At 38.3% G+C, this 139456-nt stretch overlaps 9 protein-coding genes and 1 pseudogene across 9 annotated transcripts in view; 3 read left to right on the top strand and 7 right to left on the bottom strand.

Annotated features, from left to right (window-relative positions):
- LOC103508430 (regulator of G-protein signaling loco-like) overlaps positions 1-9939 on the top strand; it is a 27860-nt gene extending 17921 nt beyond the window's left edge. Inside the window, exons 7-16 of the mRNA XM_008472973.1 lie at positions 2308-2487; positions 2600-2824; positions 3722-3835; positions 5642-5710; positions 7031-7105; positions 7809-8006; positions 8423-8506; positions 9009-9126; positions 9412-9485; positions 9925-9939. Of these exons, the coding sequence (XP_008471195.1) occupies positions 2308-2487; positions 2600-2824; positions 3722-3835; positions 5642-5710; positions 7031-7105; positions 7809-8006; positions 8423-8506; positions 9009-9126; positions 9412-9485; positions 9925-9939 (1152 nt within the window). The remainder of the gene's footprint in view (positions 1-2307; positions 2488-2599; positions 2825-3721; positions 3836-5641; positions 5711-7030; positions 7106-7808; positions 8007-8422; positions 8507-9008; positions 9127-9411; positions 9486-9924) is intronic.
- Positions 9940-11022: 1083 nt separating this feature from the next.
- Positions 11023-12024, bottom strand: LOC103508431 (annexin B9-like). Its single transcript, XM_017443758.2, has 2 exons — positions 11752-12024; positions 11023-11255 (listed from the first exon to the last, which is right to left on the bottom strand). The coding sequence occupies exons 1-2, from the start codon at positions 11995-11997 to the stop codon at positions 11043-11045; spliced, it is 459 nt and encodes a 152-aa protein (XP_017299247.1). The 5' UTR covers positions 11998-12024; the 3' UTR covers positions 11023-11042.
- A 239-nt stretch (positions 12025-12263) lies between these two features.
- LOC103508432 (annexin B9) lies at positions 12264-13081 on the bottom strand (the record flags this gene model as incomplete). The annotated part of the gene is made up of 2 exons (XM_008472975.3): positions 12264-12502; positions 12991-13081. Coding segments are annotated over 2 exons (330 nt in total), but the record flags the coding sequence as incomplete, so codon positions are not given.
- An 11-nt stretch (positions 13082-13092) lies between these two features.
- On the bottom strand, positions 13093-16330 carry LOC103508418 (annexin-B12-like). The gene is made up of 2 exons (XM_008472962.3): positions 16133-16330; positions 13093-13183 (listed from the first exon to the last, which is right to left on the bottom strand). Exons 1-2 carry the CDS (start codon positions 16259-16261, stop codon positions 13133-13135), a joined length of 180 nt encoding a protein of 59 aa, XP_008471184.1. The 5' UTR covers positions 16262-16330; the 3' UTR covers positions 13093-13132.
- Positions 16331-23547: 7217 nt separating this feature from the next.
- Positions 23548-41034, bottom strand: LOC103508419 (annotated as a pseudogene).
- A 2285-nt stretch (positions 41035-43319) lies between these two features.
- Positions 43320-58846, bottom strand: LOC103508421 (sodium/potassium-transporting ATPase subunit alpha). Its single transcript, XM_008472964.3, has 2 exons — positions 58531-58846; positions 43320-49432 (listed from the first exon to the last, which is right to left on the bottom strand). The coding sequence occupies exon 2, from the start codon at positions 48924-48926 to the stop codon at positions 45894-45896; it is 3033 nt and encodes a 1010-aa protein (XP_008471186.1). The 5' UTR covers positions 48927-49432; positions 58531-58846; the 3' UTR covers positions 43320-45893.
- A 2789-nt stretch (positions 58847-61635) lies between these two features.
- Positions 61636-62757, top strand: LOC103508433 (hormone receptor 4-like). The gene is made up of 2 exons (XM_026823031.1): positions 61636-61763; positions 62051-62757. The coding sequence occupies exons 1-2, from the start codon at positions 61680-61682 to the stop codon at positions 62129-62131; spliced, it is 165 nt and encodes a 54-aa protein (XP_026678832.1). The 5' UTR covers positions 61636-61679; the 3' UTR covers positions 62132-62757.
- A 4465-nt stretch (positions 62758-67222) lies between these two features.
- On the bottom strand, positions 67223-82831 carry LOC103508434 (hormone receptor 4). Its single transcript, XM_026823033.1, has 12 exons — positions 82726-82831; positions 78101-78205; positions 77557-77674; positions 76243-77307; positions 71023-71171; positions 70656-70717; positions 70205-70372; positions 69507-69641; positions 68851-68979; positions 68381-68515; positions 67642-67834; positions 67223-67278 (listed from the first exon to the last, which is right to left on the bottom strand). The coding sequence occupies exons 1-12, from the start codon at positions 82742-82744 to the stop codon at positions 67223-67225; spliced, it is 2334 nt and encodes a 777-aa protein (XP_026678834.1). The 5' UTR covers positions 82745-82831.
- A 7236-nt stretch (positions 82832-90067) lies between these two features.
- LOC103508435 lies at positions 90068-93686 on the top strand. Its single transcript, XM_008472979.1, has 5 exons — positions 90068-90087; positions 90676-90743; positions 91139-91337; positions 91883-92082; positions 93562-93686. The coding sequence occupies exons 1-5, from the start codon at positions 90068-90070 to the stop codon at positions 93684-93686; spliced, it is 612 nt and encodes a 203-aa protein (XP_008471201.1).
- A 5079-nt stretch (positions 93687-98765) lies between these two features.
- On the bottom strand, positions 98766-139329 carry LOC103508436 (the record flags this gene model as incomplete). The annotated part of the gene is made up of 48 exons (XM_026823034.1): positions 98766-99751; positions 100067-100180; positions 100529-100639; positions 100883-100978; positions 101479-101652; positions 102059-102249; positions 103497-103617; positions 104543-104698; positions 105071-105283; positions 105971-106208; positions 107548-107718; positions 107962-108094; positions 108495-108737; positions 108843-109008; positions 109603-109707; positions 109772-109927; positions 111527-111716; positions 112185-112333; positions 112796-112969; positions 113856-114055; positions 114735-114933; positions 115332-115482; positions 115863-115987; positions 116778-116967; positions 117434-117582; positions 118011-118223; positions 123971-124076; positions 124320-124468; positions 124706-124794; positions 125230-125472; positions 125582-125747; positions 126147-126254; positions 126378-126521; positions 126781-126996; positions 127300-127669; positions 127970-128169; positions 131938-132171; positions 132598-132820; positions 133644-133690; positions 134060-134297; positions 134510-134516; positions 134784-134902; positions 135330-135641; positions 136000-136230; positions 136648-136796; positions 137259-137432; positions 137779-137969; positions 139209-139329. Coding segments are annotated over 48 exons (7997 nt in total), but the record flags the coding sequence as incomplete, so codon positions are not given.
- Between the last annotated feature and the right edge of the window lie 127 nt (positions 139330-139456).

Raw genomic sequence — 139456 nt, forward strand, 5'->3', positions numbered from 1 at the left:
GGGTCGCGCTTCGCGCTCCCTTGTTTACGGTCGCGCTGCGCGCTCCCGGGGCTTCGCGGGAACGGTTTGGAATTTCGGGGGTTTTCGATTTTTCCCAGTCATCATCATCATGTAGCGTCATCGTGGTCGATGGTTGCTAGACGTCTTGTAACTGTTGTTCTAAAAAGTTCTCGGTTCATTGCCAGCTCCTTGCACTCTTCATAGCTTCTCACTCCTAACCATTCTTTGTTAAACGCAGGAAAAGTTTTTGGTGAAAACCGCATCTTCCTAGCTCATCTAGAAGTGGGTTAGAATTAGTATGAGTGAGTGAGTGAGTCAGTCAGTTACACAAGGGGCTGTATATATTTAGGATAAGTACTTAGTCTACTTTGAAAAAGTAGCTTCTAGCTACCATAACATTGGTGGTATTACAAGTGTAAAAAGATTTGTTTGGAAAAGAGTCGTATACATATATTTAGGATAAGTAAGTAGTCTACTTTGAAAAAGTAGCTTCTAGCTACCATAACATTGGTGGTATTACAAGTGTAAAAAGATTTGTTTGGAAAAGAGTCGTATAAAGTAGTCTACTTTGAAAAAGTAGCTTCTAGCTACCATAACATTGGTGGTATTATAAGTGTAAAAAGCTTTGGTTGGAAAAGAGTCGTATATTTTTGTAAACGTCCGAACCATCTGAACATTGTGATGAACTAATTTGGACAGCGAAGTTGAAGCCTACGCCATTCTCTTCTACCCAACTTTGGACTGCGGAGTGACAATGTAATCAATGATGCACAACAAGAGAAGCTGGTCCTTTTCGTCCCTGGTCCACTTCAAAGTAAGTTTTTCTAAGAGTTTTAATAGAGTAAACCAACTGCAAAGGTCTTATCGTCCCGAAAGCGAAGAGAGAAGGAAGATAGGATAGGAGAAAGTCTGTACAAATTACTTGATACTTATGGACAGTGTTGAACAAAATACTTGCTATGAAACTCAATGAGAACTTAATACCTACTTACTTACATCATTGTACTTAAGTAGGTACATAAATAATCTTGTGAAAATGTACCTACTTAAATCTCGGAACTGAACCTAATATGAGGACTAAGTAAAAATCCTTAGATCAGTCCCTGGTCCACTTCAAAGTAAGTTTTTCTAAGAGTTTTAATAGAGTAAACCAACTGCAAAGGTCTTATCGTCCCGAAAGCGAAGAGAGAAGGAAGATAGGATAGGAGAAAGTCAGCCGTTCCGAGAACGAAACTTATCTGTTTAGGATAAATTCCGCTCCGGGCGGTAATCAGGCTACCCTCTAAGGCTAAGGTAACTAGACTGAGTCAAAGTAAGCCTTTTATATCTCAGGGCCTCAGGGGGTCATTTCAGCAAGCTACATTAACTGTCTGTTACCAGAGCTACCCAGTAACTTGCAAAAAAAAAAAAACAAAAGCCTACGCCATTCTCTTCTACCCAACTTTGGACTGCGGAGTGACAATGTAATCAATGATGCACAACAAGAGAAGCTGGTCCTTTTCATCTCTGGTCCACTTCAAAGTAAGTTTTTTTAAGAGTTTTAATAGAGTAAACTAACTGCAAAGGTCTTATCGTCCCGAAAGCGAAGAGAGAAGGAAGATGGGATAGGAGAAAATCAAAGATTGTTTCTCTCTTGTTAATCGAATCATAAGACATATTTCATATTATGTAGATTGTAGATTGTTATCCGTTGTAACAAAGACGTGTGGACTCACAACGAACGATTCAATAATAATAGACTCTTGAGTGGAAGGTAACCACTAGGTGAGGTTAATGCCGGAGGCGTTCTCTACCACCTAACCCTTAAGGTGGCGTTCCGATCCTAGCTGCCGGGCAGCGCGACCCGGCAGCGCTGCCGAGCTGCCTGGTCGCGCCATAAAGGTGACGTTCCGATCCTAGCTGCCGGGTCACGCGACTTCCATTACAAACTTCCAGTCGAACAAATTATTTCAAAAATAGTATTTTAAATCACATGAAAAACTCACGGGCAGCGCGACCACACTGCTCTCAGAGCGACTGGGCAGCGCTACCCGGCAGCAAAATGTGTATCATGCAAATGATTGATTCCGTAACTGGCTGTTGCGGGGCCCACTCAGCCTCGTGAGGAAAATGAGTAGCTATGAGTATGTATATGTATAATATAAATGCGCATAGCGACCGGTGCCAGCTTGTAGGTAAAACATTGGGTCTTGGGATTATCGAGATATTTGGAAAATCCTACAATGAGCACCAAAAAGGTGATATAATAACACGAAGAAACGGCATTTTATTTATTTTTTTATAAACAGTATATTCTTCTTATTTCAGGAATTCTTGAAGAAAGAGTTCAGTCACGAGAACATTTACTTCTGGGTGGCATGCGAGCAATACCAGGCGACGTCGCTACCTGATGAGCGACTTCGCCTAGCGCGCGACATATTCGACAAACATTTGGCCGCAGGTGCGTCCGAACCGGTCAAAAATGCGCATAGCGACCGGTGCCAGCTTGTAGGTAAAACATTGGGTCTTGGGATTATCGAGATATTGGAAAATATAATAACACAAAGAAACGGCATTTTTTATTTATTTATTTATAAAGAGTATATTCTTCTTATTTTAGGAATTCTTGAAGAAAGAGTTCAGTCACGAGAACATTTACTTCTGGGTGGCATGCGAGCAATATCAGGCGACGTCGCTACCTGATGAGCGACTTCGCCTAGCGCGCGACATATTCGACAAACATTTGGCCGCAGGTGCGTCCGAACCGGTCAATGTAGACTCTCAGGCGCGGCAAAAGACGCAGGATCAGCTGGAACTAGGAGCGGAGCCAGGCCTGTTCCAAGATGTAAGTTGAAAAATTGTTTCACCGCTCAGAGACTCGTGTGGTCTGTGTTGTAGAATGACCATCCCATAGTATAGCGGTATTTTTTTATCAACATAATTCAACCAAGGAGATTCCTCTTTAGACGTACACTTTTGCTGCTACAGCCCACTTATAAAATTTTGCTATCTCCTTGCTTGAATCTAAATAAAGTCACATAATAAAAGCCTCTCACTCATCAGTGCCTTAAATCACCAAAGTATGGAAAAGTATCTTACAAGTGTAATAGCCAATGGAAAAGCAGAATTTTGAATTTGGACGAATCATCTATCTCCTTGCTTGAATCTAAATAAAGTCACACAATAAAAGCCTCTCACTCATCAGTGCCTTAAATGCTTAAATCCCCAAAGTATTTAAAAGTATCTTACAAGTGTAATAGCCAATGGAAAAGCAGAATTTTGAATTTGGACGAATCATATCGAAATATGGAATTGTAAATACTTTTCCATACTTTGGTGATTTAGGGCACAGATGGGCAAGAAGAGACACAATACTTCCCATTTAGGTGCTGGATCAACACGAGAACACTAGAAAGAAACCCGTTGAAATATTTACAATCGAAATACGAGTGCATATTTTTCGTCACCTTTGGGATTCGAACCCGGAAGCTTCTATATGGCAAGCAAGCACTTTACTACTGGGCTAACCGCGCTTCTTTCAAGCTTCACTTACCAATAAATTATTCTCCTCTGACGAATGAGTGAACTTTCACTAACCTTCTGTTTAGACTGGGGGAGTAAAGGAGCTTTTCAGTCCTATGCTGGCTGTATAAACAAGCGATAGATTATCATTTCAACCTACCTAGTGTATAAACAAGGTATATTCTATTCTAACCAATGAATTATGTCTGTTCTCCTTTAGACGCAGAAACAAATCTTCAATCTGATGAAGTTCGATAGTTACCCCCGGTTCCTCAAATCAGACCTATACAAGGAATGCTTACTCATGTCAAATCGTTCTTGGAATTGGCCTCAGGCAAGGTATTAAAGACTAAAAGATGTGAAAACTGACGTCTTACCTTGACAAAAGTGCCGGGAACAGGTAGAGCCACTTATCAAAAAATGGTATTTTTTCGTCTTGTTGCACTGGGGCGACATTAAACTGAACATTTTCCAGCTTATCAAACTGCAAACATTAACGTAAAGCATAGGCGATGACCATACATTTTCCCTGTACGAGTATGTACAAGATCTTACATCCTGAAAGCGTAAATTCCGTCTTCTTTAAATTTGATTTGAAAATTGGGTGGGAATGCTCAGCTTTGTGAGAATCTTATCAATAAGTAAGTAATTAAGTAATAGCCTTTATTTGTGAAAGCGTAAATTCCGTCTTCGATTTTAAATTTGATTTGAAAATTGGGTGGGAATGCTCAGCTTTGTGAGAATCTTATCAATAAGTAAGTAATTAAGTAATAGCCTTTATTTGTACAGTAAAATATTGACACATATCTTAAAATAATAACTAAATATAAAAGTACAAGGTAAACCCCCGTATGGTGCTGGGGATGTGCCTGCCTGTCGAATCTATTTGGATCAGCCCAGCTCTAGTTTTGTGTAGTGGGATTTGGTTGCACCCTGTTGTTGTCCAGTTTGTTGCAATGTGAGTCCGTTCCCATTTGTCGTCCGGAAAAGAATCGTGTCGTGTGTAGTGGGAACACTCATTTAATGAGCTCACAGTGGGATTGAGGAACACCATCATTCCCACTACACGCGACATTGCATACAGGACATTCGGAAAAAAAATCGGGTGGTTGAAACTCAGGACAAGTGGGGGCGGGCTCTAAAGTATGCTGTTCTTTATTGTTTCATGGAATGTTCTATTAGAGAGGAAAATAGTGCTATTTCTCCCCCATAAATTGTGATACTAATCATAAAAGCCTAATTAAGAGTTTGTAAATAGTCGTAAATAAATTCGTTATTGTAGGTATCTACATTTTTCCCCGTTGCGCTGAAGAAAGTTTGTAATCTGTGTTTTACATTGTATTTGTTTTGTACATCTGTGTTATTAACAAACAATGTTTTTTTTTTTTTTTTTTTTTTTTTTTTTTTTTTTAAAAGCTAGTTAGGTTGAAAGCATAGTGGTTAATACTTTCTCCTGTGCCCTAAATCACCAAAGTATGGAAAAGTATTTACAATTCCATATTTTGATATGATTTGTCCAAATTCAAAATTCTGCTTTTCCATTGACTATTACTTACACTTGTAAGATACTTTTCCATACTTTGGTGATTTAGGGCACTGGTAATCAAAACGAATCATAAATTATTTGTGGTAAAGCAGAGAGATTTTTCGCAACTTCAGTATTTTATCACAGCATTACTAAGAGCTGTCTTTGCAGGTCAATTTCCTATTTTGAAAATCTTCTTACACTGGTAATGCTACCACTGGTCGCTTCTCGAATAAAGTAAGTACATAGCTATTTAGTAATACTTTGATATACTCAGTTGTCCTCAAGAGGCTGAGTTTACCCCGAAATTCAAACACAAAGCCAAAAAAACGTTGGAAATCGAACCCGTAATATCCAAAGTATTAGGTCAACAACAGGTGCTGCACCCTAAGAAACGCTAGACCAAAAATCTAGCAATAAAGGGCAAAATCCATTTTGCTGCTGCTTCTGCACACACCTAGACCATAAAAGGAATAATCCTACCAAATTTCAGCTTTCTAGGTGTTGTGGTTCAGGAGCGATCAGTGTGTGAAATATGAAATGTGAACTGTGAAATGTGAATGAGTGAATGGATCTTGATTTTATAATATAAGATTTTCTCCTCTCTCGTTTCAGCTCAAGAAAAGTCGCTCCGACGTCGACGAGCGACGTCGCAAGTCGCTACTTCCCTGGACCCGACGCAAGGCTTCTAACTAACTATGTTCTATGCACATCTTTCGGACAGTACTTACATCTTCTTTACTATACGCATTACGCATAGGTACTACATACCTACTTTTTTTTATATTTTTATTTATTGTTATTTTAGAAAAGTGAATACGGTTCAGAGGTTCACAAGGCATTGTGTAATTCTGTCTTCGAGGAATCATCATCTGTATTAGTCATATACCTACGTGGTATATGAATATATCATATTGGTGGAGTGCTGCTTCCTTTTCAATGAAGTCCATTATGAAATCTACTTGTTATCAGTTTGTCAATAAACTTGTGTTGATGGATATTGGGTATTTTTAGGTTCAGACGGAAGAAGCCTTTGAATTATCAATTTTCAGTTTATCAATTGATTTTTTTTTTTTTCAGTTGTTGACATGGGTTTGTGAAGAAGTCGTTTTTATGTATGTTCCTTTTCGTAAGGGATTTTTTTTTACTTTCAATTACTATAAATTTTTACTAGTAGTTACTTACCTACCTATGTGTATTACGAGTTTTTAATGTCAGTCATCAGACCGTTTTTAAATTTTAAAATAATTCGTGTCTAAGTAATAGTTAATGTGTTGAAGTTTTTACCCATTTTGGGTGGTGCATTGAATGATTGCGTATTGGAATCTTTGTACTTTTGTGCTCTGGTACATGGGTACGCGAGCTGTTGGTTGTGAAAAATGACGATATTTTACATTGTAAGCAAATGTACACTGTTTTATACACAATTTTTCTTTCCTTATTTACTTACAGTCTATACTACATATTATTTTTAATGCGTTTTAACATTACGGACAGAAGGTCTTTTGCGCCGTTAAATACCGAGCTATTGGTTGTGAAAAATGACGATATTTTACATTGTAAGCAAATGTACACTGTTTTATACACATTTTTACTTTCCTTATTTACTTACAGTCTATACTACATATTATTTTTAATGCGTTTCAACATTACGGACAGAAGGTCTTTTGCGCCGTTAAATATTTTTCCTTCCATTCTAAGGTTGATATTTTCATTCCCCAAATTAATTTAAACCATTCTGTTCCAATTCATCCCGGTCTCAGGCATGCTGGAATTTCTGGAGAACCTCACTCTTGGTCAAATTGGCTTTATTTTTTTACTTTTTTTATATACATAACTAGTGCTGTTTCACGTGCTACTGGCTTTTCAGGGTCTTCAAGGTTTGTGAGGTCAGTGTTAGCTTGTCGCCGATTTGAGGGTACCTAATACCCGTGTCACTGAAAACCTCAACAGTTTGGCGTAAATTCCTAACCCCTTTCTCATTCACAATACGTATATCCCAAGGTATTTTATGATTACTTACGATTACGGGCACTGGCCTACAACTCCTTCCAGGTGTTCCTTGGCAATAATAGCAAGGTAAAGCAATTTTTAGAAGCTGAGAAATGTGGAATTTAGTGGTGAGCTTTTCATTTGAGAGACTTTTTTGATGTAAAAGTTCAAAAAAGAATAGGTGTGATATAGGAGCTATGGACCAGCAACCAAATGAGCTAAATCAGTGTTTCCCAACCTGGGCGATATCGCCCCCTTGGGGGCGATGGAGATTTTCATGGGGGCGATGAAGCCTTAGGGGGCGATATGGGGGGCGATCAATAAAAGGAGCGATAAAGGGGGCGATGGCTATCTAGGGGCAAAAATGTAAGTACCTACTTAGTTATTTTAGTCTTAAAAAATAAATCCGAAGAGGAGAGAGAGAAAAATATTGCACGTGCGTCCAAACACTGAGCTAAATAAAAGACCGATTGCTATTCGGGTACTTTGTCATTACATTGTATAGTTTTCCAGAAGTATACACTTACATACTATGATAGAAAGTAAAACAGTTCTGAGTTTTTCAAATAGACGGTTGAATATGCTATTTTACATACGGGGTTTTTTTTTTTTCTCTCATTACATTAATTTTTCCCTCCTAATTTTTCATTCATTTTTTCGCTCAGCCTATTTAGGATTAGCAGCATTTATTAATATACTAAACTGGCGTGCTGAGGCCAGAACTTGGCCTGGCGCACTGCCGTGCGCCTAGATACATAGTAACAATCCCCGCTCGTTGTTTACATTCCAGGCACTAACACTAGACGAGGATGCGTCCATACTGCGAGGTCAAGAGCTTCACATAGAACCCCGTATTGTATTCCGTCTGGACTTGCCCAATAGGAAAACCATAGTCATCAAATCTAAAGAAGGAAAAGATTTGGACCAAGTGCTTCGACCTATTCTGCCCAAGCATGGATATCGGCTGGACATGGTTACTCTGTGTTTGGTACGTAGCTCTTGCTTTGTTCTGTATTTTATGTATATCCTTTGAAAAAATAGAACCTCCATACGATGAATATACGTTTCGTTTTCGTATCCTTCGGTCTTCGCGTGTTCTTCCGTCTTTTTTCTGTGTACTATTACTGTCTACCGCGGCTGTTCTACTACGATTTTAAATTTGATTTGAAAATTGGGTGGGAATGCCCAGCTTTGTGAGAATCTTATCAATAAGTAAGTAATTATGTAATTAAGTAATAGCCTTTATTTGTACAGTAAAATATTGACACATATCTTAAAATAATAACTAAATATTAAAGTACAAAATCAGATAAGTATCTGAGGCCTCAATCTTATCAATAACATTGGGAAAATTCCCTATGTACTTAATTCTATAGTAACGCGGTTGTTCTGCTTGATTTCCAGTCTGATGATTGGGGTTCGGAACATTCGTCCGGCATACTGGGCAGATTTCTCAGGCGAGATTCGGTCATGGTGGAAAAACAAAGAGTGAGTAGAATTATTTACCTAAAAAGTTAAATCTAAATCATGATATGTACATTTATGGTGAAACTGAGTGTCTCTTCAATACACCACCTGCCTTGGTGGTGTAGTGGTCAAGACGGTAAACAGGAGGGCGTGATTTATGGTGAAACTGAGTGTCTCTTCAATACACCACCTGCCTTGGTGGTGTAGTGGTCAAGACGGTAAACAGGAGGGCGTGAGTTCAATCACAGCCAAGGTATGGAATTTTATCCTCAATATAGTTTGAGAATTTGACCACAATAATAATATATTAGTAGCTTACTGCTGGAGTAAAGGGACTTTTCAGTCCCATGCGAACAGTAAATAAGCGCTATTATTCTTTCTATAATATTTTCTAATTGTTCATTTCTTTGGTCATTTTTCCGTGGCAAACCACGAGAAAACTAGTTTTTTTTTGTTTTTTGTTTACATATAATATTTTGTAATATCCGTGTGCTCACGAGTCAATGTGTTTTTAATTTCCCAGGACCGGCAGAAGAAGAAGGCCAGTGGGGCAGATAGGAAGCCGAGTATCAGCAAGTTACCGCCCCTGATTGCCAAACTCAAGCCTGGAGTTAAACTAGAAGGTCGCTCAGAGAGTGAGGGTAAGAATAGAGAACTGTCATATTAGACTCGTGTGATCTGCATCGGAGCACGCCCATCCCGCAGTTACAGACTCCTGTGGTCTGTGTCGTAGCATGTCCATCCTGTAGTATGCCTCTCATCACATGGACGAAAAGATTTTATTTCGAAGCTAACCATGCTCTCCCGTTTTTAAAATCGGGACTTCTTTTTACATTACTTGATACTTACTGTTAGGATGAGGAAAGTTTGTTTTTATCTCCAAATTTTCATTTTAAAAACATATCTCCCTTTTGTATGATTTTCAGTGATCTACGAAGGACTGAAGAGGGCGTGTGATCTGCATCGTAGCACGCCCATCCCACAGTTACAGACTCCTGTGGTCTGTGTCGTAGCATGTCCATCCTGTAGTATGCCTCTCATCACATGGACGAAAAGATTTTATTTCGAAGCAATGAAATAACTGCTACAGACTCCTGTGGTCTGTGTCGTAGCATGTCCATCCTGTAGTATGCCTCTCATCAAATGGACGAGAAGAGACACAATACTTCCCATTTAGGTGCTGGGTCAACCAGAAAATAACTCTTTGAAATATTTGCAATCGAAATAGGTACGAAGGCAAATTTTTTCGTTGATGCTGGGCATCGAACGCGGGACTTTCTGCATGGCAAGCAAGGGCGTTAACCATGCTGTAGCAGTTATTTCATTGCTTCGAAATAAAATCTTTTCGTCCATGTGATGAGGGACATACTGCGGGATGGACATGCTACGACACAGACCACAGGAGTCTGTAACTGCGGGATGGGCGTGCTACGATGCAGATCACAGAAGTCTAATATGACAGTTCTCTATTCTTACCCTCACTCTCTGAGCGACCTTCTAGTTTGACTCCAGGCTTGAGTTTGGCAATCAGGGGCGGTAACTTGCTGATACTCGGCTTCCTATCTGCCCCACTGGCCTTCTTCTTCTGCCGGTCCTGGGAAATTAAAAACATATTGACTCGTGAGCACATGGATATTACAAAATATTATTATATGTTTAAAAAAAAATAGGTTTCTCATGGTTTGCCACGGAAAAATGACCAAAGAAATGAACAATTAGAAAATATTATAGAAAGAATAATAGCGCTTATTTACTGTTCGCATGCTTTACTCCAGCAGTAAGCTACTAATATTATTGTGGTCAAATTCTCAAACTATATTGAGGATAAAATTCCATACCTTGGCTGTGATTGCAGTTGATATTGTGTTTACTAAATTATGTACTTGTTTAGTGTAAAATTTAGATCTATATATTATAGTATAGGTTATGTTATGTATTGTAGAGAGTGTATGTAGAGCTGTTGTAAATAATAATTATATACGAAAATATAACTAATATCTGTATTATTTTATGACGCATTTATTATATTATTTTGTTTTCATGACTAAGTTGAGCACATTTTTCACCAACCTCAGTGATTTAGTGGGTAGCTCGGTGGACTTCAGATCTGGAGTTTGGTGGTTCGAATCCAGGTCAAAGCACGAAAAGAAAAAATATTCTTTTTACTTTTGTATGTGAATCTAAGTTAAAAAGGACAAAACGATTAATTTTACTGTTTTTAACTTTTTGTCGCCATTTTATTGCTAAAATATAACTGAGTATTTGCAAATAAATAATTTATATGTTATACTGTATTAAGTCAGGATCAATCATATTTTCTCTTCTTCATCAAGTGGTATTACGAGAACTGCATTGGTATTTGATTCAACTCCATTGTAAACTCACCACTTGAGTCTCCGACGTAAAGTTTCTTACTCTTACTAAATAGAATAAACATGCAGTGTACCTAGGTAAGTGTTTCACTTCCAATCATCATGAGACACCACTACAGAACACTGATGAGAGCTTCATCTTGACTTTTTACACGCCCGCGCCTGTAGCTAGGTCCGTTTCTAGTTCACTTACTGTTCTCGTACACTTCGGCAATGGTCCGAATCCCGTAGTTGCTGAGAGTGCTGAGGATTTCTACTATGGCCTCCTCATCCGTACCAACCCCACTCATGGCATCATGTAACTCCTTGGCATACAGTTCTGGTAGGGGGGTCATCAGAGCAACAATGGCGTCCTCGAAATTTCCGCCCAGCTCGCTTTTCAAATCATCGATCAAGTCCTGGTGGGGCAGACAATGGATAGAACATTGGAACAGATGCCTAATTACGTTATGGTACAGCAACTTTGTGGTTACGGCAGGATCGAAAGATTCTTCCTGAACAAAGAAGAATTTTCTAGAAAGTCTAGAATAATGTCGTGAACATTTCATGTCATTCAGAAGGCAAGAAACCTCTTGATATATCTATCCGACAACCATTTTTTCTGCCAATTTATTAGATTAGAAAGAAACAAAGCTCAAAACTAGACTAGGATTTACATGGCTTTAAAAGAACAAGGTCAAGTCCGCACGATGTTATAGTTGATCATCCATGTATGTATGTGGTCCAGAACAAGCCAGGTAAACCCTCTCAATATCATCACACCCCCAGCTTAAGGTAAGGTGTTAAAATAACAGCAACAAAAAAACACGTCCTTTCCAAAGAGCGATCGGCTTGAAAGCGTACCATCACAACCCCGGCTTAAGTAAGCTGTTAAAACAGTAACATCATACATACCTTTCCAAAGAGCGTCTTGAAAGCGTCGGCGATCTCCTGTCGCTGCTGGTTCGACCGTTTAGCCAGGACGTCAATAATAGACTGCTCATCCGTTCCAAACCCTTTCATGGCGGCCCTCAGGACTTCAGCGTCCCCATTGGGGTCGAAGGGATCGGCGGGGACCACGGTTGGGAGACACTGCTGAAACAAACATCGATACGTTGAGCCTAAGCTAGAGTCAAATCTACAGTACTGCTGCTCGCCCATAGCGCTAGCGTTGGCTCACAAGCTACTAGTTGGCTGCTAGTGATGGCTTAGTGTTGCTCCCTAGTGGCAAGTGTTGGCTAGGTGGCTCACAACCCACTAGTGCTAGTCCACTTGCCAAGAACATCTCAGAATGGCCTATCTCAGCCCTGTTCATAACCACGGCCTAAATATACCCAAGGGTACTTTTTTTGCATGTGGAGACAGCCCTTTAACTTCTACAAATCTGTCACTACCCATGAGGAAACAAGCAAACTGCTTAAATCAGGCTATTGCTCGCGTTGAATACTCCAAACCCATCGCCTTCGCTCCTCCTCATTTCTTACCTTAATTCTCTCCTCCAAGGTAGTCTCATACATCTTCAGATAATCTTGCTTGATGTCTCCCAGATCGATCTCGGATCGTGTCACGATAATTCGGATCAGGGTTCTATCGTTAGTGCCCATACCAGCCATGGCGTTCTCCAATCGCTGAGCCAGATAGGCACTCTTGTCCCGAACACAACGGACTGTGGAAGAGAGACACACGTCAAGTTTATTTTGTGCTTAATTAGATGAGTTTTCTTCGGCGCGAGAGTGCGAAGGGCATCCACTCGTAAAAATTTTGTAGCCAAAATCAAATGTCAGCCCAAAGCAATCATCCTAGCTAGGACTGATTAAGAGGCTGACGAATACCGCCGACCCCGTCTGAACACGGGAAAAGGCAAAGAAGAAGAAGAAGATGAGTTTTTCTCATTAAAGGGCTTAAAAAATTGAGATTTACGGAATTCTTCTCTTTCTTCTACGACTTCTAGAACCTTTCCAAAGGCACCTTTTCCCAATTTGGACCTTAGAATGTATTCTCTCAATTTTTAATTGAATTTTCTCGATATTTTACGAAAGATTCGTCAAAAAATTTACCCAGATGCATACGAGTAACTTCCATTGAACGAAGTGATTCGCTGAGATCTTTACCTAATACTTCTCAGAACTAATGCCATTTTGCCACATCTCTTACCTATCGACAGATATCCGTCTTCCAAACTGCCCGAAGTTTCGCTCTTGATGGCTACAGTTACGTTGCAAGTTTTGCTTGTAACTTCTAGTTTTGAGATAATTAGGTGTATGTGCAATATCAAACTTGGAACGTGTGAGAGTTATTATGAGACCAAAGCCACTAAGAGTCGTTTGTAGTCCCCAGAGGTGTCGTCCTGTCGAAAGAAAAAGAACGAAAAAAGCGAAATAAATAAAAAGGGAGTGAAAGTGAAGGATAAAACAAAATCTATTGCTCTACTACACACTTAATTGCCTTTGTAGGTAACTTTTTCAAAAGAAATTTGTGTTACTTGAACTTTATTGCATTTCGAATTGCATTCCTCTAGTTCCTATTTTTACTTTTTCTCCAAAAATTGTTTGGTCAGTTTTTTTTTTTTTTTTTTTAAAAAATCCTGGATTCGGCCCTGCCCCTATCCAATGTAATTTAAACAGCTCTAACTTATAATTGGACTTACATATATCGAATTCGGTTGTTTAAATATTAAAAGCCAAGCAAGAATGAAGGAAAAAATATCAAAAGCTCTGCATGCCACATAGGTAACATGGCATTTGTGCTACAGTTAAACGTGGATACAAAGGGAAACAATATGAGGAAAATCGAGATTGGGAAAAAGTGCCCCACTGCCAGTGTATTTGGCACTTTAGGTAGAACGCATGTCAAGTTTTGCTCTTAACACAACAATGTACATATTTGGCACTTTAGGTTGGTTTGGTTTTGCTTGTTACACAAGACAACAGTTACGTACAATGTTTGATAGGGATTTAATGTCATTGTATAACTAAGGTTTTTACTTTTTAGTGAAGCGGTTTTACCCTCCATTCGATGACAAGGTACCCGCCTCCTTACATTAACCTCACCCAGCCTGAGTGAGGCCGGGAAAACCAGCACGCGAATACTTGGGTGGTCACCCATCTGGATACCAACCACGCGAAACGTTGCTTAACTTCAGTGATCCATCGTGAACTGTGCATTCCACGTGCTTTCGCTGCAGCTTTTTATGTTGATTTGGGAGGTCGCCAGTTCGTTCCCGCTGACCTTTTTTTGCGCCAGTTCGTTCCCAAATCTGTAAGGGTTCAATACTGAGTTCGTTCCCACCTACCTGAAGTACTAAAAGAAGAATAAAGAAGAATTATTTTCCACATAATAATATATTATTAAATTTTTATTACAATTTCAGGAACGAATTCAGTATCGCTTACCTGAGAAAAAAAAGTTTTGGGAACGAACTGGCGTACGTCCGTTGATTTAATGTATAAAGTAGTGCAATTATTACATGAGATTTTTATTATTATTAAATGTAAATTTATAGTTGATATTGTGTTTACTAAATTATGTACTTGTTTAGTGTAAAATGTAGATCTATATATTATAGTATAGAGTATAGATTATGTTATGTATTGTAGAGAGTGTATGTAGAGCTGTTGTAAATAATAATTATATACGAAAATATAACTAATATCTGTATTATTTTATGACATTTATTATATTATTTTGTTTTCATGACTAAGTTGAGCACATTTTTCACCAACCTCAGTGATTTAGTGGGTAGGTCGGTGGACTTCAGATCTGGAGTTTGGTGGTTCGAATCCAGGTCAAATCTTTTTTATGTGAATCCAAGTTAAAAAGGACAAAACGATGAATTTTACTGTTTTTAACTTTTTGTCGCCATTTTATTGCTAAAATATAACTGAGTATTTGCAAATAAATAATTTATATGTTATACTGTTAGTGAAAGTGAAGGATAAAACAAAATCTATTGCTCTACTACACACTAGTTGCCTTTGTAGGTAACTTTTTCAAAAGAAATTTGTGTTACCTAAACTTTATTGCATTTCGAATTGCATTCCTCTAAGTTCCTATTTTTACTTTTTCTCCAAAATTTGTTTGGTCAGTTTTTTTTTTTTTTTTTTTTTTTTTTTTTTTTTTTTTTTTTTTTTACCGTAGTGCCCCCTGCCCCCTTTTCAGTTCTGCCGGGCACCAAACCCGGAACCCTCGGCACTGAGAACTATGTATAAACTCTCTTCAACCTTAGAGAGCCCCCTCTGTTCTTGTTTAGATCATTGAATCACGTCACCAGTCTTGAAGAATGTCATAGAAACCCATTCAATAGGAATGTAGAGCGATTATAATAGAATAAGTGGATACTAATAGATTGAATGAGAATAGAGGTGAGAAGGTATGTGAAGAAGTGCTAAGCATAGAGCCCAATATAATACAAGGCATTGTGAAGAGTGCATAGGTATGGCTTAAAAGTGACCTAATAGGACATAGTGCGTTAGGGTTAGGAGGTTTCATGCAGTAAAGCAAGACGTAGACTACTTGTGCAATACGTGGGTTGTGGGTTCGAGTATTCAACAAGTCCTCAAGGCTGTGTTAGGTTTCATGCAGTAAAGCAACACGTAGACTACTTGTGCAATACGTGGGTTGTGGGTTCGAGTATTCAACAAGTCCTCAAATATACCCAAGGGTACTTTTCTGAGATGAGATAGCTGAAAACCGTTATGTCGCTATAGCTGAAAACCACCAAAAAACGGTCGAAATCTGTCCAAAAGCGGTCAAAATACCGCCAAGTGCAGCAACCATCTCAAACAAACGTTTTGAGTTGCATCCTTGCCACATTTGTGAACTACATACCAAATTTCAAGTCTCTGGCTTATACCGTTTCCGAGATATTGTTAAATTACACCAAAAAGCGGTAAAATGGGTTTCATGCAGTAAAGCAAGACGTAGACTACTTGTGCAATACGTGGGTTGTGGGTTCGAGTATTCAACAAGTCCTTAAGGCTGTGTTTATGAACAGGGCTGAGATGAGCTCGGACGAGGTGAGATAGGATATTGTTTCTACAGTTTTGCATTGGAGTGGTAAATTTTTTCCAGTCAATGTGATTTCTCAATATTTAGCCTGAAGATACCATGTTTTACTTACAGTATATTACACGATGCGCATTTCGATCATTGGATCATCATCAGGTGGGTATGTCAAGAGACAGCCCTTTAACTGCTACAAATCTGTCACTGCCTATCAGCAAAGTGTTAAACTGAGGCTTTTGTTCGCGTTGAATACTTCAAACCCATCTACCTCTCGCACCTCTTCGTTTCTTACCTTAATTCTCTCCTCCAAGGTAGTCTCATACATTTTCAGATAATCTTGCTTGATGTCTCCCAGATCGATCTCGGATCGTGTCACGATAATTCGGATCAGGGTTCTATCATTAGTGCCCATACCAGCCATGGCGTTCTCCAATCTCTGAGCCAGATAGGCACTCTTGTCCCGAACACAACGGACTGTGGAAGAGAGACACACGTCAAGTTTATTTTGTGCTTAATTAGATGAGGCAACTATGTCAAAAGACCAGGCTAGAAGATCAAGCTTGGAGGTGGGATACATACCGCCCGTGATTTCCAAGCTTTTTGGGTTTTAGAGGCTCCTCTATGAATACTCCTATGGATTTTTTTTCCCTTCTGAATATTTTTATTGTGAACATTGAATCAATGCGGAAGCCAATCAGAACCTACGCACCTAGTTATTTTTAGATTTAAGCAATCCCGGGGAAATCCGGAGTGCAGGCTAATTGGAAACACAGGAAGCATGACGGTGACTAACAACTGACTGACTTACTAGTTCCAGAATCTGCTTTGATCAGTGACGATGATGGATTGATAATAAAATTAAATGTACCTAAAGCCCCGAATACATGCTACTGCAATGTCTTCCTACTTGGTCTTTCAACAGATCGTCAAGTGTGTACACGATGTTTGCGCATTTTTTACTTTGTTTTGATCTGATGTTTGCGCAAATTTCACTTGTAGACCTGGAATTTTGCGTAAATATCTCGTTCCCACACAACTACATATGCATGTCAAAAGACCAGGCTAGAAGATCAAGCTTGGAGGTGGGATACATACCGCCCGTGATTTCCAAGCTTTTTGGGTTTTAGAGGCTCATCTCTCTGAGATAGTGATTTTTTTCCACTTCAACCAGTACCTACCTATATGTCCTACACTGAGTGAAAAATGTACCTACTCAACCTAACTGTGACGAACGTTTTTCCTGTGCACTTTCTATGTGCAATTGTGCATACAACGAAACCTAATACATTGGATGCTCCAGGTAGGTAGGTTGTAGGTACTCCTGGAGTGGTAATTTGATTCGTCTTACATAGCGCACTGTTGGTTGTTGGTTCTAAAGAGCGCTAACTCGAAATGACGATGCGTTTTTTGTGACTCTTGTAGCTATGGTCGATCGAATCGATGGTCGATCGACGAGGTGAATCTATGTTGTCGAGGCAGCGTACGGTTTCAGTCGAGGTCAACTATGATGTGTGGACACAGCTTAGTGTTTCTTTAGTTGAACCTAAAGAAAAACGCATAATACAATTTTTGATCTCCTAAAAATAGCCAAATTTTGAGTTAGCGCTCTTTAGAACTAGTTGTACGAAGGTATAATACCGTAAACTCAGGTGACTTTGGAAACTTTGATGACATCGAACAAAAAGGGGATTTTTTTTTTTTTTTTAATCCAAGTTAAAAAGCTGGTAATTTGAACCATTGTCAAAGATGATGATCCAATGATCGAAATGCGCATCGTGTAATATACTGTAAGTAAAACATGGTATCTTAAGGCTAAATATTGAGAAATCACATTGACTGATCTCAGGTACCATAAGCTTTGTACAAAACAATACAATTTTTTCCACTTCAACCAGTACCTACCTATATGTCCTACATTGAGTGAATGAGTGAAAAATGTACCTATTCAACCTAACTGTGACGAACGTTTTTCCTGTGCACTTTCTATGTGCATACAACGAAACCTAATACATTGGATGCTCCAGGTAGGTAGGTATACGAGTAGGTAGGTTGTAGGTACTCCTGGAGTGGTAATTTGATTCGTCTTACAATGCAAACTAGGTACAATGCAAATTGCATAATATGTACCTCATGAAAACTACAATCCGTGAAAGCTCTATTGTGTGTGTCTTCATGTTTTTTTTTTGTAGGTGTTCCTATATGCCACGCGCCAGCCTAGTTTTTGCTTGGAGGGTACCGTGCCTTGTAAGCGCTAGATCGCGGGTTGGAGATCACCCGGGGCGAACTTTACCCTAAACAGATAAGGTTCTTTCTCGGAACGGCTAGCTTTCTTCTATACTATCCTCTGTTTCTTTCTTTGCTTTCAGGACGATAAGATCTCGGTATAGTTATAGTTCCCTCTGCCAAATATCTCTTTTTCTCTCCTTTTAGGCTGTTTAACACTACGGCACGGCGGACAGTGGAGCGTTCGCGCCGATCCTTTTTAGTTCCTGTACACTGTCTTCTTTAGAATCTTTTCTCCCGTGTACATATGTTTGAATACCGTACATTGTATAGGTACTACTAAATTGTAGGGGAAGGGTGGGCAAAACGGCCAGTGCGGGCAAAATGGACTTTGCTGATATCTCCACTGTCTTGTGCTTCACTCTCACGGGACAGAGCACCAAAGTTGTGACATAATAACACAAAGAAACTGCATTTACATTACATACGTTCTTTCTCCGTCACCTTACGTCTAGCTTGTTCCATATTTCCACATACCTAACTTTGCTTCCAGCTCGGAACGGAGAAGGATTGTATATCCGTGCTGGATAAGTGTGCGGTTGTACATTTTATCCAATGTCATGTAAAACTATGTGCACACAAAGTCGACGGCCGTCTATCTACATCGGACGATCGACCTGGGTCTATCAAATGGGGCCCAATGACCCTCCCTATGAACCACCCTGTAGTTACGAGAAGATATCATGGATATTTCTGCGTTCCCACTTGAGTATTTGAAAAGAGACGAGAAATCTGAATTCATTCGACCATGAAAAATGTTTCCAATGTTCAATAGACAGGGAGAATTATCAGGGTTGAGGTAGGTCGTAAACTCGTAGATAGTTGAGATGAAGATTCTACGTTTTAAGAGGTACGAAATTAAATAGTGCACTGTGAAAGTAAAAATAGGTCACTGTGGTAAATAAAACATGAGATGCCAGTATAGTTAGCGCTAGGGTTCGATTCCTGCCCGGGGCGAAGTGGCGAGGTCGTGGGTTCGATCCCGGCCCGGGGCGGATTTTACGAACCTTATCCGTTCAGGATTCTCGGAATGGCTGGCTTTCTCCTATCCTGTTTTCCTTCTTTCTTCGATTTCGGAACGATAAGACGAGTTCGTTACCTACCTGACGTTGGACAGTCCCACTTGGGCTATACCTACTCGTATGTGTATACCTGCAGTGTACCTTCTCTATCGCCCTATTTCACACACGCAGAGTGCAGTTCTGATAATGATATTAGCAAAAAGTATACCATAGCATACTCATACAGAGCAAAAAGTACCGACCCATAAGAAAAAGTAACTATTTATAACGTATCTATAAAGCAGAAAGTATGTACCTATGACGTACCCATAACAATGGACGTTAGGACCGCCTTTCCTTATCAAGGCCATTTTCATTTCAGCTCTGCTGTTTTATTAGGTGATGTGCACTGTTGGTTCTAAAGAGCGCTAACTCGAAATAATGCGTTTTTTGTGACTCTTGTAGCTTTGGTGCTATGGTCGATCGACGAGGTGAATCTATGTTGTCGAGGCAGCGTACGGTTTCAGTCGAGGTCAACTATGATGTATTGTGTGGACACAGCTTAGTGTTTCTTTAGTTGAACCTAAAGAAAAACGCATAACACATTTTTTGATCTCCTAAAAATAGCCAAATTTTGAGTTAGCGCTCTTTAGAACTAGTTGTGCGAAGGTATACCGTAAACTCAGGTGACTTTGGAAACTTTGATGACTTCGAACAAAAATCTGGTGTGAACATCACACGACTTTCCTTATCCTATTGAATGATGCTTATTTGAGTGTTCTTTTACCCTAACTTTTACATGGTGTTCACACTTCACAATAATAAAAAAAATCTGGTGTGAACATCACACGACTTTCCTTATCCTATTGAATGATGCTTATTTGAGTGTTCTTTTACCCTAACTTAGTAATGATAATAACAGCACAAATTTAATGTTAAATTTAAAGCTTTTACCACTTTTTCAATACCTATAATATTGTGTTTAAGAGACCTACTTTTGTGTGGTGACCTACTTTAGCATCCCTTTTCCTCCACATTAATGATTTTATCAGGGTAGGTACCGAGTACCTAGTTTTCCTCTTTGGGAAGCTGCGATGCTGCGAATCACTTATTATTAGAAGAGACATTAAATGATTAAAATGCACAAAAACAAAACTTCGTAGCAAAATTAATTTAGGTACTAGGTAGGCACAACTAGAACTAAGTACAGTGGTCTGTTCCTGAAATCAACATCACACATCACACTTTGAACTTCTAATTTTGAAAAATAAATAGATAATTTTTGTTTTATTAAAATAATAAATAAATAAAATAAAAGACTTCAAAATGATGTCAACGCAACTATTGGGTATAATAGTCATGCAAGTTTTTTTTTTCTTCAAATAAATTGGGGGATTGTTTTTCAGCCATAGTTATTAACATTTGGACACAACTCATTTAATTGTTTCTTTGAAATAACATTTTGTAAGTCAAACCTCCAGTACCCATGGAACAGCTGATCAAAGTCATTTAATTGTTTCTTTGAAATAACATTTTGTAAGTCAAACCTCCAGTACCCATGGAACAGCTGATCAAAGTTTTCTTTTGCTCTGATTCTTAAGGATAAGAAACAATCGAAATTTAATAAGAAAGTAAAATAAATATTCACATACTGCCATCCCATTGATGGCTGCCAATAAGCACAGTAATGTGAGATTTTTCTTTTAAATTTTCTTCATTGTTTAGGTATAAATTTAGTCGTACATGGTTAGAAATTGCTCTGACATAAGTTGCCATAGAAAATTGTAATAATAGTTTTAATAAATTTCAATTTTATTAGTACATATAAAATTTATTTTTTTTTTTTTGCACTATTGAGAAATATGTAAATCTTACCTATGCAGGATAACACTAAGGAGAGCAATACCACCGAACACAACTGGTAGGCCATGATTGATGATCAGGTAACTGAGTGCTAACTGACGGTCTTACTTCTTAGGATCCCTAGTCTGGTTCATTTTTACACTTTTACTTTCTTTCGCCTCCCACTCTCCAAGTTGTCAGATTTCCTGTTTCAAACCAATAAGACGTACTTGGTTATTGGTTTGGTGTGCGTTCAGCTAAAGTTCGGAAGTTCGTTCGATGAAACGTAAATTGAATGGGCATTGTCTCCGTGTCCAAATAAATAATAGTGTGCGAAAGGTAACAACTGCTTGTAACCTGATATAATAGACTCTGTTATGATGGTTTTATGTATTGTTAAGAAATTAGGGACTATTGTAACAAGCTGGGCCCGTCCCTCCGGGAATTTTTTAGCCCGTAGTTTATTCGATCGTGATTAGAGAAAATCAGTACCTATGTACCTACCTAACTTGTTTAATATTCAGTTTATTATTATTCTTGATTTGATTTTACTTTCATGTAGTGATTTTAAATCAAGACTAGAGCCCGTTCTCCCTTTATTCCCAATATAATGTTTAGATCACCCACCCATTTATTGGCCTTTTTTTGGCGTAGCTTAACACAGGTGACGCTAAAACCGGTCTTAAATTATCGACTGAAGTGTTATCTAAAACTTTCTCACATAAGTTGTCGCGACAAATTTCAAGATCAGAGCTCATTTGTGTGAGAAAATGTGAAAAAAATTACTATCGTAATAATAAAGGAAGGACGGGCTAAAAATGGGTAGCCCCCGTTGAAATATAAATAAATCAATATCGAGCAGATTGGCCTGAGACCTGTCAGGCATCGATTTCCTATCAATCTACCTTGAACGCACCCTTATGGTGTAATAATTACATGTCTTATGTCCTGGTAGAAATGTGGTTGGAGGTTAAGCCCTCATTGCATTAAATCCATCTGTCCACAATGATTTCATCACATCGGTTCTAGGAAATGAGTCAAAGAAATTGTTTTCTTCAAGTCAAATCACTCCTGTGTAGCTTCATCTCATCAAGACACAAGGCTAGGTGCATCATGTTTGGTATCGAGGCTTGGTGCAATCATAAGGCTAAGCCACTACCAGGTTGACCTGACAGGTACACCTGATCAGGTCTACCTAATAGTGAGTGGCTGGCCTCAGGCCCTAAAAACACTAAAAAAGTATAGGAAAGATCCAAAAAGTATAACTTTATTGAAAAAAAGAGAGACTAAGGTCTGTCACACAATGGAAGACTAAGGTCTGTCACACAATGGAAGGCGTTAGTTGGGTGACTTTTAGTATCGCGGAGTCGCGCGATGCCTCCTGGAAATCCACACCTATGGAAATGACAGTGTGAGAGGTTTCTATCCACTGAGGCCTGGCACTGTTTTCGCTAATGGCACATTATTTTAGGCCATTCATTAGCTACTCATTTTCCTCACGAGGCTGGGTTGGCCCCGCACACCCAGTCACTAAAATCGACAATAAAATTTGTTTTTGAATTAAAATTTAACAAATAAGATTTTTGTCCCCGCCCGGGAATCGAACCCGAGACTCCCGCGTGCAAGGCGAGTGCTATGACCACTGAGCCATGGGAGCTGATGACTACCTATACCTAATATCTATGTAGGGGGACTATATGTTCCATTCATTTGAAAAATAATGTCACATGAACAATAAATATATCTATCTATCTACTTAGCTGGTGGTAGAGCTCCAGTAGGTAAGTTTTTTTTGAAGCCCAAATTATTTTATGACGAAATTGGGTAAGTGTACCATTTATTCGCCCACCTAAGGGTTTTTCCAGACAAAAACACTTATATCTCCGGTCCTAATTATTTTGGAATAGTGATCTTAGGTTCATTTGAAGCGGAATTTAGTCCTTAATAGAATGTATTTATAGCGAAATAATAATCCAAACTGGGATGGTCCTGTATTGTTTTTTCACCAGTAATATAAATCAAGAATTATTTTCATGTGGTGAAGCTGAAGTGAGAAGGGAGAGAAAGAGAATGAAAACAAGTTTTATTTATTATTTTTTAAAACAAACGACTTTATTTTGTTCCTGTCTATCTTTTTCGTGTACATTATTATAATATTATAATTATTGTCGTTTGTATAGTCATAGATATAGGTAACTCTTTCGAGTCATTTATTTTTTCTGGAAGGCTTCCACAAACTTCAATTTGTGTCTCATACGGTCGTGTAAATTCTCACTAACTTCAGTGGTTAGCTCGTTGGAATTTGGAGGTTGGTGATTCGAATCCAAGTCAAGTCATAAAATTTGGCGAAAGACATTTGTGACTATCATTTAACACACAATTTTTCCTTCGAGTCATTTGAGAAATAACCACAAATTTCACAAAGGGCATTTTGTATTTTTAAGATAGCACAACACAGATTTTACTATTAGAAAACGAGTTTTATGTACGGATCGGGCAATATCGTAATTTTCGAAGGAGAGGGACGAATCCAGTAATGGAGGGAAAAATACAAGAGATCAAACTGACTTTGAAAGATTCGTTTTAATTATTTGACCACCGGGTTTACGAGTTTGTACATTTAAAAGGAACATAGGTAGGTATATGTACTTCTATTTTTCACATACTTTTTGGGAATGTAGGTAGAATGCTGGCATACATCGATACAGAGGATTTTACATTTGGAAACATACATAGGTACCTAATTACGAGTACAATACTTCATTTTGGTTCCAAAAACACTGCAGTTCTCAACAAATGTTTTCAAACACGATCTCTATTATATCACATTGAATTTATTTCTCTATTCCTCTTCTTCTTCAGCGACTGGTTGTTGCTGTCTCTGAGGTTTGCCTCTGGAGGGTCCCTTGTTGGCAGGTCTGGCCTTTGGTTTGGGGAATTCCAAGTTGTGCAACTCCTCATCAGTGAGAATGCCTTTGTACCAATCAGCACTGAAAGCACAGACAAAATCATTTCGTAAGAAGGGGAAATGATACAATAAGAGAGTTAAAATTATACAAATACGTCACAAAAGTTTAAAATAAAATTATTAAAGATTTAGAAAAAATTAAAATAACAACGGACCAATGCAAAGTATGTACATCAAATAATAGACGTACGAGTAACTTCCCAAACTTGGAGTAAACTTCCCAAGTTGCAAGGAATATCCTTGAAGTAAAGGTCAATAAATCAAGTTGTTAGGTACCTATCTTCAATTCTTCATCCGTTGAATTCGAATGAAATGTGCGAAAAACGCGAATGTTCGGAATAACCTCAAAAAGTACGAGAGTTCAAATGGTCATGGCAATAGTGGAAGGGGGAGAGGAGAAGGAGGAGGAGGAGGAGGAGGAGGAGGAGGAGATAAATAACAATAGTCTAGGATTTCTACACAAGTATATAAAAACAACGATAGTTTCGTTATAGAAACACACGAGCCAGATGTGCGTGTTCTCTGTCCATAATGAACAAATTTTTTGATAGGATGTTTTTCCTTCAGTAATTCAGATTTAGCCTTCGAGGCTTTCCCATTCTCAAAATCAATGCTGGAAATGTACACGGTGAAATACGAGCAGTTTTTGTTTGGGTGTGATTAGTTGAAATCCCAACTTCTATTTTTTTTCCAGCTTTCATGTCAAGGTAATATCCCAATGTCCCCATGTTAAAAGGAATGGTCGTTCCACTCTTGACAGCAAAATAGTGTCGAAAATTAAAGGTTTATTTTTTAGATCCTTTCAGAAATGAACTTTTCTGAATCCTGTCTCCGTCCTTCAATGAAGAGGAGAATTTCAGTCAAAATGTAGAGTTTTGCCTTGAAACCTAAATTATTTGTTTTCTGGGTTTTGTCCTAAGGTTCTTATTTGCCCTTGAGGGGAGTCCCTGAGGACTGTTCAGTCTTATTCGAGGAATAAAAATACACATTAATTCGCGAACGACCTACTGTATACAGTGGTAAAGCGCCTTTTCAAATGAAATTTGACAGAGGGAACTATAACTACTAAGGTCTTATCGTCCCGAAATTGAAGAAAGAAGGAAGACAGGATAGGAGAAAACCAGCCGTTTCGAGAACGAACATGATCCGATCAGGATAAAATCCGCTCCGGGTGGGAATCGAACCCTAGTGCTTACAAGGCAGACGCGCTACTAACCAACCTAACTAGGCTGGTTGGTAAAGCGCCTTAAAAGGGGGAAAGAAGTTGGTATCTTGAATTACCATTCAGCCAGAGATCAGGTTACAATGCCTGAGATTTTTTAGAAAATGCCTGAGAAAGACTGAAAATGCCTGTCCGCCTGTGCAATGCCTTTGAATTGGTCAAAATGCCTGTGAACACAGGCAAATGCCTGAGGGTTGGCAGCACTGAACTAGTGTCCTACCTTATTTATGAGAGAATGGAGAAAGGAGGGGGACTTTTCAGCTATTACCGTTATGATAATAACCCAGTCCCGACAGAGTCTGATGAAGAAAAGGCAAAATATATTGTGGACAGTGGCGTAGCGTCCATGTAGGGCGTGTATGGCGGCCATACCCTCAAAATTTACTCAAATACCCTTAAATATTGACTTTAAATATTTATGAAGAAGCATGTGCATGACTTATGCAGTAATGTGCATGGTGATGGAAATTAGTGCCCTACACTTGACTTTAGATAACACTCCCCGTACCAGTTGTCTAAGACAACTGGTACGGGGATGAAGTTTTTGAAATGCTGACCAAAATCAACAAGTTTGAAGATCTATTCAAGATACATGAGGATAGCGGTTGTAATGCTGGCATGATGAAACTTGTGGGAAACACCGAATAGGGTAAGTGTACCATTTATTCGCCCACCTAAAAAACGTACCATTTATTGGCCCACCTGCCCACATATATTTTTCTAATTTTTGTTTACCTAACATTTACCTTGCGAGGAGCATCCGCTTTTCTTAGCTTCATCAGGCCACGTACATATACCAGTCCTCTCGTTGTACACCAAACCAGATGGACATGTGATCATATTGTACTTGCCATCCACACAGAAATAGAACTGACCACACACTGTTGAGTCCTCGTGAGCAAAGTAACCGTTCTGTCTTGGGCAATGGAGAGATGGTTTGGCTGGTTCTGGAAAAATCAAAGGAAAAGGGTATTTTAACGAATTTAGATACATTTCTCCTAACTGTGTACATTTAATAAAAATAATATTGAAAAAAAATAACAAATAAATAATTTTTGAAACTAAAAAAAATACTAGTATGACTTGCAGGTAACTTGGAATGATTGGAATGTTTTTAAATGAGGTTGGCCAGAGATATAAAATCGAGAAAAACAGAAGTTTTATGGAAGGGTTTTTGTTTAGTGGAGATGCCAAATGCTCTGAGGTAAAGATGTCCTTCCTCAGTTTACTACTGAGAGTTGAGAGTAGTAAACTTTTCTCACAAAATTGTGCAATTTCACGTTTACGAGAAGCAACCGAAAAAATAAAATTATTTTTCAAGAAGCTTAAAAATTCAGACAGTTTTGGCTAAGATATGTGATGAAAAAAATCACAAAAATTCAAATTTAAATAGCCACAAAGAATAGCATGACTGAAAATTTTCGCCGTATGTGTGAGAATCAGATCAGAAAATGTGCAAACTCATGAGCGGTACCTACGTATTCTATAAGATTTAGACCGTGGTAATGAATGGAACAAAGAAGAAGAAATATTATTTATAAATTCTGTGTCTATGAACAACGTTTGAGAATATTACCATGCTGCCAATTTTCCATTGGTTGCCCGGAAACAGAGCATGCTGCCCATTAATCTAATAAGAATCTTAGCAGCATCAGCATTTTGATTTCTTTTTATTTTATGTATTTTTTTAATAGCTTTTATTCAGAAAGAATAATGAAATATTGGTCCTTTTATGGACCTTAAAAACAGATAATCCGATCAAAATATGTCGCTCTTTTTTTTCCTAATACTTTTGAAATGAAGGAACATTTATACAATTCACCAGAGTTTGTTGTTTAAATGGAAATTCACTAAGTTACGGTGCGGTGTCTACCATCATATATTATGTTCTAATTCTTTGTTTGCTTTGTCTAATTCTCTAGCAGACGGCTAATAAAAACTTATACAATTTTAAATTTAGCAACCGTCCCAAGAAGGAAGAAGAAGAAAGAAGAAAATCAATGACCAGCATGTTATTTTTCTTGCAGCGAACTACAGGTCACATAATAACTCTGGTCATTATCGCAATACAAGATCTCCATTCGATCAAGATCAGGCTAACTAGTTTGGTTTGCGGCACCTATGTCTTGCCTGTGCATGGGTTTGCCATTTCCGTGCTAGTCGATAAAATTTGCCGCTGGTAAATTATTTCAGGGTCACTAGGAAATCAATCAACGACAAATATGCCTTTGGGGTATGAAAGGAAACATGTTGAGACAGAGCACATTTCTCTGGGGACAATAATTATGTAGAATGTCGATCACTTTAGACAATTCAATGAATAGGGAAATACCCAAATTTGTAAAACAACATCAAATAACTATAGCACATGAGTATGATAAATAATTACTTCTCAAAGAAATCACTACAGGTATGTAGATTGGTATATTTTCCTGACAGGTAGGATGCAAATCCAAGACAAATTTCTTAAAAAAAAAACATCGATTTAACTTTTTTGTCTATAAACAACAGCTCTGCCCTAGATTTTTTTCTTTCAACTGTCTGAAATTTTCAACACCAGACGGGCGTCTGTCTATCTGACCCTGATATTTTTTATACCAGAACTGTTCATCATAGGACCCAAAATTTAGCTTTTCACGACCGCGAATTCCGAGGGGCTTTCCTTAAAACCTCAGACTTTGACGTAAATGAAATTGATTGTCAGATTCTTATTGGACAAAAATACAACATAGATTATTAATTATGCTTAAAATGTAATTAAAACAAGATAAAATTTGAGGGGAAAAGTCTCAGTAAACCCACCCTGGGCTTTCATTTGACAATTTTAAGATGAGAAAAACTATGTAAAGAAACTGTTACAACAACTTTACTAAAGCTTTATTTCTACATTTTCTACAAATTTTTCGGAGTATTTCTACATTAACCCTGAATTTCAATTTTTCACTGGATTTGAAATTTACATTTGGCCCGTGCTGCTTTGGACAGTTCTGGGTTATGTACCCTAAGAGATAGCAACATAGTATGAAATTCGATAAAAATTAATATCTACGTATACGATTACATACAATGATAGCACTATGGACCATGATCCTAAGAGATAGCAACATAGTATGAAATTCGATAAAAATTAATATCTACGTATACGATTACATACAATGATAGCACTATGGACCATGAAAATATTGATCGTTTGGAAATAAAAGGAAAATATTGATTCCCCTGTAGGTGTGGTCCCTCACAGTCTGTTGAAACATTCTTTCCCTTTTCTTTTTCAAACAAATGTTTGAAACTGACTACAATACTATTACTTTAGTAAATTAATACCTATGTACCTACCTACATACTTTGGTTTTGATGGTTATAAGTTAATTCACGAGGATTTTTACTTCTTTTTTTGCATTCCATTTCATTGCTATTTTGGGTGCAGTAAAAATGTTCACCCAAGTTAAAGGTAAATGTCTAATACACGGACGTTTTTTTTTTTTTTTTTTTTTTGGGGGTGGCTATTTTTTTTCCAGCTTTCATGTCAAGGTAATATCCCAATGTCCCCATGTTAAAAGGAATGGTCGTTCCACTCTTGACAGCAAAATAGTGTCGAAAATTAAAGGTTTATTTTTTAGATCCTTTCAGAAATGAACTTTTCTGAATCCTGTCTCCGTCCTTCAATGAAGAGGAGAATTTCAGTCAAAATGTAGAGTTTTGCCTTGAAACCTAAATTATTTGTTTTCTGGGTTTTGTCCTAAGGTTCTTATTTGCCCTTGAGGGGAGTCCCTGAGGACTGTTCAGTCTTATTCGAGGAATAAAAATACACATTAATTCGCGAACGACCTACTGTATACAGTGGTAAAGCGCCTTTTCAAATGAAATTTGACAGAGGGAACTATAACTACTAAGGTCTTATCGTCCCGAAATTGAAGAAAGAAGGAAGACAGGATAGGAGAAAACCAGCCGTTTCGAGAACGAACATGATCCGATCAGGATAAAATCCGCTCCGGGTGGGAATCGAACCCTAGTGCTTACAAGGCAGACGCGCTACTAACCAACCTAACTAGGCTGGTTGGTAAAGCGCCTTAAAAGGGGGAAAGAAGTTGGTATCTTGAATTACCATTCAGGAACATTTCTCGGCCAATCACAGCTCTTGGTGGCATCATTGAAAACTTGGCCCATTTTACACCCGTTCCTCCTAGGTGTCTCTCCATTGATACACACATAGAAGAATTGGCACTCCTCAGGATCAGCATATCTGGGATGGGTCTGACCCACTTCAGATGGAACTTTGGGACACGAGAACTTGAACACCTCTGAAAGTTGAAGAAGAAAAAGGTCACAATAGGTGAACAATCAAACGAAAATAAAGTACTTACTTAAAACAGTTACTTATAACTAGTCAAGTGAAGACTTAGTGCTTCTTTATTCTCCATCTTTATAATCTTATTTGACAAAGTATCCCGCCTGCAAAAACTAGTTATAGCTGGTTTCACACCAGACTCAATTGGAGATTTCACTAATGGGAGATTTTGTAATGACCAAAAAGGATTAAATAGATGAATAATTATTCTAGATTGAAATAAGTAAGTCAAAGGTGTATGCAAATGTCTCAATTTGCAAACACTTTTTGGAAACTTGCTACCAAAAGTGTATCAGCATATCTCCGGAATGGTTATTCTGTTTTTGATGGAACCAAAAGCATAAAGTGGGTTTTGGGCTGCGGGCCCTTCCACAAATCAGATCGATCTGAGTTTGACGTTTTCCGATTTTTAGTTGCATGAATCTGTTTTTCTTGAATATCAGGAAAACCGATCAATCGATTTTCATGAAAATTCGCATGAAGGTATAGAATATTGTTTTACATTTTCATATATTGAATTTTATAAACACTGGCTTTCTTTACTAACTGAATTTACCTTTACCTGAATGTACCTAACATTTACCTTGCGAGGAGCATCCGCTTTTCTTAGCTTCATCAGGCCACGTACATATACCAGTCCTCTCATTGTACACCAAACCAGATGGACATGTGATCATATTGTACTTGCCATCCACACAGAAATAGAACTGACCACACACTGTTGAGTCCTCGTATCTGGACACAACTTCTCCGTGATCTTGCCATCTTTACACTCGTAGTACTTATCACACTGGTAGGCGTCGGCAAAGTATCCGTTTGGTTCTGGACATTGGTCTGTGGAGCCTGGGGCAGCCTCGGCCTCTTCTTCGACAGCGGGGGCGCGGGTGGCTGGCGGCTGTCGAGCGCTGAACGCCCCTGGCCTCTGCTGCTGTTTACGCTGTCCGTTGACTGGGGGAAGAAATAGAGAAGTTATTAACTACCTAATTGGATAAATACTAGTCTCGTGGTGGTTTCACCAATGACTTTTAATGAGAGATAAAATTGGGAGAATTCTTAATGATTCAAAAAGGAGTTTTTAACTATTCAAAAAGAAGTTTTTAGTGATCCAAAAAGGAGGAATTAAAGTAATAAAAAATTCTCCCATTAGTGAAATCTCTCATTAAGTCATTGGTGAAACCCACCATCTGTATTCTCAGTAACGAGTCAGCGATATGGAAATTTAGTATAGTGTGAACATTTGTAGAAGACTAAACCAATTAAGTAGGCGGTACTTGGATAAATCTGTTGGATTTACGCTTGATTTTAGTCTCATTTTGAATTTATAATAAAAATGAACTATTAGTTCATTTTTTCCAAACTAATAGTAATCCCTCCAAAATAATAGTTCATTTTTTAACGTTTTTCTTAGCTCCGTTTCTTAGTCTGTAAATGGGTGAAAAGTTCCCATTTTGGCTCACCATGAGGTCTCCAGTCGCACCCTGTTTACGATATGGAAATGAGATTTTATATCTTCCTAGTGACCTAGAAAGCGAGGAAGAAAAACACACCCTCAATCCAAGGTCGTAAATTTTTCCCCAAGACTAGGCACTCTTGGCAGTCGTATAACTGGAAAAGTTATTCCATGCCTATAACGACTATGCCTTATCTCCATCTCCAGTCTTATCGGTGGAAAATTCAGTAAAAAGTCGATTATTAGCTCGCCTCGTGAAAAGTGAAATTCAGCTAGAAATGTTCGAGATAACGAAAGTAGTGATGTTTTTATTCATGTATTTTTTTATTTTATAAAATCAATGTTGCCAGGCCACACGAGTAAGTTACGTTGCTCTGATGTCATAATATAAATAATATCATACGTTCATTTTTTTTTTTCAAGTGAGATCGTTGTTCAAACGTCAAGAGAGAAATACCGACGAGTTAAACTAAGCATCAGAGGTTCAGAGTTCACGTACCTAATTTTGGGTCATTTTAATTTACATAGAATACGTTTTTTGGGGATGGGGAGCTCTAAAGTTCGACAGCGGATTAAGAAGCCCCAAAAAGAGAATCTGAGGAAAATGTTTGACATAGTGCATTGTTTGTTTTCACACACCTATATTTGGGAGACTTAAAAGACTAAAAAAAAAGAAAATAATGAAAAATTAGGCGCATTCCAGATGGCAATACTTGGAAGGATTTTTGTAGTTGCTTGAGGTGGCAGGGTTCTCTTGAAGCCTTCAGGAGGAGCTCTTCCATCCAACTACTGGTCTTTCACTGTGAGCTTTTCAAATGGTTCACCAGAAATTACCTCATAATTCTGTTAAGTATATAATAAAATTATGTACTGAAAATGTTTGTCAGAAACGTCGTTCCCCACACCTCGATAAATTTTATGACTGGACTAGGCCTCGAACCACCAACCACCAGATCCAAAGTTCACCCTGCTAACCCTTAAACTACAGAGGTTGTCTATAGTAATATTAGCAGTAAGTAATAATAGAGTGATTAGTAACATTAGCCTACGTAATTAATACACTATTCTGCGGATAAATCAGCGGTTACTTTCGATATATTTATATTAAAACTTGAAAACGGCCAAGGGTTAAAAATCGTTATGAATGCCCTATGATGCCCCATCGCTTAGGAGATAGAAAAATTTGGAAACATTCCCGAATTTCAATGAACTCTTCAGTCCCCTCATAATCTCAAGTGTCTTCCTTCATTCCCGACAGAAGGGTGAGTAACGTCTCGTTATGGATTTAGGAATATGCGGAATGAAAATACTATTATATCTTTATATCGGAAAATAAACGAACGAACTTCTAAACTGGAAGATTTTGCATTTACTTTGTTTCACCATCCCCGATTTTTTGGAGACCATGGTTTATCTCACAGTGAGCTTTTCAAATGGTTCACCAGAAATTAGCTCATTCAATAATTTGTTTACATATCTACACACAATATTGTACCTATTCTGTCTGCTATAACTGACTAGCCCTACTAGGTATGTATAACTCCAAGTAGCTTTTTAAAAATGTTGTCTAGGGAATCGAACCAAGTACCTTTCGCATGGCAAGCGATTACCTCATTCAATAATTTGTTTACATATCTACACACCATATTGTATCTATTCTGTCTGCTATAACTGGCTAGCCCTACTAGGTATGTATAACTCCAAGTAGCTTTTTAAAAATGTTGTCTAGGGAATCGAACCAAGTACCTTTCGCATGGCAAGCGATTATATTTCACATGAGCTTGATGTTTACTGTCCGTGTTCATACTCGTCAAGGTTTTTAACATCGTGTTGTTCAAACACACCATACGTCAGACGTGTCAAACTTGTGACCCGCCAGACCCCATCATGTGGCCCGCGGCAAATCACGATTTTGTAAATCGAATGACAAGATATTTGCTGGCTAGGGGAAAAAAGAGTGATAGAGTGCCACAAGTTTATGAAACTTAGGGTAGAAGAACTCTATCATTGAGTTACTGCCCAATATTTAGGTTGTTGGAATTCAATAGTAAAGTTTCCAGCTTCCTGATACAGAGTTCAAAATTAGAGTGCCGGCACCCTAGTTTTTCTCTCCGTGTAGGAACATTTAAATATTTTCCTGTTTTACTGGACCTTGAGGAATGAGGAATTTTATTTTGATGCAATCATCTTTGTAGGTACCTAAATGGAGTTTTATCGATTATTATTAATACTGTATCTCATTTTATAATATCGCCTGTGGCGCGGCGTTGAGACATTAGTTTTTCGCAAACTACCTAGAGCGAAGGGACAATAATCTGCGGCCCGCCATGGGTCAGCCCTTAGCCAAGGTGACCCGCTGACTTGAAACAGTTGGCCCGCAATGGATCAGTGTTGAGCCAAGGTGGCCCGCTGATTTAAAATAGGTGGCCCGCTGTGGGTCTGTATTTGACACCCCTGCCATACACCATACTTCACCGTAGGGCATGCAGGTTTCTGTTGAGTAATGAACACATATTCCTACGAGTATTTATATCAAGGCCTTAGAGTGCTTTTAGCACCGACGTCCTTTCTAGCCAACCTGAACTCCGACATCTTGCTCAGGCAAAGAAAGTTGGCTCATTGTGTTTGTTTGTTCCTTGTACAGGGTGTTTCAAAATCTGAGAAACAAGGCGATTTTATTACTTATTTAAGATCTTTAAGTTCTAGCCCATTGCATGGTCATTCACCCTGATATGTGATATGGCAACTTTAAATATTTAAAATCCATAGGGATTGACTTCTAGTTACGGGATCAACATGAAACTTGTACCAAAGTACTGTAATTTGAAGGTCTTCCATGTGATGTTTTGAAAGTTAAAGGTGCCCGGTTTGTAAAATTGACACCCCCTGGGGCCACCCCTGATGTTAAAAAATGAATCCCAGTGGAAAATCTTCCCCCTGATTATAATGAGACACGTGTTTCAGCGTTTTTCAAAATTCAAATCCATTCTTGAGATATTTAGAGTGGCTCGTTTTTTAAACACTCTGTATAACTCGTATTGAATAAAATTGTCAGTCTCCTATCTATGTAGATAAGTTGATTGATTTTCAGAGTTGTTCATAGGAAAGTATCTGAGTCACCTAGTGATGGAATCAAGATCAAAAGATGGATTAATGTATGGGCGTATACCTAGAATAATGAACGCAATAAATACTGGCTCTCAAGCTGCATAAAAGCATCATTTCAAAACATCTGATTGGCCAAAATTTGTTTAAGTTTGACTTGAGAGCGAGAATTTTTGTGCATAAAATGGGGTGTTAGGGTAAGGTACCTATACATGTAAAGGTAGAGAGCAGTATGGTTGTATACCTAGAATAATGAACAAAATAAATACTGGCTCTCAAGCTGCATAAAAGCATCATTTCAAAACATCTGATTGGCCAAAATTTGTTTCAGTTTGACTTGAGAGCGAGAATTTTTGTGCATAAAATGGGGTGTTAGGGTAAGGTACCTATACATGTAAAGGTAGAGAGCATGATAGTACATTAACTTTTTTCACACAAAGCTGAAACCTCCTCGTCCAAAATTTTAGGGAAATAGGAAGCTAAAATTTTATTCTGATGGCATTTTCTTCTCATCCAACGTCAAATCTGTTCAAAATTCAGGACATTGAACATTTTAGTTTCCACTAATAAATTCAGAAGAGACGGTGATGCCTAAAGTTTCAACCCTTACAGTTCGATGATTCTGTTCTCAAAGCCTCAAACTACTGAGTGCTCAACCAGACATTGAAATTCTCCTTTGATCCGATTCGAACCCACACTCACACGATTACGAAGCAACCAATAAGTGACTGGGACAAAGATATGCGCATGAATCTTGTGAATTACTACTCGTATAATAACTAAATGGATAGTTCAATCTACTGTATATTATTCATCCTGAAAGGTCAAAATAATGACATAACGTCTTCCAGGAGTAATAGTGTTATGAAAGGCATATAAATGCGCATATAAATTTTATATCAGGATTCATGAGAGACTACGGGTCTAGAATTTTATCTTGATTTTATGCTGCTGCAAAAAGTTGCACTGTATAGCGCGTGTTGAGCCAAAAAGGAATTTTTGATCACTCAGCAACCAACAATCAGTTAAATGAATTGATTGAAACCCAGAAAATTTTCAAAGTTGGACGAACACATACATTTTGAATCTGCAGGGGCACAAATTATAACAAATAAATTAAATTACAAATTTTGTACAAAGTCAAAATGAGACTCTAAAGTTGGGCGTGAAAGTAAGTCTGGGACTCTGGGACGCCTTAGGGTTAACTCAGCTGACACTTGACCTTTTAGTGACATTTAATGCTCCCCTCCCTCTCTCCCTCCCCTCCCTCTCTCCCTTCATTCTTTTTTTTTCAGTCTTCCTCGTGTGAGAGGAGGGAGTGGGGGAGAAAAGGGAGTGGAAAGAAAAGTGATGAGAGAGAAAAAAAGAGAAAAAAACCAAGAAAGGAGAAATTAAAAGGTTACCAGCATAGTGACAATCATACATAACTTTATTAAAAAGTGGAAAGTTGAAAGGTTTTCAACTTTATTACATTTTATGGTTAGGTCACAATGTCTTGTGATTTCGGAAAAGTATGAATTATGAATTTCAAGATGGAGAGTGAAGAACCTGACAAATTACATCTCTGTGCCCAATTCCACTCGACGATTTTTACATCATTTTATCTGTATGTTTGTTAGTTTCACCATTAACTCTCGAATGTTTTGTCCGATTTTGATGAAATTCGACAAAAAATGTTCAAAACCTAAAGTTATTTTTTCTCATTTTGGGATCGATCAGCGCTGCTTTGCTGAAAGCAAATTTGCACTTCATATTGTACATAGTTTTGACGTCATTGCAACTTTTATAGTTATGAATATTTTTGAAGTTTTTTTTTCTGAAAATATTACGTCATAACTTTTGGGAACTGGAAAATGGAAAGTGCAAAGGTTTTTTGTGGAACGTGGGTCTGGTGATTTTGTCATCTCCACTAATCTGGTGATTTGTTCATCTCCACCAAAGTTTTATAACGCTGTGGCTATACCTATCAAAACATTTCTGTCCAACTGTAAATGAAAATGTCGATTCAGTTGTACATCTTCTTCTCATTATACCGTTCATAATAAAATTAGAAAACAATAATCCAAAATGTAAAAAAAAAAAAAAAAATGTTATGGTTCATTTACTCTTTTATATCTCGAGAGATAAATTATTGCCAAAAGATATTTGTAGACGAAACAGCAAATTCGTTTTTTCATAAAAAAAATCGCAAAAGAAGAAGAAGAAGAAGAAGAAAAAAAAAAAAAAAAAAAAAACCAGGAAGGAGGAAAATGGAAAGTGCAAAGGTTTTTTGTGGAACGTGGGTCTGGTGATTTTGTCATCTCCACTAATCTGGTGATTTGTTCATCTCCACCAAAGTTTTATAACGCTGTGGCTATACCTATCAAAACATTTCTGTCCAACTGTAAATGAAAATGTCGATTCAGTTGTACATCTTCTTCTCATTATACCGTTCATAATAAAATTAGAAAACAATAATCCAAAATGTAAAAAAAAAAAAAAAAATGTTATGGTTCATTTACTCTTTTATATCTCGAGAGATAAATTATTGCCAAAAGATATTTGTAGACGAAACAGCAAATTCGTTTTTTCATAAAAAAAATCGCAAAAGAAGAAGAAGAAGAAGAAGAAGAAGAAGAAGAAAAAAAAAAAAAAAAAAACACCGAGGTAGGTATCTACCTATCTAATCTCTTTGTGACGTGACACTTTACAAAAATTTCAAGTGTTGTGCAATGTTATTTTTGTTCATTTCTCACGTTGAATAATTTCAAGTCCTGAAACATTTACGTAAAGGAAGCATTTTGACTCTTTAAAAGTTAGCCAAATGAACCGTGGGAAGACCTGTGTCTGGGAAGTATTACAGAAGCAGTTGTATTTTTGTTAGAGGTATTATAAAATAAGGTAGAAAAGCAAATAAATGCGACAAAAATTATGTACCTTGTAAGAATTGGACATGGACAAGAGTATTTATAAGAAAAATCTTCCTGATGATATTCTGATGAATGGTAGAGAATTCTTGGCTAAAGAGGTTGGGGAGTATTCAAGAATTTTCCCATTCTACAAAGGTTAATTAGTAATAAGAGCAATTTTAATTCTGTTAAGTATATAATAAAATTCTGTTAAGTATATAATAAAATTATGTACTGAAAATGTTTGTCAGAAACGTCGTTCCCCACACCTCGATAAATTTTATGACTGGACTAGGCCTCGAACCACCAACCACCAGATCCAAAGTTCACCCTGCTAACCCTTAAACTACAGAGGTTGTCTATAGTAATATTAGCAGTAAGTAATAATAGAGTGATTAGTAACATTAGCCTACGTAATTAATACACTATTCTGCGGATAAATCAGCGGTTACTTTCGATATATTTATATTAAAACTTGAAAACGGCCAAGGGTTAAAAATCGTTATGAATGCCCTATGATGCCCCATCGCTTAGGAGATAGAAAAATTTGGAAACATTCCCGAATTTCAATGAACTCTTCAGTCCCCTCATAATCTCAAGTGTCTTCCTTCATTCCCGACAGAAGGGTGAGTAACGTCTCGTTATGGATTTAGGAATATGCGGAATGAAAATACTATTATATCTTTATATCGGAAAATAAACGAACGAACTTCTAAACTGGAAGATTTTGCATTTACTTTGTTTCACCATCCCCGATTTTTTGGAGACCAAAACTGAGGTGGAGATATACGAGTGAGGTGGAGATATACGAGTGAGGTGGAGATATACTGAGGTGGAGATATACGAGTGAGGTGGAGATATACTGAGGTGGAGATATACGAGTGAGGTGGAGATATACTGAGGTGGAGATATACGAGTGAGGTGGAGATATACGAGTGAGGTTGAGGAAGACTTGAGAGAGAAGGGATGGAGACGATGGATAGGAGCATATCGAAGGGTAGGATAAAGGAGGGTAACGCCGCGCCGACCACAGATAAGATAGGAAAAAGATGTAGTGAAAGAAGAAAAAGACTTGTCCACGAGTACCTTATGCAAATATTGGCCAGGGTGTTATAGGAAATACCTTTGGTATTGACCTCGCTTCCAATGAGAGTCAGCTATGGTTATTACGAGTGGTTCAGTGAACTGTAGAACTCAGAGAAAGGGGCCGTGCGGGGCCCCCGAAAGTGCGATGGGTCCTATAACTGAATGAGAAGAGTTTCCTTTATGTGTGAAATCGAACAAACCGTTCAAGAGATATGGAGAAACAAAAACTGACAAACCAAAGGAAAAATCTTCATTCGTTCAATCATGAAATTACTACGCCCTGGCCGGGTGGGTATCACACTAAATTTAATTTGATTTGATACTATGGTACTCCAGTAATTTGGTTATATTGTCATCTCCCCTAATATGATGATCCTTTACCTCCAGTAGGTAAGGGTGCCAAGTTTGTTTTGATCAATGACCCTGATGGCCCTCATTGTGAACTTTAACTGATTACTTAGATCTTCCATCCCGTAAGAGTTTATCCGCTATACTGTTAGTTTAGTATTAGCAGGATTCTTGAAGACCTCTGATAAAATAAATATGAACAAGAAGTTATGAAAATACATAAATCATGCAAACAATTTATTAGATGCAGCGATTTATTCAATCCTAGGTAGGTAAGATATTAGTTTATTAAAATCACGTACACCTACGTTATCGCATCACGTCCGAGGGTACCGGTTCAATTCCCGGTTCAGGTCAAAGAATTCGTCATGTGATCTTAACCGAACATATATATGAACAAGAAGTTATGAAAATACATAAATCATGCAAACAATTTATTAGCTGCAACGATTTATTCAATCCTAGGTAAGATATTAGTTTATTAAAATCACGTACTCCTACGTTATCGCATCACGTCCGAGGGTACCGGTTCAATTCCCGGTTCAGGTCAAAGAATTCGTCATGTGATCTTAACCGAACATATAACGTATTCCGGGTCAATTCGTTATAATACTGAATAGAATACTCACGATTCAAGCAAAAGAATGTATTGTGTGTCTAGGATTGATTCTTTTATTGTGATCTGAATGTGGGTTACTTCAAATCAGTCACTGTCTAATGAGATTTTATAATGAACGCTTGAAAAAGAATCATCAAGAAAATCGGTCAATTTGTATAATCGGTTATATGACAGTCTAATTATTGTAAATCACACTGATATAAACGGGGTGTAATTGAATGATCAAATAAGTTTGGTGATTTTTCTGGTCGCTATTCGATTAAAGTAGCCACTCAATTGTCGTCACGAGGCTGTGTGCCCCCCGAACTCCAAGCACAGAGCCTAAAAAAAACTTCGACCCCGCCGGTAATCGAACCAGGAACCTCCGGCGTAGTGTGATACCCACTCGGCCATGGAGGTTGCCTATGATTCCAGATCGTAAATCAGTTTGCCCGAGAATCAACGCGATTCCAAGCGGTCACCCGTGCAAGACTCAACCACGCTCGACATCGCTTATCTTCAGTGAACTGACGAGTCTTCAACGTGACCGAGAGAAATATTGGCAGAAGTGCTGGTTTCATGAACGCCATCAGTGTAGAATGACAGGGGGATATACGTCACAAGAAGAGGGTATATTATACCCACGTCACTGTGGTAACACGTAATGCTTCGGACCCGGGGGTCAAACCTTGCGATTTTCCTACAGACAATGAGGAAAGAATGGAATGGGAAGCCCAATCGAGTGGCTGGGTTCCGGAACTCCAATAGGTATATCATGAAGCTGGACACTTTAATATAGCATTCCAACACCCTAAAGCCTAAATCACGGGAAATAAGAAATGAGCCAATAATAGAGTTCTTCCACCCTAAAATCATATATGAAAGATTATTTTCCTACTTGAATTGAATAAAGAAAAACCGTTTAAAAGAGAATAATATTGTGAAAAGCAGTTTTGCATGAACACGTTATGAAGTGGAAGGATTACCGAGTTAACTCTCACTAGCCGATGAGGGAAAGACATTAAGACACAGTCCACTCCGTCTAAATTTAGACCAATGTACATACTCACTAAAAATTTCACAAACTCTCTTATTGGAGATTTGCCATCGAATATTAAGAAAAATTGTTTTTTTAACGGAAAAAACATTGTACGTAGCTATACGCAATTTTGTAGATTTTTTTTTTCTTTCTAATTCAAGCTTCGATCAGACTAAACGGTCGTTTTACAACGCCAATGTTTGGATTATAAGTTTTTAGAACACTGATAGAATGATTGAATTCAACATTTATTTTGGCGTTTACCTTCTACCACACGGAGAGTTTATGTGGGAAGCGCGTTCGTTATCCTACTTTTATTAAGTCAAAGAATAATTTTATTCCAGATCATCTGCTCATCAGTGAAAGGTAAAGATTTGTCCAAATCGAACTAAGTTCGATCTCTGACCTTATAATCAAAATATCATGCTTATATCGATTTCAAACGCTAATATTAGAGTAAAATTCCAGAAGTGATCAGCTTTTTAATAGACCTCCCACACAGCAATTACAACAAGGAAGAAAAATCGCATTGAACTTAGAAGAATGATGGTGGGTTTTACCAATGACTTTATGGGAGATTTCACTCGTGGGAGATTTCTTAATGCGCTCCAAATAGGAGTCATTAAATTGATAATTCTGGGCTTAAAGATATTTTTGAGTCACTTTCAAATATCTTTAATTCCTTTAATTTAAATTAAGTCTTTAGAAGCAGAAATATCTATCGAATTCCTCCTTTTTAGACGGTTAAATCTCCCATTATGTCATTGATGAAACCATCATTCTCAATCGGTTCAGCCAATTGACAGAAATATCTCAAACCATTATAAAAATTAAATAAAAACTTACCTAAACAACATGTGGACGCAAGCACGAAACTTAAAAGTACAGCAGACCTCATGGTGGAAGAGTAGAACCAAACTGATAGTAGATTGCTACACCATTCACCTATCAGAGACGTTCATCTGGGAGAGAGGTAGTGGTAAGGAACCAGACTAAGTTCGATCTAAGAGGGGGGATCATGGGCAAATAGTCCCCCCACCCTGGAACCATCCCGCGAAGATCTGAAAATTTAGAATAGCATAGGTAGTTGAAAAATTTCGTAGTTTCAGCATTGAAATTTTGGATTTCCTCCTGTTAATAATTTCATTTTCTCGTGTTACTTTCTTTTTCATCCACGGTCTAGTATGCAAGAGGCAATAGATTTGTAATTTAAGACTTGACAAGTTGACAAATTTTCGAAATTCGTCAAATATTTCTCAAGACTGAAGAAATAATGTTTTTCGTTGCTTTTTTTGAAGCAGAAAACAAAGCAGAAAAAGAAGGTGAAGTAGAGTAAAATGATGAATAAGAGGAGGAAGAAGAAAAAACAGGACTAGGATGGAGAGGAAAATGAAAAAGTAGAAAAAATAAAAGAATAAGAAAGCACTTACCATATTGAAACGTTCCATTTTCTTGACTTCTCTGGGATCATTTTTCCTTTGCTACGAACACACTATAAAAGCATCCGCTTTTGATTTCAAAAGCATTCAAAAATAACAATGCTAACCTAACCTAATTTTAACCTAACCCAACTTAACCAATATCTACTCGTACTAACCTAGGATACCTACTTAATAACCTAATGAAACTTTTCTTTCTTTGTCTTCGATTAAATTCAATTGGAAGTCCCTTCAAACTTATTTTCTAAACGTGTTACTCATAATGCGTGATAAAGGCATCTCCACTAATATTTCGTAATCCTTAAAAAATTTACGGTCCTCATTTTTACCTATTTTTTCCAGTTTTTAACATGAAGAAAAATAAAGATTAGTGTCTCACAGTCATTTTTATTTCGTAGCACTGAAACAGCTGTTACATTAGACTCATGTGGTCTGTGTCGTAGCATGCCGATCCCATAGATAAATGAATACCCTCTTGTTCTACAATATACTCCAGTCCAGAAACTATCAAGAACTCTCGAAAGAAGCAATTTCTTTCGAGAAAAACCTCTATAATTATATGGTTGAAATGTTCTGGAATTATTAAACTTTTCTCCGTAAAAACTAATGACATCGTTACACGACCCAAACATTCTGCAAAAGATAAGTAGCTTTCAGGTTTCAACAAATGGCCAGCACGTGATTTCATCTGGAATGCAATTTTGTACTGACGTTGTACAACACGTAGCAGATTACTACGTAATAAGAAACTCTGCTTCCATAAAGGACACCATGTGGTTGGTACATTTAACTTAAATATTTGTTTTATTATGGTAAAGAGATAAACTGAATTTTCTAGGCAATGTGCAGTATTCAATTAGTGAATTGTAACATCGTATAACAATGGTAAAAGTATTCAAAAAAGAGCATTGCAATAGGAAAACACGTTGAGTGAGTTTTTATTCCATGAAGAATACTTTACCTCTGACTTTAATATCCAGTTTCGTGAGTTTTTCAATAGGGGAAGCTATAACCCCATGTACAGTATTCCGATTTTCTGGTAGTTTTAGAATCTACCGAGGTTAAATAATCACTTCCTACTTTCGGTATAAGTGGCAAAAAGGAGGTGCGGTGATTCCCCAGAAAGAGAGAAATGGAAGCGGTAATTACCTAGCTTTGATGGACGATACGCCTTTGTTACTATAAGAGTACCTAGCTTTTGCTAAACTCACCTTTTGTCCACGGTGAAAGAACATGTTTCAAGGAAAATTTAATGGAAGAAAGCTTTCTTCATGGAAAATGATTTCCTGATTGTTTGATAGGAATCTATTACAATGCCATTTTTTAAGAAGACGGTCCTTAGACTGATTGGTTATAACTTTGTACGAAAATAATTATTCTTTCTCTAATAAATAATTATTATGATTCATTCTCTAAAACAGGGGCGTAGCGATAATTTATCTAAACTTTCAATATAATTTCTCAATGAAAGGTAAAGGTACTTTTCAGTCCTCTTAGACCAGAATAAACAAAGTATAATTTCCATTCCGAATTTCCGACATACCCTGTAATAGTGGCAATTAGAAACAAGCCATCTACATTTTTATCAAAGTTGAATGTTCGCTACGTCCATGATTTCATGAAATATAACATCCTCTAGCAAAATTTAATAATATGAAATTTGTAACCGATAAAATTAGATATAGGTAAACACGTAAAAATCTAATTAACGTTATTATTTTTATAAAAATAGATCTTTCTCCATGATGAACTTGTTTAACAAATAAAAAAACTTAAAACTTGCCCGGAAAATCCCGAATTCGAACTCATGAGACTTACTCATTCCTCATCAAACCTTGTCAAAGAAATCAAAACAAAATGAATTCGGTTATCAACGCTTCTTTGTAAGAAGTTTCAATTTTCATAGTGCAATTTATTTTCTTAACAAATAATAAACTCTTTATTGAAATTTTAAGACACAATCAAAAATAACAGCTGGGCGGGATTACAGCCCGAAGGAGTTAGTACTGCTTTGTCCATTTTATAAATGACGAGTTACTAACCGAATTTTGTACAATACAATACTTGGGCCCGATTTCCCAGTCACTTTTGGCTAATTGAAATCAAAATGATGAAAACAGAGAAATCTCATATCTACTGATTGTTGTCGGGTCTAGACCATCAGATAGATGATAGAAGATCTCCTATTGAAATTCTCATTTAAACTTATCTCAAAATGACTGTAAAGTCGGGCCTATAATAATTTACTTAGAACAAATAAACCATTCAGGCCCAAGCTGTTAGACAGCGGCCCACTTGAGGCTTGTAACCTGATTAAAATAGTTTGTCAGTGAATAGTTCAAGTGCTGGCGGGAAAAATACCCATCTCTTTAGAGATGATATTCTTTTCAAAATTGAAATTCTCCCGCTAAAAATTTCAATTCTATGTAATTTTGCTATCGTGATAAAGATAAAAGTACCTAATATTAGATACTTTCAGCACCTCCTACTAAGATCCCACACTAGAATACCAGTAAGCGTTTCGGTTTGTGAGAAATGCACCTGAAAATAGGTATGCGAACAAGCAGAAACGAAAACGCATACAATTCTTTTATCGGAGCTTAGTGGAAAGTGTTCCAAATCTCTATTTGCTAAAGCCCTCTAATAGAAAACGACGACAGAATTCTGTGGATAATATGTGTAATATAAATATACTTAACTAAATACAGAGGGTCCCAAAGAAGATTTAGATATGACCTGTAGGATTATTTGTAGGTTTTCGTCCTTCCAAAAAACAAATATTACTCCATTAATACGTTCTATATTTTCTGCTAAAGGAATTGATACAATGGTGATAGAAGACAGACTGCGAAAACATCAAACGGCGAAGCGCTGTGTAAACGCCACTTTTCTGACTAGGATGGGATGGAGTTGACTTCTGGATAGAAGAAACCACTCAGATGCTGGCTAAGAACTTCAAACGTTGTATTTAAACTAAAGTGCTTATGCACGACATAATTATGTTCCTTCAAAAGACTTTGTGGCACTTGGAATAGTAAAACTCCTTCGGGACATTACCTCTGTATTATTTATGTAGTCTAAAATAAAAATAATGTAACATTTTGATCGACCTAACTGGAACACACATGGAAGTTCAGGCAAAACTCAGTTCATCTAGGAAGCATGTCAGGTAGTTTAGGCATGAAATTCTTTCCATGTCTTCTTGTTTTAGTTTCTATTTGCAATCGTCTACTTAGTTATTTTAGCTTGTTAACATAAAAGATGAAAAAAAGAAGATTTAATCTATTATTTCATGAATTAAATTAGAAATCTCATACATCCTTTACCCCAGAGAAAACCCATACATCCATTTTGTAAATGTTGTTACCATGATGTAAACTGCTAAACTTTATGATTTGATTTGGATTTGAACCACCAACTTCCAGATTCGAAGTTCATCGCGAAAACTACTGAGGTTGGTACGAGAATTATTTTTATTTTCTATTATTTTATTTTATTTTAGAATAAAAACACATTAATAATCACTCCTGGTACAAATTTGATTCATATGTTATGTTTCAAATTTAGGTCACTTGCATTTAAAATTTATTAGGGGTGTGCTAGATATTGTTTAGAAATAAATTGTCACTTTCTTAAATAGTTTCTCACCTAGTTAAGTTGTTAGGTTATAAATCACAAAAAAATTGTGCATATGACCACTTATAATCAATTGGGTACCTATCAGGTGTTTATTTAATTTAAATAAGAGGTGTTTAATTTTTACTTCTACAGATGTTGAAAACTTTCACACAAGAAACTTTTGCATTGTAGAAACTGATGACTTAAAGCAATGAAAGTGAAAATATCTCACGCCATGCTTCATTAGTTATTTAACTGAATTCATCTATATTACACCATCTGTTTTACTTACTTCGAAAATAAGTATTAGGTATTGAGTCTCTAAAAATATATGTATTTTATGTCCATTATGTCCATAATTCACATGAAATTTATCTACTCTGACATAAATATTATAATAATTAATTTATTTTTTACGTGTTGGGAAAATGCATTAAAATTATAAAATTAATTTATTATATGAATTAAGTACCTAGGTACCTATGTACCTATTTAAATAGTTATATTATCTACAGCTACATTTTCACCTTCTTTTTTTCTGATATACATTTTTGTATATTTACTTATTTTCAATTTACATAACACTTAAAAGTATAGTTACATACAACTAAAAGTATAATGATACATTAGGTAAAATACCTAACATCTAACAACAAAAAATCAGTAACATTGTAATAACAATTTGCATTAGGATTGTAGGTAAAATTTTGAATTTACTTACTGAACACTAGGTAAAAGATTACCTAATTTTCCTACGAGACTAAATTTAAGAGGAATCACTAAAGCATTTCTTACAGAAACTATTCTGATTGCTAAACTTAATAGTAGGTCTCTCTTTCCACCCAACCATTTGGATGAGTTCTTAGCCAAAATCTCCTACATTCATCGTAAATAAATATGACAATAGCAAATGGAACAGCTGGCAGCCACCATTCTGCTCTGACTGGGTAAGTTTTTAGAATTTCGTCCATACCGGGACAATATGAGACAATACATGCTGCTACGGTCTCAAATACAATTCCGAAATTTAGCACCCAATTGTTCATACCTTGATGAACCAAAGAGTTGTATCGAGTTTTACAAATTAAGAGATCAGCCCACTGTACTACTACAATAGCTATGAAGAAAGCTGTATGACAAGTGTATTCTAAAATTTTCCTGCTAGCATAGGTCCATTCTTGACCATAAGAATCTTCTAAATCATTGATGGCACAGGACTCCCACCTAGCTCTTATTCCTATTAACTTATCTGGCATCCAACCATTTTGAGCCATGATCACAAAGTATGAAAAGAATCCAGCGCAAGCTTCAATGACTCCTATCTGTCCATATGCTACAAAGAGAAGTTTTCCTGTTACTAATTTATCAGTAACTGGATTTCTTGGATGTCGACGCATAATGTCTGATTCAGCTTTCTCATAAGCCAGAGAAATAGCAGGCCACATATCGGTACCGAGATCAATACATAAAATAGCAACAACACCTAAAGGAAGGGGAATACCAATGACTATAAACATAAGGAAGGGGGTGATTTCTGGGACATTAGAAGCTAGAGTATATGCAATTGACTTCTTTAAATTATCAAAAATAAGGCGACCTTCTTCTACACCAGTAACAATAGAAGCAAAATTATCATCTAAAAGAATCATATCGGCAGTTTGTTTTGAAACATCTGATCCAGTAATTCCCATGGCAATACCAATATCAGCTTTCTTCAAGGCTGGAGAATCATTCACACCATCACCAGTGACAGCAACGATTGCACCAAGCCTTTGACAACCCTCTACAATATGCAACTTCTGAGTTGGTGAAGTTCTGGCAAATACAATTTCTCTGTGTGTTCTGAGAACGTTTTCAAGTTGTTCTGTAGTCATGTCCCTTAAAATAGAACCTTGTATTACAATGGTTGTAGATTCTCTGGGATCCAAACTACTTACTGGAACTCTTCTTCTCTTAGCTATATCTTCAAGAGTTTCAGAACCTTCTGAAATGATACCTACAGCTTTAGCAATAGCCTTCGCAGTGACAGGATGATCACCAGTGACCATGATAACGCGAATACCAGCTGAGCGACATTTAGCCACAGCATCAGGTACTGCTGGTCTAGGAGGATCTATCATGGACATTAATCCAAGGAAACGCAATCCTGTCAGTGGGAAATTAGGAGGATCAGATTTCAATTCAAATCCTGCTGGGAATTTCGCTGGAGGGAGAGCATAGTCACAAAATCCTAGAACTCGTTCACCATAATTTCCTAGTTGCTCTAAAATTTCCTCAACCTCATGTCGGTTTTTAGCATCCAGTTCAACATCTTTATCTCCTTGTTTCATTGTAGAACACCTATCAAGAATACGTTCAGGTGCGCCTTTCATAACCAATAAATACTCATTGTTTGGCATGATGTGAATAGAAACTTGATATTTATCGGTAGAATTGAATGGTATTTCTAATGCTTTCTTATGACGATTTCTGAATTCTACAACGTCACCAATAGCTAATTCTGAGAATTTGAGGATAGCAGCTTCGGAAGCATCACCCATAACCTCTCTTTTCAAAATTTGAATTTTTTCTTGATTTGGTGTAAACTCAGCTCTATTACACAAAGATCCAGCCAAGGTCAAATCTTTGTAGGACGACATATTCCTAACTTTTTCTATCAGACCGGTGGGATCTTTAAAGTAATCCACTTCAAACACCTCCTTATCAAAGCTCAAATGTGTTACTGTCATTCTGTTTTGTGTTAATGTTCCTGTTTTGTCAGAGCAGATGGTGGATGTTGATCCTAAAGTTTCCACAGCTTCCAAATGTTTTACTACACAGTTTTTAGATGCCATTCGTTTCGCTGTTAGGGACAAGCAAACTGTCACCGTAGCTAGAAGACCTTCAGGAACGTTAGCGACAATAATACCTATCAGGAAAATAACAGCGTCGATCCATGCATATCCTAAAGCGAAAGAAAGGAAAAAGAATGTTACTCCCAAGAAAATTGCCCAAGCTGATATCAAATGCATAAAGTGATGAATTTCTTTAGCTATAGGTGTGTCACCACTTTCTAGTCCAGATGTTAGCCCTGCTATCCTTCCCATGACAGTGTTATCACCACACAAAATTACAATTCCCTTAGCAGTCCCTTCAACAGCATTGGTTGAAAAGAATGCCAAGTTTTTGGCTTCTAGAACTATTGTGGTTGATTCACTTGCATTCCTAGCCTGAGGTTCTGCTTCACCAGTTAAAGATGAGTTATCTACCTTGAACCCATGACTCTCTATAATCCTGATATCAGCGGGTATCCTATCTCCAAACTTTACATCGACAACATCACCCCTAACTAGCTCAGAAGATAGAATTGTCTTTTTCTGGCCATCTCGTATGACATTAGCGTATTGTGGAACCATATTTTTAAAAGAATCCATAATTCTAGCACTCTTAGCTTCTTGGGAATATGAAAATATACCAGTTATAATACACACAGTAACGAGGACGATACCTAACCATAAGTTGTCTTTGGAGGCATCTTCGGATATATGGAATTCTATTAAATATGCAATAAAACACAAAACGGCACCTGTCCACAATAACACAGAAAACCCTTCGAATAGATGTTTGAGCAATATAACCCAGGCTGGTGTTTTCTTTGCAGGTGTCAATGAATTTGGACCATCACGAAGCAGAAACTGCTTCGCCTGTGCACTTGTCAAACCTTTCTCAGCACTGGTTTGATACCTAGCACACAAGTCTTTCAATGGCAATTTGTGATCATCGAGCTCAATCTCTTTCTTCAAGTTATCCAACTTTGAGGAAGATTTATGATGTTCAGGCTTGTTAGCCCCGGGAACCGCCAACGAATCCATTTTGTTTATTTGTTATGACCAAAAGTTTCAACAATTCATATTTACAATACAAATGCTATAGTTGACTATCTTGTTCTGTTCATCCATAGAGGCGAGTAAGCCTCTAACCGGAGACTTGAACTGAAGGGTTTATTTATCATAATAAAGCACAAGGGCTACTTCAGCTTTACTATCATAAATTGCAAAACTATAATGTTTATGCGCATTGTATTCCGTTGAAGAGATGAAGATGAATGTTGTGATTCAATAAAACATCATTATCAGCTGTGGAAGGGATGAAAAATTGTTCTGATTACAGCCAGGAGTTTAAATAGTTCATCTGAGATGGAGTTTTCTGTATTTTAGAATGTTTAATTTTTAGAATGATTGGTTTTACGGTTTTGTGGTTAAAAAGAATCGGATATTGTGAAAATTCACAAATTATTTTTACGGACGTTAAATCTTACTCAACAGGGCCCACCACACAACTTCTTTCTCCTGGACACTCATTTTGCTGATGGATTTTTCTGAAACAAATAATATGAAATTAAGAATTATTATTAATGTTTCTCACACCGATAAGTAAGTGGGGAAGAGTACAGAGTACTTCTTGGGGCTTTATACATATTTGCTTGTGAGCAAGGGATTTCAAAATGCGCTTTGTGACATTTCAGGATTCATTACGCGTAATTTTTTACAGGGAGCAACAATGTGGCAACATCACAGTCAAACAAAGAGAAAATTATCTGCCAATGAAAAACGCAACGTTTCCGAACGTTGATGTTTTTCACACGGAAAAAAACAAAGTTTTGAATTGAGTAAACACGTGGAAAGCTAAATATCGATTGCCAGGGAAATGGGTTTGCGCAAGTAGAACTAACCTATATTTAGGAACGAAAATGTTCCCATCTTGCTTTTTTGTTAATCCTCTTCTGTCCGGATAGGTTTTGTACATCGATATTTTGTGAATGTGAATGTCTATCTATCTTCGTTAGCTTCATTTAGACAGAGGAGAGGATTTGAGTTTCATTTAAATAGTGTACGATGGAAGTTGTCAAGCGCGAATAAGTGACGGGTGGAATTGCAAATATTAGCATTCAAAGTTTTGAATTGAGTAAACACGTGGAAAGCTAAATATCGATTGCCAGGGAAATGGGTTTGCGCAAGTAGAACTAACCTAACAAAGTTTTGAATTGAGTAAACACGTGGAAAGCTAAATATCGATTGCCAGGGAAATGGGTTTGCGCAAGTAGAACTAACCTATATTTAGGAACGAAAATGTTCCCATCTTGCTTTTTTGTTAATCCTCTTCTGTCCGGATAGGTTTTGTACATCGATATTTTGTGAATGTCTATCTATCTTCGTTAGCTTCATTTAGACAGGGGAGAGGATTTGAGTTTCATTTAAATAGTGTACGATGGAAGTTGTCAAGCGCGAATAAGTGACGGGTGGAATTGCAAATATTAGCATTTACCCATCCCGTAAATTGCCTAAGATGCTTAATCGGGATGTAAAAAATTTATACTTAATAATAATAATAATAATAATAAAAATATTAGCATAATAATTTCGGTGGTAATTCAACTTCCCCAAAAGAGGATCGAAATTTCAAGATGAACCTCTATAACTTTCAGAACTCTTGGTATCTGGGTCGTCTACGACTCTAGGGTGGAAATGGACATTAGCTATTTATTTCATATGTTTTATCAGTGATTGATATACCTACTTACTACCCATACTGGGTATCTATTACCTATTTCTATGTCACTCTGATTGATGGGTCATCCTGGTTCCTTAGAATTTTCCAAGGTCTACCTAGCTTTTTTAGCCCGTCCTACCTTTATTATGATAGTAATAACAAAAGATAGAATGGACGGGCTATTGTATTCGCTTCGGTGTCGTCAGTCTGTCTGTCTGTCGGTCTGTCCCCATAGAAGGACTTATCCAAACCTGGTCGACCTATATATCAAATTAAAGGTCTTTTTACCAGAAACACGAAAGTGGTGGTGGAAATTTTGTCCAGAGAACCAGAAAGCAAAAAAAAAAACTGGTTTTTGGGGGATTTTTTTCACATTTTCTCACACAAATGAGCTCTGATCTTGAAATTTGTCGCGACGACCGATGAACTCAAAGCGAGAAAGTTTTAGATAACTAGCGTCACCTATGTTAAGCTACGCCGAGCAAGGCTAATAAATGGATGGGTGACTTAAACATTATATTGGTATTTATTAGGAAACATTAAAAGGAATAAAGGGAGAACGACGGGCTCTAGTCTTGATTTTAAATCATTACATGAAAGTAAAATCAAATCAATAATAATAATAATAATAATAATAATAATAATAAACTGAATATTAAACAAATAGGTAGGTACATAGGTAGGGTACTGATTTTCTTTAACCACGATCGAATAAACTACGGGCTAAAAAATTCCCGGAGGGACGGGCCCAGCTTGTTTGCTAATATGCTAAAAAATGCTCCTGCTTGGTACATAATTTACAAGACATACGTGCTACCCTCCCAGCTAACTATTAGGCTGGCTGTACATAACATTACATAACAGTATTAAATTACATTATTACATAACAGTACATAACATTATTTCATTATTATAAAATGAGTCCAGAAAGCAATCTTGAAGAGCGTTGATTTGTTTTCTCTAAATTGAATTTAGCATAATGGTTTTTAAATGGTTAACTCTAATGGATCAAGTAAATTTTGGCGTTCACATGCCGACCGTTTTTTCTCATTATCCACGGCATTGTTTTTGCCTCTCTGTGTTAACATGAAATCCAGGCTCCAGGCACATTCCTTGCGATTTATTTTTAGCTGAAATACTTTAGCCGAAAATATTGTAATCTGAGAGTAAATCGAGTGTCGAAATTTCCGTACGTGTAACAAGGTCAGTAGTGTGAGAATTGTGTGTTGGAACAGGGATAAATTTCACTCTTTTGCAAAGTATCAAATCATTACATGATGCAATTGATGAGTATGCTGATGTTAACCTACCCTTCATAGAAGGTTAAATATAAATTTATTTCTTCTTGTGTTCAAGCAGAGAGCTTCGTCACAACGTTAGTGGGTATCACAGCATTACTAAGTACCTCTTTTACTATTAATTCTCATCTATACTCATATCATCAATCTTTTTACCCTGGTAATGCCACCTCTGGTCTCTCGGTTAAACTAGCTACTCAATTGTCCTCACGAGGCTGAGTGCACCCCGAACTCCAAGCACAGAGCCAAAAAAACTTCGACCCCGCTGGGAATCGAGCCTGGAATCTCCTGTGATACCCGCTCAGCCATGGAGGTTGCTCTCGTCACTCTTGTGAAGTATGATTAAACTTGAAACTCATTTCATTTGTTTAATGAATTGGACACAGTTATTGGATACAAATTTCAAGATGCCAATATTGCAAGCAGATAAATTTCACCTCAGAATGAAAGTAGGGCAAATCCCATCTGAATAGTGGATACAGTTATTGGATACAAATTTCAAGATGCCAATATTGCAAGCAGATAAATTTCACCTCAGAATGAAAGTAGGGCAAATCCCATCTGAAAAAATACTTGCCTAGGGAAATTTTAGCAAGCTCTGTACCATTTCTATCATTTTTTTGTACGAATATGTTTGCTCTATTTTATAACATCGAATAAGGTTCATTGCCTAACCCCTGCTGAGATAATTTTGCTGGGGTAAGGGTCAGTAAAGACATTTTGTCAATAGATATAAATGATATAATCATATATGTATTATACTTTAATATTATGATGTTTCAATTTGGAGAATGGCATCTCAAGGCCAAGTTGAGACATCTCCATTAAAATTTTTGTATCTATTCATCTCAGATAGGTACAACAGGCAAATAGGCATACACAAAATACAGATTTTATTCTTAGTATTTTGTCAAAATTTCCAATTCAGCCCATTCTTCTCCTCCTTCTTCTTCGTCTTCGCCTTTTCTTTGTTCCTTAATTTAAGCTTATGAGGTGCATTTTTTGTTCATTTATACCTATTGTTGTCAATAAAGTTAAAATTCAAATTCAAAAATTCAAATTTCCCACGTTCGGACGAGGTAGGCGTTTTTTTGTCAGCCTCTCAATCAGCTCTAGCTAGGGTGATTGCTTTGTGCTGACATTTGGTTTGGGCCACAAAAATTTTACGAGGGGGATGCCTTCGCACTCAACCTTTGCTAATTCTTTAACAAGGGAAAGTTCAGGCTGGTTTCCTCCCTGTTCAAAGTCCCTCAGCCAGACTCGGTATAAATACGCGTTAAGCCTCGTACACACTGTACGTTTTCTTGCAATTCATCGTTTGATCTGATCCTAAGAAAAATCGCATCGTGTAAACCAGGCTTTTAAACTATTCTTATAAAATAAGTTCATACAGAAACTATTCAAGTGAAATCTCGGGGGTGGGGGAGGAAACTATTCATAGACACCACAGTGGTTAATTAATAAATTAATTCGAGCAAAACTCAGTGCCAAAATTAAATTCGTACATTAAGCGTGTGGTCACAGCTGACTGCATGTCTCAGATGCATGTATAAGACCTGCATAGGACTTCAGGGTCAAGTACAAAGGGTATTTAGGGGCCTGCCCCCCTGGAAACACAAGATCGTGGGAATAGAACATCCAGTCCATGGCTACCCAAATATTTCATCGGGGGAATAGAACACCGGAACTAGAAACAAATCAAAAATTCGGGGGAATCGACAAACGCCCAACAAGACGTAGGTAATCGAAAGCACACTAAGGAAAAACATTAGTGATAGGGTGCCACAAGTTTATGAAACTTGAGAATTATAGATATAGAGTTCAATATTAGAGTGCCGGCACCCAGTCACTCGGTTAGGCTTCCGGCACCCTAGTTTTTCTCACCGTGTAACTAGTGGTTCAGTGATTAAGACCTGCATGTAAAGATTTAATTCAGGGTCGAGTACGAAGGGTATATTTAGGGGCCTGCCCCCCCCCCGGGACCTAAACATCAGGTAGGTAATAGAAAGTAATTAATTAGTGGCTCACTGACTCAGTGAACTGAAAAATTCACAACGAAAAAGCGTCCCTACGGGGTCCCTACAGACTTTGTGTACTTTCTTTATTATTTTACATTACGAGTATTTCAACCCCAGTAGCTTAGGGATAGAATATTGGACTCGTAATCTAGGGGACTGGGTTCGAGTCTCTCCGAAGTGAAACTTCATTAGCGTAATAAAATTTTGAGGTGGACATTTTTCTAAAAGCATTGCTTTAAACATATTTTTACAACTTACAATAACATACATACTTTTCAATACGAGTATTCCCTTTTGAAATCACGAAAACCTTACTACTCGTATGTTAACATTATTATAATTACCTACGTATGTAGTATAAGTTCTTTTATACCTACATATTTTGCGAAATACCTTATAATGAAAGGTACCTACTGTAAATAGGTACAATATAGGTACATGTAGACACAAAAAACCCTTACTGACAAAGTTCACGAGAGGTTCTTTAAAAATCTCAATGCGAACAAAAAATTTATGAAAAACGGGGAAGAAAAATGAGCAGGAGAAAAGGAAAAGATTTGTGGCGCCAGGGATATAAACAGAAAGAACATCAATATTTCGTCCTTGTGTCTTGCCGCTTGCCGGAGCTACCTAGACTTCTTGTGCTGAATAGAAAACGGTTCCCTATTATGTGGAAAGGAGAAGAAGGAGAAGCAGAAAAAGGTGCAGGAGGAGAAACACGAGTTGGAGAAGAAGGGTGAGGAGTAAAAGGAACAAGAGAAGGAGAAGAAAAGGAAGGAGAAGGAGATGCAGGAGGAGGAGAAGCAGGCTGGAGAAGGAAAAAAAGAGGAGGAGGAGAAAAAAAGAAGAAAAAGGTGAAGAATAAGAAGAGGAGGAAGAGGAGGAAGAGGAGGAGGAGAAGGAGGAGGAGGAAGAGGAAGAGGAGGAGGAGGAAAAGCAAGAGGAGTAGAAGAAAAAGCAGGTTGACACAAATAATGTCGTTATATTTGACATAGATTGTTATTTTTCGCCATTACGTTATGTGACATAGATTTTTCGCCATCAGGTCATTTGACACAGAAATAGGTATTTTCAGGGTTTTCGAGGAATCCGGGAAAGTCTAGATTTTTCCAAGGGTAAAGCATGAGAACAGATGAATCACCTATACAACTCGTGTAGGGACTTCCTCTTTAGTCTTTTTCATTTCTCCGGGAATGCCAGCCTTGTTAGCTTGGAGGGTAGGGTGTCTCCGCGTCTGCTTTGCAAGCGCAAGGTCGAGTGTTCGACTCCCACCCGGGGCGAACATTATCCTCAACAGATAAGGTTCGTTCTCGGAACGGCTGGCTTTCTCCTATCCTGTCTTCCTTCTATCTTCGATTTCGGGATGACAAGACATCAAATTAAACATTTTGAAGATAAGGAAAATAGGTACCTAACAAGGTAAATGCTTAAAGTGAAAAGAGAAAATCAATTTATTTAAACTGATACCTACATAATTAACTTTCAAAAGTTTCAACAAAAAATTCCTCGAGAAAATTCAGAAATAACTTGTACCTACCCTGAGGGAAAACTGTGCGTTTGGCAACATTGCATTCTTCCCGACCTTCCCGTATAAAGCTACTTTCTGTTCCCTGTAAAATTTTCCCTTAGGTACTCCCTGTTCAATATTCCCGTTTTACTACCTTTTCCATGATCACCCTCTCTTTCCTTATCCTAACTTATGTTCCCGTGGTATTAATTTTTCATTAACCCTCTGTTCATTTGTTCATTCTTGTCAGCTCCCATGGCGTAGTGGTCACTGCACTCGCCTTGCACGCGGGAGACCCGGGTTCGATTCCCGGCGGGGTCAAGAAATTTGTATCATGCAAATGATTGATTCCGTGACTGCCTGTTGCGGGGCCCACTCAGCCTCGTGAGGAAAATGAGTAGCTATGACATGTAAATGCGTATAGCGACCGGTGCCAGCATGGTAGGTAAACATTAGATGTTAGGATTATTGAGATATTGGGAAAAATCCTACAATGCTGCAGTGAGCACCAAAGTTGTGACATAATAACACAAAGAAATCACATTTACATTTTTATTTGTTCATTCTTATTTTTATTATTATTGTTTTATTTAGTCTTAATCTTTAAATTCTTTATTTCCTTCTCCCTCTCCTCACTCTCTCTTTCTCTCTCTCTCTCTCTCTCTCTGTCTGTTGGCCCAATGGGACTTTTTGGACGAAGGAAGTTTTATAAAATCAACGATTTTGCATCAAGTTTGTGTGTAAGTGTTGTTTGTTTGTCTATCTAGGTATTTGTTCCGATATATCTCTCAAACAAACCGTTTGTCCAATTGCCAGAAATGCTCAACACGTAGAGAAATTTTCCAGATTTTAGAACCAATCCAGCCTTTGAGGGCCCCATACAGTCCTTTTTTCCGAGTTCCCAAGTTCACTGAACTAAATTGTTAGTATTAGCTGACGCGACGGTATAAATAACGTATAAGGCAGTCGGGCGAGAAATAAAATTGTATGTATTCCAAATAACACGTCTATTTTCCCCAGGAAAACGAAAGTAGCGTCAAAAATGAGCTTACCTCTTCAAGGCTATTTTATACACCTTGAGTTCATTGAAAAGAAAATACAGGCTGCGAGTTTTGAAATGTAAACTTTTTGAAAACTTGTATGTTCGTGAGAGGGGTAAATGTTTCAGACTTAAAATTTACAGCCACGGTAGGCACTTTAAGTTTACAAAGTAATACTAGTACTATATTATGTACCTATGTCCTATGTAGTTTATGACAGTACATATCATGTAAAAGTATCACTTCATTAATAATAATACTCGAAAGAACATTAAAAGTACATGCTAAGTATTTTCTACTGAAAAGTTAGAAATTTCAACAGAGTTTTTTCTTATTCTTTTCGTGAGACTGTTGAAAGTTTTAGGTAAGTTTCAGTTGTTAACCATCATCGTAATGATATTGGTAAAGTAACGAGCTGAATGGTATTGTGATTATTTGTGTTGCAGAAGGTTCAGGTTTCACTGGGAGGCAACAAGCAACAAAATTATAGTTGAATTTCGACTGTCGTCGTACCCAGTACTTTATCACTAGGAAGCGGATTATATGCACGAAAAAATGGCCTAAATATGTATGCAATATACACCAAAAAAATGGCCAATATAGGCAAGAATATGCCAGAAAACTGCCAAAATATGCAAAAACATGCACTCAGGTTCTCATATATGTGTCACAGACAATATAGGCAAGAATATGCCAGAAAACTGCCAAAATATGCAAAAACATGCACTCAGGTTCTCATATATGTGTCACAGAGAGTCACACAGCATTTTCCAACCTCTAAAACATGCAAAAGTATGCATTTTAAGAAAAATCCTCGAAATATGCTTTTGCATATGCAAATCACACAGCATTTTCCAACCTCTAAAACATGCAAAAGTATGCATTTTAAGAAAAATCCTCGAAATATGCTTTTGCATATGCAAATATGCATACATGCGAAATCCGCTCCCTAATTATCACCTTACCACTAGGCCGCTAAGAAAAAAAGTCCCTACAGTACTAGTACAGTCCAATCAAGCCAAAATTTTAATAAGCAAATTTCTTTTTTGCCTCAACATGTTTGTTCAGTTGCATCAACATTGGACTTGGAATTCGGGAGTTATGGTGAAACAAACAAACAAACAAACAAACAAACAAACACACAAACAGAAAAAGTAATAATTGAAAATCGTCTCGAGTTAGAGCTCACTTTGGTCCTTCAAATTTGAAAATTTGGAACGTAGAACATATCTAGAAAGCACTAAATCAGGCAAGAGAAAACCATATTACACACACACTTATACAAGTGACTAGACAGTCAAAAATAGCAGCTGTTTCATGCTTTCATAAGAAAAAGGCAGAAGAATCAGAAATTTTTCCAAATCATTTTTTAAAACTCAAAATTAAAATTTATTACTTCTTGGCAAAATTTTAATCAATTGAGATAGCGCTTTCCTTGCTTTGGATAGCAGAATAATAATTTCAAAAGATTGTGCGTATCTTTGTGTATCAACCACGATTAGTTGGATCTAATAAAACAGTCGTTGAACATCTCAAAAGTTTAGAAATTCTTACCAATATAAACAATTAAACACATACTGAGGTCCTTTCCAATGAAAAGGTTACTTTTCTTTTTACTGTCCCTTATTTTCTCAGCAATGTTTTTTTTTCTCTAGAAGGACTTGTTTCAAATCTTTTTAATGCTGAATTAGAAAAGATAGTAGTCGAAATGTAGAAACTAATACAGATAAACTTTCTGACATAACTATTGAAACACGTAACAGACCTGAGAAAAACAAATTACGTAAATCGAAATAATTATGCCTACCTATAAGGTATTTCAATATAGGTATAAATTCTTGTTTTAGGAGTTATACTCACACAAAAAGAAGAAATGGAAGAAAATAATTCTGAAATTAACGTATCAAATTTTCCAATCTTTATATTCACAAGTCTGCATCTAATAAAATAGGTCAAACTGTATTCTGTCAGTAAAAAATGTAAAACGAATTCACGAATTTAGAAAACGAATACTCGTCGAAGAGTAAAATAGAAAATACATTTGAAAACAGGAGTCAATTTACCTTAGTTTTCTGCAGAGAATCCAAAATTAATCCAAGATGTAATTATTCCGTCCAGATGTTTCTTAGGAAGTTTCGATAAGAAGGGAAAAGAATTTTATTATGCTCACACTTTTATTTTTAATTTCTTCTTATTATTTTTTAGAAAAGAAAAGGAAAAACAATCACTCCACTCACTAAAGAACAAGCAGCACAGAGATGAGTCCAGCACGAACTAAGGCAATATCAGATGCCGGCGAAAAAAGCTTCGACAAAGAATTATATTAAAAACCGTTGGATGGGTTATTTTTAGAGATTTTTTACATACAGCGCTTGCGTTTTGTTGCCCCTATAAGTTTTTCAAATAGGCAAACACTTTTCATTCCTCGTGACCCCTGTTGAGAAATAAATGAAGATCCAGTTAAAACTAGCACTCACCTTTCTGAGAAGAGACGCGACGCAGGCGTAAATAATAACCATCGATTAAAACATGCATGAAATCTATACTGTTTGATCAAAAGAACAGTTGAATTAGGACTCTCGAGTTATTTTTTTCGTCCTCCAACGAAAATTAATAACACTTATCTGGATTTTCAGTACACGTATTAGGGGGTTCATTATTGTAGCTGAAAAATACGTCGATATTCAGAAACTTTCCGTGTGAAAGCCTGCCTACAGAGTAAGAGAATAGTGTGTATTGATTCCTAGTACAGGGTGGAGCATGTTTATATCAAGGGGCCCTTACACCGACACTCAATAATGAGGACAGGAATAAATTATTAGGAATACCTGGTTTTATCTAGCAATACCTGGAAACGAGGAGGAAAATGTCAATATCCCGTAATGTAGGTAGCTAATTGAAGCGATGTTTAAAGGACATGACATGGTGTTTTCTACCATCCATCTAGCTAATAAACATTAAACAATACTTGTAATAACTTTTTGTGTTATTTATACTTTAGCATTAGGTACCTATTTCTTGCCCTGGACATAAAATAATACTGCTATGCATTTATCTCTCCACAAACCTAACAAACATTTTGTATAAGGTGCTACGATACTTGTAATGACTTTTTGTGTTATTTATACTTTAGCATTACCTATTTCTTGCCCTGGACATAAAATAATACTGCTATGCATTTATCTCTCCACAAACCTAACAAACATTTTGTATAAGGTGCTACGTGTGTGGCACATTGCATAAACAAAAAAGTTCTCAGGCGACCATAAGAATTGATACGGCTGTTTCTTTTAACAAAACGGATCTTCAGGTTAAGCCAATGTGAGAATGGCATGTAAATGGATGGGCAATCTTATGTACCCGGTGACTAACGAGTAGTTTACTAGCTTACCAAGTATTGTGAGAAATATACCTAGAATTAAAATGATCCGGAAGTTTTGAAGAAGAAATAAGTCAATATAAGGGCCAATTATATTTATCAACTAGCTACATTTGCTTTTTCAAACTTGAAGAAAAAAAGATAAATTGGTACCTAAGATTCTAGAGTTGAAAAAACTATTCCCATCGATCAAAAATCCGATGGTTTTATTTTTGGACTTACTCATGTATTTCTTTAACGTACAAATCGGGTTCGTACTTGCAGCCGATAACGCTTCTACGCTTCTAATATGCGACCAGCTTTTTTAATCCTCCTTATTCCTTTTTTTTTATATCTGGTTTAATTTAAGATCTGGACATCTCACTATCTCCGTAAATCCAAGATACATGTAGTTCAGAATATTCAAGTTCATGTCGAAATTAAAAACGAGAAAAAATAAATAATTTACGATTTATAACAAAATGCTTGTTCTTAGCTTTATTTTATAAACATGGTATAAATTATTGAATTTGAAGAATCATTTTCCACAAATACCTAACTATTTCAAGTTTAAGTCGTGCCTACTTGTCAAGTTGGATTTAGACGGCTCGAGTTATGCTCGCGAACCAGGTCCGTGTCCAATAAAAAACTTCTCAGAATTTCGCCCGTTTATGCGGTTGAAAAATCTTTAAAAACATTACACAACAATTTATTACTATAGAAGTGCAAATTTGTGAAATTGCTTCAAAGAACGCCAATCGAATTTACTTTCCCCGAAATAGTGTAAGTAGTGAAACAGGCTTCAAATTCACTACTTGCCTTACGATCACAACTAGCGTAGGCTAATGGACGGATCTACAAAGTGAGTAACTCCGTTCAAGTTAAACTCTTGGACTAAGCAATCTGATTGGCTGAAAATTTTGAATTGTTTTGAAACCAGCCAATGAAATCGCTCAATCCAAAATTAAACTTAAACGGAATTTAAGCTCATTTTGTAAACCAGGCCATAAAGAAACTTCAAATTACTTGTCTCGCAAGTATGACTCGCGTTGTCTAAATCCACCTTAACAGAGTAGATTTTCCTATTATTTTCTATTACATGGTGTCAAATGGTGTGAGATGAAATGAAAGATTTTATTCAAAATGATTTTTATATTATACTAGCCGAAACCCGTTGTTTCGCTCCGGATTTCTGCTAGTAAATCCTCAAGGCATGGCCGTTCATATCACTCATCCATTTAGTGGTCTTGCTCGGCGTAGCTTAACAAAAATGAACCGGAAAATAGCCTATAACCTTCACGGGAGTGCAAGCAATAAGTTGACAAAGTTTCATAGCAATCGGATGAGCGATTTGGCCAGGCATAAAGTTCGAACACACAAACAAATATTAATTTTTATAGGTATATTAGATTAGATGGTGTTTTGATTTGGTTAAAACCTTAAGAAAGTTGAGCCCCTCGGTTGAAATATATTGACTTCATTTCCATACCTTCAAAAAAGAAACTGCGAATTTCGTCTCTTAATCAGTTGGTCAATTGCAAAACTCCTTGCCTAAATTCCAGAGGCTTGATAGAGAGAACTGTAATAATTGAGGTTTTATCTTCCCAAATCTAAGGAGGACAGGATAAGAGAAAGGCAGCCAATCCGAGAACGAATCTTACCTCTTTAGGATACAGTTTGCCTCGAGCGGGAATCAAACCCGCGAGCTAGTGCTTACAAAGCAGACGGACTACCCTCTAAACTGACTTGACTGGACCGAAATATTGATGAGTAGGTTTCTAACTTTGTCCGATTTTTGTGTTTACAGCCACGAGGGGGAACTCAAATGAGTTGGAAATCATTCAAGAGAGATATATGACATGTTTGAAGACCTTTGTAGAACATACCTTCCCTCAACAACCCAACCGATTCCATGATCTACTTGTAAGACTGCCAGAGGTAAGCACCTGTTTGACACATTGAAACTGAATGGAATATACATAATTATGTAGAATCCGATCAAAAAATGGTTCGAAATTCAATATACCGCTAACTCGTCATTTATTTATGATTGTGGTGGTGAAAAAACGTAAACTCTCTAGGAAAAACCCTTACGTTTACTTTATAAAATAATGGCGTTCTTTATTTACAACCAAGATTCACTTACTTTCGTGTTAAGATAGGAGGTACCTTTTTCTAGTTTCCTGTTCCTTTTTAGTAAAACCAGCTTTTCTTTCCCGTTCCAGGTACAATCAGCAGCGTCGCTACTGCTGGAAAGCAAAATGTTCTATGTACCATTCCTGTTGAATTCCACCATCCAGAGATAGTACAGAAGTACTGTCATCGTATCTTAACATACCCCAAGATACGTTGTTTTTCTCTTTTGTTTACACTGCCAGAATTGGGACTGAACAGTCCCGTTCATTTTCAATTTGCCTCACTTTACCGGACGGAATATGTAGATGTTATCTTGAACAAATTTGGACTGAATTTTGCACCCTGGAGATCCCACCCAAAGATCCTCGCATTTTCGACCACATTATTTATTTTACATATAAACCTAAGTAGGTTCATTTTATTTATTTTTTAATAGATACTTGTAAAATAATCTTTCATATTGTCTCTAAGGATATAAATGATAATGCCATTAATGACATATGTTATGTGTCATTATGGTAGTGAGTAAGGCGAAGGAAGTTATTATTTCACTGAGTTATCTACCTCCCACTGTATGATAATGCGTATTGCATATTGTAGTAGGTTTGTCCTGATTTTTCAGAATCCCAGCCCATATCCCAGATTTTTTTTTCATCATTTAATATTAAGACTAGGTACTCACTCAACCAGTTAATTAATTGTCAAAATAGCATCTACGTAACAATTCGTCCCATGTAAAGAACACTAAACCCGATAAAATCTACTTTACCAAGTGAAATGATTCTTGTCAAACTTCTTAATACGTAGGTTTTTGAAAGGTTTTTCACCTATTTTTATCCTAACTTGCATAAGAATGTATAAATTTCATTGAAATTTCTGTGATCTTTTTATATTGCATGGAGTATTATTCTGTGCTTTATATAATATAGGTTTTGTGTAATTTTATTTAACTTTTTTTTCCTTTTGTTTTTTGAATTCTTCTTGTTTTACTGAAGAATGATGAGCTAGATCTAACCCTGTTTTCTAAAATTTCTGTGATTTATTAAATCATTTATTTGTGTTAATAAAATAAAAATTTTAAAGAAAAAAAAATTAAAAAGCGCAATTTTATTATTTTAGTTGATACTTATTTAAATACCTACTGTCTTTTGATCTCGCTTTCTCTTGAGGGTACAAATAGATTCACAACCTTACGAGAAAATTACAGCGTGCTGCAAGAGATATTGGACTGTTTTCACTTGTCAATTAGAACAGAGCTCTTTAACACTGCCTTCAATACTGCCAGAATAGGATTAAGTAATCCCTTTTCCCCCACTCCTGTTGTTTTCACTAAGTGCTAGTATATTGCATTGTCAAAGGAAAGCTCACTACATGGGGTATCCATTTCCTCTTTTAAATAAACCGTCGGAATTCCATAATAATCCTGTGAATCCAGCTAGTATTTCATGACAGGCCAAGAGTAGTGTTAACGTGATTTTTTCACCCAATATTTGGATAGATAATTACGGAGAAACTACCTATCCCCTTACCCTTTAAGGGTCTCGAAAAAATATGCATGTTGAGTAAATTTAAAAGATTTTTCTACGCGGAATTCCATGGTGTGCTATAAAAATTTCTTCGTAGTTTCTACAATTTTTTTATGTTTTTATAAAATTTAGTAAGTAGGTATCAAATAAGAGGAATGAACAAAGAATTCCCAGGCTGGCGAATTAGATTGTTTTAGTTGATTTGAAAATGTCTTGTTCAAACTGAAGAACTTTTAATGTTACATGCACGTACTCCAATTTACACTAATTTTCTTCTTTGTTCATCAAAAATAATAACATGTTCTGAGCTTCCTTTTGATTTTAAAAACAAGCAAACCTCATTACACAGTTGAAAATGGTCCTACTCTTCTTCCACACCCTGTATATAAAATAATAAATTATAATCACTGATCGGGTTATATCTACTTATTATTCTTTTAAAAATGTAAATTAGAAAATTACTATAATTTTTGATTAGTTACCGTTTTCCTTTTTTTCCCCTTTGTATATTTTTTATTGTAAATTTCGGAGATGTAAACAATTTTGTTATAAAAGTTAGAAAATTTTTAAATAGTAAATTAATAAAATATTTATATTTTTCACGTTTAATCATATTGTTATTAAATAATATTAATATAAATACATTAATTTATAAAATCTGGTGTGATTTACATACTCACGGCTTTCTATTTCCCACGTTTGTTTAAAGTAATATTCTCTTTTTGATTGTGGTAGAGTTTTCTCTGAGGGGTTTTCGTTAAATCGAATATTTCCATTATGTAGAGAGGGTTTTCCTACACTTAAAATTAAAGAAAAAACAAACTAAATTCTGAAATTTATTAATTTATTCTTGTAATGAAAAACCCTGCCTTCATAATTTCACCAGAAACAGATTTTCTGTCAGTTTAGAATTTTTCACTCTCGCACGATCCTGGAAAAGATCTAACGTTCCCTCTAAGAGATCTAACAGCTCCATTTACTAAATCAATCCTCTCAAAATTTGACAAAAACTAGCCAATGAAAAATTCAAAATTTAGCAACTCTTGTTGTTATTTCACATGATTTCATGAGATACCCACAAGGTTTCCCATTTGTTTGTACTGAAATTAGGTTTTTTACGTTAGTTTACATTTTTACCTATTGGGTAATTTGACGATTTTTTACTTTCCTTATCCTATAGGAAGGACACTACATAAAAGAGATTGCCTATAAATTAAGTATTCGCAGTTTCTTTTTTGAAGGTATGGAAATGAAGTCAATATATTTCAACCGAGGGGCTCAACTTTCTTAAGGTTTTAACCAAATCAAAACACCATCTAATCTAATATACCTATAAAAATTAATATTTGTTTGTGTGTTCGAACTTTATGCCTGGCCAAATCGCTCATCCGATTGCTATGAAACTTTGTCAACTTATTGCTTGCACTCCCGTGAAGGTTCTCCACAACATAACTTCGGTAAACTTATAAATTTTATAGATAAATAAACCAGAAGGGTTCCATCCCAATCATAATATCTACGTAGATAGTTATGATAATTTTTGCCTTTTGCTTCGATTTCATCTCTATGTGTGACTTTGTTTTGTAAACAAAGAGAATAAGGGATGAGTGTACCTATGTATTAGCATAACCTATTTGTTTTAGTCTTCATTGCCCAACATTTTTTGCCATTTCGTTGTTGTCACTTTGAATGTTGGTTTGAGTATTTCATAAAAAGGAAAAGAAACATCAATGATAGAAAGACAAAAAATGTGTACCAAGTAGGTACTTTCTATTTAGGTATTCATTGTTATTTGAACAACTCGAATTTTTATTCTAGTACCTTCTTTTAGTAATATCAGTTCAATACAAATTTAGAATGGTGGAATTTTGGGAATTTTTTTTCTCAAACTGGGAACACAAATTTTCTAAAAAGAAGAAATAAGAGCAACTTAACAAGCGCCAAGACGTTTTCCATGTTTTACATTGCCCCAAGGCCACTATTTGTCCCTTTTATTACTTGGAAAATGTTGAAAATGTGTGACCATTGTTCATGTTCACAAACAATAGACTTTGTAAGTTCATAAGGTAGATAATAAGGGATCCCTCTACATAAAAAAGAGAGATACACAATTTGTAATTTAGGTAGGCACATAATATCGGGCTGGCACTTCGAACTCGTGATAATTATTTTAATAATCTGTAGGTACTTAGTCTTACAAATGAGTCGATTTGCCTGTTAAGGATTGAGTTATGTACTCGTGTAATGAATAAGAAGCTCTAAATCAGAGATTTCCAACTAGCGGCCCGCGGGCCACATGTGGCCCGCCAGACCATTTTCGTGGCCCGCGATGCTTTTTAGTCCGTCCTTCCTTTCTTGGGATTCGTACAAACTTTCCTAAATTAAAAAAAAGGTTTGTACTTGGGCAAAAATCTTCGAATTTTAAAATTAAAAATCCCTTATGTTGAAAATTTTTCCAGCGTCAGGGATTTCTAATCTCATTTTTGTGTGATCTGTGACACGTTTGAAACTTATTTTCCCTCCACTACTTTCGAACCTCCTTAATTTCATTTCGGGTAATCCGGGTCGAAAATTTTGCCATGTGTATTTATCTCCATGGCTAGTCAATACTTGGTTGTCCTTGAGACCCACTCAGGGTCCTTTAAACAACTTACAAGTCATGAAAATAGAACAGTATATGCCTGCTCTAAATAGTCCTATAGAAAGCTTTAAATGGCCTAATAAATACCCAAATTTGCTAGGGAACTGGAAGAGCAAGTGGCATCAGCCACTTGCTCTTCAATCTATTAGGTGTTAAATAAGTAAGTAAATTTGTTTTGGTACCTTAAAATAGCTGTTCTTTCCATCAAAAATTAAGACTGGGGTGCCCCACCTGTGGAAACATACGTACCTTCATAAGCAAGAGGAAAAATACCGTGTGAGTTTCCCCCTCTGTATACACCGTATTCATCTAATTTATAAATAAATCTCCAACAGTTTGCCAAAAACTTCAAGGTACACAAACTGTCTAGGAACCTAACGGTAACCGAAAAAAAACTGTTCACATTTTCTGTGTGAAAAACGGCAACGTTGCAATTAAATAATTAACAACATTAAAATTAAGAAAATGGTCGTTGGGCGAACACCAAGAAGGAAAAAATGAGAAAAATACCTATACAATATCCGAAACATTTGCTAAAGAAACTCATTGAACAATTATTACAGTAATTACTGCTTATTTTCATTCGCAGAAATATTATGATGGCATTTGCAAACGACTACATGTTGTTTTAGTAAGGTTGCCTCTTTGCGGACATGAAATCTGTTAATTTCAGCTGAAAATTCAGTAGGTATGATAAGCATGTCCAGTACTGCTTTGCGGACATGAAATCTGTTAATTTCAGCTGAAAATTCAGTAGGTAGGTATGATAAGCATGTCCAAAATTTGGTAAAAAAAAAGAAAAAATAATACCTAAAAGTCAACAAAAGCACGTAAAGCATGTTGAGTCTTTGGAGCATTTGGCGTCTCCACTAACAAAACATGATAAGGAGTAGGTACAGGTTTTGTGGCTTTTTGGTTTGATTCCATGACTACAATGGTCAGAATTTCAATAATTTCAGTTCCTATCTGATCACTGAAGTTGAGAATCTTACTGTGGGAACGGGACCCTTTAGTCCTATCCTAACAGTATTACACTGGAATTGCAACCATTTTGTCAGCATGTGAGCAATCCCTATATCAAAAAGTAAAAACTGTCAAAATCCCAGCGAGCAAGCCTCTGAGGCCAAATTGAATGCCCCTAATACATCAGCTGTATCGTAAAATCATGAATCATAAATATTTTGTAATATTATTAAAAATGAATCATTGCACAGAAAAAAGGTCGTTCACATTTTCATTTCATTTCAGAAACTCCCTAGCTCCTTTTTAGAATGCCTAATACTTGCGTAGGTACCTATACCATACCCAACTTTTACATACCTAAATTTTAGACCTTCTTAGTAAGACCTCATTCTATTCTTGGGAGGTAACGAATTCACTCCCGTTGACCTTCCCCCCCCCCCCCCCCCCCCCTCACCCCTAATCACCCTAGTTAGGGTGATTGAGAGGCTGACGAAAAACCAAAAGGCGAAGAAAACGAAGAAGAAAATTAAGAAACGAAAAGTAAACTTACATGGATTCAACATGATAATAACTTTCAAGCACACGTATTCCTCTATCCGCAGCTTAATCCTCCGGAACATCAGGGTAACATGAGTGATTTTCTCCACCATGAGGCCAACATCTTGCCGAAGCTGATCCATGGTGATAGGACGTCCCATCATGGAGGTGAGGCAGGTTTGAAGTGTACATAGGTTGTTGGAAACCTGGAACACAGAAATGAAACATTTTTTATTATTATTAGAGATTTTTTTTATTTTATTTAAGAAGTTTCCATTTATTTGTTATTGGGTACAAATCTATCAACATAAATAAATATTCAACAAATTGTATACCCGTCCGTAAAACCCGGAGCTTGTGCCACGGATGGGGAAATAAAACGAATTTTAGCGGATTTCACTCGATCTGGTGTTAGCGACTGTCAGGAATTGATTGACTCTCAGGCCAAAATCAATGGGGTACTTGGACCCGTTGAAAAATGCAGATTTTGTTAGAGTCGAATTGTTTGTTTATTTGGGACATTGATATCACCCTGAATTTTAACCACAGAAACGAAGTTTGTATCAAAACCAAACCCGTATAACCAAAACAGAATAGTGAGGATGATTTTTGACAATTTTACTTCAGGCACACTCCATTTATCAAGGGTCTGGGTTTTCTTGCCCTTGGGATCAATTTAATTTGAAGAAACCATTTACTGATGAAAATTTGTAATGAAACAATAAGTTACCAAATACTTTGATGATATTTACCTCTTGAGTAAAGTGGGCTTCTGTACCATCTGTACTTGTACTGGTTAACTTATGATGACCATGAATAGCTTGGTAAGCACTAGTGGTAAGAACTAAAAGCTCATGCCATTTATGAGTCAAGAGACGAGTGTGAACCTGAAATCCAAAACGTGACAATAGATATAAGACAACTGGGAAGTTTCTTTTTTGGTGAAATAACGAAAACTATAAAGGTCATTATAAATTAGGTCGCGGTGATAGAGATATGCCACCAGAAGGAGAGGAATCTTCTCTTAACGAAAAGTTCCAAGTTATATCTTCATGTTGTTTGAAGGAGGAGATAGGATGTTAAATGCACCAGTTCTAAATGAACCACGGAAGTTCAGCAACGCAACGTTGAGCGTAGTAACCATCTGGAGAAGCGCGTGCTGCTAGCCGATAAACCCCTAAAAAGTGGCAAACCCTTTTAAAAAAATTAACTTATATCTTACCTCCACAGGAAGTTCCAGATAGAATGGTAATCGTTTCGTCCACTGTACCAGTTTGTATACAATGGAGTCCCCTATCTGCATCAACTTTTCTGAGAGATCTGATTTATGATTTAAGAGATCATCTAAATTCTGAAAACAGACAACACATGAAGGAACGTGTTATAAAATAACTAATTTCTTCTGGATGAAGTATTCCCTTATCAACGCGATTACCTTCATGTGAGTTGTAAAGTAACTTCCGAGCTCGATAGGCTGTTGATATTACTTTGGTGAAATAATTAAAAGAAAAAATAAATGAATTTAAGAATGATTCAGAACCAACTCAGGGAAGAAGTACGAAATTTTTGTCGACCTTTCAACTGACACAAACATTGCTCAAAGGCCAATCAAATTGGAGTTTAGCATGAAATGCACAATTTAAAGCTACGAGTAGGAATAATATCCAATCACGTAATGCTCGTTTCCTTTTATTTCCAATTTTACGTCGTCAAGCTTATCCATTCAACTTTAGTGGACATTACGTAAGGATTATAGAAGAGATGGCCAAGAAATGAACAAGAGGAGAGTTGGTATCGGGTACCCTAATAGATTTAGTCAGAAGACTAGCAATCGCTTCAATCCAGTGGATTACGAGTATTAATATGTATTTGACTTACCCTCAAGGTGGCAATGTCCTGAAACTCATCACAGTCTACCAAGCCTTGAATCATGGACAGAGTGGCATCCAGAGATAAATTCCTATCCCTGGAGGAACTGACTGTGTTGTCAAGCCTCTGTCGCAAATGGACGATCTGAAAATGAAGAAAATATCCAACTTTAGAGAAAAAGCAAAGCAAAAACAAACCCTGACATTAAAACTATGAATCTTAAAGCTTAAATAATAAAGGGCATTGGTAAAGCTATAAGATTTTGGTTTTTGGAAAGAATACCCCTCACATTACTTTCTAAAAATACCTAAAATTTTCAGTTTCACGCACACTTCTGAGTTCTGAATAAGTTTTTAAAAACGCATGGGGACATCTGGAAGGCCAAATGGAATGATTATACCTGTCAAAAGCGCTGGATCGCGGATTGGATTAACACCCGGGGCGAACTTTATCGTAAACAGATACGGTGCGTACTAGGGATGGGCGATATATATCGATATTTCCGAATATCGATATTTTACTTTCGATATATCGATATTGGAAATATCGATATTTTTTATAAATATCGCCCATCCCTAGTGCGTACTCGGAAAGGCTGACTTTCTTCCCTTTAGTTCTCTTTTAGATTTCGGGACGACAAAACCTCCGCTGCTAGAGTTCCCTCTATTAAAACTTTTCAAAAATTCTTCCCTCAAGTTAATACTTACTTCACCCGGATTGGTGAGGGCAGTCTTTAGTATAGTTCCATTGACCAGGTGGGGTGGAATGCCATGTTCTGGTGGAGACATCCCAACCCCTTTCACTGGCTGTTGTTGCTGTTTTTCCAGCTTCACTTGGCCGTTACGGGCAGTTTTTTTGTGCTTCTTATATTTGACCTGAAATGAGAGGAAAAATTCTTATTGAAAAACATTCATTGGTATATTTCCTACAATTTATAAATTTTGTTATATTATCAGGATATTTTTTTCTTCCTAATTTAAGAAACCTCCGGTTTTAAGGGTTATATAACTTATTCTTCCTTCAATACACGTACAGAAACTGACACAAGCAAAATTGAACATTAAATCCCGAGTTTTATAAAAGTTTACAAGTTAATGGGATCTCCCAAAGGATACCAGAGCGTCCAGTTTTCCAAGAAACGAGAACTTAGTAACTTACCTTATACAAATTATATACAGCTCCAGAATTTCTACCACCAGGCATTCTGTCTTCTCGAACAGCTGAAATCACAAAATATCGATGTTATTGTCTTGCTGTCTACCCTTAATTTTCGAGGGAAGCTTGGGAGATTGTCCAATCAAATACGGTTCCTACTTTTTAGTTAAAAAATATTTTCCCAGTTTTTTCAAGTGGGAAGCGACTGATAGGTATATAAAAGCCAAACTGACTTTGTTTCTTTCGATTTTTGTAATAACTGATGAGATGAGCCGGAAAAGCTCAAAATTCTATTTCGTGATGTTTAATATAGGCCTGGCTCTTAAAATTCATAAACTAGCCGTGACTCTTGTAAAGGAATAACTCTTACCTTGCAGTACCATGCCTTGTTCTATACACTTCTTGAATCTGCAATACTGGCATCGATTCCGTTGGGCTTTGGTAATTTCACAGACACCGTCAGCTACGCACGTGTAGACCCGCCGATTCTGTACAGTCCTCTTGAAGAACCCTTTGCACCTGAGAAAGAAATTCGATTGGATTAGACAGCGGTTAAAGAAAATGAACAGGAATTAGAAAATGTTCAAAGTAGATAAGAAGATGATTGTCATGGCAGTTGCATAGAATTCGCTATCTGGGGTGTCAACACTCAGACATGAGTCAAGAAACAGCCGAAAGACAAAAAAAAAAAAAAAAAATCTAAAAGTTGTAGGTGAGTAGGTATGTTCAATTGTAAAAATGTTCATATTGACATATTGACAATACATTGCTGATTTCATAAAACACCCCAAAAGATGTCGACTATAGTCTAAAATCGTATTCGTATTATATTCGCACATCTTCCGAGTTCTAAAAATATCAAGGATACCATGTAAAAGTATTCTTCAGAAGCCTGGACAAGTAACTTGAACAAAGTCAACAATTCGTCTTCAGTTATCAATAGTATACCTAGCTCAGGCCAAGCCACCTAAAATTGCTATCTTAGTATTTGCCATTTCTATTTCAGCAAAATTCTACGTGGCTAGTAGGTTAACTACTCCTCTGCAGTTAGGAATATTGCTGAGTTAACAATGATTTGTCAGCAAATCAGCATTGTTTATATTGGGCACCAGCTATATCAACAATCCCTGTGCTCATTAAATGCAATTATTGCGCATTTCGCCAGTCAACCCGCGCCACACAATATGTGAACTACATAAGACACGCGACTCCTTTTGATTTCTGTTCACGCATTCGTTATTGAAGTCAAATAAGGAGACAAACCTTGAGCCAAGAAGTTGGTCACAACGCTCAGGTCATTCGCACTGAGGAGAAAATTCGGGCAAGGTCATCCGAACAGTGGAACGACTTCCTAACTCAGTTGTATAATAAGCTGAGCATGTGATGTGAAAGGCGAACAGATAACAACTGCGTGTAACCTAGATTCTACAATCAGTGATTAAAGGTTTTCGTTTGATAAGCGCTCGAGAGCTTCTGATAATGGGATGCTTTGCTCGACCCGTTTTGATATTGCTGTTGCGAAACAACACTTTAACAGACGCACATTTTGCAAACTTTTAATTAGGATTTGTTACAATGCAAAAACCTCATTTACTATTTCCGTTGGTAGGCAACGTTGATTCTTAGGTGAAGTTTTGTTACTCTGGGGCGTTTGGCGTCTCCACTAACGCTAGACTTTTTCGAGTTTCTTAGGTCTATTATTTCGATATCTTTGAAATGAAGTCGGATGAACATATTGAATGAACATGAACTGACAGATGTTTCTCAATCTTCTTCTTGTTCGCCTTTTCCCATGTTCAGATGGGGTCGGCGTTTGTCGTCGGCCTCTCAATCAGCTCTTTTGTTAGTCTGGGGCGTTTGGCGTCTCCACTAATGCTAGACTTTTTCGAGTTTCTTAGGTCTATTATTTCGATATCTTTGAAATGAAGTCGGATGAACATATTGAATGAACATGAACTGACAAACAAATTTGATGTAAATAAATTCGCTAAATACACAATGACCCAGTTGAATACCTATAGAAATGAATGATCCACTTCGTGCATTGTGAATGTTTACTATGACGAGTTCACGCGTTGCATGTGTTGTTCGTGTTATAATCAGAAACAGTTATGATTATAGACCGAGGCCATATCGAAGACAGGGCAATGTACTGATGAAGTAACCTTGTAATATCCCTACATTATCCTATCCTTAGAATAATAGCAATCATATTCCCCGTGTCCCAATAAACTACACAAAGGAATATTATAATGACACCCCAAATAGCGAATTCTATTATGCAACTGACAATGCAAAACCCGTTGACTAGATGAATTTGGAAATTTGTTGGGTTTGTTTTTACCCATTTGACTATTCGTAATCTCGATTTTGTCATGGGTGTGTCAAGGGAGGTAAGGATAGGTATTTTAGCCTTGGTAGAAAAGATTCTTCCAGGCTATTGTTCCTGGACTTCACCCTATCCTAGGAACACAATTTCAGCCAGACTATTTGATGTTTCTCAATACAAATTGAAAAAATGTCAGCCTTTTCAAACAAAAAATTAATAAGAATAAAGAAATGAATAGACATAATATTATCTAATCGAGTTTCAGAAATTTGTGGGGAACAAATACGTTCTATTTTTTCAAAGTGATACGCATTTGTAACCCCCTCGAAAAAATCTGGTTAAAAAAAAAAAAAAAAACACACTTGTAATTTGATACTTGTATTTCCTACAATTAACAAATTGTTAGAGATTCACATGCAAAAACAAAACCAACAACAACCCAACAACCAATCTGATGAATGGGCCAGTTGAAGATAATTTTCTTTCCTGAAAGTACAAAATAATGACCACAAACGATTTACTTTTTCCATAATTTATTTACCGAATAACAAACGATTTGTACCCAATAAATGAGACTTTACTGAAACTGCTGACAAAAAGGAACTACTCAATCCTACGTTGGCAGTCTAAAATTCTAAATAAAGTACCTATTTGTAATTGTAAATTTTTGTAGGCAAATGTGGGTAATTGGGTATGTACCTATTCGGTGTTTTCTAAGAAAATGAAGTTATGGGTTGAACTTGTTTCCAACTGCCCCATTACATTAGAATCATAATATAATCAATAGAAAACATAGTAGAGAAATTTAATCACGATCCAATCATTGACCTTGATGAAGTCACCATGGTACTTGAGTTAAGCTGAAGAATGGTTTATTGTTTATGTCTAACTGTTTCTGTAGTGAATAGTGAATAGAGTGTTCACAACTAGAAATTACCAATCCAATATACTGGATGACGTAAAAATGTGTCCCGTGTAGCATTTCTGTTCGGTAAAAATTCGGTAACAGATAATCGAACCTGAAATTGAAAACTTTCAGTTGTTTGCTGTAAGATCCCTTCTGATTCTTAGATAAAATCATCCTTTCTGGAAGGGCTTTGCTTTGAGTTGTAGGAACTTTAAGCTTTAAGAAGAATTTTCAATGGTATTGAGCATGAATGTTAATAATGAATGTTTTTCTATGTATCATTAGTTGTACCTACCTATGAGAATTAATCAATAAATGAATAAGAAGTATCTTTCAAAAAAAAAAAAAAAGTTTCTTATAATAAAATATTGTTCCTCGATTATTCAATGCATTAAATTTCATGATTTTGAACCAAAAATTTCCAGAATTTTATTGGTATTTAAATACTCAAGATCCTTTCTGGAAGGGCTTTGCTTTGAGTTGTAGGAACTTTAAGCTTTAAGAAGAATTTTCAATGGTATTGAACATGAATGTTAATAATGAATGTTTTTCTATGTATCATTAGTTGTAGGTACCTACCTATGAGAATTAATCAATAAATGAATAAGAAGTATCTTTGGAACAAAAAAAGAAAAAAGTTTCTTATAATACTCGTATAATGAAATATTGTTCCTCGATTATTCAATGCATTAAATTTCATGATTTTGAACCAAAAATTTCCAGAATTTTATTGGTATTTAAATACTCAATATGTACCTCGCCAATTTTTTGCTTTGGTGGGGTGGAGCGCTGTCGTGATCCTTCAAATTTTTGACACAAAGAAATTAAAAGGAAGAATAAAGGATCAAAATCTAACATTAAATATTTATTAAAAAATTTCCCCCAGGAAACTACCACGAGTATTAAAGAAGTCTGATACTTAATAGTTCATAATTTCAATAAAATATTCTCTATATTTTTCACAAGGGACCTAGTTTAAGCTTCTTAACTTTGTTCGAAAGTTGGAAGTTGGAAAACAAACTTGAAACCTAATTCGAATTATGGTGTTTTGTTCTTCTGTAATATTTCTGGTGTTAGGTATCATTTTAGAGGTAAGCTGATAAATATTCAATTAATGTTCAGTTTGGAGTATTTTATAATTCCATGAAAACAAAAAAATGAAATTCTGACTTTTTTCTTTGTAGAAGTATACCATGTTTCAGTACAATCAATTAAAATTAATGCAAAGTGAGATTTTGTGTGATTGCCTGAAAACGTAGTAGGTATGCAATGTGTAGCACACTAAACATACAAAAATAAAAAAAAATTGTCTTAAAGGTAGATATGTAGAAGTTTTAAGGTATAATAGAATAGAATATACCCTGTTTATACTGCCAGAATGAGATTGAAAAGTCCTTCTACTTCCGCAGTATAAACAATTTTCTCATGTATTTGGCACAGAAAAAAATTACGGTACGGTAGCCAATTCTGCAGCTGTAACGTGAAATACTTTCTTCCTTAAAGAAATGAACCGATTAGAACTTATCATACTTGGTACTTTATTTTTGTTTAAACATACTTGGTATAAGAATGTCAAGATAAATATACCTAAAAGCGTAAGGAGCTTATCAATACACCTGCTCTGATAAAATCCTATTCCTTCTGAATGACAAATATTTCCAAGTGACAGAAAAAAAAATAATAATAATAATAATAATAATAATATGAACTGACAAACAAATTTGATGTAAATAAATTCGCTAAATACACAATGACCCAGTTGAATACCTATAGAAATGAATGATCCACTTCGTGCATTGTGAATGTTTACTATGACGAGTTCACGCGTTGCATGTGTTGTTCGTGTTATAATCAGAAACAGTTATGATTATAGACCGAGGCCATATCGAAGACAGGGCAATGTACTGATGAAGTGAATCAGAAACAGTTATGATTGATTATAGACCGAGGCCATATCGAAGACAGGGCAATGTACTGATGAAGTAACCTTGTAATATCCCTACATTATCCTATCCTTAGAATAATAGCAATCATATTCCCCGTGTCCCAATAAACTACACAAAGGAATATTATAATGACACCCCAAATAGCGAATTCTATTATGCAACTGACAATGCAAAACCCGTTGACTAGATGAATTTGGAAATTTGTTGGGTTTGTTTTTACCCATTTGACTATTCGTAATCTCGATTTTGTCATGGGTGTGTCAAGGGAGGTAAGGATAGGTATTTTAGCCTTGGTAGAAAAGATTCTTCCAGGCTATTGTTCCTGGACTTCACCCTATCCTAGGAACACAATTATGAGAGTTGCTGTAGAGTGAAGATGCTAATAAGGTAATATACAGAAGTACTCACCCCTCACAGGTTATGATTCCGTAGTGCAGTCCTGTAGCTTTGTCTTCACATATCATACAGATCATAGGTTGATCATCCTCATCATGTTCATCAGGTCCCACTTTGCCATTTCCCCCTAGTTCTCCATTATTCTTGATGAAAGGTGAGGACGCTGTTGAGGACTGAAGCCACAGGGGAGAAATATTAGAAGAGGGCGCACTAGAAGTTAGGTTGAGGGCAGTCATTTGTTGAGAGGCTGGTAACTGGGAGAGATCCCCGGCCCATAATCTCTCCATATTGAGAGTGGCCGGATATTGCTGAGATTGCTGTTGATGATTATTATTGACGGATGAAATGTTTCGTACATTGAGGTGCTGATTGTCCTGGCCCAGGTTCAGAAGAAGTTGAGCGGCAGACTCCTCATTGTTAACGTTACTACTGGATGATGTGGAGGATTGAGATGAAGTGGACCAACTAGAGGTAGAAGCAGCAGCAGCAGCAGCGAGGAAATGTTGCTGCGGTGGTTGTGGCCCTTGTTCTGGATTTGGTTGTGACCAGATCATGGTACGCACCCCTCCTGCCTCCCCCATGATCACGGTAGGTGTTGATCTCACAGCACTAGCAGGCCTCTGTTGTGGCGAGGGAGGTGGCTTCATTTCACAGAAATTGTTCACACCTCCTATTAGTTCTGGACGTACGCCATTTATCCTACATGCGGTAACAACAGAAGAAGCGACGGTAGAGGAGGCAGAGGACACCCAGAATGTTGGAGGTGACGATACACTACTCTGACTGTGTGCTATGTTAGGAGATGTTACTACACAAGGGGAGGACACCACGCCTGGACTTGATGTCACCACAGACTCCCTTCTCATCTGAGGTTGTGAGGATATTTCCTCCTTGACGCCATTGACACGGCACCATGATGCAGGAACTACAACGGTTTCTCTTTCTCTCCTTTCATTGACGCCTCCTCCATCATAGACGCCATTGTTAACTTCTTCTTTGCAGGTGTTCTCTTCAACTTTTAATACTGTTGAGGATTCTTCAGTCATTTCGTGCAAAGCCGAGTCTGGTGAGGTGGTTCTGCAACAGAAAGTACCAACCCGAAACTTACAAACTACAATCATGACAAACATTTATAAGGTAATAGATTTCATTGGAGATCTTCATTTATTTCAGTCAGTTTGTTTATTCAGAAGATAAAGCATTGCAAGTTTTCTCACACATCTGAGCATTAGCTTCATACACCACTAGTCCAGTACTTCTAGGACTGCAATTCAGATAAAGAGCTGAAAGTTCAGATCATGAACCTGTGAATAATTTGACACATACCTCTCGGTAATAGTACAGGGGCCAGGACTGACAGGTACTCTAGGATCTATTTTGGAGGAAGGTGAAACTGGGGCTAATACGTCTGGAGAAGAAGTACTAGTGTCCGCTACACTCTCGCCTGAAATCAAAAGAACCAATATTTAAATTTTAGACCTAACCTCTAAAGGTCACATTAATGAATATTATACTGGCTCTCAAGCTGCACTGAAGCAATTCCAAACATCGGATTGGCCAAAATTTGTTTCAGTCTGACTTGAGAGCGAGAATTTTTGTTCAGAAATGGGGTATAATAAGTACTTTTTAATTGGTCTTATAAATAAAACACTTCATTCAAGGTTTATAATTGCTTATGATGTTCCGAGTACTACCCCTTTGGATGGCGAGAAATTCTCTGAACCCTAAGTTGAGATGTTTGATGTTTCTCAATCTTCTTCTTGTTCGCCTTTTCCCATGTTCAGATGGGGTCGGCGTTTGTCGTCGGCCTCTCAATCAGCTACAAAGCTGTTACTGCTGCACCGTACAAAGCTGTTACAGCTGCACTTACCGTCACTGCTGCACCGTGAATCTAATTTTCGCCGTTTCAGTTTCAGGTCTTGAAACAGGCTCATGGTATCAAAATCACACGGGGTTCTCGTCAGGGTCATAATTCCTGTGAACAAAACAAGAAACATGACCGTTAGACAAAAATAAATGACAAACATGACCATTAGAAATTTGAAAGAGGGAAACCAAATTTAACCGACATTGCCTATAACTACTTGAAAATCTAATTTTCTAGAGGCATTTTTTTTTTTATAAATCCGGGAATATTTCTTTTATGAATTTGTTTTAGGTGAGTATTTTTCTCTTTTATTTCATGCTAGGATTAACAGTAAGATAAAAGAGTAGTTGAAATTTGAAATATTATTTTAAAAATTAACCAATGAGGGATTGCCAAAACTGATTGGTGAAATTTGTGTGTCTTCCACTCATATTTGTAAACAAACCTGTGGTCAAGGTTTTCCGGTCGTTCTTGGACACAATAATATTTCAATTCTGATTTTAATAAATATTTACAAATGAAAATTTTGTCAATTCTTTTGTTTAATACTTATGGATTGCTTAGTGTTGATCCATAAAATAAAATAATATTTCATAACCTGGTCGTTCTTCTGCAGTATTCCGAAAAAAATAGAACTTATAAGAGAACTCTTACCTACGAGGTACAGGTACTTAAAATTGGATTTTAAGAAACAAATGCGGGTGTTGGTTTTTGGATATTTTAAGTCCAAAGAGATAAGGGAATGTTGCTTTCAGTACGAGGTAAGTCCAGAGGGAACAGGGAAAGTCATTTTTAAATAGCAGGATTTACATTATTCGGGACTTTAGTGATTTGCAGAAATTCCAATGTTAGTTCTTTAATCTTAATAACAGATTAAGAGTTATGATATTTTCCACTAGCCGTAATTTAGATACCGTTAGAAAAAGAATTCCACTAACGGTCTAGTGGTCTACCTCATTTATTTAATTTTATTCGTCTTAAAAATGAAAACATTGAAGCATGTGCTACGCAAACTGATTTAAACAAAGAGATCATTCTGATTTCGCAACGCAGATGTCTCAAAATATCCTTGAAAGGGTGCAAGGTTTTCTATTGATTTCACATTGGAGCTATTATTGCAAGTAAACAAAATTTTGTGATTGTAAACAAAAACAAACGTTCCATAATAAATCTATTCGCAAAAAAATAAACAAAACGTTATCGCGATTGAAATGAGAACTTAATATGAGTTAATATTACCAACTGTTTGTCCCCGTGGGTTTTAGTAGCAAAACCAAGAGCAAACCCCATTTTTGAAATTTGCTGTGCGGGGACTCCCGAGCAAAATAGTTAAGAAGAAACTGTTTTGTATGCATAGGAAATGTAGGTCGAATAAAATTTGATCAAGGATGAAGGGTCAAATACCCCGCTCGGAAAGAAAATACTACACTGCTAATAACCACTGTACGAATTTGTAACCGAGGTATTATTTTCTTTTTATGACTTTTGCTAATGAATGCCAAAAATCTCGGATTCTATTTAAGAGATCATTCAACGGCTGTATGTAAATTCCCCCGAATTTTTCAAGGGTCCTCATTTCCGGATGTAAATTCCCCCGAAAATGAAATCGACTACCTGAGTCTCGAAATTTGCTACGTGCTGAAATATTGCTATCAACCAGCTGTAATCCTAGCTATCAGTTTGAATATCAAGATTTTCTAAATTGCGATACAGAGGCCTGATAATCCATGTACAATATGTACTTATACAACTAGAACTACATTATTATGAGTTATCAGCCGATGAGTCAGATATAAAATATTTAACTCTTTCAAATCAAAATAGGTAGCTAAGGAGTTTAGTGATTTGTAGAAATGCATCAGATTCCAATGTTAGTTCTTTAATCTTAATAACAGATTGAGAGGTATGATATTTTCCACTAGCCGTAATTTAGATACCGTTAGAAAAGGAATTCCACTAACGGTCTACCTCATTTATTTAATTTTAGTCGTCTTAAAAATGAAAACATTGAAGCATGTGCTACGCAAACTGATTTAAACAAAGAGATCATTCTGATTTCGCAACGCAGAGGTCTCAAAATATCCTTGAAAGGGTGCAAGGTTTTCTATTGATTTCACATTGGAGCTATTATGGCAAGTAAACAAAATTTTGTGATTGTAAACAAAAACAAACGTTCCATAATAAATCTATTCGCAAAAAAATAAACAAAACGTTATCGCGATTGAAATGAGAACTTAATATGAGTTAATATTACCAACTGTTTGTCCCCGTGGGTTTTAGTAGCAAAACCAAGAGCAAACCCCATTTTTTAAATTTGCTACGTGCTGAAATATTGCTATCAACCAGCTGTAATCCTAGCTATCAGTTTGAATATCAAGATTTTTCTAAATTGCGATACAGAGGCCTGATAATCCATGTACAATATGTACATATACAACTAGAACTACATTATTATGAGTTATCAGCCGATGAGTCAGATATAAAATATTTAACTCTTTCAAATCAAAATAGGTAGCTATCAATTTTAGCTTTCCTTATCCTTTTAGTACAGGAACCTACTGTTTACAGTCTTCACATGTAAATGGTTCTGATTTTACGAGAAGAAGTAGGAGGTAAGTAAGAAAATAGGAAAATAGTTAGAAAGTAAGTATGCCTCTATTTATCCCGAAGAAAAGTGGCATTAGTACCTACTGGCCAGGGCAGAATGAAATTAAAGAACATTCATAAAATCTAATTATTTTACATTAGGTATCTCAAACATAAAATATACTCTTCCCAAAGAGAAGTCATCAGTTTTAACAATGGTACCGGAAAGCTCAGACCTTTCCAGTCTGCAAATAACAGCATTTCTGAAAAAACTTCCAATTTTCACCCATAGATTTCTCCACGGCAATTATTATTCTCCCATTTAATTTTCCTTTCCAGGAAATTCTGGAATTTTCCAAAAGAGAGTGCACTCTGGAGAGAAATCTGACTAACATTTCAGCTGATTTGTTTTCAGGCCGTGGTTATGAACAGGGCCATCGTAGGCCATCGTCGGCCTTTTTGCGTGTAAAGTTGGCGGGAAATTCGAATTTTTGATTTTTTTTCCGCAACTTGTACAATCTGAATTCATTTTTTACTTTTTATCTTTAGTTTGCACGTTTATATTATACTTTTCATTTATATTAGCTAATAAAAACAAGCAAATTACAAAGCAAACAAAAATAAATATAAAATGAATTTTAAAAATTGCCGCCGGAACAGTTATCTCACGTCGTCCGAGCTCATCTCAGCCCTGTTCAGGCCGTGGTTATGAACAGGGCCATCGTAGGACAACGTCGGACTTTTTGCGTTATATTCATACGGGGTATTTTCAATTTCTAACTGTAGAACTGTAAGCATGGCGGGAAATTCAAACAAAAACATACATTTTGAGTGACAGTAGGTAAATTTATGATAAGTAGGTATTGTATTTTTATTTAATTATTTTTTTTACGAGAATACAGGGTGATGGATTTTTTTTTATATCTTGATAAAGTTACTCGTAAATATAGGTATAGAAAAAATAGTCCAATAGAGCTTTAGTTTTCTTTTCTTTTCTTTTTCTTCCGTTCTTTCAATTTTTCATCAGGAAAGAAATCACCTGTTGCAGGGTATAACTTCTGAGAAACAGGCTATATCATGAGTGAGGTTGTTATAATAACTGAATAAACCAACTACCTAATATAATAATTCTTATTATTCTGTTGCATTCCCCAATTCTTTGGTTCCAATAGTTCCGTTCTGTTTTAAATATTCATCAGACATGTTTTATTCAAGAAATTCGGTACCTACAAATGACAATTTTAGTGTGAAAGCTATACTCGTAGAAGGGTCATGTACCTATAAATAGAGAAGTGGTACCTCCGTGGCCGAGTTGGTATACAGGAGGCTTGCACACCGGAGTTCCCGGGTTCGATTTCCGGCAGAGTCGAAGTTTTTTTTCGGCTCTGTCTTTTCAATACGGGGTGCACTCGGCCTTGTGAGAACACTATTGAGATGATAAGATTATTGAGTAGTCATTTTAATCTAGTATAACAAGAAGTGGTGACATTATCAGAGTAAAAGAAAACTTATAGAGTTGATGCCATCACTAAAGGAAGTTCTAGTAATGCTGTGATGTCCACAAAAAATGTGAAGAGGCTTTCAGCTTCAACACAAATAATTCACAAAAGTTAACGAGACTTCTGATGGCGATGCACACGAGACGAGACATTTTACGAGATCGCCTCGTTGTGCATCGCTAATCTTCAATGATGTTTTGACTAATTTCCTTACCTTTGAATTTCATGTACATACTACTCGGGAAAATTTCAAATATATCTGCCACGCACTCTCCGGGACTAATTGGTTTATTCACAACGCAACTTTAAAGTCCTCATTTTGTCGACAAAGAAAACAGCATTTAACCAAACTAAAAAAGTAAAAACACAACACAATTTTCCCAACTTCGCGGAACTTCACTATGGTAACTTTTTCCATCAAAAGTGATTCAATCCATTGGCACAAAACTGTATATGATGCATTATTTCGGTAACGAGACATTTTACGAGATCGCCTCGTTGTGCATCGCTAATCTTCAATGATGTTTCGATTAATTTCCTTACCTTTGAATTTCATGTACATACTACTCGGGAAAATTTCAAATATATCTGCCACGCACTCTCCGGAACTAATTGGTTTATTCACAACGCAACTTTAAAGTCCTCATTTTGTCGACGAAGAAAACAACATATAACCAAACTAAAAAACACAACACAATATTCTCGACTTCGCGGAACTTCACTATGGTAACTTTTTCCATCAAAAGTGATTCAATCTATTGGCACAAAACTGTATATGATGCATTATTTCAGTCACAGAAATCCTCACAAGTGAAATCCGAGGTATCCAAATGAACTCAGTATGCACACAAACAAAAGGTCCACTCATCTCTTCATATCCAAATGGAAACCGAGCTTGTCATCACGAAACAACTTTCATGATTAGAAAAATCACTGAGATATGGTAGGCAATTATTTGCTGAATACATTTTTTTATTATTAAAATTTAAATTGATTAAAACGTAAAATTAATTTGAACATTGGTAACACAAAATTACATTTACATACACAATAGATTATTTCGGTCACAGAAATCCTCACAAGTGAAATCCGAGGTATCCAAATGAACTCAGTATGCACACAAACAAAAGGTCCACTCATCTCTTCATATCCAAATGGAAACCGAGCTTGTCATCACGAAACAACTTTCATGATTAGAAAAATCACTGAGATATGGTAGGCAATTATTTGCTGAATACATTTTTTTTATTATTAAAATTTAAATTGATTAAAACGTAAAATTAATTTGAACATTGGTAACACAAAATTACATTTACATACACAATAGATACACTTCGTTATTAAATGTCTACGAACGTAGGTACCATTAATTTAATGTAATAATTCAGCTTTTACAAAAAATGATTTTTCTTAAATTATTAAATTAAAAAGCAGGTCCAAAATAGTGTTCCGTTTTAGCGAATAGTTAACACTACACAGGAAAATTATCAACTCAATTCCGTCATGATTGAATCATAGAGTAGGAATCTGAATGAAATCCTGTTTCATTCATTCGGATGATTAGGAACAAAATATTTGTTCACTTTGTTTTTGTTGAAATAGTTTTATTACCGGCCTAACATGGTAAATTTTTAGAAAAATGAGTTTTTTTTTCCACTTCAATTACGAATTTTTTCGATTTTTTCTTTCGAAAATAAATATGGTCTAGGGTGTATAAAATAAATAAAAGTAACAGTTAAATAAAAAAGTGAATCCATAACAGGTACGGTACATGCAAGAAGTAACAGACTGTGAGAGTGTAGTTCGGTCGCTAACCCGAGAGCGACGTTAGTAGGTCAGTCTACCCCCCACCTCTCATGCCTTCCTATGTGCTTATCACACTGTACGAGTATGAAGTGTAGATTCTACAATAGTTCAATGTCTTGCCATAACAAATAATGCCGAGAGTTTTTAGCCAACAGCCTCCGGTCTTCGAGGCGCATCACACCGACCTTGCTCCCTGGTGAAGAGGTTGCGGGTTCGAATACCGATAGTAGAAAGAATTTAAATACATAATAATTAATCTAGAGTCTAGACATTGAAAATTCGGATTAAAACAGTGCTTTCTTATGCCATAACGATAAGCTGATAAGGAACAACCACAGAGTTGTAGTATATACTTGTAGTGATTAGATTAGCGCGGCAGACTTCTGATCTGGAGATTGGTAGTTCAAGTCCAAGTTAAGTAATAATATTTCAACTGTTGGGATTCGAACCACAGTCTCCTCGATTCGGAATCCACTACTTGTTTCATAACACGTGATTTCTCGTGGAAGGAAATCAGGAATGAAGTCTCGTGACTAGCAGGATTCACTCAGGAATAAATTGCTTTTGAGTACCTCGTAGATCATATCACTAATTATATGATAGTACCTACACCATCTCAGAAAAGCGACCCATTCAGCAAAGGTGAGTGTGGTGTGTTTCTGGATGGGTGACGGGGCATTGATCACTATTTCGGGGTGCACACAACTTCAATAGAATAAAAAGTAAAAAAAAAAAGTAAAAAAAAAAAAAACACTTCCTTTAATTTTCCGAAGAAAACTTTAAAAAAAAAAAAAATAGAAGAGTAAAAAAAAAAAAATACACTTCGCTTTTAGTTTTCTCAGAGTAACGTTTCCTGGTGTAGGGTGTAGATATGTGGTAAAAAAGTTGTAAAATGAAGTTTCTTCCCACGTCTACCTAAATTAGTCCAAATAGGTCATCGAATTGGCTTCTGACGCATGACGTCTCTAAACTTCTCTTACGAATATGACACATCCACTAACCCAGATTGGTGTTGGTTATAATGTCTGAATTCGGACTAGGGAACAGGGTTGTTTTATGCAAATGTGTCTTAGGCCAGTTGCATATTGGGAAGAGCGTTAGTTGCGCGACTCAGAGTAGAGTGTAGTCCCCTGAAAAAACGTAAACCTATCCAAATGATGGAGGGCCTCTATAGACTCTCTCATCATTTTCATAGATTTGGTTTTGGCAAACGGACTACGCCGCTACTAAAAGAGTCGCAATGTGCGACGGTCTTGTGGCTTTTTAGATCTCACAGAATGAGATGAGGGTAATAGAAAGTGTTGTGCGACAATACGACACTCTCACCCGTTTTGTTTTTTTTTTTTTTTTTTTTTTTGTAACTCGGAGAGTTAACAATGAAATGTTTTCTTCCTTATTTCCAGCAACGTGCTGGGGGACTCCCGAGCAAAATAGTTAAGAAGAAACTGTTTTGTATGCATAGGACAATGTTAGGTCGGAAATAAAATTTGATCAAGGATGAAGGGTCAAATACCCCCGCTCGGAAAGAAAATATACTACACTGCTATTATAACCACTGTACGAATTTGTAACCAGAGGTATTATTCTTCTTTTTATGACTTTGCCTATATGAATGCCAAAAATCTCGGGATCGTTATCATTTAAGAGATCATTCAACGGGCGCTGTATGTAAATTCCCCCGAATTTTTTCAAGGGCGTCCTCCATTTCCGATGTAAATCTCCCTCCGAAAATGAAATCGGACTACCTGAGTCTCAAATGTAAACTCCCCCGAAATGGTGTACTCTGCTAAATTCCGCCGAGATACGTTGAAGATAGAAAGAGGAAAATGTGTGGTTAAACATATGATTGAACATTTGCATGTTTCAATAGTACCTATTAGAGTTTGGTTTTGGACATCCATCATGTCAACTATTAGTGTGATGCTTTCTTAGAGAGTGGTGAATTAAAGCTGGAGTTTCTTAGAGAGTGTTCTATTTCTGTTATTTTTATTAGTTCCTTTACAATCAGAAAACAGAAGACATGAGGGTAGGGTAGGTCTATGTATTCTAATTTTGGTCTTTCTATTTTATTTCATAATGAAACATGTATCCTAGTTTGGCTTTCTTTAATGATGAAATGTGTATGTATTTTATTTTCATTTAATAAATTTTATACTAAAAGTAAGAAATTGAAGTGTTTTTAATATTTTTCTGTAGGTTCTAGGTACCATCGGGGGAGTTTACATATACCTTTTTTTCGTAATCGGGGGAATTTACATATGACCCTACAGGAAGTAATTTTGAAATCGGGGGAATTTACATTCGCCCCATTCAACACATTGAGTCTACACTAGGCTGGTTTTTATTGCAAAATTGTGCCTATCGATATATTTCGTTAACTAGAGAGACTCATTCAAAGTTCAAAATACCTACAATAAAATCAATAGTAAAATAACACTTAAAAATTCCATTTCAGTAGATAAATTAAAGTGCTCTGCAAAGGTTTAGCTTGGGAAATAGGTATATCTATTTTTTTTTTTTTAAATGTGGCTGTAAAATTTGTCTTTTTTTTAACCTCAGTGGTGAAGTGGTTAGCGCGGTGGACTCTGGATCTGGAGGTTGGTGGTTCAAGTCCAAGGAGAGTCATAAAATTTAGCATAGATAGTCTATTGAGCGGGTAACGAAATTTGTGACAAGCTTTCTTTTTTCTTAGTCATAGATCAGACGATCTTTTTCATTAGATATCATTACATATTCGGAATTCGGATGTCAGAAGACCAGGCAGAGAAAAATACTTTCTTTTTCATCAATACATGTAACGAATAAAAGTGAGAGAGGTGGCACATGCCCAAATCCCAAACACGTTAAGTATTATTGTGTACGGATTATATTTTATTACCTGTTAGGTATATTACGTATGTTCGTACGTATATATTTTTTATTATCAGTCAGCCTGCGAGTAAGTAGGACAAGAAGCAAAGTGTAATAGTTTTTCTTTTCCTCCTTTATTTCTTCTTCTTTTTCTCCTCGTTTTTTACTTTCTATTACCTACTACAGTATAGCGAGCTATAATAGTAATGAAAGTATTGCAATCGGTCCAAATTTTCAAAATCGGGAAGCGGTTGGAAATATCCGTTTTGGGATCCCCTGATGTCAAAAAAGTGGTTTTTAGCCCAAGGTCTGTACGTACGTACTACAGGTTTAATTGGGAAAAAGTAAAAAGTTGTATACAAAATATCTCAAGAACGGTTTGTCGTAAAGCGATGAAATTTGGTATGATATCCCGGTATGGTCATTCAACACATTGAGTCTACACTAGGCTGGTTTTTATTGCAAAATTGTGCCTATCGATATATTTCGTTAACTAGAGAGACTCATTCAAAGTTCAAAATACCTACAATAAAATCAATAGTAAAATAACACTTAAAAATTCCATTTCAGTAGATAAATTAAAGTGCTCTGCAAAGGTTTAGCTTGGGAAATAGGTATATCTATTTTTTTTTTTTTAAATGTGGCTGTAAAATTTGTCTTTTTTTTAACCTCAGTGGTGAAGTGGTTAGCGCGGTGGACTCTGGATCTGGAGGTTGGTGGTTCAAGTCCAAGGAGAGTCATAAAATTTAGCATAGATAGTCTATTGAGCGGGTAACGAAATTTGTGACAAGCTTTCTTTTTTCTTAGTCATAGATCAGACGATCTTTTTCATTAGATATCATTACATATTCGGAATTCGGATGTCAGAAGACCAGGCAGAGAAAAATACTTTCTTTTTCATCAATACATGTAACGAATAAAAGTGAAAGAGGTGGCACATGCCCAAATCCCAAACACGTTAAGTATTATTGTGTACGGATTATATTTTATTACCTGTTGGGTATATTACGTATGTTCGTACGTATATATTTTTTATTATCAGTCAGCCTGCGAGTAAGTAGGACAAGAAGCAAAGTGTAATAGTTTTTCTTTTCCTCCTTTATTTCTTCTTCTTTTTCTCCTCGTTTTTTACTTTCTATTACCTACTACAGTATAGCGAGCTATAATAGTAATGAAAGTATTGCAATCGGTCCAAATTTTCAAAATCGGGAAGCGGTTGGAAATATCCGTTTTGGGATCCCCTGATGTCAAAAAAGTGGTTTTTAGCCCAAGGTCTGTACGTACGTACTACAGGTTTAATTGGGAAAAAGTAAAAAGTTGTATACAAAATATCTCAAGAACGGTTTGTCGTAAAGCGATGAAATTTGGTATGATATCCCGGTATGGTCCAAGGACGCGAGTGTAACAATTTGGTAAAAATCGGATAGTCACCCATCCAGATATTAACCAAAGCAATTGTTACATAACCCTTATTTCGTGGAAAAGGTTGAAAAGTTTGTATACAAAATATCTCGAGAACGGTTTGTCGTAGAGCGATGAAATTTGGTATGCTATACCGGTATGGTCCAAGGACGCGACTGTACCAATTTGGTAAAAATCGGACAGTCACTCATCCAGATATGAACCAAAGTCGATGTTGCTTCGAACTTCGAAAAAAAAAATCAATTTTTTTCATACTTTATATGATTTCTTATTACACGGGGCGTATTTCAAGATAGGAAATTTTTGACAAAAATTAGCCGCCGCAGGCGGTCTATTTTTGGACTTGGAAAATTTAAAAAAAGTTCATTTTTTGGACAGTTTTAAATGATCCCTTATTACACGGGGAGCATTTTAGGCGGCTTGGGACTTTTTTTTTGAAATACGTATTCCGCAAATGTAATAGAAAGTCGTGTGCTGTTCACACCAGATTTTTTTTTTTTTTCACTTATTTTTCGTATTGAGTAGGTACTAGGAATTCAGTACGAATAAGGCGAAAAGAGGAGTGAGCAAATTGTGACTTTCTTAACTTTGGGTTTTACTTTTCTAAATCACATCAAGGATAAAAAAATCTCCTTTTACTTGAAAATCTCTCATTTTCAAGAAAAATCTAACACTACCTATGATCTACAAGTCTTGGATAAAATAATTAGGTTATTGTACGTATATCTATTTTACCTTTTGTAGCTAGAAATTTTGTATCCAGACTTTGAAAGTAGAGGTTTAAATTTCTAAAAGAAAAGTTTTCCTTCAAAACGGAAAAAAAAATATATATTTGTGATGGAGATGTCAAATCTCCCAAATTTTCTCCACATGTCCTATTCACATTTTTTTCACCTCTCAGGATGATAGAGCTGAAAGGTCTCACAAGCCTTTAAAAATGAAATTAGAGGCTACTAAAGGGTTAATTTCCCTAGTGTGCAAAATTTTTTCGACGCACGCACAGAACGGGCTAATTCAAATGTCAAAGAAAAGACAAGATAAAATCACTTGACATAGAATCAGGGCATTGGCTTGGTTCGAGTTTCGACACACACAAACTTACACACGTATATTACATTTATTTGTTTGAAGGTTAACCCGATGTTTGTTGTTTACTCTCGAGTTTGGTGGAGGTGAGGTTTGTGCTAAAACTAAGGTTATGTAAGCAGCGCTCTGGCCTAGTAACCAGGGTTCAATGCCCGGTGGGATAATACATAATACAATTTAATGACTCTTCTTTATTTGTTTATTTTGGATTCGCTGACCAAGATAGAAATCGAAGTTCAAATGAACTCTTTGGTGGAAAAAAAAAACATGCAAGTAGATACACTTCGGTAACCAAATAAAAATCCGCCCCAATACGAAATGTTCTAGACCTGTTTACATTTTCATTTTGATAAAAAAAATGTGAAAGTGAGCTAAATAGCTAATCAGCTAATGTCTAATGTATAGCAATAGCCCATTTTTTTTGGCTAAATCGAATCTCAAACTGATAAGAACTTCAGTCCAGTGTAGAGTTCTGTCTTCTGTGATCCACTTCCTACATCTCTTTCAACATAACACTGTCTGAGTTGACCCACTGAAATAATCCAGTTCATATCTGTACCAGTATCCATTGAAAATTTGAAACAAAATTTGTCAACCACTTGCCGATTAATATTCTAATTGGGCATTTTTAAGAAAAAATTACAATATCTATGTTTTCAAGAATATGTCATATATTTTTGCTGCCCTGCTCACAAAGAAGTTACCTGCACACCTCAGCAAAATGGTAAGTCTGATAAGTCAGTAAGACCAAATTTCAGTGTAAATTTCAAGAAAAACCATATGGATTGCAAACCATGCAAACAAACACATCTACCAATTGACATTGGTTGTGGGTGATGTTGACTTTGAAGGTAAAATTTGAGATCATTTAGCAGCTGGGATAGCACGTTGAATGCACCATTTCCTCACGGATTACTGAAGTTAAGCAATGTTCCGCTTGGTTAATACCTGGATAGGTGACCATCTGGGGAATCGCGTGCTGCTGGGTTCCCGGTTCCACTCAGGCTGGGTGAGGTTAAATTGAGGAGGCGGGTAACTTGTCACCGAATGGTGGATAAAACCCCCGCCACGACAAGACTAAGTTGTTAAAAGTGACGTTAAAACCCGATATCTAAACCTATCTGATAACATTTTGGTATATTCAGAATTTTTATAAGTCTTGTAGTATGAAAGCCAGGAGAGAGAGAGAGAGAGAGAGAGAGAGAGAAAGAGCCAGCCTTTCCGAGAACGAAGCAGTCTAGTTGAATGTTGGCATTGACTTCAGGATAAAACCCGCCCGGATAATAATAATAATTATTATTATTATTATTGTTATTATTATATGTTCAGGATAAAATCTGCCCCGGGCGGCAGTACTGGTAAACCCGGCTTCAATGGCACAGGCAAAGTCTGTACAGGTTAGTAGAATAGTCATGCACCTATTCCACGTAGGTATTTCTCAATTGAGTAAATTAAGTTGGAGTCTAAATATTCCATTTTCATTTGGTCCGAAACACCACAGCACTCTCCAGGAGATTTCAAATTCAACAATTTTTAATACCTTTTTAGAACACAAACTGTTTTAACAGATCATGTTCTAAATGAAAGTTCTACAAATGGCCTTTTTTTTCTTTGTACCAATACCCTTTATTTCTTTGTACCAACACCCTTAATTTCTTTCTACCAATGCCCTTAATTTCTCTCTGTCATAATCCTTTCTCCCAATACCCTTAATTTCTTTCTACCACTACCCTTTATTTCTTTCTACCAACACCCTTATTTTCATTCTACCAACGCCCCTTATTTTTTCCAGACGTATGCAAGGGCTACTGCGAGAACAAGGGAACCTGTGTCAAGGACGCCAGAGGTCAGCCATCTTGTCGCTGTGTGGGTTCGTTCATTGGACCTCATTGCGCTCAGAAGTCAGAGTTTGCGTATATTGCTGGTGGCATTGCCGCCACTGTTGTGTTCTTGATCATCATTGCTCTCTTTGTATGGATGATATGTGCCAGGTAAGATTCATTCATTGTCATTCATACGATATCAGCAAAAGATACTAGGTAAGATACCAGAAAATATTTCATAGCCAGCCTAGTGGATAGTACCACCTTGGAAGCCCAAAGTCACGGGTTCGATTGCCGCCCGGGGCGAACTTTATTCCAAAGTGATAAGGTTTGTTCTCGAAAGGACCGGCTTTTTTTTTATCCTGTTCTCCTTCTGTCCTCGATTTCGGGAGGATAAGACCTCTGTTGTTACAGATCCCTCTGCCAAACTTCTTAAAACAACTCAAGACTTTAGGACTGTTTTGAAACATTTTAAAATTCTTTAAACTTCCATTTTCTTTTTTTTTTTGGAGGTTATAATGTGGTTCTTCAATTTGATTTTCCAAAACTGCGTTGAGGTTATGATTTTCTGATCATAATTCTTCATGACAATCAACCATGATTTCTTTATGACAACTGACCAAGATTTCTCTCTGACAATCGAACATGATTTCTTTATGACAACTGACCATGATTTCTCTCTGACAATTGAACATGATTAAATTTGTTTTCAGGTCGGAGAGGAGGCGTGAACCAAAGAAGTTGGTGGCTCAAACCAACGACCAAACGGGATCTCAAGTGAACTTCTACTACGGTGGCGCTCCCTATGCGGAGTCTGTGGCACCTTCCCATCATTCCACCTATGCCCATTACTATGATGATGAAGAAGATGGCTGGGAGATGCCCAACTTTTACAATGAGACTTATATGAAAGGTGAGCGAAAGGTTTTTCACATAATTTATAACAGAAAACATATACGCAAGTACAAGTTTTCTTATACGTAGTAGGTATAAGTTTTATTGTGACCAAAGTGAAAATATGAACGCAGATTACATTGAAGTCTCGACCCTCTTCCGATCTCACACACACACACACACAACCATCACACCCACCCACCCACCATCACACACACACACCAGACCCATCACACAAACCACACACAAATTCACACAAATCCACCACACCCATCACACCCATCACACATCCACCACACACAACCATCACACACCCACCACACACAACCATCACAGCATCACATGCACACCCACCCATCATCACACACACCCATTACACACACCACACCCAAATCCACCACACCTATCACACACACACATACACACCCATCACACACACACACACACACACACACACACACACACACACACACACTGAGCAAGAGAGCTATATACACACACACCGGTTTAAAGCCTGGCAGCCTTAAACTGCCAGGTTTTAAACACCTAACTTAGATCTTTAAACTATCAGGGTAATTATGTAAGTACTAAAAAGTTAGGTTCGGTTATGCCGGCCACGCACACTCAGAAAAGCCTGGCAGCCTTAAACTGCCAGGTTTTTAACACCTAACTTAGATCTTTAAACTATCAGGGTAATTATGTAAGTACTAAAAAGTTAGGTTCGGTTATGCCGGCCACGCACACTCAGACCGTCTGACAGGCGGAATGTGTGTGGCTTCCGACCTACATAGGTCTCTCAGATGGTCTGACATACATAAGTCGGAAGCTTTTTCCGCCACACACGTTTCGACTGTCTGAGTGTGCGTGAGCATAAGAATCTTGGATTTGTATCTGTATCCTATGTACGGTAGTATGACTACTTACCATGTTCAAAACGTATTTTTATTGTATGTATTTTTCAATCCGGATTAAATTTTTATACAAATTTAAACGATATTTGCACATGTCTTGTTTATTTACTTCTTTCTCTTGCTTTCGAATTTCTTCACACAGGGGAGTATCGAGCCCGAAACTTTTCAGCTGTAAGTCCAATAGCGTTGGAAGTTACACCATTCGTTTCGGTGTTAAAAATCACATGGGATTGGCTATTCACATGCTTATTTGTCAATAGTCCTGTTATGTTACCTACACTAAAACGAGTTAACCAGTGCTCAAAAAGTCGAATCGCTGAGTCAAGCAACGCCTGTTATTTAGAAATTCAATGCAACAAAGTTCTGAAATCGGCCAGCCTAGTTAGCTTAGTTGGTAGTGCGTCTGCCTCGTAAGCGCTAGGCCGCGGGTTCGATTCCCGCCCGGGGCGGATTTTAAAATACGGTTCGTCTACACACGTCCCGAATACAATCCGTATCCATCTCGGATATGTTTCGTGTCCTTCATAAAAGCATGCATATTATGTTTCCAACTCGATTCAGAAGCATACTTTTACGAAACAACCTAGTTGGGATGGAGACGAAACGTATTCGGGATGGAGATGAAACCTATTCGGGACGGAGACGGATCGTATTCGAGACGTATAAGTGTGCGCGCGCCGCTCAATTCGATAACGTCACAAGCCATATTTGAACAGTTATGTCACCCTTGCTAGTTAAAAAGTTAAAATCATGGGTGACAAAAACACAAGTTCATTGTAGTTCATATATTTTATTTGCTCATGACAATTTATTATACTTTTTACTTTGTATATTAGTGTTCTTTCCGAGTACCAAGCTCATTTCGAGATCCTTTGACCTCGAAAATCTCCAAGCTTTAACTTTTAAACAAATTGTTTCCAATGTATTTTTAGGTTTAAATTATTTCAAAAAAGACGCGCTCACAAGCAACATTTTTTACCTCTTTCTTTTTAAGCTTTGCAAAATGTAAAATTCCAACAGACCAACTCGAAACCTAGTCAGGACGGCAACGGAACGTATAAGTATGCGCGCTGCATAATTAGCTAGAGCAATAAAAAAACATTTTAATGCCACACTGATCAATAACTTTTGTAATCGATAACTTATCAATAGAAATATTTAATGGGTTCATTCAAGTACCCACATATGACGTTCTTGAACCATTTTCATTTTTGAAATCGAGCTTAATCACTTGAACAAATACCTACTTGGTTTCTACTTCTTTCTTATCTTGTGCCATTTTATGTAGAACACGTCAGATTCTTATGTACATAGTGTAATGTAAATATAGTTTATAAATTATGTGTAATGAACTTGAAAAGAATTGTCAGTCCGCCTGCCATTTTGTCATTAACTTTAAGAGTAAAGAGCATGTTTATGTATGTACCTAGGCATTTACAGTTAGAATAAATATACATAGTTGAAATCACATGATCTTTATTTTGTCAGATGATTTCACTGAACTTAAAGTGTAAATTTTAAACTTGAACCAGTAGGCAAAACATTGTTTGTAAAATAAGCCCTAGGAACAGAAATCTAAGCTATCAATTCTTTAAAAGTTCACATTATCTTGTAAAAATCAATAGATACATTATATAAAGTTGAATTACCTGACCTCCTCCCTAGAGGACTTTACTTTTATTTCTTCCAATCCTTCAAAATAGCCTTGATTCGTTCCCAAGACTTTTATACAATTTAAGACTTTACTTTAGGACCTGCCAATATTACTTAGGGTGGTTCCATTTTTTTTTTTTTTTTTTTTTTTTTGTACTCCTGAGTTCCATGGAAATTGGAAAATAAAACTAAAAACACTCATATTTATTGTTTTATTAAAAATATACTTGGTTTTATTTAATGTTTAACATAAATTATTATTAAAATTACTGATGTAATGACTTTCTAGAGCAATTAAAATAATACCTAAGAAATTTGTATTAATTATGAACAAACATAACAATACTCATTTAAGTCTTTGGGTTTTTTCTCATGTAACCTTTGAGAGACCTTTTTTTAAGCAATAAAAAAATGGAATTTAAGATAATGTAGTGGGTATATTTTACTAATATGCCCTTAAAGTGAAACGCCTTAGTGTCGAGAAAAGTTTCAGGGATTTTTTCAAAATGATCTGTTTATATTTAAATCCAACTTGGAATTAAAATAATATTTTCATCTCGATTTGGTAATCATAGGTTACATGAGACTATGAGGCTCTTCATTTGAATTATTATTAAAGAAAAAATAACTAAATAAAAAATATATACTTAAATATATATAAAAAAAAATCATTCAATCATACATACACATTTGCAGAAAAGTTCTGTTTAAGTTCATTTTTAATTTTTCAATCGTTGCTATTTTGGCACATGTTAGGTATCGCGAATTCGCGGTACATGGTTGTCGTACTATTCATACAGAACATTTTAAAATATAATTAACAAAATGTCTTCCTATAACAGTAGGGATTTCTTGGTTAAAAATAAAGTTAAACAGAACTTGACTACAGCTCGTCTGATTGATCATAAGGAATAAAAACTAGACAATATAAACCTCTGAAAGTATGACGTCACAACATGGTACCGACGACTTTTTTTCATAATTCATGTGGCGGTAATACTCGGTTTCTTTTTTATCTCCACATTTGTGTCGAGTTTCTAGCATATCAGAATAAAAATTACATTAGGTGATACCAAATCGAGTTAAAATGACGTCAGACTAGAGGTCTATTAGAAAGAGAATGGAAAAATCTTATTTCTTGTTGAGAATACATAGGTTTCAAGTATACATATGGATGATTAGCTAGGTTTAAATGCTTCTGACAATGAACCTTTTAACAATGTTATGATGTTTTATATGTTGATCAGTTCCAATTTTAAACATTAATAAACTATTTGAATGCTATATACCTATAGATAACTATTTAATTCTGACATAAAATACATAAGTTTATAAAAAAAATGAAATTACAGGGGGTATTGAAAATTAAAGCTATAGAATTGGGTATTGTGAGCTTTGGATTTGCCACGCTAAACTCATATTTGTTGTTGCGTTAGTAATAGAAAGATAAAGCAATTTGGGTATTAGAATCGTAATGATACCTTTCAAAAGATTCTGTAGGCACTTAGGACAATTTTTGCCAACAGAAAGTGAAAAAAAATAATCAATTTTAAAAAATAACAGGTAGTCATATTTTAACAAATTCCGTCAGTGGCTGATTCACAACAGTCTATAAACATATAGGTACTGTGAAAATAAATAAATATTAAAAAAAATAACTATGAAATACTCAACTAACTTTTTCGCCTTAAAATTAATAAGTAAAATAGATATGTACAAAAAGTAGAAAAATAGAAAGTAATATTGGCAGGTCCTAAAGTAAAGTCTTAAATTGTATAAAAGTCTTGGGAACGAATCAAGGCTATTTTGAAGGATTGGAAGAAATAAAAGTAAAGTCCTCTAGGGAGGAGGTCAGGTAATTCAACTTTATATAATGTATTAATTTTTACAAGATAATGTGAACTTTTAAAGAATTGATAGCTTAGATTTCTGTTCCTAGGGCTTATTTTACAAACAATGTTTTGCCTACTGGTTCAAGTTTAAAATTTACACTTTAAGTTCAGTGAAATCATCTGACAAAATAAAGATCATGTGATTTCAACTATGTATATTTATTCTAACTGTAAATGCCTAGGTACATACATAAACATGCTCTTTACTCTTAAAGTTAATGACAAAATGGCAGGCGGACTGACAATTCTTTTCAAGTTCATTACACATAATTTATAAACTATATTTACATTACACTATGTACATAAGAATCTGACGTGTTCTACATAAAATGGCACAAGATAAGAAAGAAGTAGAAACCAAGTAGGTATTTGTTCAAGTGATTAAGCTCGATTTCAAAAATGAAAATGGTTCAAGAACGTCATATGTGGGTACTTGAATGAACCCATTAAATATTTCTATTGATAAGTTATCGATTACAAAAGTTATTGATCAGTGTGGCATTAAAATGTTTTTTTATTGCTCTAGCTAATTATGCAGCGCGCATACTTATACGTTCCGTTGCCGTCCTGACTAGGTTTCGAGTTGGTCTGTTGGAATTTTACATTTTGCAAAGCTTAAAAAGAAAGAGGTAAAAAATGTTGCTTGTGAGCGCGTCTTTTTTGAAATAATTTAAACCTAAAAATACATTGGAAACAATTTGTTTAAAAGTTAAAGCTTGGAGATTTTCGAGGTCAAAGGATCTCGAAATGAGCTTGGTACTCGGAAAGAACACTAATATACAAAGTAAAAAGTATAATAAATTGTCATGAGCAAATAAAATATATGAACTACAATGAACTTGTGTTTTTGTCACCCATGATTTTAACTTTTTAACTAGCAAGGGTGACATAACTGTTCAAATATGGCTTGTGACGTTATCGAATTGAGCGGCGCGCGCACACTTATACGTCCCGAATACGATCCGTCTCCGTCCCAAATAGGTTTCATCTCCATTCCGAATACATTTCGTCTCCATCCCAACTAGGTTGTTTCGTAAAAGCATGCTTCTGAATCGAGTTGGAAACATAATATGCATGCTTTTATGAAACAACCTAGTCGAGAAGGACACGAAACATATCCGAGATGGATACGGATTGTATTCGGGACGTATGTAGACGAAAGGTATTTGGGACGGAGACGAACCGTATTCGGGACAGAGACGAATCGTATTCGGGACGTATAAGTGTGCGCGCTGTTTTAAAAGATGTCATTTTATCAGTAGCTACATCCTCTAAAATTAACTACATTTGACGTGAAATCATTGGAAATGGGAGTTGAACTTCGAAGGCTAATGACACCTCTGGAAAATGCTTCTACAACACAAATAATTCAAGTGTCATCACAGCAGTCATGTTGTAGGCCACAGAGCTCAGATCTCTGGGTTCGAGGTAATGAAAGCGTAAGAGTCAGGGGTTTCTAGTCTCACTGTCCTTCACTCTCACTATCACTTTTATCTGAAACAAAAAGTAAGAAATCATATGACATTGTATTGTAATACATGAAATCGCGAATAATTGTACTAGTACTAATAATTATAAATTTTGAGACGGAAAGACTTGCTTGAACTAGGATACCTACTATCAAAAGTTATATGGGTATAGGTGCTTTCACTCGATGTAGTTTTTAGTGCTTTGGGAGGATTAAACCTACTAAATGATGATCTTTTACCTGGACCACCTTAGATATACTATATATTTTGACGTTCAGCATGCATAGTTTAAAGAGGATGTTCAGTTATCCCTAAGACTTAAGAAAGAAGTAGAAACCAAGTAGGTATTTGTTCAAGTGATTAAGCTCGATTTCAAAAATGAAAATGGTTCAAGAACGTCATATGTGGGTACTTGAATGAACCCATTAAATATTTCTATTGATAAGTTATCGATTACAAAAGTTATTGATCAGTGTGGCATTAAAATGTTTTTTTATTGCTCTAGCTAATTATGCAGCGCGCATACTTATACGTTCCGTTGCCGTCCTGACTAGGTTTCGAGTTGGTCTGTTGGAATTTTACATTTTGCAAAGCTTAAAAAGAAAGAGGTAAAAAATGTTGCTTGTGAGCGCGTCTTTTTTGAAATAATTTAAACCTAAAAATACATTGGAAACAATTTGTTTAAAAGTTAAAGCTTGGAGATTTTCGAGGTCAAAGGATCTCGAAATGAGCTTGGTACTCGGAAAGAACACTAATATACAAAGTAAAAAGCAACTAGGTTGTTTCATAAAAGCTAGTCGGGATGGAAACGGGACTTCTAAGTGTGTGCGCCGCTTTGTGCGATCAACTTTTTCCAGCTCAAAAATCACTATCTACTTGTCTATTCGAGTTGGTCTGTTGGAATTTTACATTTTGCAAAGCTTAAAAAGAAAGAGGTAAAAAATGTTCGCTTGTGAGCGCGTCTTTTTTAAAATAATTTAAACCTAAAAATACATTGGAAACACTTTGTTCAAAAGTTAAAGCTTGGAGATTTTCGAGGTCAAAGGATCTCGAAATGAGCTTGGTACTCGGAAAGAACACTAATATACAAAGTAAAAAGTATAATAAATTGTCATGAGCAAATAAAATAAATGAACTACAATGAACTTGTGTTTTTGTCACCCATGATTTTAACTTTTTAACTAGCAAGGGTGACATAACTGTTCAAATATGGCTTGTGACGTTATCGAATTGAGCGGCGCGCGCACACTTATACGTCTCGAATACGATCCGTCTCCGTCCCGAATAGGTTTCATCTCCATCCCGAATACGTTTCGTCTCCATCCCAACTAGGTTGTTTCGTAAAAGTATGCTTCTGAATCGAGTTGGAAACATAATATGCATGCTTTTATGAAGGACACGAAACATATCCGAGATGGATACGGATTGTATTCGGGACGTGTGTAGACGAACCGTATTTGGGACAGAGACGAATCGTATTCGGGACGTATAAGTGTGCGCGCTGTTTTAAAAGATGTCATTTTATCAGTAGCTACATCCTCTAAAATTAACTACATTTGACGTGAAATCATTGGAAATGGGAGTTGAACTTCGAAGGCTAATGACACCTCTGGAAAATGCTTCTACAACACAAATAGTTCAAGTGTCATCACAGCAGTCATGTTGTAGGCCACAGAGCTCAGATCTCTGGGTTCGAGGTAATGGAAGCGTAAGAGTCAGGGGTTTCTAGTCTCACTGTCCTTCACTCTCACTATCACTTTTATCTGAAACAAAAAGTAAGAAATCATATGACATTGTATTGTAATACATGAAATCGCGAATAATTGTACTAGTACTAATAATTATAAATTTTGAGACGGAAAGACTTGCTTGAACTAGGATACCTACTATCAAAAGTTATATGGGTATAGGTGCTTTCACTCGATGTAGTTTTTAGTGCTTTGGGAGGATTAAACCTACTAAATGATGATCTTTTACCTGGACCACCTTAGATATACTATATATTTTGACGTTCAGCATGCATAGTTTAAAGAGGATGTTCAGTTATCCCTAAGACTTTGTGAAATGTGTTAACTTACCTTTCTTGCCCGGGTAGGCATGACGTTTCAGTCTATCATAGAGGTCGTCTTTGTTCCCGTATATACTAGCGTTAGACCTGGCCAGGCTGTTCATTTTGCCGTTGTGTAAACTCTCTGCAACAAACAATAATTACCAGGTTATTAGTGTGAAGTTATGTTAAGTCAACTTACATTTTCAAGAGTAGAATTTAGACTGACTTTCCTATTGCAATCGTATCCTTATATCTGGCCACAACTCATTCATGCAATTACGATCACAATTAAGGGCCTCTGCGCTTTCATACACGATTTTCTACTATATATTATGTTGTCTTTCTTTGTTAGGTTTGGGCAGACTTCAATGTAATCTGCGTTCATATTTTCACTTTGGTCACAATAAAACTTATACCTACTACGTATAAGAAAACTTGTACTTGCGTATATGTTTTCTGTTATAAATTATGTGAGAAACCTTTCGCTCACCTTTCATATAAGTCTCATTGTAAAAGTTGGGCATCTCCCAGCCATCTTCTTCATCATCATAGTAATGGGCATAAAATGTAATACATGAAATCGCGAATAATTGTACTAGTACTAATAATTATAAATTTTGAGACGGAAAGACTTGCTTGAACTAGGATACCTATTATTAAAAGTTATATGGGTGTAGGTGCCTTCACTCGATGTAGTTTTTAGTGCTTTGGGAGGATTAAACCTACTAAATGATGGTCTTTTACCTGGACCACCTTAGATATACTTATATTTTGACGTTCAGCATGCATAGTTTAAAGAGGATGTTCAGTTATCCCTAGGACTTTGTGAAATGTGTTAACATACCTTTCTTGCCCGGGTAGGCATGACGTTTCAGTCTATCATAGAGGTCGTCTTTGTTCCCGTATATACTAGCGTTAGACCTGGCCAGTGGACAAATGACTGGAGTAAATCTACAAGAATCCTTCCCACTAAGGTCCCAGGTTCGAAGAAGCTTAACCTATCCTTTAGGGCCGTCTAGCCCCAACAACCAAGCCTCAGATTGGACTTTTTGTGTATGGAGTTAAGCTGGCCCCAGGATCTTCGACAAAGGAATTGAGTGTGTTACAAGACGAAACGTGCCCCTTCAAAATATGAATTGCAAGGCAATCAGGTAGGTAGAGATAATTACCGTCCTTATGTATTTGATGAATTAGCCAAGCTTCTCAAGCCAAATCTCAGCCCAAAGCAATCGCCCTAGAGCAGCTAGGACTCATTGAGAGACTGACGAAAAACACCGATCCCGTCTGAACACGGGGAAAGACGAAGAAGAAGGAAGGAGAAGAAGAGGAGGAGGAGGAAGAAGAAGAAGAAGAAGAAGAAGAAGAAGAAGAAGAAGAAGAAGAAGAGGAAGATGAAGAAGAGGATATATCTAATCAAAGACTTTCTGCATGTTGACTTACCTTTACATTGAGCAGCAGTGCGAGCGCCAGGAGCTATGGTCACTCCCGGTCTTCCTGCTATCAGCGGACAATCGATACAATGCAGCTGGCCAGACTCACTCTGATAGGTTCCCACCGGGCATTGAACGCAGGACTTTGTTTCCTTACTGTAGTATGTGCCGACCGCGCAGGGTACTGTGAACAATTAATAGCGATTAGAGAACACTGACTGCATTAATAATAATATTTAAGTTAAAAAAAGCCCTATTTAAGTAGGGAAAGGCTAGGAAGAAGAAGACTATTGAGTGGAAGGTAAACAGTAGGCAAGATTAACGCTGGAGGCGGTCTCTACCACTTACATTACATCGAAATGAAGGACTTTTCCAACGAAGTTCCTGTATGCGGAGTCCAGTGTGTTGGACTATTGCACCCCATCTTTACCTAACCCTTAGAGTCTCTATTATTATGTGATCAAATTCTCAACTAAAGGAGGATAAAATTCCTTACCTAGGCTGGGATTGAACCAATGTCCTCCTGTTTACCAAGCGAGCCCCCTTAGCATTACGCCACCGAGACGGATACCTATAACTGGAGTACTTACCACAATCAGGGGCGACCACTACTTGTCCCTGAGGACAGGCATAGTCTGAGGTCAAACTCAGGGAAGCCGGATCAGGCACGGTATTGGGCAGCGTGTCGTGGACATCGAATTGGTCCTGTTCTAAGATGAGACCTTCCAGGAGACGTTGAACACTGGCCCTGGCTTGAGAACCCGAATGAGACACTGGATCACTGTGGAGATTCGAATTAGGTAGAATTAGTCTGGGAGCTAGCGATGTGAACTAGTCTGGGAGCACCGAAAAATCCTACCACGCCAGTAGTATCTACATGTCGTTATCAGCTCTCATAATGGTTTTACTGACTATGTAAATGATCATTTATTAATTGTGGAAGGCAATTGAACCTGGTACATAGCCATTGAGTGATCGCTTAGACTGCTTAGGGCTAGTGTTCGCAAATGCGATAAGTGTAGACCGAAATCGGCAATCTCTTCCTCCAATACCCCAAACAATATCTTTCACAGATGCCTATTTATTGAATAATCAGTAAGAGTTATAAAAGCATGCAAAAGGTTCTCGTCAATACACTTACTTGAACGCTGGAAACCCAATATCCAGCCTATAGGCATCCTTATAGGGAGATGTTGACCTAGACACAAAACACATGCGAGGACAGACAGAAACACATTGGACATGCTATTAATCAAGTGAAACCATGCTATGAGAAAACAGATTTGAAGGTTTAAAGTTTTAAAGAGAAGAAATTTGAAATTTCTGTGGGGGTTAACTTGGCATTGCCTACCTAACTATGGGTAATGCTTGAAAGATGGCAAAAGCCCACAGTAGACAAGGAGTTAATATGGGAGAAAGGTTCCTAGCTATTAGTATTAGGGTGTGTCCACACATAGTCGACCGGCCATCGATCGATGTCGACTGAACCGTCCACAATGCCTCGAATCGATGTCGATCGACATTCGGTCGACTATGCGTGGACATACCTTTAGGGTCATTGGACTCATTGGGTAGTTAGTGGGCCAGCAATAGTAGGGTGTTAAAACGATTGTATTTTCAAGTAAACCATATACAAATTTCCTTAAATATAGAAACCATCCTAATTCTATGAAGGTTAACTTTTAAAGCGATTATTAATAAGCATTAATCAGGTAGGTACATAGGTAGTACCAAGGTCATGCAAATTGTTAGGCAGTGGTTATAAGTAGATAAGTAGGTATGTACGTTTGGTGTTTGGTTCAGAGAAATCCATGAAATGCCATTCAGAGGTGGTGCAAGGTCCATTTCAAGTGCAAATATATCAGAAGCCACAAGTTGAAGTAGGTAAAGGGTGGTTTGGCAAGCAGTGCAATAGGGGTTAAAAGATATCAGTGAATGCAAAAAAATCAGGCTGCAAAAGTGCAAATCAGTCGCCAATGCCAGAGGGAGTTACGGGTCTGGTCCGTCCAATATTCAGTGGCGACTTACCTTTTGACTGGTACTTGAACTTCAAGCTCATACACAGCTGTGTCGTCAGAGGCACGCTTAGGTCTTGAACTACGGTGGTCACACTTGACATCGATGTTGAGATCTTTACATTCTTTGGTACCTGGAAATAGGGAATAGACAAATGGGATCAGATAAAGCACTAAACTTGGCCTAGTCAGAATGGGTTGCAATAGTCCTACTACTGGACTCCGCACACAGGAATTTCGTCAACCCACCTCAGGCTTAGGTGTAGGGGCAAACGGCCCTAAAGGATGGGTTAAGCTTCTACGAATCTACGAAGAGTAAACTTTTGGCTCCAGTCTCAGCGTGTAAGGTGGCGCGAACTTTATTCTGAACAGATAAGGTTCGTTCTCGGAACGCCTGGCTTTCTCTTATCCTGTCCTCCTTCTCTCTTCGCTTTCGGGAAGATGAGACTTCCATTGTAGGTACTGTTCCCTGCACCAAACCTCTTATTTTTTATTTCAACATTAAGAAACCCAGATTTTCAAGGGAAAACTTACAGCAGCTTGCTTCTTGGTGCTCGTGTTGGGAGGACATTGCAAGCACTTGGTCTGCTGAGAGGCAGGTTGATAAGTTCGTGAAATGGCCTGGCCAGCGGAGATGTCACGTTGAATGCACCACTTCCCCAAGGAATCATTGACGAGTAACGTTGCGCGTGGTTGGCATCCGGATGGGTGCGTCTGGGCATCTGCGTACTGCTGCCTTACCTCAGCCACACTCAGGCTGGGTGAGGTTTCTGTCAGGAGGCGGGTAGCTTGTCGCCAAATCGAGGGTTAAACGCTTAGGCGTTAGGCGCCTTAGCTTAGCCCCTTAGTAGTTAGGCGCAATGCACACTAGTGAATTGCGTTTCACGAAACCCGTACAAAAGGTTAACACAGAGCAGTACACACTGGTGAAACCGAGTTGCATGAAACACACTGTGCATTGACATAGGAAATACGTTCCATGAAACGCGTTTCACTAGTGTACATTGTGTCTTATACTATACACTGACGGTATAGCTCTTTAACGATTTTCTTTCTTACCTTCAATGGAATGTGAGCAGAAGTTCCAGTCTCTGTTGAGTGAGTTGATGGCATTCTTGACTTTCTGTCTTAGGACTCCTTGGCCTGCTTCGTTACATAGCACAGACGTGGGGAACAACATGTTCACCTTGAATACACGCTGAGCTTGCTTCGAACCTGGGGAAAGAATATAATATATCTCGTTTATACTGCTAGTATGAGACTGAAAAGTTCCTTTACCGTCGCAGTTTACCTACTGAAAATTCCGTTTACTTTATCAGAGAAAGCGAAAATTAAACAAGTAGGTTGAGGTTGATTAAAATAATAGCTTATTACTCACTCTTATTTATCACTGATTCTGGATAAGACTGAAAGGTTCCTTTAGTCTACGCTACGACAACGGGATCCTTTTCTTTCAATGAACTACCTAATATATGCATTTTATCTCACAGGAGGAAATATGTATTTTTCAATTCCCATCTTTTTGTAAAGTCCATTTTCCATAGATCAAGGAGTCTCGCCACGAAAGGCATAAAACTCGATACTCACTTGAACACGCGGGATAAACCATGGGCAAGCTTGGGTCGTTAGTGGGACGCCAGAATCCTTCAGCGCTGCACGTGTAGAATTTGGGCACCGGCTGAGAGAATTTGAGACCGGCATTACATGCGATCTCGCACACTTTGAATTGTCCGCCTGAACCCCAGTCCTTGCACATCTGCACTCCGCCAATAGGATCCGCCAATGGGGGACAGAACTCGGCTGTGGAAAGAGTCGGGTGAAAGAGGATGTTATAATAAAATTGGTGTTGAAAGGGGATATAAACATTCTAAACTCAAAAGAGTCTATAGTCTAATAAAGATTCTAAACTCTAACGCAATACTCTTATTCTAAATAAAGCTCAGAAATTCAAAGCAAAACATTACGTTCCGATGATTCAGAGGACAATGTGAGGCATGGCATGTAAGTGAGTAAATGGATGGTTGACTATTAGATTTGCAGTCATCGATGTTGGTCTGGAAAAGAGAGGGAACAGAGGGTAATAATTAGATTTACATACCTACCTACCTACCAATAGGTATGCTAACTTGGCAAGATAAGTGTACAGAAAACAGGTCTGTAAATTCGTAAATAGTGTAAATGACTGATTAAATGAATCAGTCAATCAGTGATTCATTTATAGTGCTGTATCTCTGCCAATTAAATCAAATTGAACTTAATAACCTTGCTGTAAGCGTATGATGGCGAGTTTTAGCTTCAAATCTCCACACTACAACTTGTGAGGCTGAATTTCGCACTCATTCCAACTACCCAACATAACTGGGATTTGTTAAGACCCCCACCAGAAAGAAGTACATTAGGTTATCCTGGAGCAATGCTTTATACTTGTAGGGATTTATTTTGATTTGTATAAAATAAGTAAATTGTAACACGAGACTAGATACTTACACAGAAGATACACTTTGAATGCACAGGTTGCAGAATTGCCGGCAGCATCGAAAGCAACGTACGCCACATGGTAAGTGCCCCATAACAGGGTTTGCCCCGGTCTGTGTCCTCCCTTCTCTTCTACTTTCACCACGGCCACGTTGTCACTAAATCTGGGCTCATCCCAAGTAACTACAGCACTGCCGTTACGGGCAATAACCCACAGATCTCCCGGGCAGTAGTCCACGTGAGGTGGCAACTGAAATAGACGCGAAAAAAGTATTAGATACGCATAAGTTTGGCATCTTAACAAAAGCAGCTGATGCACGTCACAAAGAAGCAGACGAAAAAATAATCTTCGGAAAATTTGGTTTATTTGAATACTTCAACTAGAAATATTAACCGAATCTTGAGGTTTAGGGGGGGGGGGGCAATGCCGTAGGTATGATTTCTCTCCCATGTAACCCTCAGACAGGACAAATGACTGGAGTAAATCTATAAGAATCCTTCCCACTAAGGTCCCAGGTTCGAAGAAGCTTAACCTATCCTTTAGGGCCGTCTAGCCCCAACACCCAAGCCTCAGATTGGGCTTTTTGTGTATGGAGTTAAGCTGGCCCCAGGATCTCCGACAAAGGAATTGAGCGCATTACAGGACGAAACGTGCTCCTTCAAAATATGGATTGCAAGACAATCAGGTACATATAGAGATAATTACCGTCCTTATGTATCTGATGCGTTAGTAAAGGCTCTCAAGTCAAATGTCAGCCCAATGCAATCACCCGAGGACAACTAGGGCTCATTGAGAGGCTGACGAAAAACGCCGACCCCGTCTAAACACGGGAAAAGGCGAAAAAGAAGAAGAATATGATGAAGAAGAGGATATATCTGATGAAATAGGGAGACTTACCTTTACATTGAGCAGCAGTGCGAGCGCCAGGAGCTATGGTCACTCCTGGTCTTCCTGCTATCAGTGGACAATCGATACAATGCAGCTGGCCAGACTCACTCTGATAGGTTCCTACCGGGCATTGAACACAGGACTTTGTTTCCTTACTGTAGTATGTGCCGACCGCGCAGGGTACTGTGAACAATTAATAGCGATTAGAGAACACTGACTGCATTAATAATAATATTTAAGTAGGAAAAGGCTAGGAAGAAGAAGACTATTGAGTAAAAGGTAAGCAAGATTAACGCTGGAGGCGGTCTCTACCACTTACATTACATCGAAATGAAGGACTTTTCCAACGAAGTTCCTGTGTGCGGAGTCCAGTGCGTTGGACTATTGCACCCCATCTTTACCTAACCCTTAGAGTCTCTATTATTATGTGATCAAATTCTCAACTAAAGGAGGATAAAATTCCTTCTCAAATAAATTAGGATTAAATTCCATGCCTCGAATGGGATCGAGCCCGCACCCTCCTGTTAACCAGGCAAGCGCCTTGACCACTACGCCACCGAAGCAAGTCTTAAAAAGATTCGTAGGAGCTTAACCCATCCTTTAGGTTTGTCCCTACACCTAAGCCTCGGAGTGGGCTTTTTGTGTATAAAAAGGCCTTAACAAAGCAGCTGTTTCAGAGATTCCTTCCCTGCTGACTTACCTTGTCTACTGTAAGCTGATCACATTCAGGGCCGGTATATCCAGGGGGACAAATGTGCTGACTACAGTGGGAGGGTACCACACGCTCCACACCTCCATTGATATCGTCGTAGCCTGTCCATGTTAGAACCAGGCCTGTATGCAGAACTGGCTCTGTACGGCAGTCTCGGACCTGATGAAGGAAAAACAAGAAGAAATAAATGGAAAATCAAGCGTGCCGGAAGGCGCGCGAACGTCATGAGTTCGAAGCCTTTTTTTTAACACGAAGTGTTTTTTGGGGGGGTTCATCACATCACTGGTCATGTGGACTTTTTGTGCATGACCCTATAAGCTAACTAAGGGTGGCTAAAGAATAAGGTTAAAGGTGGTTATAATAAAATTATTTATAATTAAAAATTATGATTACTGGACTTACTTGTTTTTGGATCTCGTTGGTGAAGTCCAAAGCTCGGTTCCAGATTTGTACTTTGGTTAGTTTGCCTTCGAATCCAGCTTCGGTGTAAGCCTTGATGTTGTCTGGCCTGGGCTTTCCAAGTACCACCCATCCGCTGTAAGAAAGAAAGTTTAGGATTAGCAAATTGTGAATATCTTTTAAAACCGATAGGTACCTACATGTTCAATTATCCCCCACTTGAGGAAATTTAGGGTCCCCTGTCTATAATTTAGAGCCCACATACCTACTCTTTTATCATCACGGTATCATTTCCACCCCCGTCAATCCACTTTTGAACCACCAGGGACCCTCAGGCGAAAACCTTCAGGGGTGGGGGGCAAAAAAGGATATGCGCCACTGCTATCCCCCATAGCTATTCAGAACAGGGCCGTATCCAGGATTTCGCGGGGGGCCTGAGGGTCTCGGGGTGGATGCTCCAAATTTTCGGAGCCTGGCCTACAGTAAAGGTGAAAACTTGAGCTCGAGGAGGGGTGGGGCGGGTTCAGAATACTTACTATTGAGGCAGGGACTTTCCTGAGCCGTAGTTCTCCACCTTGCCGGCAATCAGACCTTCCGTGATGAGTGTAAGGGTACCCTGGGTCCACACGATGGCTACATGATGCCATTGGCCATCATTAATAGTGGCGTACTCGTGGAATGCTAGAAATGCATCCTGTAGTTCTGGGAACAGTGAGACTTGAACACCGCTAGAGTGAGCTTGGATCAGTGGGCGACGACCCTGCACCGAGTGACTGGAGCTGAAAAGATAGAGGAGTAGAAAATTAATGATTATCCTCTCTCATTCTTGCAGTAATAAATACACATAAACAGGGTATATTCTATTCTATTCTATTTTTACTTACGGAGTAGAATACAAGGTGAAAAAGACTCCAGGTTCATCCCGATGGCTGAACTGTACCCACATTCCAATAGTGAGACTATCCTCTGGGTTCATATGGAAGGGAACAACCAGCGCCGCACTGCTGGCACTTGGCTCGTGGAAGCTGAGGTCATAGTCGATTTGAATTGCTGAAATAAAATCGCAGTTACGACAATTTTAATTAATTTATTAACAAAATAGTGCCCAAAGAATTAATTTGAGTAGTGTTGGAAAGGGAGGAACAAGACACCTGAAGATACCTCTAGATATCTTAAATCCGTATTAACTTATGAAATGGCCTAGCCAGCGGAGATGTCACGTTGAATGCACCACTTCCCCAAGGAATCATTGACGAGTAACGTTGCGCGTGGTTGGTATCCGGATGGATGCTTCTGGGCATTTGCGTACTGCTGCCTTACCTCAGCAACACTCAGGCTCGGTGAGGTTTCTGTCAGGAGGCGGGTAGCTTGTCGCCGAGTCGAGGGTTAAACGCCCGTCACTTAGGCGTTAGACGCCTTAGCTTAGCCCCTTAGCAGTTAGGCGCAATGTACACCAGTGAAACGAGTTTCACGAAACCCGTATATAAGGTTAACACAAGGCAGTGCACACTGGTGAAACCGATTTTCATTAAACTCACTGTGTATTGACAAAGGAAATACGTTCCATGAAACGCGTTTCACTAGTGTGCATGGAGCCTTATACTGCATTAGACGGTATAGCTCTTAGATGGTTTTCTTCCTTACCTTCAATGGAATGTGAGCAGAAGTTCCAGTCTCTGTTGAGTGAGTTGATGGCATTCTTGACTTTCTGTCTAAGGATAGGAAATACGTTCCTTGAAACGCGTTTCACTAGTGTACATGGAGCCTTATACTACATAAGACGGTATAGCTCTTGGATGATTTTCTTCCTTACCTTCAATGGAATGTGAGCAGAAGTTCCAGTCTCTGTTGAGTGAGTTGATGGCATTCTTGACTTTCTGTCTAAGGACTCCTTGGCCTGCTTCGTTACATAGCACAGACGTGGGGAACAACATGTTCACCTTGAATACACGCTGAGCTTGCTTCGAACCTGTTGCCAACAGAAAGTGAAAAAAAATAATCAATTTTAAAAAATAACAGGTAGTCATATTTTAACAAATTCCGTCAGTGGCTGATTCACAACAGTCTATAAACATATAGGTACTGTGAAAATAAATAAATATTAAAAAAAATAACTATGAAATACTCAACTAACTTTTTCGCCTTAAAATTAATAAGTAAAATAGATATGTACAAAAAGTAGAAAAATAGAAAGTAATATTGGCAGGTCCTAAAGTAAAGTCTTAAATTGTATAAAAGTCTTGGGAACGAATCAAGGCTATTTTGAAGGATTGGAAGAAATAAAAGTAAAGTCCTCTAGGGAGGAGGTCAGGTAATTCAACTTTATATAATGTATTAATTTTTACAAGATAATGTGAACTTTTAAAGAATTGATAGCTTAGATTTCTGTTCCTAGGGCTTATTTTACAAACAATGTTTTGCCTACTGGTTCAAGTTTAAAATTTACACTTTAAGTTCAGTGAAATCATCTGACAAAATAAAGATCATGTGATTTCAACTATGTATATTTATTCTAACTGTAAATGCCTAGGTACATACATAAACATGCTCTTTACTCTTAAAGTTACTGACAAAATGGCAGGCGGACTGACAATTCTTTTCAAGTTCATTACACATAATTTATAAACTATATTTACATTACTATTGATTTTTACAAGATAATGTGAACTTTTAAAGAATTGATAGCTTTGATTTTTGTTCCTAGGGCTTATTTTACAAACAATGTTTTGCCTACTGGTTCAAGTTTAAAATTGACACTTTAAGTTCAGTGAAATCGTCTGACAAAATAAAGATCATGTGATTTCAACTATGTATATTTATTCTAACTGTAAATACCTAGGTACATACATAAACATGCTCTTTACCTACTCTTAAAGTTACTGACAAAATGGCAGGCGGACTGACAATTCTTTTCAAGTTCATTACACATAATTTATAAACTATATTTACATTACACTATGTACATAAGAATCTGACGTGTTCTACATAAAATGGCACAAGAGAAGAAAGAAGTAGAAACCAAGTAGGTATTTGTTCAAGTGATTAAGCTCGATTTCAATAATGAAAATGGTTCAAGAACGTCATATGTGGGTACTTGAATGAACCCATTAAATATTTCTATTGATAAGTTATTGATTACAAAAGTTATTGATCAGTGTGGCATTAAAATGTTTTTTTATTGCTCTAGCTAATTATGCAGCGCGCATACTTATACGTTCCGTAATCAGTGTGGCATTAAAATGTTTTTTATTCCTCTAGCTAATTATGCAGCGCGCATACTTATACGTTCCGTTGCCGTCCTGACTAGGTTTCGAGTTGGTCTGTTGGAATTTTACATTTTAATCCAATAAAACTTCTTTTTAAAAAACAAATGAAACCCATGATTTTTCCGGGGGAGGGGGTGAATATCTGCGGCCCGCCAATGTTCAAAAAATATCAAAAATGGCCCTCTATACATTTTGAGTTTGAAATGCCTGGTCTACCTAATAGTGAGTGACTGTCTTTCAGTTCCTTGTATCAAACCTCTGGGAGAAAAAGTTGTTAGTAACACAATATCCTTTTCACTTACCTGGATGACAGATCGGCAGTGAACACTCTTCAATTGTAGCTCCTCCTGCCTTAGGTGTAGTGCGTCCTGAAGGACAAGAGACACAGGCAGGTTCCAGGCCCTGAGTTCTGTAGGTACCTCGGGGGCAGGGCTCACAGGTGCCATCGCCTGCCAGTTGCATACCACTAGCACACTCATCCTTACATTCGTCCTGAGGGAGGAAGATAGAGGGGGGTTAGTTTTAAGTATGGAATCGGAAAATAGGGAGGGCGTCTTTTATGGTCCAGTCCTAAGGGTAGAATACCTACGATACCTACATTATAATAGTCTTTTCTTATGAAATGAGTCCAGTATTTAGGCCCAGTGCATCGAGCCCATCTAGGGCGATTCGTGTCTTCGGGGTGGCTTACCCGATTTAAAGACACCTAATGGTGGATTTCAATGAGTTCCTGGGAGCACCCCAAATCAGCCAGTGAATGCCTCCAATGTGTTTTCATTTTATTTCATCCAACTGATCTACGAAAACCTAACTAGAATAACTAGGAGTTGAGTGAACATTTGACCCTAATAGCCTCAGAAAAGAGCGGAAAAAAATCAATCGCGCCTGAATTTCACCAAGGTAAAACCTCACTTTGTTGGGTCAATAAAGCAGGGAATTCTAGTCCTGTACATTGCTTACCTGCGAGGTGGCTTCAGTAGATCTCGTGATCTTGCCCAATCCACACAGCTGACATCTGAAGCTGCCTTCTTTGGGTTGGAAGAAGCCATGTCCACACGGTCTGCACAGTCCAGTCTCGTCGTCGTAGTATTTGCCTGCTGGACATCGCTCTGGAAGAAGAAAGGTGCGTTAGTATGCAGGACAAATGACTGGAGTAAATCTATAAGAATCCTTCCCACTAAGGTCCCAGGTTCGAAGAAGCTTAACCTATCCTTTAGGGCCGTCTAGCCCCAACACCCAAGCCTCAGATTGGGCTTTTTGTGTATGGAGTTAAGCTGGCCCCAGGATCTCCGACAAAGGAATTGAGCGCATTACAGGACGAAACGTGCTCCTTCAAAATATGGATTGCAAGACAATCAGGTACATATAGAGATAATTACCGTCCTTATGTATCTGATGCGTTAGTAAAGGCTCTCAAGTCAAATGTCAGCCCAATGCAATCACCCGAGGACAACTAGGGCTCATTGAGAGGCTGACGAAAAACGCCGACCCCGTCTAAACACGGGAAAAGGCGAAAAAGAAGAAGAATATGATGAAGAAGAGGATATATCTGATGAAATAGGGAGACTTACCTTTACATTGAGCAGCAGTGCGAGCGCCAGGAGCTATGGTCACTCCTGGTCTTCCTGCTATCAGTGGACAATCGATACAATGCAGCTGGCCAGACTCACTCTGATAGGTTCCTACCGGGCATTGAACACAGGACTTTGTTTCCTTACTGTAGTATGTGCCGACCGCGCAGGGTACTGTGAACAATTAATAGCGATTAGAGAACACTGACTGCATTAATAATAATATTTAAGTAGGAAAAGGCTAGGAAGAAGAAGACTATTGAGTAAAAGGTAAGCAAGATTAACGCTGGAGGCGGTCTCTACCACTTACATTACATCGAAATGAAGGACTTTTCCAACGAAGTTCCTGTGTGCGGAGTCCAGTGCGTTGGACTATTGCACCCCATCTTTACCTAACCCTTAGAGTCTCTATTATTATGTGATCAAATTCTCAACTAAAGGAGGATAAAATTCCTTACCTAGGCTGGGATTCCTTACCTAGGCTGGGACCGAGACGGATACCTATAACTGGAGCACTTACCACAATCAGGGGAAGAAAATTAAAGTTTTAAGAATTTTAAAATGTTTCAAAACAGTCCTAATGTCTTGAGCTGTTTTAAGAAGTTTGGCAGAGGGATCTGTAACAACAGAGGTCTTATCCTCCCAAAATCGAGGAGAGAAGGAGAACAGGGTAGAAAAAAGCCGGCCCTTTCGAGAACAAACCATATCTCTTTGGAATAAAGTTCGCCCCGGGCGGCAATCGAACCCGTGACTTTGGGCTTCCAAGGTGGTACTATCCACTAGACTGGCTATGAAATATTTTCTGGTATCTTACCTAGTATCTTTTGCTGATATCTTATGAATAACCATGAATGAATGAATCTTACCTGGCACATATCATCCATACAAAGAGAGCAATGATGATCAAGAACACAACAGTGGCGGCAATGCCACCAGCAGCAATGTAATCTGCGTTCATATTTTCACTTTGGTCACAAAACTTATACCTACTACGTATAAGAAAACTTGTACTTGCGTATATGTTTTCTGTTATAAATTATGTGAAAAACCTTTCGCTCACCTTTCATATAAGTCTCATTGTAAAAGTTGGGCATCTCCCAGCCATCTTCTTCATCATCATAGTAATGGGCATAGGTGGAATGATGGGAAGGTGCCACAGACTCCGCATAGGGAGCGCCACCGTAGTAGAAGTTCACTTGAGATCCCGTTTGGTCGTTGGTTTGAGCCACCAACTTCTTTGGTTCACGCCTCCTCTCCGACCTGAAAACAAATCATGTTCGATTGTCAGAGAGAAATAATGGTCAGTTGTCATAAAGAGATCATGGTTGATTGTCATGAAGAATTATGATCAGAAAATCATAACCTCAACGCAGTTTTGGAAAATCAAATTGAAGAACCACATTATATTAATCATGTTCAATTGTCAGAGAGAAATCATGGTCAGTTGTCATAAAGAAATCATGTTCGATTGTCAGAGAGAAATCTTGGTCAGTTGTCATAAAGAAATCATGGTTGATTGTCATGAAGAATTATGATCAGAAAATCATAACCTCAACGCAGTTTTGGAAAATCAAATTGAAGAACCACATTATAACCTCCAAAAAAAAAAAGAAAATGGAAGTTTAAAGAATTTTAAAATGTTTCAAAACAGTCCTAAAGTCTTGAGTTGTTTTAAGAAGTTTGGCAGAGGGATCTGTAACAACAGAGGTCTTATCCTCCCGAAATCGAGGACAGAAGGAGAACAGGATAAAAAAAAAGCCGGTCCTTTCGAGAACAAACCTTATCACTTTGGAATAAAGTTCGCCCCGGGCGGCAATCGAACCCGTGACTTTGGGCTTCCAAGGTGGTACTATCCACTAGGCTGGCTATGAAATATTTTCTGGTATCTTACCTAGTATCTTTTGCTGATATCGTATGAATGACAATGAATGAATCTTACCTGGCACATATCATCCATACAAAGAGAGCAATGATGATCAAGAACACAACAGTGGCGGCAATGCCACCAGCAATATACGCAAACTCTGACTTCTGAGCGCAATGAGGTCCAATGAACGAACCCACACAGCGACAAGATGGCTGACCTCTGGCGTCCTTGACACAGGTTCCCTTGTTCTCGCAGTAGCCCTTGCATACGTCTGGAAAAATTAAGGGGCGTTGGTAGAATGAAAATAAGGGTGTTGGTAGAAAGAAATTAAGGGTATTGGTAGAAAGAAATCAAGGGTATTGGGAGAAAGGATTATGACAGAGAGAAATTAAGGGCATTGGTAGAAAGAAATTAAGGGTATTGGTACAAAGAAATAAAGGGTAGGTATTGGTACAAAGAAAAAAAGGCCAATTGTAGAACTTTCATTTAGAACATGATCTGTTAAAACAGTTTGTGTTCTAAAAAGGTATTAAAAATTGTTGAATTTGAAATGTCCTGGAGAGTGCTGTGGTGTTTCGGACCAAATGAAAATGGAATATTTAGACTCCAACTTAATTTACTCAATGGAGAAATACCTACGTGGAATAGGTGCATGACTATTCTACTAACCTGTACAGACTTTGCCTGTGCCATTGAACCCGGGTTTACATTCACATTTGAAGTCACTGGTCTCAGGTATAAGCAGACAATAGGCATTGGTGTCACAGTGCATCTCTGAGCCTTGCATCTCACATGGGTTCCAACAGTCAGTCTTGCTTGTCTGAAAGTAAACAAGATAGTATAGGGTTGAAGATCCGGTATTGTATGAATCAGTTACCTATAAGAGTAACCTCACACACAAAAAGCCCAACTGAGGTTTAGGTGTAGGGGCAAACAGCCCTAAAGGATGGGTTAAGCTTCTACGACTACGAATCTACGAAGAGTGAACTTTTGGCTCCAGCCTCAGCGTGTAAGGTGGCGCGAACTTTATTCTGAACAGATAAGGTTCGTTCTCGGAACGCCTGGTTTTCTCTTATCCTGTCCTCCTTCTCTCTTCGCTTTCGGGAAGATGAGACTTCCATTGTAGGTACTGTTCCCTGCACCAAACCTCTTATTTTTTATTTCAACATTAAGAGACCCAGATTTTCAAGGAAAACTTACAGCAGCTTGCTTCTTGGTGCTCGTGTTGGGAGGACATTGCAAGCACTTGGTCTGCTGAGAGGCAGGTTGATAAGTTCCCTTCTTACAAGGGATACAGCTGTTCAGACTGCCATTCAGATAGGTACCTGAGGAAATCAAATAGAAATCAGAATGTAAGGGGAAAAAGTCAAAGAATCTTTCATTTTACCAAAATAATAATATTACCACCCGGGCGGAATTTTTATTCTACACAAATGGGGTTTGTTCTCGGAACGGCTGGCTTTCTCCTATCCCGTCCTCCTCTCTTATATTTCGGGACGATAAGACCTCCACTGTTAGGACAGCCACTCACTATTAGGTATCAGGTAGACCTGACAGACTAAACATTTCAGCGGTACCTGTCAGGTCTACCTGATATTGTTTGTACTCATCAGGTCTCAGGTATACCTGAACGGTCTACCTCAGGCATGTCAAACTGGCGGCCCGCGGGCCGCATGCGGCCCGCCTGGTCAAATTGTGCGGCCCGATGAGGCCGTTCGAATTTGAATTTTAGTCCATCCTGCCAAGCATAGTTAGCTTGGAGACTGGAGAGTAGCGCTCGTGCCTTGTAAGCGCTGTCACGTGTTCGATTACCACCCGGGCCGAATTTTATCCTACACAGATAAGGTTTGTTCTTAGAATGGCTGGCTTTCTCCTATCCTGTCTTCCTCTCTTAGATTTCGGGACGATAAGACCTTCGTTGTTAAGGTGTGTCCGAACATAGTCAACCGGCCGTCCATCGATGAGATAAATCTGGAAGTCGTGGCAGTGTGGACGTGTCAGTCATCATCGATCGATGGCTGGTCGACTAAGTATGTGTGGACAGACCTTTACAGTTCCTTGTATCAAACCTCTGGGAGAAAAAGTTGTTAGTAACACAATATCCTTCCCACTTACCTGGATGACAGATCGGCAGTGAACACTCTTCAATGGTAGCTCCTCCTGCCTTAGGTGTGGTGCGTCCTGAAGGACAAGAGACACAGGCAGGTTCCAGGCCCTGAGTTCTGTAGGTACCTCGGGGGCAGGGCTCACAGGTGCCATCGCCTGCCAGTTGCATACCACTAGCACACTCATCCTTACATTCGTCCTGAGGGAGGAAGATAGAGGGGGGTTAGTTTTAAGTATGGAATCGGAAAATAGGGAGGGCGTCTTTTATGGTCCAGTCCTAAGGGTAGAATACCTACGATACCTACATTATAATAGTCTTTTCTTATGAAATGAGTCCAGTATTTAGGCCCAGTGCATCTAGCCCATCTAGGGCGATTCGTGTCTTCGGTGGCTTACCTGATTTAAAGACACCTAATGGTGGATTTCAATGACTTCCTGGGAGCACCCCAAATCAGTCAGTGAATACCTCCAATGTGTTTTCATTTTATTTCATCCAACTGATCTACGAAAACCTAACTGGAATAACTAGGAGTTGAGTGAAAATTTGACCCTAATAGCCTCGGAAAAGAGCGGAAAAAAATCAATCGCACCTGAATTTTACCAAGGTAAAACCTCTCTTTGTTGGGTCAATAAAGCAGGGCATTCTAGTCCTGTACATTGCTTACCTGCGAGGTGGCTTCAGTAGATCTCGTGATCTTGCCCAATCCACACAGCTGACATCTGAAGCTGCCTTCTTTGGGTTGGAAGAAGCCATGTCCACACGGTCTGCACAGTCCAGTCTCGTCGTCGTAGTATTTGCCTGCTGGACATCGCTCTGGAAGAAGAAAGGTGCGTTAGTATGCAGGACAAATGTGTTTATACTGCCAGCATAAGACTTTAGAAAAGAATAGAATATATCTCGTTTATACTGCTAGTATGAGACTGAAAAGTTCCATTTCCGTCGCAGTTTACCTACTGAAAATTCCCTTTACTTCATCAGAGAAAGCGAAAATTAAACAAGTAGGTTGAGGTTGATTAAAATAATAGCTTATTACTCACTCTTATTTATCACTGATTCTGGATAAGACTGAAAGATTCCTTTAGTCTACGACAACGGGATCCTTTTCTTTCAATGAATTATCTAATATATGCATTTTATCCCACAGGAGGAAACATGTATTTTTCAATTCCCATCTTTTTGTAAAGTCCATTTTCCATAGATCAAGGAGTCTCGCCATGAAAGGCATAAAACTCGATACTCACTTGAACACGCGGGATAAATCATGGGCAAGCTTGGGTCGTTAGTGGGTCGCCAGAATCCTTCAGCGCTGCACGTGTAGAACTTGGGCACAGGCTGAGAGAATTTGAGACCGGCATTACATGCGATCTCGCACACTTTGAATTGTCCGCCTGAACCCCAGTCCTTGCACATCTGCACTCCGCCAATAGGATCCGCCAATGGAGGACAGAACTCGGCTGTGGAAAGAGTCGGGTGAAAGAGGATGTTATAATAAAATTGGTGTTGCAATACTCTTATTCTAAATAAAGCTCAGAAATTCAAAGCAAAACATTACGTTCCGATCATTCAGAGGACAATGTGAGGCATGGCATGTAAGTGAGTAAATGGATGGTTGACTCGGTGACTATCTGACACTCATCATATGCCCTAGGAGGGTTAGTTTTAGGTATGGAATCGGAAAATAGGGATTATAATAGTCTTTTCTTATGAAATGAGTCCAGTATTTAGGCCCAGTGCATCGAGCCCATCTAGGGCGATTCGTGTCTTCGGGGTGGCTTACCCGATTTAAAGACACCTAATGGTGGATTTCAATGAGTTCCTGGGAGCACCCCAAATCAGCCAGTGAATGCCTCCAATGTGTTTTCATTTTATTTCATCCAACTGATCTACGAAAACCTAACTAGAATAACTAGGAGTTGAGTGAACATTTGACCCTAATAGCCTCAGAAAAGAGCGGAAAAAAATCAATCGCGCCTGAATTTCACCAAGGTAAAACCTCACTTTGTTGGGTCAATAAAGCAGGGAATTCTAGTCCTGTACATTGCTTACCTGCGAGGTGGCTTCAGTAGATCTCGTGATCTTGCCCAATCCACACAGCTGACATCTGAAGCTGCGATTCTATAGACAAAGACCTCCAGTGTGTGGCTACCTGTAATGCTGGCTTCAGGTTTACTGATGGCGAACCCGTCAAGACATTCATGTGTGACCAGAAGACTCTGTGGACCCCGTCATCCTTGGTACCAGACTGTGTATCTGAAGGTAAGCTACTCAACATGGAACGTCCAAAAAGAAAGCCTTTATCACATACTAGAGTTAAAAGCTGAAACAACATTCTACCAAGTTCTTCGTGGTTTGGAGAAATACGGTTTTTGATATTTTTACAGTTTATTGACCGCGTTACTTTGATCGGTTAATTATACCTTGAAGTTAAGGTCGGTGCTTTCCTTGAATTAAGACAAAATAATACGAGTAATCCGACTTGTGAAGCCTCAACCTAAAGAAAACATTAATCTTCCACAGTACCTACTCTTGTCTCTGAAGTGTACAAAGGTCATGGAATGATGTGTACATAATCAACAATTCAGCGCCTAATAGCATTAATCATTTGTTTTCCAGACACTCAGCAAGCAGACTACCACATTGTTGCCAGCATCGCGTACCGTGCTAATGGCGCTGTTGCTAACCTCTGTCTGAAACCTACATTTATTTCACCTACGCCACTATTTCCTGTTATTAATGACACTCCGAACGATTCTATTCCAGGTACATGTACGGATCTAGTAGGAGGATTCTCATGCAGTTGTGACCTGGGATTCACCGGAAAGCATTGCCAGCATTTGATTGACGACTGCGCCAGTGAACCTTGTCAGAATGGCGGATCCTGTGTGGATATGTTAGATGGGTTCATGTGTCAGTGTAGACCTGGCTTTGTGGGTCTGCAGTGCGAGGCAGATATTGATGAGTGTTTGAGTGACCCGTGCAGTCCTGAGGGCACGGATAAGTGCTTGGATTTGGACAACAAGTTCCAGTGTGAATGTAACGTGGGATATACTGGAGTTATGTGTGAGGTAAGAAAATTAGACCCAAGTTTAGTTATTTACATAGCGAAACAACCCAAGTTTACACTTGTGGTATTAAATGCGTCTATTCTATGCGTCATACGCAAGGTTGATTTAATTCAATTGGGAATGAGTGCGAAATTCAGCCTCACAAGTTGTAGTGTGGAGATTTGAAGCTAAAACTCGCCATCATACGCTTACAGCAAGGTTATAAAGTTCAATTTGATTTAATTGGCAAAGATACAGCACTATAAATGAATCACTGATTGATTTACACTATTTACGAATTTACAGACCTGTTTTCTGTACACATATCTTGACATGTTAGCATACCTATTGGTAGGTATGTAAATCTAATTATTCCCCTCTGTTCCCTCTCTTTTCCAGACCAACATCGATGACTGCAAATCCAACCCTTGTCTAAACGGTGGAATCTGTAGAGATGGTGTTGCCAAGTTTACCTGTGACTGCCCCCCTGGATGGACCGGCTCCCGCTGTGAGAAGGACATTGGCTCCTGTACTAATATGCCTTGTCAGAACGATGCCAACTGTATTGATCTGTTCCAAGATTTCTTCTGTGTGTAAGTAAAGAGTTGAGGACATTGGCTCTTGTACTAAAATGAGTCATGTCTATTTATGTCGTACTAGACCATTTTCAAGATTTCTTCTGTGTGTAAGTAAAGAGTTGAGGACATTGGCTCCTGTACTAAAACGTCATGTCTATTTATGTCTCATTAGACTATTTTCTATGAGTTTACCTCTGATTCGAGTTTACCAACACGTAGCCGACGGGGTTGAAAGTTACTTATCTTCTAAATGTCAAAGATAATTTGTTTTCATTCTGTTTTATTGTTTGATTTTCCGTTTGGGTAAGAATAGAATATACCTACCGTGACAGGCAGGATAACCTGCCTGATCTGCCCAAATAGGATTGAAAACCCCGGAATAGGATTGCCTCAATAGGGTCAATCTCTTCAAGCTACTGCAGCAATGTCATCTTCAGGTCATTCATTTCGTCAAGCTATGTACTTTTGAGTGCGGAAATGACCCCTGGCCGCTTTGGAGCTACATGGTTGGTTATTTTTTGGAAGAGGAAATATCCATCCTAAGGGTCTTATAAAAAATATTTTTCACGCGTACCTAGCTACCTAACTATATTTAGATAGGTATCTAGGTGTCCATTTCATTATTCTAACCTATCCCTCCCCTTTCACTTCCGCAGGCGTTGTACCAGCAGTAAGACAACCCCAGTTGTACGACCTTTGCGGCTCTACTCTGAACCTCGTATTTGATTTGAACGTCCCCTATGCCAATGTCCGGTCAACTTCTACCAGCCCCTATCTGGTCAGAGCCAATGCTTGCAGTGTCCCACTAATACCAGGACCAAGAGTACAGGAGCTGCTGGCAGAGAAGAATGTCAGGCTATTCAATGTACTGAGAACTCTTGCCAACATGGAGGTCTATGTGTACCGATTGGTAAGTACACAGGGAACAGTGAGGAACGATATAAAGGAAAGAAATTAAATTGCTTCAAGTTGATCTTGCTAATGGCCTTAGTTAAAACTTTCTTGTTTGATTGATTGATAAGGTCTTTGGTGACGGGGCTTTTACCCTCCATTCGGCGACAATCTGTCTCTTCGTAATAACCTTACCCACCAAATGCAAAACTCTCTAGTTAAAACGTAGACCTCACTACCGTTCGGTGAATAAACACTTCCTGTAATTCTTCCCTCAGGTCATACCGTCCAGTGTTTCTGTCCTGCTGGATTCTCGGGAAGACCATGCTATGAGAAAACAGATTTGAAGGTTTAAAGTTTTAAAGAGAAGAAATTTGAAATTTCTGTGGGGGTTAACTTGGCATTGCCTACCTAACTATGGGTAATGCTTGAAAGATGGCAAAAGCCCACAGTAGACAAGGAGTTAATATGGGAGAAAGGTTCCTAGCTATTAGTATTAGGGTGTGTCCACACATAGTCGACCGGCCATCGATCGATGTCGACTGAACCGTCCACAATGCCTCGAATCGATGTCGATCGACATTCGGTCGACTATGCGTGGACATACCTTTAGGGTCATTGGACTCATTGGGTAGTTAGTGGGCCAGCAATAGTAGGGTGTTAAAACGATTGTATTTTCAAGTAAACCATATACAAATTTCCTTAAATATAGAAACCATCCTAATTCTATGAAGGTTAACTTTTAAAGCGATTATTAATAAGCATTAATCAGGTAGGTACATAGGTAGTACCAAGGTCATGCAAATTGTTAGGCAGTGGTTATAAGTAGATAAGTAGGTATGTACGTTTGGTGTTTGGTTCAGAGAAATCCATGAAATGCCATTCAGAGGTGGTGCAAGGTCCATTTCAAGTGCAAATATATCAGAAGCCACAAGTTGAAGTAGGTAAAGGGTGGTTTGGCAAGCAGTGCAATAGGGGTTAAAAGATATCAGTGAATGCAAAAAAATCAGGCTGCAAAAGTGCAAATCAGTCGCCAATGCCAGAGGGAGTTACGGGTCTGGTCCGTCCAATATTCAGTGGCGACTTACCTTTTGACTGGTACTTGAACTTCAAGCTCATACACAGCTGTGTCGTCAGAGGCACGCTTAGGTCTTGAACTACGGTGGTCACTTTTCAGCTCCAGTCACTCGGTGCAGGGTCGTCGCCCACTGATCCAAGCTCACTCTAGCGGTGTTCAAGTCTCACTGTTCCCAGAACTACAGGATGCATTTCTAGCATTCCACGAGTACGCCACTATTAATGATGGCCAATGGCATCATGTAGCCATCGTGTGGACCCAGGGTACCCTTACACTCATCACGGAAGGTCTGATTGCCGGCAAGGTGGAGAACTACGGCTCCGGAAAGTCCCTGCCTCAATAGTAAGTATTCTGAACCCGCCCCACCCCTCCTCGAGCTCAAGTTTTCACCTTTACTGTAGGCCAGGCTCCGAAAATTTGGAGCATCCACCCCGAGACCCTCAGGCCCCCCGCGAAATCCTGGATACGGCCCTGTTCTGAATAGCTATGGGGGATAGCAGTGGCGCATATCCTTTTTTGCCCCCCACCCCTGAAGGTTTTCGCCTGAGGGTCCCTGGTGGTTCAAAAGTGGATTGACGGGGGTGGAAATGATACCGTGATGATAAAAGAGTAGGTATGTGGGCTCTAAATTATAGACAGGGGACCCTAAATTTCCTCAAGTGGGGGATAATTGAACATGTAGGTACCTATCGGTTTTAAAAGATATTCACAATTTGCTAATCCTAAACTTTCTTTCTTACAGCGGATGGGTGGTCCTAGGAAAGCCCAGGCCAGACAACATCAAGGCTTACACCGAAGCTGGATTCGAAGGCAAACTAACCAAAGTACAAATCTGGAACCGAGCTTTGGACTTCACCAACGAGATCCAAAAACAAGTAAGTCCAGTGTAATCATAATTTCATTATAACCACCTTTAACCTTATTCTTTAGCCACCCTTAGTTAGCTTATAGGGTCATGCACAAAAAGTCCGCTTGAGGATTTCTACGAATCTAGCTTAGAGGGTAGCGCACCTACCTTCTAAGCGCTTGGTCGTGAGTTCGATTTCCGCCTACGGCTAACTTAGTCCTAAACAGAAAGGATTTCTCTTATCCTGTCCTTTTCTCTTCAATGTCGGGGTCGGGACCCTCTATCAAAACTTTTTGGGGGAAAACAATATTGTCCTCGTCTTCTTGTAGGGATGACCACATGACCAGTGATGAACTTCTCAAAAACACTTCGTGTTAAAAAAAAAAGGCTTCGAACTCTTGACGTTCGCGCGCCTTCCGGCACGCTTGATTTTCCATTTATTTCTTCTTGTATTTCCTTCACCAGGTCCGAGACTGCCGTACAGAGCCAGTTCTTCATACAGGCTTGGTTCTGACATGGACAGGCTACGACGATATCAATGGAGGTGTGGAGCGTGTGGTACCCTCCCACTGTAGTCAGCACATCTGTCCCCCTGGATATACCGGCCCTGAATGTGATCAGCTTACAGTAGACAAGGTAAGTCCCCAGGGAGGGAATCTCTGCAACAGCTGCTTTGTTAAGGCCTTTTTATACACAAAAAGCCCACTCCGAGGCTTAGGTGTAGGGACAAACCTAAAGGATGGGTTAAGCTTGTGCTGACTACAGTGGGAGGGTACCACACGCTCCACACCTCCATTGATATCGTCGTAGCCTGTCCATGTTAGAACCAGGCCTGTATGCAGAACTGGCTCTGTACGGCAGTCTCGGACCTGATGAAGGAAAAACAAGAAGAAATAAATGGAAAATCAAGCGTGCCGGAAGGCGCGCGAACGTCATGAGTTCGAAGCCTTTTTTTTAACACGAAGTGTTTTTTGGGGGGGTTCATCACATCACTGGTCATGTGGACTTTTTGTGCATGACCCTATAAGCTAACTAAGGGTGGCTAAAGAATAAGGTTAAAGGTGGTTATAATAAAATTATTTATAATTAAAAATTATGATTACTGGACTTACTTGTTTTTGGATCTCGTTGGTGAAGTCCAAAGCTCGGTTCCAGATTTGTACTTTGGTTAGTTTGCCTTCGAATCCAGCCATTGAATTCGACCTCTCGGAAAATAGTTGGGATTCAAGGTTGCCCTCTTTCCCCCTCATCACATTCCTCTCTCAGCCCAAAAAGGCAAGGAATTCATCAAGACTGTCAAGGAAACTTCAACTGATTTCTAAAGCTGTGTCCACACATATGTAGTCAATGCCGTCGATTGACAAAGTGAAGAGATGAATCTATGTTGTCGAGGCAGTGTACGGTTTCAGGCGACATCGATTGACCATCAATAGACAGCGTCGACTGTATGTGGACACAGCTCAACACAAAATAAGGTTAGTTGTAGGTAGGTACTCACCAACATTGGTTTCACAGTGGATTCCTTCCCAGCCCAGGTCGCATTCACACTTGTATCTCCCCTGCTGTAGGGAAAGTACCACCCATCCGCTGTAAGAAAGAAAGTTTAGGATTAGCAAATTGTGACACAGTTACCCCTACTGTAAAATATGTTTATAATATCTTTTAAAACCGAAAGGTACCTACATGTTCAATTATCCCCCACTTAAGGAAATTTAGGGTCCCCTGCCTATAATTTAGAGCTCACATACCTACTCTTTTATCATCACGGTATCATTTCCACCCCCGTCAATCCACTATTCAACCACCAGGGACCCTCAGGCAAAAACCTTCAGGGGTGGGGGCAAAAAAGGATATCCGCCACTGCTATCCCCCATAGCTATTCAGAACAGGGCCGTTTCCAGGATTTTGTCGCGGGGGGGCCTGAGGGTCTCGGGGTGGATGCTCCAAATTTTCGGAGCCTGGCCTACAGTAAAGGTGAAAACTTGAGCTCGAGGAGGGGTGGGGCGGGTTCAGAATACTTACTATTGAGGCAGGGACTTTCCTGAGCCGTAGTTCTCCACCTTGCCGGCAATCAGACCTTCCGTTATGAGTGTCAGAGTACCCTGGGTCCACACGATGGCAACATGATGCCATTGGCCATCGTTAATAGTGGCGTACTCGTGGAATGCCAGGAACACATCCTGTAGTTCTGGGAAGAGTGAGACCTGAACACCGCTAGAGTGAGCTTGGATCAGTGGGCGACGACCCTGCACCGAGTGACTGGAGCTGAAAACATAGAGGAGTAGAAAATTAATGATTATCCTCTCTCATTCTTGCAGTAATAAATACACATAAACAGGGTATATTCTATTCTATTCTATTCTATTTTACTTACGGAGTAGAATACAAGGTGAAGAAGACTCCAGGTTCATCCCGATGGCTGAACTGTACCCACATTCCAATAGTGAGACTATCCTCTGGGTTCATATGGAAGGGAACAACCAGCGCCGCACTGCTGGCACTTGGCTCGTGGAAGCTGAGGTCATAGTCGATTTGAATTGCTGAAATAAAATCGCAGTTACGACAATTTTAATTAATTTATTAACAAAATAGTGCCCAAAGAATTAATTTGAGTAGTGTTGGAAAGGGAGGAACAAGACACCTGAAGATACCTCTAGATATCTTAAATCAAAGCAGATAGATAGGGAGTTAGCAATGGACGTTAAGTCTTCTCAGGATTCTCTACAAGATAAATTCTTAACAGTGGATCTGAAAATAATTTTATTCGAAGCAAGGATATATCCCAAATAATATTCTTCATCTGTGAAGGGACTGGTTGTCTCATATAAGTAGTATAAGGGGGTTCAATCTCTTCTAATCTTCAAATGTCATTTCCTACTTATTTTGTTAAAAAAACTTTTACTTATAGCTTACATCAAGTAACTGGATTTAATACTCACCTGCTTTGCATTGACATCTGTATCCTTGAGGCAGATCCACACAAGTACCTCCGTTATAACAAGGCTGAGATGCACACTCGTCAATATCAATCTCACATCTTAAAGGCTCTTTCAATCAGTATAAAGAGGGTATAATCTCTTCAATTCTAATCTTCAAATGTCATTTCCTACTTATTTTGTTAACTTCTTGATGAGCTTAGCTTACATCAAGTAACTGCATTTAGCACTCACCTGCTTTGCACTGACATCTGTATCCTTGAGGCAGATCCACACAAGTACCTCCGTTATAACAAGGCTGAGATGCACACTCGTCAATATCAATCTCACATCGTCTTCCCGAGAATCCAGCAGGACAGAAACACTGGACGGTATGACCTGAGGGAAGAATTACAGGAAGTGTTTATTCACCGAACGGTAGTGAGGTCTACGTTTTAACTAGAGAGTTTTGCATTTGGTGGGTAAGGTTATTACGAAGAGACAGATTGTCGCCGAATGGAGGGTAAAAGCCCCGTCACCAAAGACCTTATCAATCAATCAAACAAGAAAGTTTTAACTAAGGCCATTAGCAAGATCAACTTGAAGCAATTTAATTTCTTTCCTTTATATCGTTCCTCACTGTTCCCTGTGTACTTACCAATCGGTACACATAGACCTCCATGTTGGCAAGAGTTCTCAGTACATTGAATAGCCTGACATTCTTCTCTGCCAGCAGCTCCTGTACTCTTGGTCCTGGTATTAGTGGGACACTGCAAGCATTGACTCTGACCAGATAAGGGCTGATAGAAGTTGACCGGACAGGGGAAGCATGGGGCTAGGCCCGTGTCTGAGTATTGACCGGGAGGGCATTTGGCTGAAAACAGAAGAAAGGGTGTGATATTGTAACCTTGTGCCAATTTGTGTATTCATAGCGTCATACATATGGCGTCGATTTTGAAGATGTTTAGTATTAACCAACCTATTGAAAGTATTGAACCAGTGGATAGAAATAGAAACAGGTAATCCAAATCCCCAGTGAAAAGAAACAACTCCTGGTCGTCTGTCTCCTGGTCGTCTGTGTCTGTCTGTCTCTGTACGTAGCTTGACTCTTGATATATTGTAAATGGAAAACACAAGAATGCCTAAATTTCAGACTTTTCATGAGGTTCTGACTCACCTCTACAGAAGTTCCTAGCGGGGGCAGCAGGCTGATAAGTGAACATATTGGCAGGACAAGCCTCACAATCCTTGTGTCCGCCTACTGGTGGTTCTCCTGTGTAGCTATTCCTTGGGCATTCCAAACAGGGCACTAGCCCAGTCGGCGAGTAGGTTCCGTAGCCACACACGGGCACACACTCTTGTACAGCCTTGGAGCCTTCCTCTCGCGTGTAAGTTCCCATGGGACATTTGAGACAGACGCCTTGGCGGTCGTTGTTCTGGTAGAAACCTCGAGGACATGGGGTGCAAGTCTTCTGGTTGATACCGGCGAATGTACCCGCAGGACAGTGCAGACACCGGGGTACTTGGTTCATATCCATGTTCAATACCTACGGAAGGAGGGTTTGAGGAAATCAATCACCTAATGGGTGTACTCTCCTATGATATCTTGATATCTCACCAGTAGATTTGTGAAGTGTCGACAGAAAAAGCCCTGGAGTGGAGGGTCAATCAAGCCCTTTATCAGTGGAAAAAAATCCCTTTACCTTTTATGTTAGTAAAGAACTAATTAGCAAAAACCCTTTATTTTTATGCTCGAAAGTTCTTAGAAACAAAAATTAGACCTCAATGCGTTCAACAAACTAGAGCTATCTCGTAATTAGGAATGGAAAATATGGAATAGATCTTACCTCGCCCACATTACAAGTGAAGCCTCGAGTGATGGTAGAAGTTCTGGCTCTCAGAGGTGGACATTGGTTACCCACTGAGCTGATGTTGAGCAGAGGCTCTACAGCAGCACTGGCATAGGGGACGTTCAAATCAAATACGAGGTTCAGAGTAGAGCCGCAAAGGTCGTACAACTGGGGTTGTCTTACTGCTGGTACAACACCTGCGGAATTGTCCACACACGTAGCTCCATTCTGGCATACATTGGCCTGGCATGCGTCAAATTCATACTGGCATCCTACGCCGGAGTAATCTCGCGGACAAGAACAGTTCAAACCAGAGCCGAAATCTTGACAGGTGCCTCCGTGCATGCAGGGGTTGCCAATACAACGCTCAGGGGCGGTCTCACACTGCTTCCCGTCCGTGCCTGAAGGACACCTGTGAAATTGAGAACGGAATGATGAGTACCTCTGGTATTTAGGGAATTTAGAATAAAATGACGTGAACAAACATGCACTCCGGATGACCTGGCACTTGCAAACGAAAAAGCAATTCATGTGGCAAATCACTGGAGATTCCAAATTTAAAGTTAGTGACATTTGCAGACACGGAAAATCAAACAATAAAACAGAATGAAAACAAATTATCTTTGACATTTAGAAGATAAGTAACTTTCAACCCCGTCGGCTACGTGTTGGTAAACTCCACAATAAAATGACGTGAGCAAACATGCACTCCGGATGACCTGGCACTTGCAAACGAGAAAGCAATTCATGAGGCAAATCACTGGAGATTCCAAATTTAAAGTTAGTGACATTTGCAGACACGGAAAATCAAACAATAAAACAGAATGAAAACAAATTATCTTTGACATTTAGAAGATAAGTAACTTTCAACCCCGTCGGCTACGTGTAGGTAAACTCGAATCAGAGGTAAACAAAATAGTCTAATGAGACATAAATAGACATGACGTTTTAGTACAGGAGCCAATGTCCTCAACTCTCTAACTCTCTACTTACACACAGAAGAAATCTTGAAAATGGTCTAGTACGACATAAACAGATATGACTCATTTTAGTACAAGAGCCAATGTCCTCAACTCTTTACTTACACACAGAAGAAATCTTGAAACAGATCAATACAGTTGGCATCGTTCTGACAAGGCATATTAGTACAGGAGCCAATGTCCTTCTCACAGCGGGAGCCGGTCCATCCAGCCTTACCTAGGCTGGGACCGAGACGGATACCTATAACTGGAGCACTTACCACAATCAGGGGCGACCACTACTTGTCCCTGAGGACAGGCATAGTCCGAGGTCAAACTCAGGGAAGCTGGATCAGGCACGGTATTAGGCAGAGTGTCGTGGACATCAAATTGGTCCTGTTCTAAGATGAGACCTTCCAGGAGACGTTGAACACTGGCCCTGGCTTGAGAACCGGAGTGAGATACTGGATCACTGTGGAGATTCGAATTAGGTAGAATCAGTCTGGGAGCTAGCGATGTGAACTAGTCTGGGAGCACCGAAAAATCCTACCACGCCAGTAGTATCTACATGTCGTTATCAGCTCTCTTAATGGTTTTACTGACTATGTAAATGATCATTTATTAATTGAGGAAGGCAATTGAACCTGGTACATAGCCATTGAGTGATCGCTTAGACTGCTTAGAGCTAATGTTCGCAAATGCGATAAGTGTAGACCGAAATCGGCAATCTCTTCCTCCAATACCCCAAACAATATCTTTCACAGATATTGAATAATCAGTAAGAGTTATAAAAGCATGCAAAAGGTTCTCGCCAATACACTTACTTGAACGCTGGAAACCCAATATCCAGCCTATAGGCATCCTTATAGGGAGATGTTGACCTAGACACAAAACACATGCGAGGACAGACAGAAACACATTGGACATGCTATTAATCAAGTGAAGACATGCTTTAAGGTTTTAAAAAGAACTTTGAAATTTCTGTGGGGGTTAATTTGTCATTGCCTACCTAACTATGAGTAGTGCTTGAAAGATGGCAAAAGCCCACAGTAGACTTGGAGTTAATATGGGAGAAAGGTTCCTAGCTATTAGTATTAGGGTGTGTCCACACATAGTCGACCGGCCATCGATCGATGTGGATCGACATTCGGTCGACTATGTGTGGACACACCTTTAGGGTCATTGGGTAGTTAGTGGGCCAGCAATAGTAGGGTGTTAAAACGAGTGTATTTTCAAGTAAACCATATACAAATTTCCTTGAATATAGAAACCATCCTAATTCTATGAAGGTTAACTTTTAAAGCGATTAAATAAGCATTAAGCAGGTAGGTACATAGGTAGTACCAAGGTCATGCAAATTGTTAGGCAGTGGTTATAGGTAGATAAGTAGGTATGTACGTTTGGTGTTTGGTTCAGAGAAATCCATGAAATGCCATTCAGAGGTGGTGCAAGGTCCATTTCAAGTGCAAACATATCAGAAGCCACAAGTTGAAGTAGGTAAAGGGTGGTTTGGCAAGCAGTGCAATAGTGGTTAAAAGACATCAGTAAATGCAAAAATCAGGCTGCAAACAAAGTGATGCGAATCAGTCGCCAATGGCAGAGGGAGTTACGGGTCCGGTCTGCCCAATATTATTCAGTGGTGACTTACCTTTTGACTGGTACTTGAACTTCAAGCTCATACACAGCTGTGTCGTCAGAGGCACGCTTAGGTCTTGAACTACGGTGGTCACTCTCAAATTCGTATTAACTTGGCCTTTGGATATTTTCGATTATAACCCCAGAGTCCATTTAGGTATTTATCTATCAGATTTATTTAAAGTGGCAGGAATCTCCTAAAAGAGCTTTTCAGAGTCAGATCCTTGACATTTTCAGACCGAACAACTAGTTTCAACAAATTTAATAAAAACTTGCAACTTGAAATACATCCAAAATTTGAAGTTGAAATTTATTTATTTAGGTAGGTATTCTAGTAAGTGACATAAATATAAAGTATTTACTTACGTTTTCTACAGTCATCTCCAGTCAAGTTGAATGGACATTGGCAGTAGAACCGGTTGGTAAGATCAATACAAGTGGCAGTAGGAGGACAAGAGTTCTCCTTGCAGTCGATAATATCCTCGTCACAGTTCTTGCCTGAAATGGAAACAGTCAAAGTGGTAAGCCAAGTGGGAATGAACCCAACGCAACGAATCAATTTATACATTTCAAGGAACTCTGAATGCTTATATATTAGGTACATACCTAATGGGAATAAAAAAGAACTTTCCTTCATGCTCAACGGTCGTAACACAAATTGCGTGTTGAAAAGTTGAAATATGTGTGTTGAAAAAACCGGGTATACAATTTATAAAACGTATGGGCAGAAGATTTCTTTTCTCCATAAGTCCAGACGAATTATTCATATTTGCTGGGCTCAAATGTTTAAACTGCCCAAAGAGTCTGCCCAAAGAACAGGCTATATCCCAATCCCACCCACCTGTATATCCCGGAGGACAAATACACTGGTAGCCCGGTCCATTGTCCACACACCTGCGGAAGTGAAAGGGGAGGGATAGGTTAGAATAATGAAATGGACACCTAGATATCTAAATATAGTTAGGTAGCTAGGTACGCGTGAAAAATATCTAAGACCCTTAGGATAGATATTTCCTCTTCCAAAAAATAACCAACAATGTAGCTCCAAAGCGGCCAGGGGTCATTTCCGCACTCAAAAGTACATAGCTTGACGAAATGAATGACCTGAAGATGACATTGCTGCAGTAGCTTGAAGAGATTGACCCTATTGAGGCAATCCTATTTCGGGGTTTTCAATCCTATTTGGGCAGATCAGGCAGGTTATCCTGCCTGTCACGGTAGGTATTTTCTATTCTTACCCAGAATGAAATCAATGTTGACAATATTCTCATCGGTCAGGTGTGGTTTGGCGTCAATGAAAGACACATTCATGTTCACATTGACAGCAGAGCTGGGCAGATGCCTGTCACGGTAGGTATATTCTATTCTTACCCAGAATGAAGTCAATGTTGACAATATTCTCATCGGTCAGGTGTGGTTTAGCGTCAATGAAAGACACATTCATGTTCACATTGACAGCAGAGCAGCGCTGGGTGAGTACATTGTTGAGAGATGGATAGAACTGTTCCAGGAGATCCGTGTATTGTTTCAGACAGAGGTTAGCAACAGCGCCATTAGCACGGTACGCGATGCTGGCAACAATGTGGTAGTCTGCTTGCTGAGTGTCTGGAAATGAGCAATATTATTCGATGTTGAATCGTTAAAATCAATGCTAGATAGTCTTCAATTGACTTTTAATATTTCAGATAAACCCAAAAACTACTGAAGGGTAAAAACCCCCATCAAATCTATAGGTAAATGTCTTCTTAGAACGAACAAACTATAAGTCCTAGTCCAAAACAATATCCCCTACTAGCCTTAATAACAGTGGGTGCCCCTTCTACCCGACAAAACAATTGGATCAAAATTATTAGGTATGTGTACAATGCCTTCTATCGAAAACAAGTCAACTATCAACTCAAATGAAAGAAAATCAATGCGAAAAGAAACCTCTTCTTTGAAGAATCTTTAGGTAAATTTCATATTTCAAAGCAACCAAGTCCTCAAGGAGCTTACCATCTTTCAAACCATCCAAGTCGTTAAGGAGCTTACCTTCAGACACACAGTCTGGTACCAAGGATGACGGGGTCCACAGAGTCTTCTGGTCACACATGAATGTCTTGACGGGTTCGCCATCAGTAAATCTGAAGCCAGCATTACAGGTAGCAACACACTGGAGGTCTTTGTCAATAGAATCACCGGGTTGACAGTTGAGAGCGCCGTTGTTTGGAGGTTTGAGTTCCCAATCCACGCACGGGGTGGCTTGCACTGACACCTGGAATGGTTTGATGATTGATTAGGAGTTAAGTTCTCAAACGACCCAAATAATATGTACTTACCTACCAGGTTACTAAAATGAAGGTTTCGTAGCGTGTCTTCCTTCGAAGCTAGGGAAGCAGTGCGTCCCTTGCTCTCTAGATTTTTTTCAAGAAGCCTGTTCTTACCACCTTCTTATCGAAAATATTAGGTAGGTAAGTCATTTAGGGATTATTAAACCTGGTCATTTAGTGATTATCTCAGACCATCTACAGATCGGCATACTGTACATGGGTTTATAAGTTCCCCTTTTGAAAAGCTCACTCCTCGCCACTGTGAGATAGCATCAAATCTACAAGACCTGTCCTAAGATAACATCATAACAAGCTTCACCTAGGAGGCAAGGCTTCTCAGCGCAGTCGTCTGAAAGAGGAGAGATGGTTAGGTGAGCATAATCAGGAAATTCGACCCGTCCCATGATGGAACCATAATGGATTGATTGATTCAGAAAATTGATCTACCATTGCGCCACTGTGAGATAGCATCAAATCTACAAGACCTGTCCTAAGATAACATCATAACAAGCTTAAATCCATACACAAAAAGCCCACTACGAGGCTAAGTTGTAGGAGCAAACAGCCCTGAAGGATCGCTTAAGCTACTACGAATCTACGAAAATAACATTGAACCCACATACCTGGAAGTGACACACTGCCTTGTTCCCGTACTTGTTAAATACATACACAAAAAGCCCACTCCGAGGCTTAGGTGTAGGAGCAAACAGCCCTAAAGGATCGCTTAAGCTACTACGAATCTACGAAAATAACATTGAACCCACATACCTGGAAGTGACACACTGCCTTGTTCCCGTACTTGTCCGTAGGTATATCTCTCATATGATGGACAAGATTTGGGTTCTCTGACATAACAAGAATTCCAGAAATTTAAATGTGAGAAGAATCAGACTCATGCTTATCCTCGGGCTATCCATACACAAAAAGACCACTCTTATACATGGCTAACTACTTTGTTTACTTACCTCCATTCTTACACGGGAACGATTCACACTCGTTAATGTTCGTGGTACATCGGGGTCCCGTCCATCCTGCCTCACATAATACCCAACGTAACTGGGATTTGTTAAGACCCCCACCAGAAAGAAGTACATTGGGTTATCCTGGAGCATGCTTTATACTTGTAGGGATTTATTTTGATTTGTATACAATAGGTAAATTGTAACACGAGACTAGATACTTACACAGAAGATACACTTTGAATGCACAGGTTGCAGAATTGCCGGCAGCATCGAAAGCAACGTACGCCACATGGTAAGTGCCCCATAATAGGGTTTGCCCCGGTCTGTGTCCTCCCTTCTCTTCTACTTTCACCACGGCCACGTTGTCACTGAATCTGGGCTCATCCCAAGTAACTACAGCACTGCCGTTACGGGCAATAACCCACAGATCTCCCGGGCAGTAGTCCACGTGAGGTGGCAACTGAAATGTACGAAAAAAAGTATTAGGTACGCTTAAGTTTGGCATCTTAACAAAAGCAGCTGATGCACGTCACAAAGAAGCAGACGAAATAATCTTTGGAAAATTTGGTTTATTTGAATTCTTCAACTAAATAATAACCGAATCTTGAGGTTTAGGGGGGGGGGGGGGGGGAAGGGGGGGGTGGATCACTAAATTCACTGATTTGAGTGGGCGGATTCACTATGAATCAAGCGAAACGGTCATTTTACGATTGTCAAGAGTAGACCAACTAGTTACTAGAGTGTACGACCTTTACTATACTAGTTCCTGAGCGATCACTGCTAATACCAAGTCCTGTACTTATTTATACGACTCGAATCGCACTAAAAAGTCTCTGCACCCTAGCAATTGCTATGTGGATTGATTTTCAAGAATAAAATTCCATACCTCGGCTGAGATTAAACCCACGCCCTCCTGATTACCAGGCGAATTCTATTGGCCACTCACCTGTTGATACACTTCTGGTCACATCCACCATTATTGACGGCACACTCGTTAATGTCCGTACATTCCAGTCGGGTACATCCCATAACTTCCAATCTTAAACATGGTGCTCCGACGTAGTCCTGAAACAATATGAATGAAATCTGTCAAATAGTATTCCTCGAACCATCCGTCGGGTCATAAGTCGTAGCTTACATCACAAAGACGTATAATACGGCACCAAAATTTGGTAATTTATTATCTAGGACGGCATAATTTCAGGTCCCATGGGAAACATATGAAATGACTAGGGGTGGGTGACGCTGTCTTGTATGTGTTAAGCTGGTACTCCGAAGATCAAAACTGATAAGTCCCGGAAAAGTCGAGTTTTTTACTGCTATGTGCTTGGATTACTAATGCTATGGATACCCACTAAAATTGTGGCGAGGCTCTATTACAGGGGTCGGTAACCTTTTCAATGCATGGGCGCAATCTGTTCAGGCCCTGAAGCGGGCCTGGCGCATCAATTCTATTTAATAAGGGGTGGGAGCCAACTTGACTACAACTCACCTGTATCTTGAACTTGATATACTGGGCCTCGATAGGCACGGGCAGGTTCAACACAGACAGGGTGGGCTCGAGTATCCTGAACTCCACAGGGGTACCGTCTGGGTTCGTATAATCTCGGAAAACATCGGTCAAGTTGTTCGAGTGCTGAATTCTCACGGCTGAAGTGAACGCTTGTCCTCCCATACCTCGGGATACGCCTTGGGTGCGGAATCCGCGGATGATGCTGGGGGCTTTGAGATCAAGCTGGATCCAGTTCGAGCCTGGTTCTATGGCGTTACCACACCAACCTCGGCCACTGTTCAGACGAACGAGCTGAGAAGGGAAGATGAAAGAGGTTTTTATTAGTTTGCAGATTTGGACAAGAGTATCAATCTATCAATAGTACTCCTGACAACAAAAACTACAACTTACTTGTATCTTGTTAAACAATGTCTGAAAAATATGCACTGGAACTCAGTTAGAAAACAGTATAACTAAGTCAAGAAGGGAAGGCTAGAATATTTTGAACTCATTTTATGAAAGGAAAGATATACCAACAACTATGTACGTTAAAGACAAGATCCTTAGAAGAATAAATATTGAGAAGTAGGATACCGAATTTTAAGTAGTGATTTGGGTTGTCCAACAGTAAAAGATGGAATCAGCATAATAATCAGTAAAAGAAACCTACCTCTTTGTTATAGGTGGGTTCATATCCGGATACGCACTTACCTGGATGACAGATCGGCAGTGAACACTCTTCAATGGTAGCTCCTCCTGCCTTAGGTGTGGTGCGTCCTGAAGGACAAGAGACACAGGCAGGTTCCAGGCCCTGAGTTCTGTAGGTACCTCGGGGGCAGGGCTCACAGGTGCCATCGCCTGCCAGTTGCATACCACTAGCACACTCATCCTTACATTCGTCCTGAGGGAGGAAGATAGAGGAGGGTTAGTTTTAGGTATGGAATCGGAAAATAGGGATTATAATAGTCTTTTCTTATGAAATGAGTCCAGTATTTAGGCCCAGTGCATCGAGCCCATCTAGGGCGATTCGTGTCTTCGGGGTGGCTTACCCGATTTAAAGACACCTAATGGTGGATTTCAATGAGTTCCTGGGAGCACCCCAAATCAGCCAGTGAATGCCTCCAATGTGTTTTCATTTTATTTCATCCAACTGATCTACGAAAACCTAACTAGAATAACTAGGAGTTGAGTGAACATTTGACCCTAATAGCCTCAGAAAAGAGCGGAAAAAAATCAATCGCGCCTGAATTTCACCAAGGTAAAACCTCACTTTGTTGGGTCAATAAAGCAGGGAATTCTAGTCCTGTACATTGCTTACCTGCGAGGTGGCTTCAGTAGATCTCGTGATCTTGCCCAATCCACACAGCTGACATCTGAAGCTGCCTTCTTTGGGTTGGAAGAAGCCATGTCCACACGGTCTGCACAGTCCAGTCTCGTCGTCGTAGTATTTGCCTGCTGGACATCGCTCTGGAAGAAGAAAGGTGCGTTAGTATGCAGGACAAATGACTGGAGTAAATCTATAAGAATCCTTCCCACTAAGGTCCCAGGTTCGAAGAAGCTTAACCTATCCTTTAGGGCCGTCTAGCCCCAACACCCAAGCCTCAGATTGGGCTTTTTGTGTATGGAGTTAAGCTGGCCCCAGGATCTCCGACAAAGGAATTGAGCGCATTACAGGACGAAACGTGCTCCTTCAAAATATGGATTGCAAGACAATCAGGTACATATAGAGATAATTACCGTCCTTATGTATCTGATGCGTTAGTAAAGGCTCTCAAGTCAAATGTCAGCCCAATGCAATCACCCGAGGACAACTAGGGCTCATTGAGAGGCTGACGAAAAACGCCGACCCCGTCTAAACACGGGAAAAGGCGAAAAAGAAGAAGAATATGATGAAGAAGAGGATATATCTGATGAAATAGGGAGACTTACCTTTACATTGAGCAGCAGTGCGAGCGCCAGGAGCTATGGTCACTCCTGGTCTTCCTGCTATCAGTGGACAATCGATACAATGCAGCTGGCCAGACTCACTCTGATAGGTTCCTACCGGGCATTGAACACAGGACTTTGTTTCCTTACTGTAGTATGTGCCGACCGCGCAGGGTACTGTGAACAATTAATAGCGATTAGAGAACACTGACTGCATTAATAATAATATTTAAGTAGGAAAAGGCTAGGAAGAAGAAGACTATTGAGTAAAAGGTAAGCAAGATTAACGCTGGAGGCGGTCTCTACCACTTACATTACATCGAAATGAAGGACTTTTCCAACGAAGTTCCTGTGTGCGGAGTCCAGTGCGTTGGACTATTGCACCCCATCTTTACCTAACCCTTAGAGTCTCTATTATTATGTGATCAAATTCTCAACTAAAGGAGGATAAAATTCCTTACCTAGGCTGGGATTCCTTACCTAGGCTGGGACCGAGACGGATACCTATAACTGGAGCACTTACCACAATCAGGGGCGACCACTACTTGTCCCTGAGGACAGGCATAGTCCGAGGTCAAACTCAGGGAAGCTGGATCAGGCACGGTATTAGGCAGAGTGTCGTGGACATCAAATTGGTCCTGTTCTAAGATGAGACCTTCCAGGAGACGTTGAACACTGGCCCTGGCTTGAGAACCGGAGTGAGATACTGGATCACTGTGGAGATTCGAATTAGGTAGAATCAGTCTGGGAGCTAGCGATGTGAACTAGTCTGGGAGCACCGAAAAATCCTACCACGCCAGTAGTATCTACATGTCGTTATCAGCTCTCTTAATGGTTTTACTGACTATGTAAATGATCATTTATTAATTGAGGAAGGCAATTGAACCTGGTACATAGCCATTGAGTGATCGCTTAGACTGCTTAGAGCTAATGTTCGCAAATGCGATAAGTGTAGACCGAAATCGGCAATCTCTTCCTCCAATACCCCAAACAATATCTTTCACAGATATTGAATAATCAGTAAGAGTTATAAAAGCATGCAAAAGGTTCTCGCCAATACACTTACTTGAACGCTGGAAACCCAATATCCAGCCTATAGGCATCCTTATAGGGAGATGTTGACCTAGACACAAAACACATGCGAGGACAGACAGAAACACATTGGACATGCTATTAATCAAGTGAAACCATGCTATGAGAAAACAGATTTGAAGGTTTAAAGTTTTAAAGAGAAGAAATTTGAAATTTCTGTGGGGGTTAACTTGGCATTGCCTACCTAACTATGGGTAATGCTTGAAAGATGGCAAAAGCCCACAGTAGACAAGGAGTTAATATGGGAGAAAGGTTCCTAGCTATTAGTATTAGGGTGTGTCCACACATAGTCGACCGGCCATCGATCGATGTCGACTGAACCGTCCACAATGCCTCGAATCGATGTCGATCGACATTCGGTCGACTATGCGTGGACATACCTTTAGGGTCATTGGACTCATTGGGTAGTTAGTGGGCCAGCAATAGTAGGGTGTTAAAACGATTGTATTTTCAAGTAAACCATATACAAATTTCCTTAAATATAGAAACCATCCTAATTCTATGAAGGTTAACTTTTAAAGCGATTATTAATAAGCATTAAGCAGGTAGGTACATAGGTAGTACCAAGGTCATGCAAATTGTTAGGCAGTGGTTATAAGTAGATAAGTAGGTATGTACGTTTGGTGTTTGGTTCAGAGAAATCCATGAAATGCCATTCAGAGGTGGTGCAAGGTCCATTTCAAGTGCAAATATATCAGAAGCCACAAGTTGAAGTAGGTAAAGGGTGGTTTGGCAAGCAGTGCAATAGGGGTTAAAAGATATCAGTGAATGCAAAAAAATCAGGCTGCAAAAGTGCAAATCAGTCGCCAATGCCAGAGGGAGTTACGGGTCTGGTCCGTCCAATATTCAGTGGCGACTTACCTTTTGACTGGTACTTGAACTTCAAGCTCATACACAGCTGTGTCGTCAGAGGCACGCTTAGGTCTTGAACTACGGTGGTCACACTTGACATCGATGTTGAGATCTTTACATTCTTTGGTACCTGGAAATAGGGAATAGACAAATGGGATCAGATAAAGCACTAAACTTGGCCTAGTCAGAATGGGTTGCAATAGTCCTACTACTGGACTCCGCACACAGGAATTTCGTCAGAAAAGACGCCCATTTCA

This window comes from Diaphorina citri, unplaced genomic scaffold (assembly GCF_000475195.1).
Source record: "Diaphorina citri unplaced genomic scaffold, Diaci psyllid genome assembly version 1.1 scaffold398, whole genome shotgun sequence".
Taxonomy (NCBI): Eukaryota; Metazoa; Arthropoda; class Insecta; order Hemiptera; family Psyllidae; genus Diaphorina; species Diaphorina citri.

Coding starts and splice junctions, on each gene's coding strand:
- LOC103508431 (XM_017443758.2), bottom strand. CDS start 11,997: ATGGGCGAGCAGCAGTACTGTAGATTTGACTCTAGCTTAGGCTCAACG. Junction 11,256..11,751: donor TCAAGACGCTCTTTGGAAAG/GTATGTATGATG, acceptor CTGCCCCACCAG/GACTTGATCGATGATTTGAA.
- LOC103508435 (XM_008472979.1), top strand. CDS start 90,068: ATGGTAAGTCTGATAAGTCA. Junction 90,744..91,138: donor CACAGGCAAAGTCTGTACAG/GTTAGTAGAATA, acceptor TATTTTTTCCAG/ACGTATGCAAGGGCTACTGC. Junction 92,083..93,561: donor CAATGAGACTTATATGAAAG/GTGAGCGAAAGG, acceptor GAAACAACCTAG/TTGGGATGGAGACGAAACGT.
- LOC103508418 (XM_008472962.3), bottom strand. CDS start 16,261: ATGGCTGGTATGGGCACTAATGATAGAACCCTGATCCGAATTATCGTG. Junction 13,184..16,132: donor CCTTGGAGGAGAGAATTAAG/GTAAGAAACGAA, acceptor TTCTTTCGACAG/GACGACACCTCTGGGGACTA.
- LOC103508434 (XM_026823033.1), bottom strand. Junction 71,172..76,242: donor GGAATCATAACCTGTGAGGG/GTGAGTACTTCT, acceptor TTTCTTTCTCAG/GTGCAAAGGGTTCTTCAAGA. Junction 68,516..68,850: donor ATCTGGAACTTCCTGTGGAG/GTAAGATATAAG, acceptor TTTGGATTTCAG/GTTCACACTCGTCTCTTGAC.
- LOC103508421 (XM_008472964.3), bottom strand. CDS start 48,926: ATGGATTCGTTGGCGGTTCCCGGGGCTAACAAGCCTGAACATCATAAA.
- LOC103508433 (XM_026823031.1), top strand. CDS start 61,680: ATGACATGTTTGAAGACCTTTGTAGAACATACCTTCCCTCAACAACCC. Junction 61,764..62,050: donor TACTTGTAAGACTGCCAGAG/GTAAGCACCTGT, acceptor TTCCCGTTCCAG/GTACAATCAGCAGCGTCGCT.